Below are 135,872 nucleotides of genomic sequence, written 5' to 3'. Positions count from 1 at the left end.
TTTTATGCCAATGTCATACAATTTTTATTACCGTTGCTCCACAGTACAACTTGAAATTAGGGATAATGAGACTTCTAGGAATTCTATTGTTCAGGATTATTTTAGCTATCCTGGGTTTTTTGTCTTTCCATATGAAATTGAGAATTGTCCTTTCAAGGTCTGTAAAAGAAACTGTTTTGGAATTTTGAAGGGGACTACATTGAATCTGTAGATTACTTTTGATAGGATGGCCATTTTTACTATGTCAATCCATATTCTGGTATTTACTTCAATTTTTCTTCAAAGACACAAGTTTTTTTTATCATACTGTTCTTTCTCTTGCTTGGTTTGAGTTACCCCAAGATAATTTATATTATTTAAGGCTATTATAAAGGGTGTTGCTTCTGTGATTTCTTTCTCAGTCCATTTGTCACTTGTGTATAGGAGGGCTATTGAATTTGTGAGTAAACCTTGTATCCAGCTATTTTGCTTAAAGTTGTATCAGATGTACACATTCCCCAGTGGAATACTTAGAGCCACTCTTGTATACTATCATCTGAAAATAATGATACTTGACTTTTTCCTTTCTAATTTGTATCACCTTGATCTTCTTCAGTTGTCTTATTGCCATAGCTAAACCTTCAAGTACTGTATTAAATAGATTTGGAGAGAGTGGACAACATTATCTTGGTCCTGATTTTAGTGGAGTTTCTCTCCATTTAATTTGATGTTGGCTATAAGCTTGCTGCAAATTGCCTTTATTACACCTAGGTATGTTCCTTTTATCCCTAATCTCTCCAAGACTTTTACTATGAAGGAGTGTTGGATTTTGTCAAAGGCTTTTTCTGCAACTAATGAGATGGCCATGTGGATTTTTTTCTTTCAGTTTGTTTATACAGGGTTCATATTTATTGATTTTTGTATATTGAATCATTCCTACATCTCTGGCATAAAGCAGACTCTATGATGGTGGATGATCCTTTTGATATGTACTTGGATTTGGTTTGCAAATACTTTATTAAGTATTTTTGCCTCTATGTTTGCTGGGGTCTTGTCTGCATCAGTCCCACACTACAGAGGCCATCTATTCAGAACTGATGTCTTTGGGGCTGCAATTGGAAGCAGCCAAACAGCCCTGGGTCCGACCCATGAGTGGAGGAGTATGGATCAGGAAAGTCCTAGCTACCCAGGAGTGGTAAGGATGAGACAGAGACATTTTGTCATCTCAGGAGGGCTCTCAGTCCGTGCTGGAGTCCACTGTTTATTCAAGCATCCTTTTAAAAAGTGGGGGTAATAGCAGAAGACATCTATTATCATGTATAAAGTTGATATCAAATATTTCCTTTAATCCTAGAGACAGTCCTAGAAGCACATACATAAGGCCCCAGACATTCCATAAGGGCCCCAGCTTTCAGGCACCAGCCACATTCCACCAGCCTCCATGATGGGTGTAGGCTACATATGTTCACAAGGGAAATTGGTTTATAGTTCTCTTTCTAGAGTCTTTCTGTGGTTTAGGTATCAGGGTAACTATGGCCTCATAAAATGAATTTGGCAGTGTTCTTTCTTTTTCTATTGTGCAGAGAAATTTGAGGAGTATTGGCAGTAAGTCTTCTTTGAAAGTCTTGTAGAATTGTGCACTAATTTTTTTTTGGGGGGGGAAGGTTGAACTTTTAATTACTGCTTCTGTTTTGCTAGGGGTTACAGGCTTATTTAAATAGTTTATCTAATATTGATTTTATGTTGTTAAGGGGTACCTATTGAGAAAATCCATTTCTTTTAGATTTTCTACTTTGGTGGAGTATAGGTTTTTAAAATACATCCTTATGATTGTCTGCATTTCCTTGATGTCTGCTGTTATGTTCACCTTTTCATTTCTGAGTTTGTTAATTTGGATATTCTCACTGACTTTTAGGTTTGGATAAGGGTTTGTCTATATTGCTGATTTTCTCAAAGAACCAATTCTTTGTTTTGAGTCTTTGCATTGTTGTCTTTGTTTCTATTTTACTGATTTCAGACCTCAGTTTGAGTTTTTCTTACACCTTTTGGGTGTACTTACTTCTTTTTGATCTAGAGAATTCAGTATGATGTTAAGTTCCTAATATGAGACCTCTCCAGCTTTTTATGTAGAAGTTTAATGCTATGAACTTTGCTCTTAGCACCCTTTTCATTCTGTCCTGTGAGTGTGGATATGCTGTGTATTCATTTGAATTATAAAAACTCTTTAACTTATTTCTGTCTTGACCCATTTTTCATTCAGTAGAGCATTATTCAGTTTTTATGAGTTTGAAGGCTTTCTGTTGTTGTTGAGTTCTAGCTTTGATCCATGGTGGTCTGACAGAACACAGCAAATAATTTCAATTTTATTGTATTTATTAAGACTTGCTTTATGACTGAGGATGTTTTCAGTTTTGGAGAAAGTTCCATGATGTGCAGAGAAGGTATATTCTTTTGTGTTTGGGGGGTGGGATGTTCTATAAATAACTGTTAAGCCCATTTGGTTTATAACATCTTCATTAAACCATTGTTATAACATCTTTATAACCATTATTTCTGTTTAGCTTTTGTCTCAATGACCTGTCAGTGGTGAGAGTGGGGTTTTGAAGTCTCCCACTCTCAGTGTGTGAGGGTCAATATGTGATTTAAGGTGTAGTAGTGTTTCTTTTCCAAACTTCGATACCCTTATGTTTGGGGCACAGATGTTAACAATTGGTAGTTTTTTCCTTTGATGAGTATATAATGTCCTTCCCAAACTCTTTGGATTAGTTTTGGTTTGAAGGCTATTTTGCTTCTTAGGTCCATTTGCTTGGAATATCCTTTCAACTCTTTACACTAATGTCTATTGCAGTGTGATTCATAGAAGCAGCAGAAGGGTGGATTCTGCTTTTCCATCCATTCTGTTAGTCTGTGTCTTTTTATTGAGGAATTGAGACCATTGATATTAATATATATCAATGAGCAATGATTGTTGATTCATATTATTTGATGCTTGGTGGTGGTGGCAGCAGAAGTGGCGGTGGTGGTGGTGATGGTGTGTGTGTGTGCTTCCCTTTTGGGATTTTGCAAGTGTTAGATTATTTATTGACCATGTTTTCATGGTTGTAGTTAACCTCCCTCTTTTGGATTTTTCCTTCTAGCACTTACTGTATGGCTGGATTTGTAAATAAATATTGTTTAAATTTGACTTTACCATTGAATATCATATTTTATCCACCTATGGTGATTGACAGTTTTTCTGGATATAGTAGTCTTGGGTGACATCTGTGGTCTCTTAGAGTCTATAGCACATCTATCAATGACTTCTAGCCTTTAGAATTTCCATTGAGAAGTCAGATATAATTCTAATAGGTCTGCCTTTATATGTTACTTGGTCTTTTTCTCTTGTAGCTTTTAATATTATTGTTCTGTGTATGTGGTGTTTTGATTATGTGGTGAGGGGACTTTCTTTTTCTATCCACTCTATTTAGAGTTCTATGTGTTTCTTGTCCTTCTTTAGGTCAGGAAATTTTTCTTCTGATTTTGTTGAAATATTTTCAGGGACTTTGAGCTAGGATTTTTCTTCCTTTCTCTATTCCCATTATTAGTTTGGTCTTTTTCATGTTTTCCCAGGTGTTTCCCATGTTTTGTGTCAGGAAATTTTTAGATTTAGTGTTTTCTTTGACTAATGTATAATTTTCTTCTATCATATCTCTAGTGTTTAAGATTCTTTCTTCCATCTCTTGTATTCTGTTGATGAAGCTTTCCTCTTTAGTTACTGTTTGCATTCCTAAATTTTTATTTCCAGGATTCTCTCAGTTTGTGGTTTCTTTACTGTTTTTTTTTCCATTTTCAGTTCTTAAACAGTTTTACTTGTTTCCTTTAACTGTGTTTTCCTTGATTTTTTTTAATAAAGGGGATTTATTCATTTCCTCTATAAGGACCTATTTCAATTTCATACTGGCTGTCTGAAGGCCTTTTTTCTTGTGTCTCAGCTATGTTGGAATATTCTGGCATCCTCTGTGGGGTTTGTAGGCTCTGGTGAAGCCCTTGCAATCTCCAAAGGAACAAGGCTTTTTTTTTTTTTTTTGTAATGAGATTAGTGCTTGCATCGGAACCTTTACTAACATTAGGATGGACTAGAATTTTATATACACCTTTACCCTCTGGAAAGGAGAAAGGGGCTAAAGCTTGAGTTGATCACAAGTGTCCAATTCTTCAATGAGTTATGAATTAATCTTCAATAAACTTCAAAAATGTAGTTTTGGAGAGAGCTAATGAGCTGAAGTTCCTAGGGGAAGCAATATCCTATGCATCTTTCCCACACATCTGGTCAGCTCTCCACTTTTAATGCTTTTTTACTAAAATAAAAACTGCCCAACATAAAAGTAAAGTGATTTTCTGAGTTCACTAGGCCAATCCCTTCATGGATTCTCCAGGATGCCAATATTGTGTTATCATGGAACTCAATCCTAGAAAGAGCTAGAGAACAAAGGGTTGTGAGACAAGGTGTGTTAGAATGAATACTTATCAAGTTGTTACCATTAGCTATCAAACCCAACTGATTATTTGCTATAGGGCATCATGCAAAAGGCTGTCTAAATTATTGCAACTCCAGAGAGTCTATCAAAAATAAAAAATAGAAGAATTTAAATTCAGTTCTGTTTCCAGATTGGAACGTTTCTTCCCACAGGAAATTACTGTCTTCTGGTACAAATTTACCTATGCCTGCACTGTAAATGGTTCTATGGTCTCCCCTAATTCAAATGCACCAGGAAGGTACAAATAGGAATGTGAGAAAAAATTGACATAGATATGGCAAATGGTACTGTTAGCTGGGAATCATTTGTCTAGATACAGCAAAGATCATCTACATTAGATTCATTGCAATGGTAGTGGCCAGGGCAGAACAGGAATTTCTGAGGAAGGACCTACAGTTGACTAACATAGCCAACAACTACATAGCTATGCCCCCTAGCAAGAAAAAAAAAATTAATTTACAAATTAACTCAGGTTCACCATAGAAGAGTTAAATATTTTACAAAGGAAAACAGAAAGATACATTTTACAATTTTAGAAATTCTCTTTCAAAGTTTGTTTCAACCTCATTGCTATCATAACAGATATCTTACTTTTTCTGAAATTATTTACCTGAGTAATACAAATATAATATCATTGGAAATTTAAAAATCAGAAAATACAGTTTCAAGTAAAATTCAATCCTTATACCTAGCTTCCCTATGCTAAACCTTTATTCTTACTAAAAACCCACATTCCATATGCATGCATAATACATGTATATAAATATATACATAGCATATAAATTTTGCAGTTCATTTTTATGTAAGTGAGATTATATATATATATATATATATATATATATATATATATATTACTTGTGGAATTGCATTATTTATTCAATTATAGTTTGGACAAATTTCCACTTAGAATATGTAGAAATATGCTGGCTGATCTCAATAGTTTTCAAGAGTTGATGACTGGTAAGAGAGACAGAGTTAACTTTGTTAACATACTATTGATGCTTCTTCATCAACTAGACCATCTACACTTTATCCCACAGCAAAATATCGACATTGTTTAATTTTAGCTCTATATTTACATTGAAGACTTATTAGAAATACTTACTATAATTTCCCCATTCTTGAGTTTTATGTTGATTGCTTTTTTTTTTAATTTGACTAAAGCTCTTGAGCAAGTAGTTTACTTTCAAGCTGCCTGTGGCTGCGCTATTCCATGAGCTCTTACATATTACTTACAAGCAGGTCTCCAGCATTTGTGCTGTAAGTTTGACAACATTTGATACAGAGTTTTCAGATGTTAGTTTCTTTTTTCCAGACATCAGCTCATTATAAAACCCAAAGAGAAAATAGCTCCCACCTGAAATCTTGGAAAAGGTCAAGGGATTTTTTATTCTCAAGGTTTTCTTCCTTCTAATTATCTCTTCATTCCTCTTCAAGTTGTTGACAGAGGAACATGACTTCGTAACACTTCTGAGGATGTTGCCAATTTATGCTCTTTCCCAAACAGACTGAGGAAAATATGAGTAGCTTTGTAAGTCAGAGTCTCAAGGTATAACTCAGAGTGGAGTGCTTATTCAACACAGAGAAGGCTCTGGCTTCAGCACTGAGAAAAAAATAGAATCAGGCTGTATTTTCTTCTGTGACTTGTATTTCATTTACCACCTATGGGATGAGCTTGTTACGATAAATCTTTCCCCCCAAAGCTGCCCAAGCCCTGCCACCATGTGGGAGGTCTCCACCAGCTGCTTGAGTTCTGCTGTGTGGATGGACAAAATAATACAGAGACATATTAGGTACAAATGCTGCTTGGCCAATGACTAGGATTCTCATCTGTTAGCTCAGTCTTAATTATCATAAATCTATATATTTTATAAGACTTATCTTATCGGACACCTTCCATTGGTGTCCCTCCTTGCCTTTGGATCACATCGTGCTGCTAGAGGAAGAGTGGAGGGGAAAAGAGGACACCTCCTGTTTCTCCTTGCTTAAACATGAGTCTCCTTGCAATGTCACTTCCTGCCTGGATCACCACTTCTCTACTACATTTCCCAGAATCCTAGTTCTGTCTAACTTGCTGTCTCATTGGCCAAACAGTATTTTATTTATCATCCAGTAAGACAAATACACAGAAGCACTTCCCCCATCATGAGCTTGTTGCCCTTTTATCATGTGCTTGTTCTTCTGGTTAATTTCTGAATCTTTTAAATTTCAGACTGTGCATCTTTAATCCAAAAACTCAAAAGTCAAAGTGATACTCCAAAATCCAAAACTTCTTGAACACCAATATGAAACTACAGTGGAAAATTCCACATCTGACTTCATTGACAGGTTTCAATCACAATGCAGGAACAGTAAAATTACTATGTAAAATTACCTTCTGTTACTACTTCTTTGTGGCTTTGGTTTTATACTCATTAGATAAATGTAGGTCCTAAAAAACATAGTTTATACTCATTAGCACTTATATCAACTTTGTACTACGTCTCTTCTGAATTAAAAATACTTTTGAGTATTTTTGAGAAGAAATTAAGAATTAATTATTAAAGAAGAATTAAAAATACTTTTGACATGTTTGAGAAGCAGCCATGTCATTGTATATAAGTTATTGGGGTTTTCCCCCCTATCGGAATGGTTCTTAACTGTTCTAGTTCTGCAACCCTGTAATGCAGTTCCTCTTGTGGTGGTGACCCCCCAACCATTAAATCATTTTCTTTGCTACTTTATAACTGTAATTTGCTACTGTTAAAAATCGTAATGATAATACGTGTGTTTTCCGATGGTTTGGGGCAACCCTTGTGAAAGGGTCGTTTGATTCCCAAAGGGGCTGTGATCCACAGGTTGAGAACTAGTGCTCTAACTTAAAATATTTACTTGTAATGCACCAAGTCCCTATTATATATGAGTGTGTTTCTGTCTCTGGGCTTTGTATAAGCCTATCAATTTATTCCTGACATAAAATACATCTATGAACATAATGTTAGACTGTGAATATTTAATAGAGAGTATTGGAGAAAGTCATACATTACCTGGGAAATATCTCAGCACCATGTTAGTATAATTATTAGTAGTATACAGATCTTCTATGCATTTATTATCTTGCTTCCTTACACATAGACACTTTGCTTAACCATCTTATTCTAGTTTTTTTCATGTATGTATTAATACATTTTCTAAGTGTGTTAGATTTTATTCTCCCCAATCTACATAGCCATTATTTCATACTTATTTTCATTTTATTGGTTAGAAACTATACAGAAGTCAGGCATGGTGGCACACACCTCTAATTCTAGCACTTGAGAGGCAGATGCAGGTGGATCTCTCTGTAAATTGGAGGCCAGCCTGACTATATAATGATTTACAGGCTAGTCAGAGTTATACAATGAGGCCCTGTCTCAAAAAAGAAAAAAAACTATATAGCAATGATGATTATTAGTGAGCATGAGAGATACTTGTGCTTGTTCCTAATAGTAATAGATAATTTACAATTTTACAATTGTTAAATAGAATACTTGTGATAATGCTTTATCTTACTAGATTTTTAAATACTTGATTTATATGCAAACTTACTAGGAAAATGCCTGCAATGTTTTACTCTCATTTTTGTTTCTACTTTGGGTAAACTAAACATGTTAACCTCATATAGGTAAACAGAAATTTTCCTTCTTTTTATATTTTTAAAATATTTTGTACAAAAAAGATTTTTGTGCTTTGAAACACTGTGAAAACCTAAATAAGATTGTCTGGACTTGATGCCTTTATTTTGAGTAGATTTTTATCTACAGATTTAGTTTGTCTAGTGGCTGTCTCCTTAGATACAGCTTCATCTTAAGTAATGACAGAAATTTACATTTTTAAAGAATTAATTTAGAGTTAGTTTTTAAGTTTACTTTTATAAAACTTTAAAATAAGGAAGTCATGGTGGTACATAACAATCACACCACTGGCAGGTCCAAGTGTAAGCTCAGCCTGGACTGTAGAACCAATCTGAATTTTTAACACTTTTTTAAGTTAAATAGAATTTTATTGATATTTCATTGTCTTTTGAAAATATGTCTGTCCATAAGTTCAATTCACCTACCAAATATCCTAGAAATAAATTTTCATTACTGTCTAAGAAGAAAAAGAGCATTCTATTATTATTTTCACTTGCAGAATACACTTTTCTCCTTCTTAGAGAAGACGAGCACTTTCAGTCAATTCTACAAGTTAAAGACCAAGATAAGCTCTGGGTTTTTCTTCTGTAATACTTGAGTGAATGACTGAATGTTCCTGAAATATTATTCGAGAATGTGAAGACATACCTTATGTTTGCTGTCATTCTTAAATTCATACACGAGTCACCTAACATGAATAGTGAATTAGGGCTGAATAACTCTTAAAAAAAAAAAAACACCTCAAAACATTGAACAAATTCATGGAAAGACTGTAACAGCATTATAGGGCACCAATCTCTGTCCTCAAATCACAAAGTCATTGCAGAATGGAAAGAGGACCTAAAAACCAATGCATTAAAAGAGGTAATGTGCCAGACCTAGAAATGTCATGTGGAATTTTTTTGCTGTTGTTAGCTAAAAATTGTTCACATGGTTCCAATAAAGCTGTAAGAGACTTATGAAGGTACTTTAGTTGTATTCTTGAAAAGAAAATGGATATTGATGGTCCATAGCAACATAGTCATTATCATCGAATGATCCTTTTAGCAAACAACCTCTTTACACTAATAATGACTCAAAGCTTGGCTTCTGAAATCTGATCCAAGAGTCTTTGTACATGAAAACAAATACAATGTGAGATACTGGACCAGAAGAAGGCATTGCAGGGACAACCGATGAAAGCTGAATAAACTATGTACATTAGTTATCACTATGTTCTCCATATCAACTTCTTGCTTGACGATTAAGGTGTTCTTGCTTAAGGTGTTAATGTCAGAGTAAAGCAGATAAAGATATCTTTATAATATAACTTCTTATAACAATTATTTTTCAAAATAAAATGTTAATAAAGGGATAAACAAATAAAGTCCAATTATTCTCATATGTAGGTGGAATGCTGTTACCAAAGCAAAAGAAGAATCTGGGGTCTATTCATTAGGTGTCACTACCCTTCCTGTTCATATCATTAGATTTGCTGTGTACAAGTAAACTTGTTTATAAGTAAGGTAGCCTCTAACCCTTTCTTGAGTGCAGCTAGCAGAATAAAATGCTTAGTCTACATTTTTCTACCAGGAATCTAGATTACTACTAACTTCTTTTATAACTCTCCCAGATATGTTTCCAGTATTCTCCTTCAACTCTTTATTGACTAAAAAGACATAAGTCTACAGCAGTGACTATATGTAGCCTGCTAGATTCACAGCCCTGCTGAGTCAAATTCAAAGAATGGGTATTGGGGAAATGATAGTACCCTGGGATTTCTAATGGCCTCGGGTCATAAGATGGCTTTGTCCCCAGTGCACCTTCAATTCTCCTTATCTAGGATTGCAGCCAGTAGACATCAATGTAAACATGGATGACCCATGTCCTTCGTTTTAAAGTACTAGAAGTACTAATCCACTGCGCCTGGCTTTTTACATAGGTGCTGGGGATCTGAATTCCCGTCCTTATGCTTACACAACAAGCACGTGACTGACTGAGCCATCTTCCTGCAGCCCAAATAGAACACTATTATTTTGTGACAGAGAAAGAGGTCAGACTCACACAAAACAATGGTTTTTGTTTGTTTGTTTGTTTGTTTGTTTTTGTCACAGCTGCTTTCTTGGAAGAGTAAGCAGAGCAGTTCATAGTGCAGGCCCCAGGCTTGCTTCCTTTTAATTGCCTTTGCAAATCACCCCTCCGACATTTCCCCAATGAACTTCAGTGTTTAAGGAAAGCTTAGCATCATGAATTCAGTAAGAATGATGCATCTTTGCAAAGCACACAGATTCATTATTTGCTGTTTGTACCTTTTGATTTCTTTCTATTGATTCGAGAGACAAAGCTATGGAATTTTTATAAAACTATTCGAATTCATCATAATATTCCAAAAGATACTGAAAACAAAAGTTTTTGGGTGGGGTGGTGGTGGATGTTAGGTGTGTTTGGGATAATAATGATATTGATGATGATAAACACCGACCATTATCTGTACAGTAAAAGCAGGTTGCTATGGTAAATAGTCAGCCAAATTTCAGGCCGCATATATATTAAGATAGTGAATGAAAACAAATTCATTTCTTTTACTAAGTCAGCTGCTACCCTCTTCTAACTTCTAATCTTCAGTCACAGTGTGCTGGGAAAAAAAAAAAAAACTAGGTTTAGTTGCTTCTCAACTGTTTGAATTCCAGCAACCTAATTTCTCTATGGTATATATTTGTTCATCTGGGGATTGGGAATAACAAAAGCTGTTGTTTCCTAGATGGAAGTAAAATGAAATATTCAAATCACATCTTTATAATTTTCTGTACAGACCATATTTTATACAAACAGTAATGATCTTCGGGTCAGAGTGACAAAGACCCAGCCTAGGGTGTTTTCTTAGTTCTGACATTACCTCATGCTCTTGGCCATGGTTGCTGACCTCCAGGGCATTGTGCCAGAGATACCTTTTGTGTTTTTATTCCGTTTCTGGTTTCCTGTTAGCATATTTTTTTTGCCTCCATTTCATGCAAAATTCCACTCTTTACCAAATACATTTCAGTTAACTATTACTTTTGTTTTTATATAGACAGAGCCCATTTAATATATTTGTTAAATTTAAAAAGAATTCATAGAAAAATGATTAAATACCGTAAGATCAATGGACCTCAAAAATTATGGCAAAGACTTGAAAATATATTGGGAGAAACAAAGAAATCTATTTAGGTACCTTAATTATGAAAAAGTTATAATTTAGGCAGAAGTTTGCTTTTGTGAAGAAGAAACATTAAAATGAAAGAAACAACAAAATTTTATCATAAAATGTATAGAAAAATCTGTATGCAGACCTAGCCATTCATTGTAACATAATGAGACATTAAAAAAAACAAAAACAAAAACAACAAAAAAAACCATGCCAATTCAGCTCACTATTGCAGTTAGGGTTTTACTCAGTCTTTTCCCAGAACAGCCACCAACTGCCTGATTAGTCTGATTAGTCTGTTTCCTTGGTATCCTGCCCATTCTTCCTATTTAAGTTTCTTCTCTATTTCAAGAAAGGCACTCAGTAGGGATGACCACATCTGTTATCACTTGAGAAGTAAATGTATTCAAAAGAAATAGACTTGTACCTTGGTATTTTACTAAGTACAAGCAGGAAAACACTCTCTTCAACTTCCTTTCCCTTAAATGCTAACAAACCATGGCATAATTTTTAATTTTTCCTCCCTGCTACTAAACCTGAAATTCTATGAATCTAAGATAAGAAAGCAATGTTCAGTGTAGGCATTTTGTGACAGACACATTATAAACACAAACAGAAAAAAAATGCCATCTGTTAAAAAAAAACAAAGTTAATTGAATGCTAAAATGATGACCATGTGAAACAGCCTAATGATTCTGTCTTAAAAAAACTGAAATAGGATGCTGAAAAAATTGCCTTAAATGTTTTTCCTTCAACTTTCTAGAAAGTACACTCCATATAGGTAAGAATTTCTTTCTCTCTTTTCACTGTGTCTTGAGTGTTAGGACACATAGCAAAATTATAAAATGACTCTTCAAGATTCCCAGCCCCTTATGTATTCATACCTCCTCCCACTTGCATAAATGCTAACTTATACATTGATGTAATGAGATTTTATAGATGTAACTAATGTCTGAAATCATTGACCTTATGATAGGAATATCATTATGACAGGTCTGACCTAATCACAGGAGTCTTTAAAAACAGTTTTCTCTGATAATTGTAAAAGATACCACAAAAACAATCACTGACTAGCTAAAAGAAAGCAACAGTTGCATTGTAAAATGTGGCCATGTGTAGCAGAGAGCACTGGACAATAGCTGAGAACAGCCCCCAGTGTACAATCAACAAGGCATCAGTGAACTTAGTCCTGCAACTACAGCAAATGGCTTCTGCCAACACATAAACAAGCTTGGGCAATAACCAGAGCCTCAGGTATTACAGCCAGTGAATACATTCCAGTCCACTAAGACCCAGAGCAGAGAATTACGTAAAAACTCCTGTGAGTTTATAAATATGTGTTCTTTCATGATACTGTATTAGTGATTATGATTTGTGATTAGCAATAAAAATACTATCTTACATCAGATATTAATAAATAGTTGTAGAATGAATGGATACATGACTGATATTTTAGTACAATGCATGGTAAAGTTATTTTTAAAACAGAACAGATCAGGAAACTATGTGGAAACAGATTAGTGGCTGGAACCAATTCCCACTACAGGGCCGCGTCAGCACCTTGAGGAGAATGTTCCTTTTTCAGGCTTTCTATACCCTTCGGGCTAAATGTGTCTCACCAGCTGCAATCTCTACCAAGTATTAGCTATGCCAGACTCTAACAATATTATATGCATAGCCACACAAATTATGATTACCACACACAATGTTCTTGTGGTTTCATGCCTAAGTTTTTTTATTTAAATTCTTTAATTACTACTCATATTTACATATCCATCCCCCTCATTCCCTTTGCCCTTCCATCCTCCCATGTTTCCCACCAACCCCCCCAACCCATCCCCAAACTCCTCCCCAGGGATGGTAAGGCCCTCCACCAGAGACCTTCAAAGTCTGTCATATGGTTTGGGGGAGGGTCCAGGCCATCCTTGTTGTATCTGGGCTGCAATAGTATCCCATCATTGGGAATGGGCTCCCAAAGTCCATTTGTGCTCTAGGGTTAAAGATTGGCTCCACTGTTAGAGGTCCCATAGACTCTCTTAGCCTCCTAGCTGGCACCCACATCCAGAGGGCTTGGTTTGGTCCAAAGCTGTTTCCCCAGCTTTATGACTAGGGTCTACATGCTCTTACTAGGTCAGGTCAACTGTTTCTGCAGCACCATCTTGGCTTCTTTGCTCATCCCTCCTCCCTCTCCACAATTGGATTCCAGGGATATGGTTCAGTGCTCAGCTGTGGGTGCCTGTTTCTGCTTCAAACAGCTACTGAATAAAGGCTCTAGGAATGGTAACCAAGGTAGACATCAATCTCATTATAGGGGAAGGGCATCAATGGCATTTTCTCCACCACTGCTTAGATTCTTTGTTAGGGTCATCCCTGTAGATCCACTAACATTTCATCTTTGCCAGATCTCTCTCCATAACTGTATTGTCTCCTTCTATCAAGGCATCTCCTTTCTTGTCCTCTATTCCTCCCCTCTCTCAGGCCTCTTGTTCTCCTCCCCTCCTCCCTTTCTTCCCTTCCTACCTCCTTGCTCTCCACCCACACCCTGTGATTCCACTTTGTTCAGGAGTTCTCGTCCCCCTCCCTTTCTTCAAGGTACTATGCAATCTTCACTTGGGGTCCTCCTTGTTTCCTAGCTCCTCTGGCAGTGTGGATTGTAGACTGGTAATCCTTTGCTCTATGTCTAAAAATCAAAAATGAGTGAGTATATATCATGTTTATCTTTTTATGACTGGGTTACCTCACTCAGGATGGTTTCTTCTAGTTCCATCCATTCGCTTGTGAAGATTCCATTGTTTTTTTCATCTGAGTAGTACTCCATTGTGTAAATGTACTACATTTTCTCTATCCATTCTTCAATTGAGGGGCATCTAGGTTGCTTCCATGTTCTGGCTATTACAAATAATGCTGCTATGGACATAGTTGAACAGATGTCCTTATTGTATAACAATTACACATATTGTATTCTTCATTTATAATGATTTGACATCAGTATATTTTTACATAAAAACAAAATACTGATGCCATACAGAAGAAAAAAGTATGCATAAATATTTATATAGTAGTCTCTGAAAATTCATAAGGACTGATTCAAAGATCCCTACAGATATCAAAGTTCATAGATGATATAAATGATGGAATATTTGCAGACTCTATGCACATACATCCATCTACTAGATTGTATCTAGAATACTTATAATACTCTATGCATGATCATGCTATATAAACACTTATTATACTGTAATGTGCAGGGAATAAGAAAAATTCTTTACATTCAACATAGATGAAAATTTTAAAGAATATTTCCAACTTACAGCTGTTTAAATATATAAATGAAATAGATAAATGCATAGCCTATAAATATGGAAGCTTAACTACATATCTCCATTTACATTTTGTCTTTCAAGAAAGTAAGTTTAGTGTGTATTAGTCCACAATACCACCTCAAATCTATTTTGAGTATAGGTATACATAATGTATACACACAAATTTTAGTTGAAGATACAAAGTACTTCATTTAGAATAGCTGTACTGTTAAGTGTATGGTTGAATTGCAATTAATACTGGAATTTTTCCTTACCTTCTTTTAAGTATGGCATGTAGAATTGGAAAAGATTTAAATATGTAAGCAATATGTGCATCCTAGAAAGCTGCAGAAAACTTGAGTGTAAGCGTACAGAAATTAAATCAGCACCTGTGCCTTCCTGTGACATAGGGGATAAGCTTGGAGGTTTCTGAGGGAACATAAAAGAATGATGTGTACTATTTGTTAAGTGCTTAAACTTTTGCTACTGAGACAAGGTCTTTCTACATAGCTTAGCCCGACCTGGCATTTACAATCATCCTCTCACTTCCTAAGTCTTGGGATTATAGGAATGAGTCATCATGCCTGTCTAACTTTTGGTCATAACAGTATTTCTTTATATGTCATTACTTTTCCAGAACAGGTTGAGCGACAAGTCTTTCACAAAGCTAAGCAATCAATTCTATATAGCTATGACACCTATGAAATCCTAAGGGTGCAATAGTGGAACTTATATCTTGGAGAGAATCAACAGCTATTGGTTTTAGTAGTCTAATTGGATCTATAGCCTACTCAACAAATCATATATGGTACTGGTACCAAATCCAACTTCCCCAGGCTAGTGAGGTAATGGATCTTAGAAGAAAACCTACTATGTCCTCTTTACTAAGCCAGCATAATCCCTAATTGCATTCTAATATTCATCCTTACAACCACAGATAAGTGTAGCTCTCATACATCTCCAAGGAAGCTTCTCTTTGCAACAGATGGAGACTATTAAAGGAAACCACAACTGGTCAAAATGCAGAGAACATATGATGCGGTTTCCAGGCCCAATGAATACTCTAAAAGACCACTGCTCCATTTAAGGCTCAGGAAACATCAAGGAAAGGGGATGGGACAAAAAGACTGAAAGAGACAGAGGAGCAGGAAACCTGCGTGAGACTGTCTTGCTGTAGAATGGTCTTTCTGTACACTGTGTCATTATGATTGGTTTAATAAGCAAGCTGACTGGCCAATAGCTGAATAGGATACACTTAGGCGGAAAAGCCAAACCAAGAATGATGAGATGACAAAGGGCAGAGCCAGAGGAACCGCCATCCAGACAACCAGTCCCACACTTAAAATGGGAGAGAGGTAAAAGCCACAAGCCTCAGGGCAGCACGTAGATTAACAGAAATGGGCTAAATTGAAAGAGCTAGTTGGTAATAAGCCTGAGCTATTGAGTAAGCATTTATAATTTATATTATGCCGCTGAATGATGATTGGGGAGCAGGTGGTCAGACAGGAAAACTCCGACTACAAATGGAGTTGATCATAGATGGACACTTACATCCATCCACATAAAGCCAGTAAAAGCTTAAAAAGAGGGTTCCAAAACCACAAAAAAATAAAATAAAATCAGACATGACCTCTTAACAGCTCTTTCTTCAGTAGGCTCTGTTTGCTCACCACAAATAACATGGCTCCTTTAAAACACAGCTGTATTAATATGCAGAAACAGAAACTTGCTAGTGGGATCTCGCTAGTGACAGGGAGTGCTCTTTTGGGAGATCCTGCCATGGAAAACTTAAATGGGGTTTATGAACAGTGGGCAGAGCAATACTAGGTGATTGCATGGACCCCCAAATTCTCCAGGCTGGGGCAGTAAACATGACTCCCCATTGATACCTGTGCTATGAAGAAGCAGGGCAGAGTCAGTCTCCAAAGCCTCTGCCTTGGTATTAGCCATGCTACTTATACCAGTGAGGGTTGATGTAGCCAGAAAAAGATAGAAATATGCAGTAAAGACAGATTCAGATAAAAAATAAACCTCTAAATGGTTTACAGTGTGTTTAAAAATATACATAGGTTTGGGAGAGAGAAAAGAAAGTGTCGTGGCAGCGGTGTTAGGGTTCATGCAGGTCCACAGAAAGAAGACTCAGAGATATCCTAAGAATGAATTTAGCCTTTCTCATGCTGCAGGGGGAACCAGCCTTTTATTGTTCTCCTATTATACCTCATCAAATTTCTGTATCCTGAAAACAACCTGCATAAGGCTTCCAAAGGGTCAATGCCAAGTGCAAATCTCAATTCATGAGGTGCCACAGTTTTCCAGATTTCCCCAAACCAAGTTATGCATATAATTTGTATCCTTTGGAAACTCAGGGAGACTCGCAGAAGGACAACAAGAGAAACAAAAGGTATCTGTTAAGCAAAAAGTGGACTAGGGTGAGGTGCTCACACTCTGGATACAGACCAGGTGTAGCTCAGTGGGGAGTCTCCCACAAGGAAGAGCATATATAGTCAAAGATTAAAAAATACAGTTTTAAAATAATAAAATAAATTCCTTAAAAGGGGAATAAAGTCATAGAAAAGAAAAAAAAGCCATGTAAAGATGAAAAATATACAGAGTCTGAATACTGTATGTTATTGTGTTGTCTTTGAATTTTTTGATAGCTGAGGAAGGAGCAATAGCTGCTAAGAGACATTCGATTATAAATGCTGCTGGATTAAGCCAACCTATATCTTCGAAAGTGTCTTGACTTAAAAATGAAAGTCAAAAGATATGTTACTTTGAAAAAGAGGTTCTGTTTTATTTCCATAGTAAAATAAAAGACTATAGATTTATTTAAAGTTAAAGATTATCAAGCTTGATTGAGGGAGACCCCTGAAAATTCTGGCTACAAACATAAAGCAATAAACATAGATGAACTACAAAACATGTGATGTATATTTTCCTGCTCAAACATAAAATTAAAAATCATCTTTGGCTGATTTGTGTATAATGCACAGTCTATACTTGGATTAATGCAGATATTTATGGTACCTTTAAAATTTATGTATTTTCAGGATGGGAACAGATAATAGTGAAAACAAATGGCCCAGATTATTCAGCATCTCAAAACACCTTTGTTGCAGTTTCTTCAAAGTTCTTCATCAAGACAGCTTCAAGGCTGCTAAGATGGTCTAGCCTCATAAACTACTCCAGCCAAGACTTAACCATAATCCTAAATTTTCTTAGGGTGCTCCAAAGATTACCAGCTCCCCCAAATAGTAGGAAGTAGTCTAGAGAACTATGCCAACATTCCCAAAAGATGGGTTCTGGATTTTATTATCATTTAAGGAGGTTGGTTACAAGTTCTTATTGGCAATGGTCAAGAAAAAATCTGAACAAAGGTGATTAGATTCAGAGATCTCATTCTAAAAGGAAAAAAGGGATATAAAATGATATGATTAAAGTGCACATTATTGAATCTACTTTAATCCAAAAAACACCTATCAATCTCAAATATTTTACATTGGTATGGATTTGAGTTTATTCATGTGAATTTAAAGTTAATTTCATTATACTGTATGTATATTTCTACTCTACAGTACTGTATTTATGAAGCTCATTTAAAAATGTAGTGTATAATTAAGAAATACAGATTAATAGTCATCTACAATAGTCAACCTTATAGTCTAGTTGGGTATGTTTTCAAGGTCATACACAGATATATTTAGATTGACAGGTAGTCTTCAAACACTTAAGAGACCCACAGAATATGACATTTAATATGTTTAATAACCTAAGGCTTTTCATGACAGTGAGATATGTCTGTTCCTGGTAGCACCAATCTACTTCAGAGATGATGTTGGGCATCAAAGAAACTACATATGGATCTTGTTGTCTTTATGGCAAAGCTTGCCTTTGGGCAAAGAAACTGTCCTTGCCTCAATTGCTGACAATATGCTGTCTAAACTGGACCAACAGGATGCAAGAAAGATGACTGCTAAACTTTGCCAAGACAAGATAGGACAGCCCTTCAAAATTATGTTACAGAGGAATTTGGGGTGACTGTTCAGGCAGCCAGATGTCCCTGTCATTAGGTAACATCTCATCATTCTTGGATCTCTGATGGAGTTAAAGACTGAATAGTTAAAGTTATAGTTTTAGTGATGATAGAAAACTAATTAGCTATAAAATTTTAGACTCATCAAGATAAGTTAGATAATAGAGTATTTTCTCTAATTTTACCAATTATAAATAGACTGGATATTGTAACTGTAATTCTTACTTGATAACTACTTTTGTTGTATATAATTTTAAAGTTAAAACCTTCCTCTTAAATTAGACAAAATTTCTTAAGCCAAATCCCAGTATTTCTTTACAGATTCTTCATTCCTTAACTAGGCCCTTCTTGGCATTCGACTACAAAGGTCTGGAAAACCTTAGCAGACAGCTGTTTGAATTCTAGAAGTAGCACAAGCTTTGCCAGGGCACAGGCTAGACACGCCTTGGGTCTGGAGTCACGTCAAAACAAAGGATGCACTGGGCAATGGGTTCTTCAGCAGCACACCTACCTTTTAGTTTTTAGATGGTTGCTGTCTTTCTGTGTCTGTGCACTGCATGTTTTTTTTTTCCAACTTTTTAATTTGAATTAGAAACAGGATTGTTTTACATGACAATCCCAGTTCCCTTCTCCCACCCATCTTCCCCTACCGCCCACCCCTAACTAAAACCTACCACATATCCTTTCTACTCCCCCTGGATGGTGAGGCCTTCCATAGGGTGTCATCAGTGTCTATTGTATCCTTTGCGATAGAGCCTAGGTCCACCCCCGTGTGTCTTGGCTCAGGGAGTATTCCTCTATACGGAATGGGCTCCTAAAGTCCACACTTATGCTAGGAATGAGTACTGAACTTCTACAGGAGGTCCCTCACAGAAACCCATGTTCCTGGGGTCTGGAACAGTCCCATGCTGGTATTCCAGCTATCAGTCTGGGGAGCAAGAGTTTCCGGATGCTCAGGTCAGTTGTTTCTGTGGGTATCACCAGCCTGGTCTGGACCCCTGTGCTCTTCACTCATCTTTCTCTGCATCTGGGTTCCAGTTCAGTTCGGTGATTAGTTGTGGGTGTCTTCTACTTCCACCAGCTGCTGAATGAAGGCTATAGGATGGCATATAAGTCAGTTATCAATCTCATTATCAGGGGAGGGCATTTAAGGTAGCCTTTCCTCCGTTGCTTAGATTGTTAGCTGGTGTCATCTTTGTAGATCTCCAGACATTTCCCTAGTACCTGATTTCTCTGTAAACAAAAAATGTCTCCCTCTATTATGATATCTCCATTCTTGTTATCATCTACATGTGGATATCCAGTTTTCCAAATACCTTTTGTTAAAGATGCTGTCTTTCTTCAATGTTTAATTTTGGTGACTGTAAAAATCAGGTTGCTTTAGTAGTATGAATTGAAATCTGTGTCTTCTATTCTATTCCATTGATCTGTGTGTCTGTTTCTGTGCCAGTACCATAGTGTTTTTGTTACTTTAGCTATGTAGTATTACTTGAGATCAGATACAGTAATGTCTCCAGTATTCTTCTTTTCACTCACAGTTGCCTTAGCTGCCTTGGATCTTTTGTATTTCCAAATGAAACTGAAACTTGTGTTTTGTATTTTTTTTTTTACTTATAACACAATTCTTTAAATTATTTTTTGGAAATTTCAAATCATGTACCCAATGCCACTTACCGCACAGTCCCTCCAATCTTCTCCTCACCCCTGCTGTGTCCCCCAAAAATGAATCCCCCAATTAATTAAAAACAAAACAGACAAAAAACCCTACCTTGCTTACCCATCTTTCCAACACCTTTTCATTTGTCCTATTGTCACCCAGTATACCCTTTCTTTCAGTCAGCCCCACTGGCAAATGTTCATTGCAAAGAATCACTCATTGGTCTGGTTCAAGGTGCCTGACATCTGGCACGCCATCATCATTGGATCCTCACTGAAACTCCTCTTGGATATCCTGCTGTTGCCCTGAGTCATGGAGATCCTGTGGCTACCATTCCACAGGACCAGTCCCTTCATCCTTCACATGGTCCAGCAGGTATAATGGGTTATATATTAGCGTAGGCTAAACCAAGGCCCAGGGGAGTAGGTCTAGGTGGTAGCTCAGCTGTTCAGTCCTGATTACTGGGACTACCCCCTTAGGTGAGGGACAGATCCATCTCTTCTAGGCCCATGCCATTGGGTGCCAGCTCTCCCACTTCAGTGTGAGGGGTGAGGCCATCTCTCCCAAGTGTTAGAGTTCAGCTCTCCTAATACAGTGTCCAGCAAGGGGCAAGGCAGCTTTCACAGGGCAGTGAAGGGTGGGGTCAGCTCAGCATAGCCCTCAGACCTTGACATGGTTCCTATGGTTTTATTTGGTAACATGGGCCATGGACATCAACACAGACCCCAGCTGCAGTAGGACCACAGACCCTGACATGACCCTTAACAGCCCAGGTCTGAATGACACAATGGCCCTACATGGCATCATAGGTCACTCATACTGGCATGGCTCTAGTGGTGGCATGGCTCTCAGAGACCAGCCTGGTCACAGGTTGCTACCTAGACCCTGGGCATCGTGTGGCCTTTGTTGACAACATGGGCCATAGACATTAATGCAGACTCAGCTATGGTGTTCCATGGTTGCAGACACCATGCAGACCATGACACCATGGTCCCAGATGGCAGTGCAGGCCACTCAGGTTGGCATGGTCCCAGTGGCAGCCCTCAGACACCAAACTGACCCAAGGTGATGCTTATCTTTTTTATTCATAAGCAGAATGGCATGGGGTACTATGGAATAATCAACTTGTACACAGGAAAGATTTGTCACTGGAATTAGTTTAATAGTACACTGACTGGCCACTAGGCAGGCAGGAAGCATACTCAGTGTGACCAAGCATACTCAGGGCAGAAGGTGGAATAAAGGGAGATGCCAGCCAGTCACCCAGGAAGCAAGATGTATTAGAGGACAGGTAAAGCCACGAGCCACATAGCAATATATAGATTAATAGAAATGAGTTAATTTAAATGTAAGAATTAGCTAGTAACAAGCCCAAGCTATTGGCCAAGCATTTATAAGTAATATTAAGCCTCTAGGTGATTATCAGGGAACTGGTGGGCAGGACAGGAAACATCCATTTACAATGGGGATTTTAATTTGGATTGTATTTGATCTGTAAATTGCTTTTGATATGATTATTTTCACAATACTAATTCTACCAATCCTGTAGTATAGGTCTTTCCATCTGCCAGTCATTTGTAATTTCTTTCTTCAGAGATTTAAAGTTTTCATTGTAAAGTTCCTTTATCTCTTATGTTAAGTTTGCTCCAAGATATACATTTAGGTTATCATGAATATTAGGCTGTTTCCTCTATTGCTTTCTCAGTGTACATACAGAAAGACTACTTATTCTTAAGTTACTTTTTGTCTCACCATTTAACCGAAAGTGAACCATCTTGACATAGATCATGGACACCAACATGGCCTTAGGAGGCAGCACAGACTACATACATAGTAAAACTATATATAATAAGAAAAATTACAAGCTAAGAATTACATTCATAATATCCACTCCATTTGTACGTGTCAAATTTGGAGAAAGTACTGTATTTTCTATCCTAACATAGTGAGTTCAAAATTTGTATCTAATTCACTTTTGATTCTAACTTGTATTACCAACCTAAGAGTGCAGTGATACAAATAAAGCTTAACTGAAGATCAGAATGCAAAGCTAAGCCACTAGTTAACCCCACACCTAGTTAAAAGCTAATCCACTAGCTAGCCACACACACACACACACATACACACACACACACACACACACACACACACACACACACACACAAAGCCACAAGTTAGATACACACCCAAGCCATTGGTTAGCCCTACAGGATATGAAATGGTGGCCAAACCTTTAATTGCAGCAGTCAGGAGACAGGCTGATGGATCTCTGTGAGTTCAAGGTCACCCTGACCTACATGAGAGTGGATCAGTTTAAAGAGAAACAGCTCAGCATTGAGATGACATGCCTTTGATCCCAGCACTAGAGAGGAATATAAGGCAGGAGCTCAGGGCAGTCATGCTGGAACAGTCTGAGATTTTTGGTAGAGAGCATTGCAGTCTGCAGTCACTCTGAGGACTGGATCCCTGCCCACCCCCCCCACCCCCACACTCCCACCCCCACCTGCTTGCTCTGTGCCTTGTTAGAGGTAAGAACTCTCTACTGGCTTGGTTGCTTTGTTTTTCTGATCTCCAGCTTGAATCCCAATATCTGTCTCTGGGTTTTTATTATCCATGCTACATAAAACTATCTTTTTAGACCTCAAAACCTTTTCTTAGATGAACAACTTAAGTTTTTATGTCTCTCAACCTTATACACTTTATATCTCTTATGTAATTTTCTTTTCTGAATTTTGTATCAAGGAAAACTGTAACTATAACTATCTCATCTTCAACTCCATCAGAGATATGAGAAAGATATATTACCTGAGTAAACAGGAAGTATAGAGAAAACAACTTCCAAAACTAGAGATGGCAGACAGCTGGTTTCCTGGACAGTCACCCAAGATTCCTCTGTAATGCTGGGGATCCGACTTCAGTCTACAGACCTAGAATATCTGACAGACTTTTCTGTGAAGCAGGAATTTTGAAAGACTGTACTACTTTGTCTTGGCAAAGTTCAGCAGTTGCTTTCTTTTGTGTCCTACTTGTCCGGTTTGGACAGCATACTATAGCTGTTAAGACAAAGGCAGTTTCTTTGCCAGTGGCTAACTTTGCCATAGAGAAAGCAAACTCCATATGCAGGTTCTTTGATGCCCATCATCTTTTTTGAAGTAAATTGGCGCTTTCAGGAGCAGACATGTCTCACTGTCATGAAAAGCCTTAAGTTAATGAAGCATCTTAAATTCCATATTCTATAGGTCTCTGAAGTGTTTGAAGAAAGCTTTCCTATCTAAACACATCTAAAATATATCTGTCAAATCTTGAAAACATACCTAACATTACTACAAGTTTCATTATCAGAGATGACTTAACTACTAACCTGTATTTTTTTAATTATCCTAAATATCTTCCAAGGACAAGAACTTTACATTTTTAGATGAGCTGCATAGGTACAATAACTTAAACAAGAGTAGAATTATTTTATATATTTATTATACATATATATAAACAACCTTAAATTTGTGTCAATAAAAAAATTTTATACCAATGTAAAATATTAGAGACTAATGGTTAAAAGTAGACTCAACAAACTACCCTTTTATAGTATTATTCAATATCTGCCCTTTTTTCTCTCAAAGAGAGATGCCTGAATCTGATCCTCTTTGTTTAGTTTTTTTTTTTCTGACCATTACCAATAACAACTTGTAACCAACTCTCCACCCCAAAACAATGAAAAACATCCATAACCAACTGAATGAGCAAAAAAATCACCCACTGATCTCTTGGGAATGTGCGTTTCATGTTCTTTAGACTGATTTCTGTAGTCCTGAGGTGATGACATCTTTAGGTGACTTTGAGAAAATTGGGATAATAGTCAAGTCCTGGAAGAGCTAGCTGTATTATTTTTTGTTTATTCTCCATGGGATGGAAAAGTATAGAGCTTCTTTGAAGTCTTGTTTGGATAGTCTATGAGGCTGAACCATCTTAGCTAGCAGCTTTGAAGTTATTCTGGATGCAGAATTTTGAGCAAACTATAACAAAGGCATTTTGAAAGGCTGGATCACCTGGGCTGCTTGTCTTAATTGGTTGGTGTTTCAGTTCTTTTGTTCTGAAAACACCCAAACTTTTAAAGGTAACATACATACATACATACATACATACATACATACATACTTACATACAAACATACATACATACATACATACACTGTATTAACACAAGTATGGAATATACAGTGTGTTTTTTCATAGCGATAGAAAATTAACCAAGATGTTTTCATAGCCCGTATCCCTTGAATGTCATTTTTTCAAAAGATGTTCCTAATTAGAAAATGTGCTCTGAGGAATCATACTTCAGGTCAACAAATGCAGTGGGGGATATTAGGATTAGAGGTAAGGGCTTCTTGATATCTGTTGAGACAATGATATCTTTGGACATTAGACAATATAGGAACCAACTGGCATAGCTGAGGGTGTGCTATGGAATTCTTAAACACAGTTGTACGCACTTTATTACTTCTCACTTTAGTGTCCCATCATCAACTTTTTCATATATTTGCTTAAGCACATTCAGGTCTTCTGCTAATCTCAATGACAGGGTCAGGATTACTGGTTTATCTACTTGATACACACAAGATGCAAAAGTAGTTTGCAGTGAATTACATTAATATCTGAGATGGCAATGAGATGAGAATAAATACACTTATATTGTAGACTTTCAATATCTCATCATGAATGTCTTTTCCTAGGTTTTTATTAGTTATCATTAAGTACATTTACTAATACTAAATGACCCAAACAATTTTTGTTTAGCACATCCAAACAATTTTTGTAAAATCACATATATAATGGATCGTTTTCCTTTGCCTTCCAGCACCTCTCACTTTTATATCCTTTGTGAATTTAATTAGGACTGTTTATGCCCCTCTGTAACTGATGTTACATAAGTCCATGCCTAACACTAGTTCCTGCAGAATACTTGTCATTTCCCTCTCAAACAAGTAATTCAGGGTTTAAATAAAAAATGTTCTTCAATTTTTGACTCATGAAACTTCAAGAAATTTGTCAGGAAATTTAGGGGCTCATAAGAAAACAAAGACACAGAAGCACAATATGAAACAGAAATTAGCAGAAAAAAATGGGTGAAGTAGAAAAGGAAAAGAGGCTGAAGACAAAACTAAATGAAGTAGGAACATCAAATATTTTTGGAAAAACTAAAGGGTTGAAAAACATAGACGTCAATAGAGATTTAAAAACTGTAGGGACTGGGGAGATAGCTCAGCAGTTGAAGGCATTGGCTGGTTTTCCAGAGGACCTCAGTTCAATTCCCAGCACCCATATGGCAACTTCACAACCTCCTGAAACTCCAGTGTCTGAAGCCCTTTTCTAGTTTTCATGGGAAATGCACAATGCCCTCTTCTGGCCTCTGCAGACAATGCATGCACTTGATGCACAGACATACACACAGGCAAAACACTCATATGTATAAAATGAAATATTTTAAAAGCGAATAAGCAATGGTAAAAGAACAAAGCACAAATTTGCCTGGTACTGCAAATAGGAATATATATTATACATTACACACACACACACACACACACACACACACACACACACACACACACTTTACAAAGAGACTTAGTTCCTTCCTGATAGTATGAAATTTATTTCCAAAGATGTGCAATGATGCAATACAGTTTTTATTTATGCTTTTAAAGAATGGAGACCTGTTAAAAGCAGAGAACATATCCAGAACTGAGCTAAGGGAACAGACAGACAATGGGTTGTTTTTGCAGCAAAGTTTTCTAATGACATATGCTTAAAAGTAACTGGGAAAATATGGAAGTGTGTAAGAGGTATCAGGCTGTATTAAATATTGATACTTGAGTGCTGAAGAGTTTTCAGGAAAGGAGGAGGTAAGTCTGTGATTAGAGCAGTGAGTCTGACCTGGATTTTCAGGAAGATGGCATTTGAACACAAACAAAGGAAGACTGGTAAGTATAGGTGGTGATAGGTAGCCTAACAGTCAGTTCAAAGACCTCAATCTAACTCTAATGGTTGTGATGCAGTTTAGAGTTGGAGGAGTAGGATTTAAACACCACAGTTTTTAACCTCTGCCTATGAACATAGTTGCTTTTGTATTTGTATATTTGTGCTTCACGAATTCAGCAGTAGGCACAAGTGGGATTTTAGTTTACATTTAAAATCTGTTCTAAGCAAGCCACTGTAGGAAGCAGTATTTCATTATCATTTTAATGATCATGGATCTGCTTTATTTTGCTCTCATTTGCTGTTTTAGAATAGTACAGACCTCAGCAAACCAATATCCACATCTTACCTATCTACCTATTGAATGCCATACTGCCTCTTTAATTAGCATATTCTAGTATAGCACAGTTCTCAAACTAAGTGTGTCAACAATCACTGGAAGGACTCATTTAAACACAAATGGTGCCGTTTCTGATTCAGAAAGTCTAAGATGCAAATTTCTTAAAGTTATTGGTCAGAGTTCTACCCTGAGTCACAACTCCCTTAACTAACTCACTTTCACCTTCTCAGGTGACACATGAATAAGTGGCAAGCACCACTGTTTAATGAGGTTGGATTCTTGTTATAGACAGGGAGGGTGTACTGCAATATTCAGACTGTGGAAAAGTCCTGTCTGTGTTTTGTCATTTCCTTTAATGGTATCCCACCACCCCCTTTCCCTGGTATTCTAGCTCAACCTCTTGCCACTCTCAGCAGCTTGGTTTGCTCAATCTTAACAGAGAAAATATGATCAGTACTCAGTGGCATTCAATGTGACACCCTCTCCAGGGAGAACTGAAATGCTAGAACATTACATGAATCCCAAAGGACAAATTCCAAACACTGATAATTTTAAATAGCCAGAATGACCTCTCTATATGAATTCCTATATATTATCTGCTCTCTATGTCAGCAAACTATATATTCATGGGTGGCACACACCTCATATGAAAACATTTAGAAAAATTTTTTACCTGTACTGAATGTGTACAGTCTTTTTGCTCTTATTCCCAAACAATTATGACATTAAGGACATTTAGATCACATTAACTACTGTAAATTACCTAGGGATGATTTAATGTGCATGGGAAATGTGCACAAATTAAAAACGTGCACAAATTTTGTAAGATATTAAGTCATAATAATATTTTGGAACTCACCAGTGCCCTGGAACATATGGCCAGGGAACAGCAAAAGACAACTGTGTGTGTGTGTGTGTGTGTGTGTGTGTGTGTGTGTGTGTGTGTGTGTGCGCGCGCGCGCGCGCGTGTGTGTATGAACTTATAGACTTATATACACATTCACATAAGGCGAACAAAATCTTTTCCTTGGCCATATTAAAGGTGACATTGATCTGAGTTTGGTAATTTTGTAAAGTTCAGATTTGGATATGTCTTGCAGACTCTTGAATACAAACTAGCACAAAACCACACTGACCTAGGCACTTTTCCTGTTCACACTTTATTGTCTGGCGTGCAAACGTGTGAGAGAGGCATTCGGAGCAGGGAACTTTAGTAGTAGAAATCTGGCTTTGCCTGTGTTTCCACCTTCACAGTTTTCCATGGCTCCTTTCATCAGTTTTTTTCTTGAGTCCCAGCTTCTAGGTTTGAATTATTTTACCGTGTGACAGTAGCACGGCGACTAACATTGTGCAACCAAAAGGAATAAACTGGGACTACTGCTTTGACCTTTGTTGCCGACTGCACCGGTGGTTGAGGACATTTTTCTTCAAGTTAGAAAGAAGGGAATGGACTTCCTGACATCAACCTTTCCTTCCCACCACCTCCTCGTCCCGCCGGTCCCTCGGGCGTGGACACGAGGGACTTTCCTTGTCGCCCCGTTAGCAAACAAAGCCGGGAGAGGCAGGCAGGCCCGCACAGAACCTTTGGCGTGGAGGGAGCGCGCCACGCGTCTCTCGCCGCTCAGCGAGAGAGCCTGCCACGCCCCCAGGCGCGCGCCCGCCCGCCCGCCCGCCGCTCCGCCGCCGCTCCGCCGCCGCTTCCTGCTGCCCGGGCTGCTTTTCCCTGGCCTCTCTCCAGACGCGCTCCCGGAAGGCGCCTGCGCAGAAGCCTCGGGCTCCTGCTCCCCTCCCTTCCTCCGCGGCCCGCCCTCCTTTCTCCCTCTCTCTCGGGTTTCGCTGCCGAGAGCGGACGGCAGGCAGCCGTCGAGTCGGGTTGTGCGCGCCCGCCCCCTTCCTCCGCCCCTCCCAGCGCCCGGGTCTCCAGCCGGCGGAGATGAGGCTGCGGCGGCCGCGGCTCCGGCAGCCCCGGCGGTGGCTGCGGTGGGGGCGGCCGGAACCCGGGCCTTGAGGCGCGGCGGCGGTGGCGGAGGAGGCAGCGCTGCCCTGGCCGCTGCAGCGGGCTTCCCTTCCTCTTTAGCGTAGCCAGGAAGTTTGGCGCCCTGTGCATGTGTGCGCGTGAGTGTGGGTGTGCGCGGCCAGCTCGGGTAGCGTTTCTGCAGGCACTGGGCTTTTTTGCCCGCGTCGCTTCCCGTAAGCCAGCAGCCGCCGAGCTTGGGCTGTGGCCGGAGGAGGGGGCGCGGCGGCGGGCGCTCTCCTTTTGTTGTTGTTTCCTCTGCCTGGAGAGCTGAAGGGGGACGCGCCTGGGTGGGGCGGCTCGCAGGCCGGGCCTGCTGGCCCCCGGGGCTCCCGGGCGGCCGGGGTAGCTAGAGGAGAGCGGGCTTCAACATGATGGCGGCCGAGGCCGGCAGTGAGGAAGGCGGCCCGGCCACCGCGGGGGCCGCAGGCGGTGCGGCCGCGGGCTCCAGCGCCTACCCGGCAGCGTGCCGGGTGAAGTTACCCGCGGCCCTGCCGGTGGCAGCCGCCCCCTGCCCCGGGCTGGCAGACGCCGACCTGGCTGCGGCCCTGGGTGGCGGAGCCGCGTTGGGGTCCGGGTTCCTGGCGACAGGGCCAGTGGCGGGTGTCCTGGGGGGCGCCGCGCTGACCAGCGGTGCTGCTGCTGCTGCTGCTGGCGTGGCGGGTGCTGCCGCCGCCGGACCTGCTGGGGATGTTCCTTTCGCCAAGGGGACTTTGTCGTTGTCTGCCGAGACCCTCGGGCCGGGTGGCGGATTCCCTCCTCTGCCGCCGCCTCCTCAGCTGCCCCCTTTGGGCTCCGGCCTGGGCACGGTGGATGAAGGTGACTCTCTGGATGGACCTGAATACGAGGAGGAAGAGGTGGCCATACCGCTGACCGCACCTCCCACTAACCAGTAAGTCCAAAATGCTGTTGAGGGATTGTGGAAGCTGGTTCCATGAAAGAAGTGGGCAAGAAAGCAAAACAGACCATGCTCCTGCGGCGGTAATTTGTTTGAAAAGTTTTGAAGTTTCACGTTCCTTATGTAGGGATTTAATGTGACCAGACATCTTCCCTACGGCACTGTCCCTGGCGTCCTCGTGTGTGTATTGCTTTTCTGGCAAGACAAAGTTTTTCAGATGGGAAGCATGGGAAACTGTATCCAGTGAGGACCGGATATGGTTCTGCCCCTTCCTAATTGAGATAGTGTCCGGGATTCAGCAGAACTTGGCACTGTAAAGGCAGCCACTGTCTATGGTACCTCCCATGCCCCTGCTGAATCTAGATTTACAGTGAGAACCATGAGTACAGGTGTTTACATGGGTATTACATTAATGTAAGTTGGAAATTCATTGGTCAGAATGTTTTCTTTTTGCTGCAGTTGCAAATCCCTACTTAATGTTTACTGGGAGAGTTGTGATTCAGAAAAGACTAGATCACTTTAGAGAAGCAGCCGAGAATGGAAGGAAGTTCTGTGAATTACAGGTGTGATTAAGGGCTCACACACTGAACACTAACTTGTTCCTTAATGTTGTTAGTATTCATGTAATACTTCTATACTGAGACAGTACAAAACATTAAAAAATAAAATATTGGTCGTGGCTGATGCTGTATTGTTTGGAAATTAATTTTGGTAGTTTATTGTGAATTAATCAGGGAAAATGGCTTTCCCTTTTAATTTAGAGTTGTCTCTTTAATGTGTTCTTTTCCTAAGTGAAATAGGTATGTCTTTGTAAATGTAGGTTGATTTTGATGAGGGAAAATTGTTGAGGTGGGAAGTGGTAATAATAGACGAAGCATGTTTTATAGAGCCTTCGAATCAGTCGTAATTGACCTTTAGAATTTCAACACCATTGGTAATTGTAGGAAAAAAGATTTGGTTCATATATTGACACTTTCTGGACACTTGAGAAGTTTTCTTTGGGAGGGTCAGCTTCTTAAGAGGCTTAAGAAATGACCTAAAGACAATCAGGGAAGCATTTTGTAATAGTAATCCATTCTCATTTAAGCTACATTTACTGCTCTTTTGAATGCATGTTGTGATTTAGAAATGCATTGGTCAGAAAGCTTTGTGTTTGTTGACATTTTCAGATTTCAGTTTAGGTCTGTTTTGATACTTCCCAGCTATGGTGAAAGGGAGTTATGTTCCTTTTATGTCATTCATCACAAAGTGTAACCTCTCTTTTCTTATTTTAATCTAATTTATGTCTGTGTATTGCAGTCTATCTTAGGAATATTCTGTGTTAAAAAAATTCCGGCATTGTGTATATACCTTTTTTGCCAAAATCAGTTATGCTTTTATTATAATAAAATGCAGTATAATGAGAGAATGTGGTCTTACGCCATTTTTGTAATTGAATTTGATTTAGGCATATTTACAATCTTGTTTTCTTAAAGGCATTTGAAACTTTAGTTATTTTTATTTTATGAGTGTTTGTCTGCATGTGTGTATGTGCATTGTGACAGTGTCCAGTGACAGAGGCCAGAAGAGGGCATCAGATTTCCTGGAACTGGAGTTACAGGTGGTTGAGAGCTGTTCTGTGGGTGATGGGAACCAAACACTGCTCCTCTGAAAGATCAGCAAGTGCTTTTAACTGCTGAGCCATCTCTCCATCCCAGTGTATTATTATTAAATTATTTCCAGCAGACTCATTTATTTTATTTTATTCTTTAAGAGAGGCTGTCATTCTAGTGTAGGATGGCTTGTAACTCACCGTATAACCCAAGCCACCCTTGATCGGTGATGATCCAGTTCAGCCTCCCAAGTGCTGGGATAGTAGGCTTGAGCCATCATATTCCCTTTGTAGGTTATAATATGCTTTAAAAGAGGAATTTAAACTTGACAGCAAAATGGAATGGAAAAATACAGATTATTTTCACACTAAATTTTTAAGATTAAGCATGATTATTTGGAGAAAATTTTATTTGTGAGAAATCTATTAGAAGTAATTTTATTATTTTTAAATATATTTAAAAATGAACATAAAATTTGACTTAGAGTAGTTCATATATATATATATATATATGTTTTTTTTTTTTTTTTTTTTGACAGGGTTTCTCTGTGTAACAGCTCTGGCTGTCCTGGAATTAGCTCTGTAGACCAGGCTGGAACAGAACTCACAGAGATCTGCCTGCCTCTACCTCCCCAGTGCTGGGATTAAAGGCATGTGTGCCACCACCACGGCCACCAGCACCCAGCTAAGTTGTTCATATTCTAAAAAGTCCTCTATACTTTTAATGTATATTTATATAAATCTTTGTTATTTTTGAGATTGTAATTTACTAACATTTCTCCCTTTTCTTTCTTCCCTACAAATCCTCCCAAATTACCTCCCTGACATCCTTCAAATTCATAGCCTCTTTTCATTGTTACTGTCTGCATATATTTTTTCCTGAATATAACCTGTTTAGTCATATATAGCTTGCATAATTCTTTTAGTGCTGTGAATCAAACCCAGGACTTTATAGTGTTTAGACAAATTCTTTACCACTGAGCTATCTCCCTAGACAAATTATTCCAGTATGTTTTAAAATTTACTACTAATTATACAAGTTCACCCCTTTCTTCCTTTTTAAAATAAGATTTGTTCTTTATGTCACAGTCTAAAGTGACTTGTAAGGAAGCTCAGCTCCTTGCTAATGTTCAGGAGACTCAGTTCCCTTTGTCTAGTGCAGTGGTTCTCTTGGAGGTCAAAAGACCGTTTCACAGGAATTGCTGAAGACTGTCAGAAAAAACAGATATTTACATTATGATTCATAACAGTAGCAAAAGTACAGTTATGAAGTAGCAACAAAAGTAATTGTATTGTTGGGGGTCACCGTAACAATAGGAGCTGTATTAAAGGATTGTAGCATTAGGAAGGTTGAGAACCACTAAGCTAGTGGTTCTATCATTGTCTTTTCTGTTTGATTTGCTTGTATTTGTCTGAGTGTGGTACACATATGTGGTGTGTGCTCATGTATGTGTGGATGTTCATGCGGTAAACAGAAATGCCATCTGGTATTCTCGGTCACTTTTTATCTTACTTCTTTGAAGCCAGGTCTCTCCCTAAACCTTGAGATCAAATTTATTTTGGCTAGGCTAGTGGCCAACATATTTACTTACTGTGTTCCAATAAATAGTTCCCCCAAATAACAATATAATTTTCTTATCATAAAAGAAAGTTCTGCTTACCAGTTCTTTTGGTATAGAGATACCATTATTAGTAGCTAGTTTTTCTTCTCTCTCTCTTTCTCTGTCTCTGTCTCTGCCTGCCTGCCTGCCTGCCTGTCTGTCTGTCTGTCCCTCTTTCTTTCTAAATCAAGATCTCAAGATGTTGTCCAAGCTGAGCTTGGAATTTTGGTCTCAAGTGATCATCTTGTTTGAGCATCCTGAGTAGCTGGGATTTTAGGGATGGCCACTTCATTGGCTCAAAAAAAAAAAAAAACAAAAAAACAACCCATTTCACTTAATTTTTTGTTTATTTACTTATTTGAGACAAGCTCTTACAATGTACTGCATGCTGGTCCAGGGTTAGATAGCCTCCTGTCTCAAGTACTGGGATTATAGGTGTGTATCACATGCTTAACTCAAACGCATGTGTGTGCATGAACAAGTCCATACACCGCTTGCCTATCTTGCCATGTAGCTCAGCTTCCTTGGCCTTGAACTCTTATTTCTGTTGCTTTACCTCTTGAAGATTACAGATTTTCTTACTTAATTTTTATAACTGTACAATGAAAGTTGATGCCACACTAATATGTAATAGTGGGAATACTTGAGTGACTGAGCTGGAAATAAATGATGGAGAAACACAGATTATTTCTTAGCCAAAATACTTGGGTCAGTTATTTCAGATTTCAGTTTGTCAAATTCTGGGATATATGTGTGTATTTTATCAATCCAATTGAATATCCTGAATTTGAATCTATTTAAAATTTTGATGTTTAGAATAGGGATATTCAGTTTGTACTTTGCAATTGGACTTTTTTTTGTCAGGAATGTCAGCTCCCCAAATAATGGCACAGAGACTTCTTATTATGAAAGCCAAGCTTGGCTTTTAAGAAGTCTCTGTGATAATCACATTCACATTGCAGTCCATCTGCATTTGGCATATTTGCAGAAAATATTACATTATCTATTCTATCTTGGTGAGTCCAAAGCTCTGTACCTAATTTACCTTCTATTGTAACTAAGGAAAATTGCAGCTATAACTACCTAGTCTTCAACTTCATCAAAGATCCCAGAAGGATATAGTATTACCTGAGTAAACAGGAAGTGCAGTGCAAGCTACTTCCAAAACTCTAGAAATAACAGAGACATCTGGCTGCCTGGACAGTCACCCAAGGTTCCTCTATGGAGCTGGACTGTCCTGCTCCATAGTTCAACAGTCTTTTTTCTTTGTGCCTTACTTGTACAGTTTGTGTATCATACAATTAGCAATCAAGGAAAGAACAGTTTCTTGTTCAAATGACTAGTTTTGGCACATCGAAAGCAAACTTCTTGAATGCCCATCATCTTCTCTGAAGTAAATCGGTGCTGCCAGGAACAGATGTATCTCATTGTCTTGAAATCACTATGTTAACAAAAACATTTTAAATGCCATGTTCTGTATGTCTTTGAAGTGCTTGAAGACCATCTAGCTATCTAAAATATATGTGACATTGAAAATATACATAACATGACTACAAGTTTGATTGTTATAGGTTGACTACTAACCTGCATTTCTTTATTATCTTAAGTAGTTTGTAATAATAGTAGTTTGTAAAAATTTCAAGGACTAGAAATTTATATTACATTGTTAAATAAGAAATTTATATTACATTGTTAAATGTTAAGGTACAATACCTTAAACAAGAGTAGAAATGTATGTACAGTATGTTCTAACAAAAATAATCTTGAATTTGTATCAGTATACAAAAATCCATATCAATGTTAAATATTTGAGACTAGTGGTTGTTCAAAACTAGATTCAACAATCCACCTTTTTAGCTTATCATTTTTTATACTTATTTCCCCTTTTTTCTTCAGAAACATCCCTGAATCTAATCTCCTTTGTTCAGCTTTTTTTCCTGACCATTACCAGTAACAGCTTGTAACCCTCCCCCCCCCAAAACCATGACAAACATCCATAACCTATCAAATGACCAAAAACCACGAACCCCGTCTTCTGGGAATGTGGGCATTGTGTTCTCTAAACTGCCTTTTTTGAGACAGTGTTTCTCTGTGTAGCTTTGAAGGTTGTCCTGGAACTCACTCTGTAGACCAGGCTGGCCTCGAACTCACAGAGATCCGCCTGCCTCTGTCTCCCAAGTGCTGGGATTAAAGGCGTGTGCCACCAACACCTGGCTAAACTGCTTCTTGTTGTCTGGGGGCACTGGCATCTTTGGGGGATCCTGAGAAAATTCGGACGATGGTCAAGTCCTGACTAGAATAGTCTGTGAGGCTAGACCATCTCAGCCAGCGGCTTTGAAGCTGTTTTGGATGTAGAACTTTCAGGAAAATGCAGCAGAGGCACTTGGAGTAGCTGGATCACCCGGGTCACTCGTTTTCATTGTTGTCTGCTCCCCTTGCTCTGAAAACACACAAACTTTCAAAGGTATATATCTATATTAACACAAATATGGAATGTGCACTTGCACAAGTCAATTAAAGATGAATTTTTGGTTTCATGTTTGAGCATGTAAAATATAGGCCACCTGTCTTGTAGTTTTTCTAGGTTTATTTCTTTATAACTGTGGCCAGGATTTTCATGGGATCTTCTTTGATCAAACCTGATTACTATTAACCTGGAAGGAATCCACAGCTTCTCGTTACCTGTGGAAACAAAAGCATTACCTCTTCCACAAGGTAACATTTCTTGACTTCTTAAAGTTAAGGCATTTTAAAAATATATAGGTTGGTTTAATTTAGCAGTTTTCATAATCCAGTGTCTCTCAGCATCCGTTGTTTGTTCATCAGCAGTCAAAAGTTTAAAGACACCATATAGGCTCCAGACTGTATTTTCCATCTTTATGTGACTTATCCTTTTTATATTATTTTTTCTTTAAAGACTTTTCTTATTATTTATAAACTATTTTTTTCCTTTGACTGTCTATATCCATTTTTTTTTCTTTTTTAAGCCTACCTACATTTTAAAACACATAGTAATCTGTTTACATGTTTTTTCCTGTCTGGATCTGCTTTACTGTGTATCTGTTACCTGTTCTGTCTGCATGAGCAAAACTTAAACTGTGTCTCTGTACTGAGGCCCCCATGAGAAACTACTACGGAACTAAGAAGCTGCATTTGCTTCTGTTTTTGTGTGTTTGGAACCATTTTTAAAGCTTTCTCAGGTCTTATGTGGAATATGTGCCTGGACATTGGGTACTACATATAATCACACTTTGTCATCAGGACTGTGGCCTCTCCAGTAATGACAGAGACTTCTTATTAATTATGAAAGCTCTGCTGATAGCTTAGGCTTGTTTCTAACTAGTTCTTATAACTTAAATTAACCTATTTTTATTAATATATTTTCTGCCTTGTGGCTTTATTATCTCATCTCTGTAGTGCCCATCCTGCTTGATCTGCATCTCATGGCTTCTCTGCCCTTCTTCCCAGTGTACTCTGTGCCCGGGAATTCTGCCTATCGATGTTCAGCTTTTTAATTAAACCAATTAGAGTGACATCTTCACAGTGTACAAAAAGATTATTCCACAACAGTACTTTGCTTATTTTTCTTTGTTTTGTCTCATCTATGATGAAATACACATACACACATACATACTATTTAAAAATTAATAATACCTCAAGAGTAGCTGTCATTGTTGTTCTGGATTGAATTATGTTCCTGCCAGTGTTCATCTTGAAGCCCTAATCCATGGTATGATTATATTTGTTGATAGTGCTTTTAAATCGGTAATTATATTAAATGAGTTCATAAATAGCATGGTTCACAAATTTAGCAGGACTGCTTCTTTTTCAGAAGAGATGCTTGTAGTATGCACATACAGATAGTTCATGTCACGATACTGAGAAGTTCACCATCTGGAGCCAAGGAGTGAAGCCAGCCTTGCTAGCTCCTTGGTCTTTTAATTTCTAGCTGCCAGAAGAGTGAAACGGTAATTACAGTTGCTCAAGCCACTTGGACCATGCTGTTCTTGTTTGTTGTTGTTTTGCTTTTCTTTCTTTTTTATGGCAGCTTGCATTGAACCATGGTTAATTGTACATGTTAAAAATTGAGATGGGTGATATTTTGGAGGCAGTTAAACAAATATTACCTTGAGAAGAGTTGCCATTTTATTCCTTTATCTCATGTAGGAATGAAAATTTTGTGTTATTTTTACCCTTTTTCTTTGTGTGTCAGTAACATTTCTCTTTCGGTTATATGTTGACAAGATAAGGCACATTTAGGGTGGTATGGTAGTAGACAATATCTGTGCTAAAAGATGGAAATATATTTAAATTCATGTCTTACTGTATGAAACTCAAAAGTCCTATTATAGATGGAGTATTACTACAGCAAATTTTCTGTATTATGTATTTGTTTTAACATCCAATTAAATTTATTACAGTATTTTTCATCTTCAAGAATTTCATACAAGCATACAATATATTTTGATGCCTTACACTCCTCCCCCTAACTACTCTTACTCCACCTTCACCCTCCCTCAACTTCTTGCCCAACCCCTACATAATCAATTGAGTTTGATTTGTGATGCCCATATATGCATGATTGTGAGGCCATCCACTGGAGCATGGTTGACATAACAGGGATCCTACACCCTTAAAGAGAACTGACCCTTTCTTCACTAGAAGCTGTCAACCATCAGACCATCAGTACTCACTCAGAGGTGTGTACCTCTGCCAGAATGTTGACTGGCTTGATCTTGTGCAGGCAGTTACAGCTGCTACTGTTGCCTGGGGTGGGAGTAGGGGGGTGGTGTCAGCCTCCAGCAGCACAACATTTTTGAGAGAAATCCATGGAGTAGGCATAAACTAGACTTTTCTATTTGAGGGGTTTTAAGGAAAAAGACACATGTTCTCTTCATGGCTTCTTTCTTTATCCCTGTTCTCTCATGTTCTTTCTCTGTTCTTTCTACTGTATACTTTCTGTTTTTCAAGCGAATGATTACAACAAATACATAACAAACAGTAAAAAACTGTTTTCCATATCCCTTAAGTGATTAAACATTTTATGTACTACAGGTGAAAAACAAATTATCCCAACAACCCACATGCATTCATACCCAAGCAACTTATTATAGATTAACTGTGTGGGCAAGCAAGGTATTCTAGACAGGTCTTTTACTGGCTGCATTTTGCTGTTACAAAGAAAGGCCTGATTGCTTTATTACTTACCTTGAAAGGTAATCTTATAAGGAATCTTAACAGACTCACAAACCTAAATTTTTATATATAAAAAAGAACCAATCAGCTCTACTTTAAATCTTTAGGATACATACCCTCTCATCAATAGTTTTGTTTTGTTTTGTTTTTGATATCAGGAGATTGAGGGCAGAAATGGGTATAAGGAATTAATCATCACATTTGATTATTAACCAGACCTAGCATGGGGAACTAGCTAACAACAGGCTGTTTCGTGTTTTCCACCCTAATCTAATGAGTCAGACAGCTCAGCTGTATGTCCTTGTGAACTTGAGTTTGATTTTGGAAGTTAATTAAAACTGCTAGCAAGGCATCCGATATAACCTGAAGTTATTTTGAAGCTTTATTTTAGCTAATGGTATATGACTACTTCTTTTCAGCATTAGGAGAATTAGAGACGGCCTGGCTCCTGGACTCAGGTGCTTTCCTTTTCATAATTAACCTGAGCACCTCCTAAGGTGGAACTCACAGGCCTTAGCTGTGAACATATCCTTGTATTTATTTTTGTTCATCAAACTCTGTATAGGCTATCATTATTATTATCATCAAATTAGACAGTACAGCTTAGGGAGGGGTCATCTTGGCAATCCACAGGAAAAAATACCCAGTAGAATGGGATGTTTCCAAGAAATAAACACATTATATTACAGGCAGTGGAGCTCTCCCCACATCCACTCACACCATGCTAGGTAGCAGAGAAAGAGAGCTGCAGCAGACATGTAAAGACGCAGCAGAAGCAAGAGATATTCCGGGATCTGCATACCTGTGGCCTTGCCAAAACAGATTGTCCCATCAGAGAGTTTCCTTCTGGTGGGCTGAGACTTGGAACTTCAGTTGTCACTCACTGCCCCTTTGGCATGTCCAGCGACACTGTGAGTTCATGAATGCAGTAGTTCTGTCATGTCCAGAAGAGAGCCATTTTGCCCCAGTCTTGCCCTGACCTCTGGCTCTTTCCATCCCCTATTCTGAGATACTCACTGAGCCTTAGGGAGATTTGTGATATAGATGTCTGGTTTATTGATGAGTATTTCATAGACACATATTCTCTGTACTTTGACCAATTGTGAGTTTCTACATTAAGTGTTAGCCACTGCACAAAGAAATTTCTTGGATGACATCTGAGCACAGGATTTATCTGGGTATGGAGATATATTTTTAGTTAAAAATTTCCCCCCATTTTTGTGTGGGTACATGCATGTATGGGTGCACACAGCACTATACATGTATAGAGCTCAGAGGACAACTTGTGTGAGTTCCTTCTCTCCTTCCACCATGTGTGCCCAGGGTATCACACTTAGGTCAGCAGGCTTGGTGGCAGGTGTCTTTACTGGCTGAGTCATCTTACCATCTTCAATCTTTCAAACTTTTAACATCCTCTTTCTTGAGTGCATCTGCCTCAAACTAAAGAAAGGGACTTAGAAAGATTCCTTTTAGTACCTGTAGTTTTGTAGGTGTAACTCATTAAACTGGAATCACGATCAAGAACCTTGTATAACAGAATCATATATTCTTTGTCCTGTACTATCAGAGTACTGGTTTTTCATTTTTTAAGCTAACATTTCTCTTAGCTGATTAAACATGACACTACAATCACAGCCAGGTGTGGTGGTGCACACCTTTAATCCCAGCACTCAGGAGGCAGATGCAGGCAGTCTCTTGAGTTTGAGACCACTGTGGTCTATATAGTAACTTCCATCATAGCCAGGACTACATAGTGAGACCCTGTATCAAAAAGCAAATCAAATGAAACCAAAACAACAATAACAAAAAGAGAGAAATCACCAGTAGTTTTTCTTTTGGTTCCATACTTTTTGAAAATTTTTTGGTTTGGGGTATTATGATAAAATTGCATTATTTCACCTTCCCTTTCCTTCCTCCAAACCCTCCCATTTTACTCCCTTGCACTTTTTCAAATACATGGCCTCTTGTTTTATTGTTATAGAAATATATATATGTATATTAGAAATATACATATTTAGGTAGGTTTATTTTCTCCCTTTCAACATTACATGGTTGCCTGTGTGGCTTTCCGACATCCACAATAGTGTGTTTGTTCTTGTCCTTGTTCAGCTCTGGTTTAGGCAGTTATGTTTGTGAAAGTTTATAGGTGTAGCTTCTGACATTCATAAAAGACACAGTCCCATAGCAAAGTCCTTGATGCTCTGGCTTATAGTTTCTGCCCCCTTTTCAGCAGTGTTCCCTGAGCCTTCCTTTTGTTGGGGAGATGTTTTGTAGGTGTATACACTGGGCATGGGCTCCACAACTCTACCTTTTGATTGATACATGGTTTTCTGTAATGGTGTCTGTTGCAAAGAGAGAGTTCCTTGATGAAGTGATGAGAACTACACTTACTGTAGGAATAAGGACAAATACTTAGAATGTAGTTGGGGACTATATTGATTTAGTAAACTGGTTTTTGTCGGTTCTCCTCGAAGGTCCATGACTTCAGTAACCCTGGGTAGTTGGCTAGGTTTCAAGTATCAGGCATGATTACTCTGTTGAATGTGTCTTAAGTCCAATTAGAGAGCTGTTGGCTACCCCCCCAGGTGTGCATGCTTATTGTGCCATACCGGTCACTGATGTGGTTCATATGTGTCATAATTAGGCAGGACTGTTGGTTGCTTCCCTCCTGTGGAAGTTGCAGGTAGGGGGCATTTCAGGTCAGTTTTGGCTCAGAGGCCCATGGATCCTACATCTGAAGTGCAAGGTATCTTCAGCTATAGAGCCTTAACTTTCTATCTCTGAGGGCCTGAGGCAGTAGCAATAGCCTGTAATGTTTTGGGAGTTTTTGGATAACTTTGACTAGTAACTCAAAAGATGTCTTCTCATGCCTACTGTTGGGGTTTTTGTTAGATCATCTTTATGTCTTGGCACACTGCCAGCCCAGAAGAGACTATATATTTGTACTTATACACAGACGTATTTGCATTATAGGCTTTTGTAAATAGTAATAGTATTATTTCTTATATTTCATTATAACTTTTCAGACATCCTTACTGTTATTTTACCACTGTCCCTCCTCCTGTATTTATCTCCCTAATCAAAGATCCCATCCCCAGTTTCCCAACCAGAGATCACTTATACCCAGCCATTCCTCTCTGTTGCTCCCCAACCTGGCAATAGTCCCTTTTACTTACTTGGTGTTTACACTTGCTACAGGGTATGTACTTACATTGAAATGTTTGGCTCTAGGAGCGAGCCTCTAATGAGAGAGAACATGTGGTTTTAGCCTTCCTGTATCTGTGTTACTCACCCAATATAATATTTTCTAGTTCTATCCATTTACCTGCAGAGTTTTTGATTTCATTTTTTCTTTACAGCTACTTAGTATTCCATAGCATATATGTACTATATTTTCATTATGTCCCTTTCAGTGGTAGAACACTTATGTTTTCCATTTCCTAGTTATTGTGACTAGAGCAGCAATCAACATGGCTCAGCAAGTATCTCTGGAGTGTGAAGACTAGTCCTTTGAGCATATTCCAAGGAGTTATCTGGGTCATATGGTAGATTTATTTTTGATTTTTTTTTTTTTTTTGAGAGTTGATTTACAGTGTTTGGACCAGTTTGCAATCCCACCAACAGTGAATGAGGTTTGCTTTTTCCCACATCCCCACACCTTTGTTGTCAGCTGTTTTGCTGATCTTTGCCATTCTAATTAGGATTAAGATGAACTCTCAAAAACAGTTGTTTTAATTTGCATTCCCCTAATTACTAGCATTGATGAACATTTTAAAAATTTAAAATATTAAATTTAAATTTAAAACCATTCTGTTATCTTCTTTTGAAAATTTTTGTTTAGATCTCAGGCCCAATGTTTGAATGGGTCATTTACTTTTTAACTTTTGTTTTTTGAGTTCTGTATGTATTTTGGATATTAACCCATTGTTAGATAAATAGCTGGCAAAGATTGACCCATGTTCTTTGGGCTTTTTCATCACACAGTTCACTGTTTCTTTAGCTGTGCAGAAGCTTTTTGGTTTCATGATGATCTACTTCTTAAATTTTGGACTTAATTCTTGGGCAAATGGAGTCCTATGCAGGAAAGCCTTTCCTACATTTATATCATGTAGGCTACTGCTTATTTTTCTTGTAGCTGTTTCAGGGGTTCAGGTTTCAAGTTCAGGTTTAGGTCTTTGATCTATTTGGAGTTAGTTTTTGTAGACACAGGTTGTGTTGTATAGTTTTTTGGTCAACTTGGCACTAGCTAAAGTCATCTGAGAGAGCAGAGAACCTCAATTAAGAAAACGACTCCATAAGGTCAGGCAGTAGGCAAACCTGTAAGGCTTTCTCTTAATTAGTGATTGAAGAGGGAGGGCCCAGCCCATTGTGGGTGGTGCCATTCTGTGGGCCTACTTGGTCCTGATTTCTGTAAGAATGAAGACTGAGGAAGCTATGAGGACCAAGCCAGTAAGCTGCAGTTCTCTGTGACTTCTGTATAAGTTTCTGCCTCAAGGTTCCTGAATTTATAGCTTAATGGAGTGCAGGTACAGGATTTTAAAGTATTTATAATATTCTGAATTCTTTAGGTCCGTTTGTAATGTTCTCTGTTAATTTATGATTCTTTTAATTTGGGGCCAGAGTGCTGTCAATCTTCTCAACAAATCTTGTCTTAGATTCATTTATTATTTGTATTGTTTTCTTTGTTTCTACTTCATTAATTTTTGCTCTGAATTTTTATTATTTCTTGCCATGTACTGGGTTTGTATTTGGTTGATTTTTGTTTTTCCAAATTTTTGAGTTGTACCACAATGCTACTTATTTGTGCTCATTCTGCTTTTTTTTTTCTTTTTATGTAGATACATATAGCTTTCATTTGCCCTCAAAGGAGGAAAAGTGCTTTCAGTGTGTCTCCAAAATTTTTTTGTATTGTGTTTTCATTTTCATTTAGTTCCAAGAAGTTTTTTTTTAAATTTCATTCTTGATGACTTCTTTGACCTATTCATCATTCGTTAACGAATTGTTTAATCTCCATGAGTTTGTGTATTTACTAAAGATTTTTTTGTGTGTTGTCAATTTTGTTTTATTGCATTATCCTCAGAGAACACACGTGAGTTACTTCAGTCTTTTAATTTGTAAAGATTTGTATTGTGTCCCATGGTATGTTCTGTTATAGAGAATCTTCTGTGTGCTGCAAAGTAGAATGTGTTTTTTTTTTTTCTTCAGTGTTTTTGTAGAATATTTTTTGGGCATCAATTAAGTCCATTTGATATGTTATCTGTTTAAATTTCATCATAATTTTCATTCAGATGACCTGTCTATTGGAGAAAGTGAGCTATTGAAATCACCCACTATTAATAAATTAATGTTAATCTTTGTCTTCAAGTCATGTAGTACTCCTCCCTCCCTTCCTCTCTCCCTTCCTCCCTCCATGTGTATGTGTGTGAAACTGGATATCCCAGAGTTTGGTGCATATATGTTCAGGATAGCAATGTCTTGCCTAATGGTTATTTTGATTAGTGTCTTGCCTAATGGTTATTTTGATTAGAACATGGTGTTCCCCCTTCTGATTGGTTTTAGAATCAAGTGTATTTATAAGATACTAGGATAGAGATATCTGTATGTTTCCTGATCTCATTTGATTGGAGAACTTTTGTCTATTCTTTATTCCAGGTTGGTGTTTATCTTTAAAGCTAAGTTGTGTGTCTTGTTTTTTGGTCCATTCAGTCAGCCTGTGCCTTTTGCTTGGAGAATTGAGGCTATTGCAATTTACAGTTACTGAAATGTGCGTGTTAATTGTGATCATCTAGTTGTTGGTTTTTGGTGGCAGCATTTTGTGTTCTGACTGGTACTTCGTGTTTTTATAATTATAGCTTTGTACTTCTTTCCACATTCTCTTGTTTATGCTCATTCCTTTCTTTAGCCCCAAATATTGCTGTCTACATTTCTTCTAAGTTTGGTTTGTTTGATATAAAATGTTCTAGGTTAACTGCTTGTATTGTGGAATGTTTTTCTTTGTTCTTCAACTGTGATGGATAGTTTGTGGAGCACATTAGTGTCGTCTGGCCATCATAGTCTTTTAGGAATTGGAATACATTACTGTTGTGACCCGGCATGTCTCAGCTCCAAGCCACGATGGCCATGAGGTTCTGCCTGAGTGGGGGTGCGTGGACCTGGAAACTCCTAGCAACCCACTGGCGATAAAGACCAAACACAGGCATCTTGTTATCTTTAGAGAGCTCTCAGTTCCATGGTGTAAAACTAGAGTCTTTTCTTTACCATCTTTTAGACTGTTTCTTAACCATCCTTCCATGGCTACGAGGAGATCACTCCTGTCCTCTTCTCCTCTCTGCTAGATCACTCCTCCCCTCTGTCCTCCTTGTTACTTACACACCTCACCCCTCCACTCAGGTGCAGGCCCATGCAGATGCTTAGGCCCATAGAGATGCAAACTAGGAGGCATCCTATACTGAGGCTATGGTAAACAATAGTAGACTTGCTAGTATTAGCAATACAATAGTGGGCCAGAGCTTTCGGGTGCTCCTGTTTAATGAAACTAGAGACTGGACCTTAAAACATTCCATAACGGAAACATTTTGGTCCCCCACACATTACTCCAGGTTCTTCTGGCTTTCAAAGTTTTCATTGAAAAACCAGCTGTCACTATGGTGAGTTTTCCTTTATGTGCATGTTTTGTTTTTCTCTTGCATCCTTCACTACATGTTCTTTGTTCTGTATACTTAGTGCTTTAACTATGACATGCAGTGGAGATTTTCTTTTCTGGTCTTGTCTGTTTGGTGTTCTATGTGCCTCTCGGATCTGTATGTGTATGTTTTTTCTGAATTTGGAGTTGTTTTCTTTTATGATCTTATGAAGTTATGGTTTATGCCATTATCTTAGGATTCTTCTCACACATCTGTGCCTGTAATTTGGAAGTTTGGTCTTTTTGGTGTACTGTATTCCCTCTATATTTCTTTCCTGTTTGTTTGTTTCTTTTTCTTTCTATATTCCTTATTTATTTGGTCTAGATACTCTACCTATCTTTCAGGCCTAATATTTTGTCTTCTACTAGATCCATTCTACCTGTAGGTATTTCCTTTGAGTTTTAATTTTTTCAGAGTATGTTAAGTTTTATTTTAACCAAGAAAATGCAATAAATGTAATGTAATTTATTGTAGTTGGAAATTTGAGAGGGATTGCAGGATAGCTTCAGAGCAGAAAAATTAAGCCCTGAAGAGACAGCTCATCATGCATGCATCCCCAGAGTGGGCCACCGAGGGCATTGGCCTTTGAGTACATACACAGCATAATGCAGCAAGGAGGGCCACAGCAGTGTCTATGAACACACAAAGAGAGGGTCTCTGTGTGTAGTAAATGAGTAAAATGGAGACAGGTACACTTCACAAATATATAAACTAGTTTGGAAAGGACATATTGTATAATATACATAAAAAGTACTTTCAGTTTTTAAAAAGGACGTCTCAGTTTAGACTTTGTGTAATACTTTTGTAGTCTACCCAAACAAATCTTTAAAAAAATAGTATTATTTATATAATAGTAAATACACAATATTTAGATAACAGTGCATTATGTGTACAACTGATGTGCATCACTCCCTTGCAGTGGCAGCTTAGAAGAGTAATTATGGCCCTGACCTTCATTTTATGATATTTGTACCTATTCTTGATTATGAGAACCTAAACTGCTACATTTTATATAAAATGTTACTTATATGTGACTCTTTCAATCCTTCATTAATCCTCCTTTGAGTTTTCTGGCTGGACTTCTCTCTGGATTTTTTGAGACAGGGTTGCTCTATGTAGCCTTTCCTGTCCTGGTACTCACTCTGTAGACCAGGCTAGCCTCAAACTCTGGTGGACCCACCTGCCTGCCTCTGTGTGTTGGGAGTAAAGGTGTGGGCTACAACACCTGGTGGGTTTTAAGTTTTTCAATCCCATCTTCATTTCAGCTTATATGTCTGTTGAATTCTGTTCTCAAGTCCTATACTGTCTTTGATATTTCCATTAGCCTTCTGTTTGTGTGTTCTTGGGCATCACTCAGATGTTCATTCTCCTTAAGTTCTTCCTCTTAATTTCCATGAGCTGCTTGTCTCCCTCCCTCCCTCCCTCCTTCCCTCTCTGTATGTATGTGTTTTTAAGTTTCTTGAATTTTTTTGAGGAAGTATGATTTTTCTTTTATGTCTCCTGGGGTTCATCTAGGTCAGCAGTTCTCAACCTGTGAGTTATGACTCCTCTGCAATCTTGGGTCACATATCACATATAATGCATATCAAGTATTTACGTTATGATTCATAATACTAGCAAAAATTACAGGTATGAAGTAGCAACAAAAGTATTTTTATGTCTGGGGTCTCCACAACATGAGGAACTGTATTAAAGGGTCACAGCTTTGGGAAGGTTTGAGAACCACTGCTCTAGGCATTTTCTTTGGCAAACATTTCTGCAGGACTGGCACAAGACACTGCAAGATCAAGTTCTCAACACAAAGGAGATTTATTTACTCCAGAGGGACAAAGTACAAGGGAGAAGGGGGAAAAACACGAGAAAGGGGGAAGGGTCTTTTTTGGGGGGGTTGCAAAGAACCGCCTCTGGATAGAGAGGAGACAGACATGGCCCATAAGAAAATGGCAGTTTCCGTGTTAGGATGTTAATTTTGATTGGGTGTGTTTATTAGGGACCCAAAGGGTGCTTTTGATTGCTGGATTTTAATACTTTATAGCTGGACCTTGGTGGTCAGCCCCAGGAGGAAGTGGCTAATGGCTAAGAAAGGGAACAGACCCTTGGTGACCAGCTTTAGAAATGTAATCTAATGGTGGAAGGTGTAGAGCTTTGTTTCTTAGCAGGCACAGGTGGCCAGACTAGGCTAGGGCCCTGAATGTGGGATATGGGAGCTAGATCTGGAAGGATGAATGGAGGGAAAGAGTCAGGGAGAATCTCCACGATAGACCTCTGCAGTAGTAATATTTTATATAGCTAAGTACAGTATCAAAGCAAGAAATTAATATAATCCACTTACTCAGGTTTCATTAGCTGTGTATATTATGTGTATTTAGTGCTGGGCAGGTTTGTCACATATGTAGATATATGTTAATTTTGCTAAATGTCAGTTTTATTGATATGACAGAATTTAATCATGTGTTTCCTTTTATTCTGTGTCCCTGTTTTGAGACAGGGTCTCATTATCTATAGAGCAGCAGCCATAGAAATTCTTTGACACATTATTTCACTCAAGTGCTTTTTTTTTTTTTTTTTTTTTGTGTGTGTGTGTGTGTGTGTGTGTGTGTGTGTGTGTGTGTGTAAAACAGACCAGTATATTTATTTGCCCATGTCAGTTACATTTTAGAGTGGCAACAAAGACATGGATTTAGTTCAGTGTCAGAACTATACAGGAGCTTAGATTGCTGTGGAAAACCTTTTGCCTTTGGATCACTTAGCACTAAGTTTGGTGGACATGTTCTTATGTACCTTGTATACCTTTGAGAAAATCAATAGAAGAAAAATACAAAGTAGATGCTTAGTATGTTGTGAAGGCCACAGAAAGGTTTACGAATTGCAATGAAGATATGTATGGGATCTAGACAATCCTTTTAATTTGTATAGTTACTTTAATATGTTAGATTTGTATCTGTCTTTTCTCCTTCTCTATCCCAATCTAATCAGTTGCTAAGAATTTTTATTCTAATTGCTTTAGAATTTGACCTTTACTCCTCTCTCTCTCTCTTGTTCATAACCTACTTTTCTCTTACTCTCTTTTTGGGATAGTGTGCTAATTTTCTCCTTGATCCTTTCTTTTCCTCAGCCAACTAAGAAGTCTATCTTGATTAAAATTTTTATTTCAACCGAGGTAAAAATTAAGGAAACCATTATACATTATGAAATAGTACATGATATGACTCTAAAAGGAAAGCCTAATGCTTAATAAAAAATGCCTTTTAAAGTTATTACTTGTGGTGTGTTCTAGTCTCATTTTAATTTTGTCCTATTGTACTTAAAACAGATATTGGTAGAAGTGAGTTAAATTAAAAACTTTTTTTAATATTAATTTCCAGAACAATCTTGTACAGATAAAGCTTAGCCTCTTTCTTGAAATCTTTTGTGAATATACTTTAGACAGTAGTAGCTTTTAACTAATTTTGACAGTGACTCAAAAGTAGCCTTTCATCCTTGCACATAGCATTAATAGACAAATGGAATAGAGACAGCAGTTTGAAAAAGACCCTTACAAATTATGAGATACCCTATACCCTATTTATAGTCTTTTTTTTTTAATCTCCTCTGTTTATTACATTTAACAAAAATGCTGGTCGTGTAACGATGATTTCTTTGCCCAATACCTCAGGCTTGCACAATAAGCAGAATCATTAAAATCACTATAATGGTTTCTCTAGTTTGTAGTTTCTTATTCTGTAAATCATAATTTTATGTCTCTCTGTTGTTTGTTTCTCATGTCTGAGATACCTATCTCTTACAGTGATTGTGGATGAATCTTCATTCTTTTGAATGTAACAAGACATCATGACGTTGTTGTGATATAACCAAATAAAAAAAGATTTGTTCAAACCAATAACTGAAAGAAGTTATTTTATCAGAAAATTAACCTCATATACATCAGTTAAGTTGATGTGATAGTTACTTGTCAGGGATGTGTTCAAACCAGTGGGCTTCTTGGGCTTCTCTAGTCTAAGGTTGAAACTTGTTTCTGGTGCAGCTTTTATCTTGTTGTTATGTAAGTATTTTTGTTGTATGCATGAATTATTCATACTCTTTCATGAAGACTACGTAAGCGAACTCCTCCATATATTTTTGTGTTAAAAATTTAAAATTTATGGAAAACTTGTAAAAGTACTGTAAAATAATCATATATTCTTTACTTTGGCATTTTATCATTTAATTCTTTTACTTTACATATGTATTATTTATGTCAAACTAATAATATGTCCTTACTTAAATAATTTTTATACTTTTGTAGGATTAAGGAAACCTAAGTAGTTAAACATAATCGGTTTAAAATTAATACTGTAAGACCCTCGAAAAGCTGAGACTTCCAGGATCTTAGTCCAGGACCGTGGCCACCCCAATCACAGAATGGAGGCGAAGGCTTGATGCAAATTGCATGAGGCTTTATTGTAGTTTAATGAGCTAAGGTCTTTGATCTACCTGCCATGTCGGATGGCTAGCAAAGACAGCTCGAAGCCGCTGTGTACAGATCTTTATAGGGCAGCATAAGGGGAGTGTCTAGGGGTATGCACAGCCTCAGGATTGGTGTGCCTCCAGGCTTGGAGGATTTGCCCTGTGTTGATTGGCCAACTGGTTGTTATGGCCCATAGGCCCTCCCAGAGTGGTTGCTATACTCTCTGCGTCATTGCTGTGCGCTTGTCCGTAAAGCACACCCAGAGCCATAAAACATAGCGCCACCAGCTAACTTCTGATTGGTTCCTTGTCACGAGGCAGGCACCTAACCTCTAGTGACTAAGACAAGGTCATAGAGCAGATGTTACTGTCATGGCTGCCGAAATGGGGAGCTGGTCCCTTCAATACAATATTCAGATTTTTTGTTTCTAAAATTTTTAAAAATGTTAATGTCACATTCATTTAGTTTCCTTAAACCCAGAATAATTTCCTCAGCTTTTTATTTTTTTTTTTAAATGCAAGACTTCTAAAGTAGTCTTGTGTTTTGTGTCTTACTTTGTTATTGAATTTAGGTTGCTCATTCCTGACAAATACTCCAAGGTCAGGAATTCTCAGTGGGTCACATGCAGGGAACCTGCCCGTTGTTATGCTAATGGATAGCATAAATTAGAATTTAATTGCTGTTGGGTGGCAGTAGATGTTGTCATGACCTCTGATACTTTTATTGACTCCATGGTTTTGTCTTTTCCACAGTGTCATACTGATGAGATCATATAGTAGCTTTTTAAGATGGGCTTGCTTCTCTTAATATGAATTAAAAATTCTCAATGTCTTCATGACTGCACAGTACATTTCTTTTTAACAGTGACTAGTATTATATTATCTGGATGTGCCATAGTTTAATTATTTATTGAGGTACTCAAAGAAATCTCAGTTGCTTCCATGTTTTGTCAGAAAAACCAGCTACAGAGTCATATGCATTTTTTTTAATATAGTGTAGTTTTCGTTTAACTTAGAAAACTCTGAAGCTCAATTGCTATATAGTGTAGTATTTTAATTTGTTTTCTGTTGATGCTACAAAGTATTTGGGAATGGGTACTTTTTAAAGACAGGTTTATTTAGGTGGTGGTTTTAGAGAGTGAAAGTTCAAGATTGGGTTGCCCCGTGTGTACAGTAGCTCTATTACAAAATGACAGACAAGTGGGAGGCAAATGGGTTTATGCAGAATGGGTCAAACACATACAGTAGCCACACTTTTATAAAAAACAGTGTACTCAGGAGATAGCTTATTCTAAGACAACAACACTCACATTAATCCCACCCAGGGGAATTGCCTCCAATGAACCAGTTATCTCCCACTGGGTTCCACTTTTAAAGGATCTGCTGCTGCTTTAGCCCCATTCAGTGCTGGGCATCTAGGCAAGCACTGTTCAGTGAGCTGTATCTTTAGCCCTTACATTGCCATATGGACATCAAACCTTCAGAATCCTTGTGGGAATCACATCTAAATCATGATGTATAGTATGCTTAGTGTTGTTGTACAAATTGATTTTATAATGAGGGTAGCATATTTATGCACAGTATTCTTACACTGATGTTCCTGGTGTTAACCAAAAGATAAATATGTAAAACAATGGCATTGGATTTTTCAAAAACTTTTTGTATGCATATCTTCTTATTCATTTCTCCCTTTATTATGAGTGAGTTATAGACTATAAAAATACTATACAATTATTATCAAAAGGAATGCTAGAGAACACATTCTTAGGCTCTTGATTTTTAATAATGAAGTAGCTCACCAAAATATTCAGTTTCCAGTATTAGAACTTCCTTTCTTGACAGTGTGCTTCTAGATAGTGTTATTAGCAAAGAGACTTGCCTTCCACATGTGCAAAAATATCTTATGATAAGTGTTTACTAATCATATTTCATGTATTTTTAGATCTCAAGTTCTGTGTTCTTTTTACCTGTAGCGTATGTAACAGAAACCAGATATTAGACTCAGTGTTTGGTGGCTATTAACACATAAATCATTATATCTGTATAAATAAATATTATTTTCCTTAAATGCTAACTAAAATTTACCAGTGAATAACATCTGGGCCAAGTGTACCCATTTTTGAAAAATTGTTAATTATTAATTTTCTTAAATAGCTATACACATTCATACTACCCTTTTCTTGTGAGTTTAGGCAGAGTATGTATTTCAAAGAATGAGTACACTTCATAGAGATTTTTAAATTTGTGAGTAGCAAATTATTACATTTGTAATTTATTACTATTATGGAGTTTTATGGAATCTATAATAATACTTCAATTCCTGATATTGGTAATTTTTAGGTTAGCTAAAAACTTATCAATTTTTGGATGGCGAAAAGAAACAAGTTTAAAAAAAATAAGATTTTTATGTTTTGCATGCACGTATCTTTCTACACCACATATATACAGTGAATGTCCTTAAACTCAGAAGAAGGTGTCAGATCCCTTGGAACTAATACAGATGATTGTGTACTTCCATGTGGATGCTGGGAATGGAACCTGGGTCCTCTGCAAGAGTAGCAAGTGCTGCTCTTAACTGTCATCATCTCTACAGCTCCTTTTTTGATGTCTAATGCTTTTCAAATGTTTTCTGTCTCCTTCTACTTATCCATATGCTTGAAGGTTTTCTACCTCTTTTGCTAGACTGCTCAGTATATTAGACTGCTCAGTATATTAGAAACTTTTTTAAAAGTTTCCAGACCGAGATTTCAGGAACTCTTAACATGTCTGGTTTTGATACTTGCACTGTTTTTTCAAACTGTATTTTTTAGTATGCAAATAGTTAATGTGATATATTGGAAGAGAAGACTGATATAAATAGGCCATTAGGAATGCAATGGCAGAGGTAGCAGTCTATGTCCTATGAGTGGGTCTGAGACTTGGTGAGTCTGTTCTCACCAGTGTTTTAAGTAGTCTGCTGCTGTCCTTGTGGAGCTGGGATTCATTACTTCTCTTCCTCTATAGGAAAAGCTAAAGGCAGTTGGAACCTTTCACCTAACTAGATAGTTAGACTTTGGTAAATTAAATTTCTTTGAAGGGAGGCATTATTAGAAGAGCATAAATATGTAGTGCAAAATGGTAGTATTATTTTTGTGCTCAAAGAATAAATGAATTGTAAAGAATAAATTAAGAAATAATAAATAAAATTATTTTAAGGGAGAAATCATACCCTGTACAAAAAGTTAGCATGTTTTTGGATTATACTGAATATTAGAATGCCTAATTTTTAAAATTACTATTTGATGCTGGGGTGTGTGTATCTCTGTGGTATAACATTTGCCTAGTGTGTGTCTGGCCCCAAGTTCAATCCCTAGTATTGAGTAAAAGAAAGATGTTTTAAAATTACTGTTTGAGCTCAGTGTAGTGGTGCACACCTAATCCCATCATTCATATTTCATGTTTAAGGTTGTAGGAGAGTTGTAGATTTTTCACTCTGTCAAGGTTATTACTTTTTAAAAGGATGAATTCTCTTTAGATTTTTTTTAACATGCTACACAGGAATCTGGAAGTGTTGTGGAAAAAAAATCGTTTTTCTTTTGAGACAGCATCGTGTTTCCCTAGATGAGTTAGTACTCATTATGTAGAGCAGTTGTCCTAGAACTCATTGTAATTATTCTGCCTCAGCCTGCTGGGTGCTAGAGTTACATGCATGTGCCCCCATGCCAGCTTATGTTTTAATACAGAGATTGATTTATGGAAATTTGGGCATCTTCTAAGACTATAAGCAAAGAACAATGATTTATATGTACAAAATGTAATAGTAAAATAACAATGGGTAGACAAGATCGTAATTAAATTAAGTACTTTTGTTCAAAATAACAAAAAAGATGCAATTTCATTGGTAACTTGCAATCACTATGTATAATAAACATTTAACTGTCTTTTTCAATTATGTAGTTGATTTTCTTGTTTTTAATCTCTGCACTTAACAGTAAACAACATTGTATTTTCAGTATTAATATGTTTAATTAAAGCCTAGATATTTTGTCAGAAGGAAGTGGTTTTGAACAATTACAAGGAATTATAGCTAGTCTATGTCAACTGCTTTATATGAGCGTGCAGTAACATTTACCACTGTGAACTCTGATATTTAGTGTAAGGAACTGCTAATGTTTGACCTTTTAGACAGTTAAATAACTTAGGACCTTCCACATTTCAGTTCTGCACTATTGGAAATCCAGTGTAGATATTAGTATAGGAATTCTCTTAAGAGTGTTAAATTTACTAAGCTTCTTTATTGCCTTAATTCAGCTTTTCCTAAATTTAAATGCTTAACGAGTCTTTGCATAGTTTCAGGAACATAGCAACAGCACCACGCTAATTTCCTAAGGATTTGGTGCTTATAAAGTAATACTGGGAAGAAAATGCGTTGAAAAACTTGTTTGTGACTTTAGTTCTCTTAATGACTTACTGTATTTAAATTCCTTTGATTCAGTATTTCTTCTTGAGAATTTGGAAGCATTTTCCTTTTTGATTCATAGTGATGTTGATGCTTTATGGTTAGGATAACTCTTTAACGTGTTGTATTTAGTATATAAATTTTATATTTAGTTCTTTTCTGTATGTACTTGATACAAGTGTTTTTTTAGCTACATACTTATTATAGTCATATAAATTAATATTCCCAACATTTCAAAGTTAACTGTGTAGGCAACTGGAAGAAATATGGAGGGAGTGCTATCCTCAAGCAGGGTCAATTCTAATTTCTGTGGCATTCAGTTTTTAGTGTATGTGTTACCAAAGTGACATACATATATACATATATACATATACATATACATATACATATATATATATATATATGCATGCATTCCTGTGGAAGAAGGGATGTGTCTGCCATCTGTTTAATACTACTGGAAATTGTAGTGGCATTTCTGTGAACTGCCACAGGAATGGAAACCCATACAAATGTCAAAAGAATAAATTAATCTCAACAATGCAAGTGAATAATATTAGCATTATGTAGGGATATTGATAGCAATATATTATGCTATTTGGGCTGTGTGTGTGTGTGTGTGTGTGTGTGTGTGTGTGTGTGTGTGTGTGTGTGTGTGTTTCTCCTTTGGACATTGGAACTGTGATCAGTAAGACAGTTATAGGTACCTCAGTTTTACAGGAATAAACTGTTGTGTTGGTAAATGTTCATTTTTTTCTTATTTAAATTAGAAACAAACTTGTTTTACATGTCAATCCCAGTTCCCTCTCCCCTCCTCCCCTACCCCCACAGACCCCATATCCATCCCATTTCTGCTCTCCAGGGAGTGTGAGGTCTTCCATGGGGGCAATCTTCAAAGGCTATCACATCATTTGGGTCAGAGCCTACCTATGCCCTCCCCTGTGTATCTAGGCTGAAAGAGTATCCCTCTATAGGGAATGGGCACCCAAAGTCCATTCATATGCTAGGAATAAATACTAATCTACTACCAGAGAGAGGCCCCATAGATTGCAGAGGCCTCCTCACTGACACCCAAATTCAGGGAGTCTGGATCAGTCAGTCCTATGTTGGTTTCCTAGCTGTCAGTCTGTGGTCCATGAGCTCCCTCATATTCAGGTCAGGTGATTCTGTGGGTTTCTCTAGCCTGGTCTTGACCCCTTTGCTCATCACTCCTCCCTGTCTGCAATTAGATTCCAGAATTCAGCTAGGTGTTTAGCTGTGGGTGTCTGCTTCTGCTTCCAAAGCTACTGGATAAAGGCTCTAGGATGGCATATAAGGTAGTCATCAACCTCATTATCAGGGGAGGGCGTTTAAGGTAGCCTCTCGACTATTGCTTAGATTGTTGGTTGGGGTCAACCTTGTAAATTTCTGGACATTTCCCTTGTACCAGATTTCCCTTTAAAGCTTATGTCTCTTTTCTTGCTCTCCTCTATTATTCTCCTGACTCGATCTTTTTGCTCTGTCATGTCCTACCCTCCCTTCCTCTTCCCCCATCTCTTTCTCCTAATGCCCTCTCCCCTCCCCCCATGCTCCCAATTAGCTCAGGAGCTCTTGTCCCTTTCCCCTTCTCTGGGATACCATGTATATCTCTGCTTGGGTTCTCGTTTCCTAGCTTCTCTGGCAGTGTGGATTGTAGGCTGGTAATCCTTTACTCTGTCTAAAATCCATATATCAGTGAGTACATGCCACTGGGTTTCCTTACTCATGATGGTTTCTTCTAGTTCCATCCGTTTCCATTGTTTTTTTTCCACTGAGTAGTACTCCATTGTGTAAATGTACTACATTTTCTCTATCCATTCTTTGGTTGAGGGGCATCTAGGCTGCTTCCAGTTTCTGGCTATTACAAATAGTGCTGCTATGAACATCATTGAACAGATGTCCTTGTATGAATGTCCTTCTTTTGGGTATATGCCTAGGAGTAGAATTGCTAGATCTTGTGGTAGACCGAGTCCCATTTTCTTTAAGAGTCGCCATACTGATTTCCAAAGTGGCTGTACAAGTTGGCACTCCCACCAACAGTGGAGGAGTGTTCCCCTTTCTCCACATCCTCTCCAACACAAATTGTCATTGGTGTGTTTTTGATTTTAGCCATTCTGACAGGAGTAAGATGGTATCTCAGAGTTGTTTTGATTTGCATTCCCCTCATTGCTAAAAATGTTAAGCAATTTCTTAAGTGTCTATCAGCCATTTTAGATTCCTCTGTTGAGAATTGTCTATTTAGTTCTGTACCCCACTTTTTAATTGCATTGTTTGGTGTTTTGGTGACTAGCTTCTAGTATATTTTGGAAATCAGCTCTTTGTCTGATGTGGAGTTGGTGAAGAGCTTTTCCCATTCTTTAGGCTGCCATTTTGTCTTGTTGACTGTGTCCTTTGCCTTAAGAAGCTTTTCAGTTTCAGGAGGTCCCATTTATTAATTGTCACAGTGTCTGTGCTATTGCTGTTATGTTCAGAAAGTGGTCTCCTGTACCAATTCGTTCCATGGTACCACCTACTTTCTCTTCTAATAGGTTCAGTGTGGCTGGATTTATGTGAGGTTTCCTTTTGTGCATGGCGATAGATATGGATCTATCTGCAGTGTTTTACACGCCAGCACCATTTGTTGTTCTCTTTAGTTATTATAAAAGATGAGCTACATAGAAGACTTTAGACTCTCAAAGATAGGATAGATAATTTTCTTTAAAATCTTGCTAAATGTTAATGAACTAAATATTGTAGCTATTGTTCTTACTTGATAACTGTTTTGTTATATATTTTACTATGATAATGTTAAAACCCTTATTTTTATTGAGACAGAAAAGAGGAGATGATGGGGGAAATCTTTCTTTGTATATGTTTGTCTTATTGGTTGATAAAGCACTGTTGGCCAATAGGGAAGCAAGCTATGTGGGGCTAGGGATTCAAGGAGGATTCTGGGAAATGTAATAAAGAGGGAGTCGCCATGTGATCCCAGGAAGATAGGACGCTAAAGCTGGCGTTCTCAGTAAGATAAGTCTTTATAAAATATGTAGATTAATGGTTATGGTTGATACTTAGGAAAGAGCTAGCAAATGAGAAATCCTACTCATTGGTCAGAAGCATTGTAATTAATATTAGACTCTGTGTTATTTGGGCTCCAGTTGTTACAATGATCATGTGACTTTTCTTTTTCAGTTTGTTTATATGGTGGATCACATTGATGGATTTTCATATGTTGAACCATCCCTGCATCCTTGGGATGAAGTCTGCTTGATCAAGGTGGATGATTTCTCTGATGTGTTCTCGTATTCGATTTGCCAGTATCTTATTGAATATTTTTGCATCAGTGTTCATGAAGGGATAGTGGTCTGTGGTTCTCTTTATTAGTTGTGTCTTTGTGTGGCTTGGGTACCAAGGTTTTGAAGCCTGGTAAAAAGAGTTGGGCAATGGCTCCTCTGCTTCTATTGTGCGGAATACTTTGAGGAGAATTGGTATTAGCTGTTCTTTGAATTTCCCTTAGAATTCTGCACTGAAGCCATCTGGTCCTGGGCTTTTTTTTTTGTTTGGGAGACTTTTGATGACTGCTTCTACTTTATTAGTGGTTATAGGTCTATTTAAATTGCTTATCTGTTCTTGATTTAAATGTGGTAAGTGATATCTTTCCATAAAATTGTCCATTTACTTTAGATTTTTCAATTTTGAGGAGTACAGGTTTTCAAAGTATGACCTGATAATTCTTTGGATTTCCTCAGTGTTTGTTGTTATATCCCCCTTTTCATTTCTGATTTTGTTAATTTGCATGTTTATTCTCTGCTGTTTGGTAAGTTTGGATAAAGATTTGTCTATCTGTTGATTTTTCTCAAAGAACCAACTCTTCATTACATTTATTCTTTGTATTCTTTTCCTTGTTTCTACTTTATTGATTTCAGCCGTCAATTTGATTATTTCCTGGTGTCTACACCTCTGGGGTGAGTTTCCTCTTTTTGTCCTAGACCTTTCAGTTGTGCTGTTAATTTTCTAGTGTGACTGTTGCTGGGTTTTTTCATGTGGGCAGTTAGTGCTATGAATTTTTCTCTTAGCACTGCTTTCAAGGTGTCCCATAAGTTTGGTTATGTTGTGTCTTCATTATCATTTAATTCTAGGAAGTCTTTAATTTTATTTTTTATTTTTTATTTTTTTTTCTTTCTTTCTTGACCCTGGAATGGTGCAATTGCACATTGTTCCAATTTCCATGAGTTTGTAGGTTTTCTGCAGTTTGTGTTGTTGTTGAATTCTAACTTTAAAGCATGGTGGTCTGATAAGATATTTTTGTACCTGTTGAGGTTTGTTTTGTTGCCAAGTATTTGGCCAATTTTTGAGAAGGTTCCATGTGGTGCTGAAAAGAGGGTATATTCTTTTGTGTTTGGATGGAATGTTCTATACATGTCTGTTAAACACAATTGGGTCATAACTTCTATTAGTTCCTTTGTTTTTGTTAAGTTTCTCCCTTATGGTCCTTCCTGTCTAGTGGTGAGAGTGGGGTGTTGAAGTCTCCTATTATAAGCATGTGAGGTTTAATGTGTGATTTGAATTTTAGTGGTGTTTCTTTTATGAATGTGGATGTCTTTGTATTTGGGCATAGATGTTCAGAATTGAGACTTCATCTTGTTGGATGTCTCCTGTGATGAATATGAAATTATCTCCTTCATCTCTTTTGACTGGTTTTAGTTTAAAGTCTAATTTGTTAGAGATTAGGATTGCTACCCTCGCTTGTTTCTAGTGTCCATTTGATTGGAAATCTTTCCCTTTACTCTGAGATACTGTCTGTCTTTGAAGTTGAGGTGTGTTTCTTGTATGCAGCAGAAGGATGGATTCTGTCTTCTTATCCATTCTGCTAGCCTGTGTCTTTTTATATGCGAGTTAAGACCATTAATATTGAGGGATATTAATGACCATTGATTGTTCATTCTTGTTTGTTTTGGATTCTTTGTTGTTGTTGGAGTTGTGTGTGGATTTCTACCCCATTTTTGTTCTTGCTGTTGTGAAAGTGGGATTATCTATTGCCTATGTTTTTTCTGGTTTTGTTAACTTTCTTGGGTTGGAGTTTTGACTCCGATGGCTCTCCTCTTCCTGTGGGTGGAGGCAGGATTAGTACTGGGGCCTTGTCTGTCTCTGGGTAGGTTGGACTGCTGGGATGGGATCCCCAGGGTGGAGTCCCTGGGCCTCAAGTGGTTCTCAGTAGGGCACTGGAAGGAGGGCTGGAAACAGGCCCCTTGTTGGTGAATATTCATAATTTTAATGGAGTAACTTTCTCCTTTTGTGTTTTTTTGGGGGGTCTGTGTAAGAAATCCTTGTGTATTAAGGGAATAAGGAAATGATAAACATGAACTTAAACAAGAGATACTCTGTTGACTTATTTCCAAAAAGTTAAATACATCTTTTTTAGTTTATTGTCAGAGAACCCCAGTCTCATTACTGAAATCAATCATTTGTGACCTCTCTCTCTCTCTCTCTCTGGCATACAATTGTTCAGCCACAAATCTACCTGGTTCATTAGTCTGAGAACTAATTTTTTTCCTGTTGTTTCATAAAACTTTTGATTCTGATTTCATTAATCCCATTCTTCAGTATTTCTTTTCTATCTTCCTGTGTTAATTTTCTTCTCAATTTATTTTGGAAATCCTAAGCAAAATCCTGCTCTTTTTAGTTCCCTTTGTTGAGATGGCATCTCATCTCAAAGTAAACTGGTATTTTGATAAGCAGAAGCAGTGTGAGAGAATGTGTGTTAAGCAATATTTTTGATACAACAAGCATTCTAGTTTGGCTAAAGAGGAAGACTGGAGCCTTTCACAGTGGCCTTTGAATTGTCTGTGCTTAATTTGGTTTGGGGGCTTATAGTTTTATCAAATAATAAACTACCAATTTTAGAAGAGATAGTCATTGTGTTAGGCAATTTGATTAGCATTTTGAAAGTTTTAGAAAACTTCTTGAAGTAGTATCATCAGCTACACAACCATGTAATTCAGGTAATGAATTATACATAAACATTTGTGTTTTTTTCTGTAAGAAGAGTTGAACTCACTATGGTTATGACGTAGGTTGTCTTAAAATCCAGGGCAATGATCAATTTCCTGTTAAAACGGGAAATTCGAATAGCAGTTTTTTTTAAATATTTATTGTTTTCCTGTCAGAGTAGTAAGACTAAAATTAGATAAAATATTATTTTCTACAAGATTCCAAGTTCTTTACTATATCAGTTGGATTCCCTAATATATAGAGTTGTCGTCAATTATTTCTAATTATTCATCTTACTATCATGTTCCAGGAAAGGAATTGATAAAAGTTTCTATTTCGAGCAAATAGAGGTAAACGAAGCCAAGGGGGTTGCGAGAACAATAAGATACAGGGTTTGGATGTGCAGAACAAATTAAAAAAATTTTGTGAGTCAGTGATTTTTAGGGAATTTTAGAGGAGGTGATAAATGGAATTAAAATTCAGTTGTTCAGACTAAACAAATGTTTAAATAGTACGTAAATGTTTAAAACATCGAGTATTATGTCTTTCAGTCTGCACAGAAATTTTATGGTAGCTATTTTAATTATTTGTGTTTTTTTCCCCTAGGTGGTATCATGGAAAACTCGATAGAACCATAGCAGAAGAACGCCTCAGGCAGGCAGGGAAATCTGGAAGCTACCTTATAAGAGAGAGTGATCGGAGGCCGGGGTCCTTTGTACTTTCATTTCTTAGCCAGACAAATGTTGTCAACCATTTTAGGTAAGTATTTGTTCCTAGTTTAAGGTATTTAATATGGCACTTTGTTATTTAATCTGATACATAGTTATAAATATATTCACTTTTACAGAAGTAAATGATGCTGGTATAATAAACTTGATTTCAGTTAAGTTATTCAGTGATTTATAGTAACTGTTTAAACTTTGCTTAAAGACAGTAAGTAAAATTAGTCTTTATAATGCCAGTTTTCAGATATATTCCTCATACTTGAGAAATATATTATTACAGATACATTCTGAAAGAGATGAAAGCTAACATGAAAGAAATATAGACTGAGACTGTAGAGTACCAGAAAATACACAAAACATTGTATAGAAGTTGAAATTGGCCTTAGTTCTTTTTAGCTTCACTATCTTGAAATTCTGTACATGTTCACTTTTGTGAGATAAACAGGTATATATATTTTCAAGTAAGGTGTCATCCTTATATACAAATATATTTACAGATAATACTATATTTTTATGGGAGATAATAAAACATCATCTATGGCCTGTAAGTATTATGTAAGTAAAATGTTCTTATGCCTTAGACTTTTAAATTTTAGGATAAGTTTTAAGAGGACCGTTATTCTTTTTACATGCAATGAATTAAAAATATAATATAAAACAACTATTTGATCATAACTTTTATATAACCTTTTTATTATATTTTACATGAATTTCAAGTGATTTGTAAGCTACTTCTAACCATAGAAGTCTTTAAAAAATGGCTGAGTCTTGTAGGGTGGTGGTGATACACCCCTTCAATCTCAGCACTTGGGAGGCAGAGGCAGGCTGATGTGAGTTTGAGGCTAGCCTGTTCTACAGAGTAAGTGCCAGGAGAGGCTCTAAAGCTACACACACAAAAAAATTGCAGAGTCTTAAGTATAGAAAGTGATGGGAGATATCTGAGGGTAAATTTTCAAATATTTGGTTCAGTTACATAATGGAGGCTTGTAATTACAATATCATATTAAATTCATAAATATTTAGAAAGTAATACTCAGTTAGTTACCAGTGATATTAATAAGTGGACTTTTGAAGTATACGAATATATGTGAATGGAAAAGAGTATGAAGCTGACAAAATTATTTGCTTTATGAAACTTCGTTTTAAAAATTGGACATAGAAGCTGGGCATTGGTGGCGCACGCCTTTAATCCCAGCACTTGGGAAGCAGAGGCAGGAGGATCTCTGAGTTTGAGACCAGCCTGGTCTACAAGAGCTAGTTCCAGGACAGTCTCCAAAGCCACAGAGAAACCCTGCCACAGAAAAACCAAAAAAAAAAAAAAAAAAAAAAAAAAGAAATTGGACATAGAACCTGAGCATTGGTGACACATGCCTTTAATCCCAGTGCTTGGGAGGCAGAGGCAGGTGGATCTCAGTGAGTTCGAGACCAGCATGATCTACAGAGTGAGTTCCAGGACAGCCAGAACTGTTACACAGTGAAACCCTATCTCAAAAAAACAAAACAAAAAAATTGGACGTAGGTACTAGAGGGACATAGCTCTATGATAGAGAATCTGGATTTAATTTCCACTCAAAAAAAAAGAATAAAAGAGACTGGTTTTTAAGATCCTTTTCAAACCATGTTTTTGTTTGTTTTTTTCCTTTACATCCAGGATTATTGCTATGTGTGGAGATTACTACATTGGTGGAAGGCGTTTTTCTTCACTCTCAGACCTAATAGGTTATTACAGTCATGTGTCTTGTTTACTTAAAGGAGAAAAATTACTCTATCCAGTTGCACCACCAGAGGCAAGTAAAACTTGAATGAAATATCATAACTTATTTTACAAAATCAGATGAACTTTGATATAATTAAATTTCTTATGTCTTTTGTAAATTTATACTTCTTTAAATTCTGGTTATAATGTTAGAACAAAAATCATTGTTTTCTTACTAAAGTAACTTTTGTATTGAAGTAACTTGATTTTTTAGATAATCCTGTGCATTTATAGCTTACCTTAATTGCTAGAGAAGTTAAAATGTTTTACATTATAAAATGATTAATTTCTGTGTTCTGCATAGCTTATTTAATGATTGTTCAGATTATCTGAAAAAAAATGTTAAACATTTATAATAATTTGTGTAAAAGCAATAAACAAGAGTAGTAAACATTTGTAGGTTCTGATAGAGGCCCAGTAAAGGTTAATTTGCATGGTTTATGGAGCTGATAATGCAGTTGGCTTTAAGCTTTATGTGGATGTATCTTTTTTTGACTTGGATACAGAGACAGTCTTCTTCTTTTTTTTTCTTTTTTTTTTGTTTTTTTTTTGTTTTTTTTGTTTTGTTTTGTTTTTCGAGATAGGGTTTCTCTATGTAGCTTTGGAACCTATCCTGGCACTCGCTCTGGAGACCAGGCTGGCCTCAAACTCACAGAGATTGGCCTGCCTGTGCCTCCCGAGTGCTGGGATTAAAGGTGTGTGCCACCAACGACTGGCCAAGAGACAGTTTTATTTTGATTGTGTGCATGAGTGTATGTCTGTGTGTGACTGTGTGTACAGGCTCACATGTGTAGTGGCATGTGTGCCAGGGTTGTATGTGCATACTCAAGACTGGTGGCTAGAAGTTGACTTTAGATGTCTGTCTTGATTGTTCTCTACTTTATTAATTGAAGCAAAGTCTCTGGATGAACCCAGAGATTTTCAATTTGACTAGTTTGGCTTGGTAGTTTGCCTCAGGTATCCCCTGTTCCTGCCTCCTAAATGCTGGGATTACAGGCTGCTGCCACACCTGTCACCTGTAACAATTTTTAAGTGGGTCCTATGGATCCAATATTGGTATTCAGGCTTGTGGGATAGGGATTTTAGTTACAGAGACATGAATGATATCCCAAACTTGTAATTATTAATTATTTTTAATGGTTTTCAGCCAGTAGAAGATAGAAGGCGTGTTCGAGCCATTCTGCCCTACACAAAAGTACCAGAAACTGATGAAATAAGGTATTACATACTATTTCTTATTTTTAAGCATTTGAAAGAGCTAGACAATGAAGATTTATTGCTCCTAAACTAGGAAAGGTTTTGAATTTTAGGAAATATGATAGCTATATAAAATTGCCTTTAGTGTTGGAGCAGTTGTGATCCCATGGGATGTCTTGTCTATTCAGACCGAAGATATGAATCCGGTTGGCCTCAGAGAAAATGGCAAGAGAAATTACACCCTCTCCTTTTTTTTTTTTTTTTTTTTTTTTAAATAAAATACTTCTGAGAAAGGAGAGTTCCTTCACAATTTGTTTGTGGCTCGCCTATTTATTGATTGATTGATTGATTGATTGGTTTTTATACCCATAACATTTATGCCTCAGCTAATTTTTGAATTTTGCATAATGTATGAATAATTTTAATTTTCAAAGCTATTGTATAACCATAGAGCATCATAGTTTTTTGTTTGTATTTATATGTAATTTGATTATAACTAATTATTAAACTTACCAGGTTATCATTTCTTTTCTAAAAGCTATTTAATCATTCAATAGAATCTTCAGTCCTTAACTATAAAATTTTTGGCTGCTTCTGAATACTACTAGCTATATGGTTTCTCTTTGAAGTAGCAGCATAGTAATATATAAAAACATTTTTTGTGGTACTAAAATTTTTGGCAATTAGTATTAGAAAACAAAGACTTGGTAGTTTGAATCTCAAAATAAGGGTTCCATTTTTAGATATAGTCAATGTGACATTTTATTTAATTCTTATTGACACACTTATTTGTGAATTAATGTGGGAAAATGATTAAAAGCAAGTAAAAGGAAGAAAGTCATTTATTAGAGGTAAGTAGTATTGAACTATAAGTTCTAGAAAATTTGTAAAGTTCAGTCAGATATCTAAGGCAGCAGTTCTCAAAGTATATTCCATCTTACTTGTTGATCTAAGGCTCACTGATAGAGTCCATATGTTATCTGGGCTTCTCCAGTGGAGATTTACTTCAAGGATTGGAGGCAGATTCAGGAGACCAATGCTGTCATTGTGTTACATTCAGAGGCTTGAGGAGACCATGGGAGTCAGTGTAAGTCCCAATCTGAGGACAAACAAGAAGAAATGGCTCAAAGAAAAAAAAAAGAAAAAGAAAAAAAGAATCAATATGGTATTATTCTGTTGTCTCTTTAAATCGACTGTTATAAATTCTGCTTTGTATGAGCTTTGTTTCCTGAAATTTGAGAAACAATAAAGGATGTGATCATTTAGAGAAAACAAAGCTTTCAGGTATATTCATTTAAGAGAACTAAGGTTTATGAGTATTAAGACAAAAAGAAAAAGAAAATTACTGAAAAATATAGACATATGGTGATGGCAGCATGCAACCAGAAGAATGTTAAGAGACTTTTTATTTTTTTTAAGGCTGGAAGAAAAATTGGAAGGAATTGCTGATAGTTTTTGTTTTTTTATTGATGACATACATCAGTCAACATCTCACGCCCCTGATGGTGTAGATCTTAAAAACATCTGCGTAGTAAAGAAGAAAACTAAGCTGTGTGTACCCTTGTACTCTGAAATACATAGTAGGAAAAAACCATAGATGACTTCTAATACATATCTGGGTGCCATGTTGAGACAAAGAAGTCTACTTATTGCTTAGTAGGCATCTGAATGAAAAATAAGATGTCATTATAAATGCTAATTAATATTCTCTACATAATAAAATCAAGTATGATTATCTAATGGGAACTTTCTGAATTCACTTTTTCATACATATATTAATTATATATTGGTTTTATTACATTTTTCATACATACGGAAGAATAACAACATTGAACTTAAACTGTAAAATTCAGTTTTCTTGGAACTACTTCTAATACATGTGTACTTGTTTGCTATTTAGGGAAATATTAATTTGAATCTAATCTAGCAAAGTAGATAGAAGATAGAGGAACTGTAATTTGAATGTAATCCAGCAAAGTTAGACACCCAGCATGCTAGACACCCTTACCAAACCTATAATGAAATTGTACATATAATGAAATTAGAATTCAGATGATTAACTGTCTTCAGTTTCACAAAACATGTCAGAAACAGCACAGAACTTTCTGCATTTTTCCAATATCATAATATCCAGTGTGTGGCTTAGGAGTACTTCAATGTCCATTTTTAAAATTTTAATGTCATTTGCTATTTTAGTTTCTTAAAAGGAGATATGTTTATTGTTCACAATGAATTAGAAGATGGATGGATGTGGGTTACAAATCTACGAACAGATGAACAAGGCCTTATTGTTGAAGACCTAGTAGAAGAGGTGGTGAGTATCATGTTTCCTACACTTTAGACCCTAAATCCTTATAAAAAAGTTTAGAACTTGTCCACTTTCTGGGCTATTAGATGACAAATTTCTTTTGAAAGCCTTTAATTCATAAGCACAAGGACATTTTAAGGTGTTAATAAATGATATTTATAAGGAAATAAACAGTATATTAGTATGTTGTAATATACAGCTGTCTTTGTAGAAGTGCTTCTCTTTTTCTGAACTAATCGATCACTTAATTTGGTATTTTTTGTGCTCTTGTTCATCATCAGGTATATTTCAGTCAGAGGAATTTTAAGTGGTATGCTTTGGTATAACTTTTAAAATGTATGTATAATTTTTAATAATCTAGGAAAAATGTAATTATATTACACATAAATAATCCCAAAGTTCTACAGTTTGAATATTCCCTTTGTTTCCTTTACTATTATATTATACATTTTTATTCATCTTAGTACATTACATAAATTACCCCATATATTTTTAGATGCAGATCAGCACTCAAGCAGCATTTGTGGTTTATAGACAATACTCACTATCGTCTAAATATACTAAACATTATTATTTTGGAATTTACCTTTTCCTTTTAGATTTTTGTGGTAGGTATGAATTTCTGTGATATTTTATGACCAATAACTTTCCCCTTTCCCCCAGAACAGTCTGTGGAAGATGGCAGAATAATTTTTTTGTTGTTTGTTTTTTTGTTTTTTGGCTACTGATCCTTGGTCTGTCTATTCTGGCAACTAGATCTTGATTCACAAGCATAAAACATACTGATGAAAATTGGAAGGAGTTATGGAAGCTATATGTGATATATCCTATATTCAGTCACATACATACTTGAAAGATCTAGGATTATCATTTACAGTTCTTTAAATAGTATTCAGAATTCTAGAGGTACTTACTCACATAGGCAGGACGTCCACACTGAACCACCTAATTGTCTGTGTTAGTCTATAAATTTTTAGGTTTTGTTTATGTTAGTTTCTTTTTGCCTATTATACTACCCTTTCCTATTCTGATTATGAAGGGATAAAAATATAGTTGTACTTTTCCTGAAGCATTGAACTTCTGGGTCAGAATTAGTAAAATAAACTTTAGTAAGAAGAAGTGAACATTACCAAGTGTCTGCAGAAGAATAATAAAGAATAGTCCAATATAAGATAAGGGGTTATTACCTAATATGAACACAGAGAATGAAACAAAAAAAAGTCAATTCATTATAAAAAGCATAGTGTGTGGTAGCTAAAAAGCAATAGAGTCATAATGCAAATTAATCATTCTAAGAAATATAAGTGGTTTTTACTCTAATATTCAGTATAATTTTATACAGTAGGCTTAAGGGAAGTTAGTGAATTCCTTGCAGATTGAAAAGCCTTTGGACAGTGTCTAGATAATGAAGATGTGTTTAGTATTTGCTTGGTCATTGATTTAGGGAATTCTCTCTGAAATTCTAACTAGGATTGTCTAAGTACATTCACATTTTTAAGTCTCACCTCTAGATTGTATGCTCCATGAAAAGGCATCTTTTTCTTGTTGGTGTTGTTTTAACTCACTGTATAGCCCATTGCCTAGATTACTCTATGGCATCTGTAAATTTTAAGTAGATGAATGCAACTATCTCCATGCCTATAGTGGTCCCTCTTCTTCATACTCTTGGCCTGTTAGGCTGCCTTGTGAAACTTAATTTGTTGTTACTAGCCCCGTTCAACTGTCAACCTCTTTTGTATGTTTGTTTTTGGCAGAGATTTTGTTTTCAGATACTTTTTTTAAGGCCATATTGTTTCTACTGTTGTTTTCACAGTATTCATTGGTTCTATATTACCTTGTAAGACAACTTCTTTAAGGACAGCAATTATAATATTCATTTTGTAGTTTTTATAGTAAGCATTCATTGACTGTTTGATTTTAGTCTGACTAAATACTTAGTGAGGACCTAATTAAGAGAAGTCCTTGCTAATATTTTTTTCTCTTATTTTCCTTCATTATCAGTTCCTTGAAAACTTAGTGTAAGCTGCTACAACTACAGTTCAGTATATACTCAGTGAAAACTATGAACTTAGTTATTAGCCTCTGTTTGGGGTGGTGGTGATGTTATAGAGAATTACTTAGACTTTAGTAAGATAGTCACTATAGTGGAATGAATAATACTAATGATAGAATAGCTTTAAAACCTGGAGTACAGACTAGAGTAAGATAAAGTTTAAAATGACAGAAAGAGAGATTTGTGTTTATATTTGTATTTCCCAGAAAAGAAAGTGCTCACATTTTAGTGTCTATGTGTTTGACTATAAGGAGGTAGCAGTTGAGGTAGTTTTCCTTAATGACTTGGTTTTTAAAATAGGTAGGTAGCAATGAATTAAAGGACATTCTGATAGTAACATTCATAACAGAATGCAAACTACAGTAAAGAGGTGAAATAGATTAGCAAATGTGTGACCATGGCATAGACACCCAGAAAGTATGAGTCAGGGATTACATACTTGAGGCCTATGGTTAAGGGCATTGGTTGTAAAATGAGGGATCTGTAGACAGGAGTGAAGGTAGTAAAGGTTTCGCATTAAAATTGTGTGTCCATTTGGTTTGTTTATTCTTAAGTGCACATCTACAATTGACACTAATGATTTTAGAGAGGTTGGAGTGGGCACAGCAGTAATTATACTGTAGTTGGGCTACCTTAATAGCTTGTGAAAAGAAATGAAAGGGTCTGATTTAAACTGATGGCAAGAGGAAGAGGAGAGAAGAAAGAGAACTATGTAGGGATAGTTCTTGAACAGAAACATCTTTTCTCCTAACCCAGCTATAAAAAGTATAGAGATAGTTTTGAAGATCAGATTCTTAGAAATTTTAATGAAATTAGATTAGGATTTAATTTTATATAATTAAAAATTATGCTGTCTTAATCTCTTCCCTTTAGGGCCGGGAAGAAGATCCACACGAAGGCAAAATGTGAGTTTGTATTAATTATTAAAAGGAAAAAAATGTTAAATTGTAAATTAGAATAATAGTAAAAAACAATGAATTTTAGACTGATGTATTTTTTTTAATTTGGTTCAGAGAACTGATATATAAATATCTTTTAAGGATCTAGTACTAAATTCTTAGTTTAAGCAAGCAGTAGCCTATACCTATATACAAATCTCATATCCCCAAGCAAATGCCTTCCCAAGTAAATGTTGTGTTTGCATCTTAATGACCAGCACGCCTCCTCCCATTTCTCTTCATTTTCTTAGTAATGAGTTTTGAAACTCAGTTTTTATCATGCATATGTGAGTGAACTTTTGACAATTTTAGTATAATCCAGCAAGGTCTTTTAACGTAAACTTTTTAGACTGCTTTTATATATACAGGATTCCTTTTAAAATTTTAACCTTCAGTCGTATTCTATTTTATTCATATTATTTTAGTATTCTATTTTATTCATATTATTTTAGTAGAGTACTCATCTGTTATCTTTTCAGTGCATTTATTTCATAAGCAACCTGTCAACATTTATAGATGGAATTTAAAGCTTGCCTCAAATGTTTTATTTTCTCTTCTCTAGCCATTAGAAGAGGAAATACATTTGACTGAATATTCAATATGTAGTTTTTTATTATCTTTTGTTTTTTCTTAATATATGTCTTATGTGTATGTTCTTATATTATTACTCCATATGGATACAACTATACCTAGTGAATAGTTTTTGAAATTTGTGTCAGCAGTTTCAAATTCTAATTAATGCTTGAAGGAATCAAATTCATAACAAAAGTAGATTGTAGGTGTGTGTGTTAATATATGAATATGTGTTTATGTACATATACATATATATATTATATTCCTATTTTTCTCCAAACACAATAATTCTGATCTTCATTATATAACATCTTCATAGAAATCATAATGCAAAGAATCATTTATTTTCCTCGTCAGAAGACAGCAGTCTGAGTTACTGTAGCAAATGGCAATTGATATTCATTGTTTAATATTACTCATTATGAGATGTAAAAACCTTCAAGTTTTTTAAGGTGACCACTCTGTCTAGTTAATGTGTTCGGGAATGTAAATTCATGGGGCAAGTGAGATGTTTCAACAGATAAAGGCATTTATTGCCAAACCTAATGACCTAAATTCAGTTTCCAGGACATGCATGGTGGAAGGGTTGTGCTTATCATGTGCTTATCATGGTATCCACTCATTTAAACACATACACGTGCACACACTATGAATCTGAATTTAGTATTACAAAATTCTTTAGATTTTCAAGAGAAAGTGTAAATTCCCTTGTATCCCTGTTGTAACAGTATAGACAGATCTAAGATACTAGTAAATATTTAAAACTTCATTTTTTTAATGTCGAGTGTAAGACTTAACCGGGAAGTTTTATATTAATACATGTTAGTGTTTTATTTTTCTGACCTTTATACTTATGTGGTATTTAGCATAAGTTAAATTTGTATTGATTTATTTTATGTATGTGCCTACTCTCAAGTATTTAAAATAAAGATTTAGGCAGTGAAGTATTATAAATTCCTTTTGAGATTAAATATAGCTAGTATGACCAACTTCATTTCTTTGTGCTTCATATTTTCTGTGTGGACGGTACTGAGTTCTAGTAGATTTTTCTTCTAAACTATTTATTGATGTGCACCTTCTTTTCAGTCATAAATAACTTTACTGTAGTCATTCTTAGATATAGCAGCCACCTTCTTTTGTTCTGGGCACTCCAAATTATTAGTTTCTTCAGTCAATATTCAATACTTGGTGGTTTGTCTAAAAGACTTATCAGATAGTACCACTTTGTCAACTAGAATCCCAAAGTGATGGATCCTCTGTTAACCGTAGTTCAGCAGAGCTTCAAAAGATGACCTGTGATGCCTGTCTCCTGTACCTTTCATTAGTCTTACCATCTCCCTCTTTCCTTTTTAAGCCTTTTTAATGCATGGCTTTATTTCTTATGCTTTTATTAGGCTGCTTCCCAGACAAGGATTACTCTTCAATTGTTTATGTATTTATCTATCTTAGTAAATTTAAGTTCAGAGAATCTTCATGTTGTTCCTTACATATGTTGAAGACTTGATACCTGTCTCCATTACTCTTCAAACTCCCCAGCACAAACTCATCACTGTACTTAACTGTAGTTTTACACTGTTTTGTTGCTTTATTTTCCCCCCCCTCTAACCAGTGTCTAGACTTCTTAAGAGCAAGGGCTTTTATCTTTATCTTTATCACAAATCATGTCATTGAGTTATATTAGTCCAGTGTCTTGTGTGTGTGTTGTGTGTCGTCCGTCCGTGTCCCCGTCCCGTCCATCCCCTGTCGCCCCCCCACCCCCAAGACAGGGTTTCTCTGTGTAGCTTTGGAGCCTATCCTGGCATTCTCTCTGAAGACCAGGCTGGCCTCGAACTCACAGAAATCCACCTGCCTCTGCTTCCTGAGTGCTGGGATTAAAGGAATGTGCCACCAACGCCTGGCGAGTTATATCAGTTTTATACAAAATGACTCCAGGAAACCTTATTACTCCTTTGCCTCTAGGCTATTTTCTTAAGTTTTAAAGATGAATAATATTTTTGAACTTTATTTAATTTTTTAAAACTCTCTGGATTTTATTTTTCCTGGCTAGAAAGCTATAGGGTTGGTCTTTGATGCCATCAAGCATTCTCCTAGAATATAGAAATCCACTCTAGCTTGTGTACTAAATTGTAGTTTAGTCCTAACATGAATGCAATATGTAACCTCAAACATTTTAAAGCATTCTGGACTGTATTGTTCCCTTTTCATTATTCATGTCTGCTCTGAGAGCATCAAGAAATTTGAGTTAGTAAGTTAATGGATGGAATAATGTTTTAAAGCTTACTTCTTCACATTTACTTGAAAATTAAGTTGTATTTTAACTTTCCCCAGTGATAGGATGGTTAATTTGAAGCAGAGTAAACAACATTACGCCTGTAGCACTGCACCTGAGAACACTTGTGTTTTCTGTCTTGTAGTATGTGTACTTTACACCTGAAACCTAATACAAGTCATTGTAGACTATATGAAGACTCAGCAGAGTGGCAGGGATGTGATCTGAGATTCCCAGTGAGAGAAAATGGGATTTATTGTAAATAAGAGGAAAAACTTAAGAACTTTGGCTTTTAAATAATTTGATGTATTTTATTTTTGAGACAAAAGTCTCACTGTATGGTCCTGGCTGGCCTGAATTTATAGTTATCTGCCTGCATTTGCTCCCAAGTGCTGGGATTAAAGGCGTGCAACCCCACTCCTGATCATTAAGTAATTCTTTTAACGTTATTTTGTGAAAAAGTAAATACTAAATACTTGAAATTTTATTATGCCATATTTTCAACCATTACAGTTTACAATAAATTCTAAATGTTTAATTCCAGAATACAGATTATAAAATACTTTAGCAGTCTAGTTTGATAGGCTTTTAGTTCAGAATTAAAAATAGTTTTAGTTCTTTCTGTTGGTATGTACTTGTTCTTGTGTAAACATTTTCATTTATTGGGAGAGATCTTATGTTAAAAGAAAGTTAATTTTGAAAGAAACATGAGAAAAAATGATTTAGTTCTATCTTGTATCATTTTCCCATTCCCTACAAGCTGTCCAAGGAAAAATAGAGCTATGATATAAACATACTACTACAACTAAAATCAGTGCTTTGTCAAATATTATAATTAATATGGAAACTGTAGTTTATATTTGACAGTTCCTAGTTTTACTGTACTTCATTGAAGTAAAGCATAGTAAGTTTCCAAAAATATAACAAAAATGTAATGATGGAAATTTGACCATTTCTATTACATTTATTTCATGTCAGCTTGACTTATATTTTACTTACTCTGAGTATATGAAAGCAGCAGCAGCTTGTGGACTTTTGATTTACATGTCAAATTTGTTTTCCTTTAAGATGGTTCCATGGGAAGATTTCCAAACAAGAAGCTTATAACTTACTAATGACAGGTACCTTTGTATTCTTTAATGTCTTTATAAAGTATAAAATTGAAACAGCCTTTTTTTATGTACTTTGCTTTCATTTAGCATTTGGTTAATATTTATGCATATTATAATTTGTTCCCAATACTTGGAAGCTAGTATTTTTCTGGTTTTAAGTTAAAACATACATGTATAATAAACGCTTGTGAAGTATATTTTTCTTCTTCCCTAACTTCTGGGCCTATTTCATTCCCCATGTGTTACAGCTTATGATCTTGTGGTACATTTTTGTTTGTGTATATCTTAGAAGAGTGCACAACGTACTTTTTAATGTTAAGAAATATATTAAGAAAACATTTCAAATTTACAAATACAAATTTTTGTCATTCCTTTTATTGATCATTTGATTTCTAGTCTATAAATTGAAGAATACCATGTTATCATTTTTTTTTTAAATTCATTCATAATGTACTTTTTTCAAGACAGGGTTTCTCCGAGTAGTACTGGCTGTCCTGGAACTTTATCTGTTTACCAGGTTGGCCTCCAACTCACAGAGATCTACCTCCCTTTGCCTCCTGAGTGCTGGGATTAAAGGAATGCACTAATATAATTCTTGTATTATTTGTGTTCATGGTGGAATTACATAATTGAGCCTTATTTAAATTATATTCCTAATTTCTGTGACTGTTACAGGAAAATGCAAATTAAGTTTGTTTACATTAACAGTTTATTTAAAGCAGTAATTCTCAATTTATGGGTTGTGACCACTTTGACAAACCTCTTTCACCCAAAATACTTAGATTATAAATCATAACATTAGCACAATTACAGTTATGAAGTAGGAATGATACTAATTTTATAGTTGCGGTGGTTCAAAACATGAGGAACTGTACTAAAGGTTGCAGCATTAGCAAGGTTGAGAACCAGTGATTTAAAGTAACAACTATGTTACTTTGTTCTTTGTTGTTGACTATTCATTGCTAAGTTAATATAACTAGCAGGTATTTATTAGTAAGGTATGTCTGACAAAGATTGGGGACAAACTCAATCTATTCTATGTATTTACATGTAGGTCTGGAAAAACTGGTAGTTCCTGAATTTTATAGGGTACCCTGAAAATAGGTAACTATAGTAAATAAATACTAAATCATAATATCTAATCTTAGTTTGTAGAAGATGTCATTACATTTTAAATCAGTGACTTACTTTCATATAGGATTTGAGGCAGTTCTTAAAGTGCTTAATGTATTAACCTGCACTAAGTAGGTTCAGAAAAAAGTTTAAAACATGCCAATGCTAGACATAGAGATCATGCTTAAACCAGAGTGCTAAGTCATCAGCTTTATGGGTGGAACCAAAAATACGCATTTTAGTGAGTTGTTGGTGTAGGTTTATGTTTCAATATTAAATCACCAAGTTCTTGAAGTATCCATGATTTTCTTAGGTGTGTAAACATTAAAAGAATCTAAACATATTTCTTAGATTTGTTTGTATTTTTTCTCATTCATATACTCTTTTTGAAAGAGTGGACAATTTACCAAAATGACACAAGCACATTCATGTATAAATTTAAACATGATTCCCATCTTACATTGAAGAAGAAACAGAAAGTATCATTGTCACCGAGAGTTTTCTTTGTCATATATTAAATTGTACAGTTTATACAGATTTTTATTATTTGCTTATATACTTTTTTGTATTGCTCACCAATTTACTTGATAGCAAGAGCCTAACGTGAATGAATGATTAGAATCATAACTCATTACATGTGATACTGTGTTAGTTATGCTTTCTTACAAGAGTCAATTTCTAATCTTTCTGTTAACCAATACTTAACCGCAAAGGAAACATTATAGTGTTAGGGGCCATTGCTAATTGAAGAAATTATTTTTGTGTACCTTTTCAGGATGATACTGAGTAAAATATCATATGTGTTTATTGACTATGGATGATATGCTCACATACTTAAGTTATTTTAAACCTGCCTTTGTAAGTGCTTATATAGTTATATTACAGTTTTACTTTTTAATCATTAATTGGAAATTGAGAGATAGTGTAGACTAATTGGTAAAATTTAACTTTTGAAGATCCTCTTTAGGAGATTAACATTTGATGTAATATAGTTACTGTCACTGTCAGGTCGTTCTTTCTGAGAAGGATAGAGGCCTGACTGCAGACTTTCAGTTCCATATGTTTAGGTAATAAAACTAGTTAAGATACACCAGGAATAGTATGTGTGGTTGTAAATCATAAAATGAAAATACGAAACACTGTCTTAAAGTTTTATAATAAAAATTTTTATGTGGTTATGACTTTGAATGTACTTTCTAATTAGATTAGTTAACATATTTTCTTTTTATTTGATAGAGTATAAAGCTAACAACTTAACTTTTACAGTTGGCCAAGTCTGCAGCTTTCTTGTGAGGCCTTCAGATAATACTCCTGGTGATTATTCCCTGTATTTTCGGACTAATGAAAATATTCAGCGATTTAAAATTTGTCCAACACCAAACAACCAGTTTATGATGGGAGGCCGATATTATAACAGGTAAATCATGAAACAGTTTAAATTATCTTTAGTTGTGGTAAAAATAGTTGGACTCAAAAATATTTAAAATTTTAATATAATAGCAGTATCTTATCTGAGATTTCTTTAAACAGTGTCAAACATGAATATTAATAATTTGTCTACTCCCAAATGTCTTACTGTTTAATAAAATATTTCTGTATAACTATTTGTTAGTAATTCCCCAGGAGTCATCTGATTTTTAAAAATGTCATTATATAATTGGATTATTCTCTGAAGTTGATACTTTCTGTATGTCATGATTAGTTTCCACTTCTCAACTTCTGAGAAAACTTTGTCTTAAAATTTATAATGAGTTTTAGTTGCTTGCTTAGGAAAGTAAATTAATAAAGGAAACTGTACGATACAGAGTGGCAGTATTCTTTGGGAAAAGAAAAGGCTGGATGAAACTTTTGCCTACTTTGGTAATGAAAGTACTGTTGTTTCCTCTTTGGGGGGCTGGCATAGTCTTGCTTGTAAAATACATTTACCTGCTTAACTTGTTAATAATGAACTAGTATTTCCAGTATCAATTAGAATCCCGTAAATTCCAATCTTGAGTTTCAAGTTCATAAAGCTCCAACAGCTGTCTTATCTGGGAAAAAAATAATAATCCAGTGATAAGATATTTTGCTTATAAGAAGTTTAGTGGACAGTTAAAAAACATTAAATGAAAGGTGTAATTTTGCACATTTGCATACCTCATCATATTAAGCTACCTGAGTACCTTGGTTTTAGATATCTTTACCTAGAATCTAGCTTGCTAGAATTTTAATTTGTCTTAAATTAGATTTTCTCATTATCAAGGTTCTGGGAGACTTGGAACATACATTTGAAAGTATACATATGCACTAAATTACTAAATATCCAAATTGAGATTTTTTTTTTTAATATTGTCTTGGTTAGAGTTATATTAGTCTGAAGAGAGACCATGACCACAGCAACTCTTATAAAGGAAAACATTTAACTGGGGCTGGCTTACAGTTCAGAGGTTTATAGTCTATTATCATCATGTCAGGATGCATGGTGTTGTGTAGACAGAAATGCTATTGGAGTGGTAGCTTAGAGTTCTATATCTTGATCCACAGAAGCAGAAGAGAGAGTGACACTGGACCGGGCTTGAGCTTCTGAAACCTCAACGCCCACACCCAGTGACATACTTATTCCAACAAGGCTAAACCTAAAAATGCTACTCCCTGAGACTATGGGGGCCATTTTCATTCCATCTACCATGAGGATGTACTGATTTACATAGGATTATTTATTTTAAAGATTATTTTGATATAAACTTCTTTATAAAAATGGAAAATATTTTAGAACTTTGGACTCTTGATAAATTTGTAAAGGTAGTCTTTGTAATTAGAGACCATAAGGAACAAGAAGAAAGAAATTCAGAGAGTTTTACACATTTCTACTAAATTATTAGAGTGCTTGCAAAATAATAATTAAAAATCTCTACCACTCCTCAATCTGACTTTCTGACTTTCATTTTCTATGGATATATTAATCTTAAAATGCTTAGGTTCTTGTTTCTAATTTTGTTTGTTCAATTCTTTGAATGAAATCTGAGTAAAGGGTCATAACATAGCTCAGAGAGCCAAAAAACATGTTCTATGCAAGCCTGACAACATGAGTTTGGTTCCTGGAACCCCTGGTGGGAAGAGAGAACTAATTCTAAAACGCTGCCTTCTGACCTCTACACATATATATGCCTTCATGTACCCAAAATATAAAAATAAAAAGAAGGCCCAAAATTATGTGGCTGATAAACAGAAAAAAAAAAAAACCAAAAACCTTATTTGTAGTATTTCCTAAGAAGTAATTTAAAAGAAAACACACATTTGCTATTATTTAGATATGAGTATCTGATATAATATTCATTAGATGTAACAGAGGCACACTGTGGCATTCTGTTTTCCCATTTAGACTTTTTGCTTTGTTTCATGAAGTAACTACTGAGCAACAGCTTTGATATAGTTCTAGAAAAGGAGAGTCATTAGCACCAAACTGAATTCAGCATACATTTATTGACTAATCTATTTAGTGAAATCTACTGTGCTGCATACCAATTAAAGAAAAAAATACCATTTCTACATTATTAGTGCTCTGAACTGTTATAAAGGATGGTGTTCAAGTTGTGATAAATTGAAAGAAAATACAAATAGGCATGGAAATCACTAAAAAGGGTATAATTTAGATAATAGTAAAAAGTATGATTTTAGTAAGACATTGAAGATTAACACTTTTGTAGTTCAGGAAGAAATGCACACAGTTTATGCAGTCAATACTAAATTCAAGTACATGACATGTGTCTTTAGAAATTCGTTTTATAAATAAGTCCCCTCCCAGTGGCTACAATAACTGAAGAAAATAGCTTTCTCTTCTGTAGCCACTGTTGATTGCCCATAGAACCTATAGACTCTCATGAGCCCTCCCTTCTCCATTTCAGGGTGATTGGAGAATGAATCTTGGCAGTGGTGTATAGTTAGTAGTTGAGAGTTCATGAATGCAGTGGCCATGCCATCTCTGGAAGACAGAGTATACATAGAACACTGTACCCTTTCATTCAGTTCTTACATTCTTTCTGTTCCCTCTTCCACAATGTTCCCTGAGCTTCAGAGGGGGAGATAAGATGTCGAACTATAGCTGAATGTTCAGCAAACAATGTTGTGAGTTTCAGCAGTAACTATTTTGCACTGTAAAAAGAACCTTTGACTAAATCTGACAACAGCACTAATCTGTGGGAATGAACACAATTAATTAGAATTAGTTTTTGAGAAAAGCCTTGGCTGTCATGGTACACTATAAATCAGTCTCACCTTACTTGAACTTACAAAAATCCACCTGCCTATGCTTCCCCAGTGCTAGTTTAAAGGTGTGTTCTATTATGTTTGGCTAGGAAATGTGGATGTAAATCCTGACCACTCCTCTGAACAGCAGCTGTAGCCTCTTCCCTGCTGGAGCCTATGGCACTCAACCATGGCCTTGATCACAGTGACAACTGTATAGGCAAAATTATATTAGTTTTTCTTTTTCTTCTTTTGACTTGTATTTTCACCTAACTATTCATGTGTTATGACATAATGACATTCTAAACAAAAACAAATGTATAAGTGATTTGGTGACAGAAGTTCTTAGTTTATCATTTGCTAAATAGATGCCATTTCTGTTCTTCATGTGTGTGGAGGGTTGTTTTTAAAAAAACAAAAAAAACATAACTTGTAATCATTTTCTCACTGAGTGTCACTTTCTGAATATGGACTGTAGTGGACTGTGTGTTTGATATATATGGAAACTAAAACCTTTAGCTTGCATATTCTAACCTATAAATCTGTATTTGGAACATTTCGACTTTTATAAAATGATTTGACTATTATAATACTTTATTATATGAATATATTCATATTATATGCTATCAAAAACTACTTATGAATAGATAATCCTTTACTTGATTTCTAAAAAATTTATACAGTTATTTATTTTAACAGTATTGGGGACATCATAGATCACTATCGGAAAGAACAGATTGTTGAAGGCTATTATCTTAAGGAACCTGTACCAATGCAGGTCAGTATTATTTTTTTCTTGCTTGAAATAATTTACATCTTGTTTTAAAAATAATGTTGTGGTTATATAAGCATTAATTCTGCTAAAACTAGATAATATTTAAAATTACAGATTATTTTAATTTCTTTAGAAAATGAATTAATTCTAAGAGAATGTCTTACTTTTCAAATTGTTCACTTTAGATAATTGTTCACTTTAGATAATTCTTAAGTCCTTAGTAGATACCAAATCCTTGGTAGCTTCTCTTTCTGTCTTTGTTTGGTTCATTTTTATTAAATTTGTTCTTTGGCAGTTTTACACGTGTATGCATGCTTACTGACTACTACCTCACCTCTTGTCTGCCCCACCTCCTCCCCCATAATGACTCTCATTCAGTCTGTTAATTTTGTTTTGTGACCCAGAGTTTAACTAGCACTGTCTGTATAACTGTGTTTGGAGCTGTCTCTTGGAGTCATTCTGTGCTCAAGAGTGGTATCACAACTAAAGACAGTGATTCTCACTTCTCCCAGAATCTATCAATAGATCAGAGGTATAGAGTGGTGCCTAGTGAGCCCCTCCCCATTCTGTGATTAATTGTTGATAGGACCATGCTAATAAGGACCCAATAGAGATAATAGAGTTGTTGATAATAATTGCAGCGGTTATATTGAGTCAAGAGAATGGAATTTGTAGTCTTCGCCCCCACTTCCTGCTCTTGTATATTTTCTGTTCCTGCATGGTAATGACCCCTGAGTGGGTGGTATAAGTTCTGGTTGTGCTCCCCTCCCCCACAGGCTTGGGTTGTTTGTTTGCCAGCTTATAGTATTGTACCCTCTTTGAAGGGAGATAGCAATAGTGAGGACAGAATAACACTAGGGAAAGATGAAGATGGCATGGTTTTCAGAGCCAGTCTTAGGCAGGTTTGAAAAAATGATGAAGAATATTAAGGCCAAGAGAAATTTAAGTTTTTTATTACTTCATTTGCCTATTGTTGTATCATGGGAAGATTGTGTCTGTACACTCAAGTAAAGTAAAAGGACAGTGAGAGTGATGGGTTGGGGTAAGGAGTGGCAGCACTTTCTGTACAAGGCAGGAATGATGGAACAAGAGAGTCTAGTAAATACTGGTTAACATGCCAGGTGAGTAGCTATTCTGTATTTACACTTGTCCTGTCTGAAGTATACCATGAGAGGGTATACAGAGACTGCTGTATGAGATATGCTGTAATCTCATGCTCCTGAGGCAGAGATAGAAACATTGCTGCTAGTAAGATACCACCCTGGTCTACATTGTAAGTTCCAGGCCATGACTTTAAACAAGAGCAAAAGGAAAACAAACGAAAGAATTTTTGTTTTGTTTTGAGTTCACAAACTCTTGCGAAAAAGAGTTTGGTGTTGCCTTATACAGTTACCTACTGTTTACATCTTGGGTCATTTCAAATGGTTGTATATTGAAATAATTGCAGTTATTAACTGGGGAGTTATTATTCTGAAGTTACATATAGATTCAGAGGTTATCTTATTCTTGTGACAGTATCATATTAATATTTTTCTTCATTTTTCCCTACTTCAAATAGGCTGTGGATAATGTATAAACATTAGCTGAATGACTCTGCTATTTAGGAGGTAGCTTCCAGTTTATCATGTGTATATTTAACTTTTAAAGTTTTCATTAGCTGTTTAATGAATAATATAACAAGAGGCAAGAAATGTCCTCTTACCCTTTTAAAGATGTTGTGCTATCTGGCAATGCATTAAAAGCTAAGGGTGATACAACACAGAGGAATTACTTCACTATTGCATCCTGGTATCTTTACCAGGGATTGGCAAAGGTTTTCTAAAAAGTTCCAGGTAGTAAATATGTTAGGTTTTATGTCCAATCTATTTCAAATACCTAACTCTACCTTGGTAATTGAAAATAACTACAGACAATGTATTAACATGGCTGTGGTCCAGTAAAACTTTGTACAAAAACGGAGGACTGACATTGGAGGTGGGGCACCTGGTGATATAATTGAGTAGTAGAGCACTTGCCTAGCATGCAGAATGTCTCAGATTCAAACCACAATACCACAAACAACAACAAAGTAAGAGAGAGATAATGTGTTGAATTTAGCATGCATGCCATAGTTTGTCATCTTTATCAGAGGTAATTAATGCTTGTGTTTCTTGCCATCTTAGTGTCTGGGCATAATTGCGGAGTAAGGAAATGAAACAGTAGAATGTCTCAAAATAGAACAGAAAGGTGATCATGAAAATCGTTTATAATGTTTTGTATGTACAAGAAGTTGAATATACTTGACAGAGCCTCCATATGGCTAAATACCATAAAATAGTAGTCTTTCAAAATAAAAGAACTGCTATAAATAAATGGGAAGACTGAAATTCAGTTTAACATACCCGATACAATTGAAAATTAATTTATTTGGGAAGATCATGATTTTTTTTCATATTTATGACATGATTCTTTAGGCAATTTAGCAATTAATGTTAGCTGTTTTTTATGTATTACTAAAGCCTATTATGTAAAATCAAGCATAGGAAAAATGGAGTTCAAAGCATAACATTTCATACTTTAACATAATAGACTAGGAACTGAAAAATGCAGTCTTGTTTTAAATATCTTTAAATATGTAAAGGTTATAATAAATGTGATACTTTAGTGTGAAAAAAGGTATGAGGCCATCAAAAGTATTGAAGTAAGAGAAAGCTTAGAAGTAGTGAGGAGAAGAAAAGTATCTGAATTCAGTAGTTTATAAGTACCAGGTGTGGATATAATGGTGTGCTGTGTCATGTGTGGTGAACTGAGGGTTAAGGTGGGGATGTGCCCTGATTCAGCTGGTTAGATTTCTAGGCTTACTTGATGTTTCTCAGAGATAAAGAATAGTTACCAACATGACTTTGCTCTAATTCACATTGCCTTCTCATTTGCCAGTTAATTCTGGATTAAGTAGCCACTTTTAAAATGTTTTCATTTGGTGTAAAATACAACAAGTTGACTGATAATTTGAAATAGAATTTGTTTATGAGGGATATTCTTGAGAAATGATAAATCTTTCTGAGAATTTCTTTGTAAGATTTACATTTAGATTTTAGTATTAGAAATATTTTACCTGCTCTTTAATTAGTAATTTGATATATTTTTGTAAATAATTTTAATGTTTCTTTACAATTCAGGATCAAGAACAAGTACTCAGTGATACTGTGGATGGGAAGGAAATCTATAATACAATTCGTCGTAAAACAAAGGATGCCTTTTATAAAAACATTGTTAAGAAAGGTTACCTTCTGAAGAAGGGTAAGTCAACTTGTAGGATTAAGAACCTAATTTAGGATCTTAGTGCTCACCATATGATAGAGTCATAAATAGTATACATAAAACTTACTGTAAGATATAGTCAGTTGTTTTGTCATTGATTATTAGTCACTGGTACTTGTTTATCTGAACAGGGTTTTAGAACAAGCTTGTATTCTAAGTGTGTTAGTAAACCCTGGCTTTGTTTCATGCTCTCTGTGTGGTTTGGTTTTTTAGAGAAATTCCTGGCCTTCAGAGTACTAAAATTTTTATTTTATAGATCTACCTCAGTTTTAACACAAAGATATTGAGGAGTGAGTGTTGGTGGAAAACAGTTCTAAAACAGGAATTTTGAAGATTTGTATCATAATAAAATTTCTGAAGACAAAGTATTCTGATGAACTCCTCCATTCATTAATTCACTAAACAAGGAATAATAACAAAAGGCAATTTTCTATATAGGTTATAGATATTTTGTAATTATATATATGGATTGATCTGTTCTTAGAATGAAAACTAAAATATATTGTATTCTGAAAATACTATTTCTTAGTTCCTAAAGAAAGACAATTATTTTTTTTTAACAGGCAAAGGAAAACGCTGGAAAAATTTATATTTTATCTTAGAGGGTAGTGACGCCCAACTTATTTATTTTGAAAGTGAAAAACGAGCTACAAAACCAAAAGGGTTAATAGATCTCAGTGTATGTTCTGTCTATGTTGTCCATGATAGTCTCTTTGGCAGGTAAGACATTAGTTTTCTTAAGTACTGTTTTAATAATAAAAATAGTGGATATTTTCAGATCACTTGAATTATAACCTATTTTAAGAGCATAAAATTATCTAAAATTGATTGATTGATTGATTTTTAAGGTTTTTGTTCCCCTCAACTTTTCACTAAGTTCTGTGCCAAATTTGACTCTATTAGGGAGACATATTTGGAATGGCATTTCTGTATAAGGACTCGACATTGAAGTAATTCAGAAATTCACTTGATCTTGTTATCTTTTCTTCCTCTTATTGAAGGGATTGTTCTAAAACAAAACAGGATGATGGTAAGGATAAGAATTCCATCCCTAAGACATCAGTATGAAAGACTAGAATTGGAGCAAGGTGGCAAAATAAGGCCTTCCAGTCATCACCTCCCCATGTTAATTGAGACAACTATTCATGTACAGAGTGTCTTCACTAGAGCTAAAGAAACCAATTAGATGTGGAAATAACATGTGATTTTAGGAACATATGACAAGACTCACTGAAGGAGTCAGGATGGAAATAGCATGTTATTTCTTTCCCAGCTATGAGTAATACAGTGTGGACAGAAGCATTACCTGTGGCAAGAGAGAATTAGATATAGGCCTTAGATTTAGAACCCAGTTGAGGCCCACCAAATTAAACATTTGCTTTTTCTTGAAAATAAGCAATATGGACATAGCCATAGATTTTGTCTATAGATCTGAATACATACTAAACAATTTCATTCTTTTTGTTTTTGTTTTTTTGTTTTTTTTTAAATGAAGATTGGCCATGGTGGTGTCACGCCTTTAATTCTAGCATTTGGGAGGCAGAGGCACACAGATCTATTAGTTTGTGGCTAGTTCCAGGACAGCCAGAGCTGTTACACAGTGAAGCCTGTCTTGAAAAACTGGGGTGCAGGGGAAGTAATAAAGGCTATAAGAAGAAAATCCAGGGTGCCTCAGCCACTTGTGTTTTGTTTTTATATGAAGAAAGGGGATTAGACTATGACTGTTGGATATCAAAGAATATTACCTGGCTAAAAGAACAGTTTTGTTAAAAATATATTTTCTGTGGGAAATACCCTCTTTGTGGGAATAATTCTATTTACTGAATAGAGTGAACATCTTCAAAAATAATATAGAACAAAGATGTGTTTTGACAGTTGGAAAACAATAAATACACTGTATTGTCATTTCTTGCTTCTAGTGCAGAGTTCCTCGTAGAAATTGACTGTTAAGAGTATGACACTATAAACGTATTTTAGTTATGAATACTTAATGATAACAGGTCCAACACCTGATATGAAAAGTTATGTCTATGAAAACTAAAGTCAAATCTCTCCTTGGAGAAAACATATCTCTGTTCCTGAAATAGACCAGTTAGTATCAACTTTTTATTGTATGTATCTTTATTGGGAAGTGACCAGGAAAACAGATCAGTACAATCTATTTCTTTTTGAGAGGAAAGATACCCCTATCACATAACAGGATAAATCAGATTGAATTGATACCAGTTATTTGTTATTATAAAGTACAAATATCACCACAAAAGGGCAAATTTGTGGTTGAGTACTGTTATTTTTTTTAGCATGCTTTGCACATTCATGCTTTATGTGAGTGTAGAGCCTAATTATATAGACTTGTGGCATTCAAGCTTTCTTTGAAAGTTGGCTTAACTAATATGTATGCTGTCTTCTGATAAATGTTGGAATAGCACTGCTGTGTTCGCCTGCATGGTTGTGCAATTTTCCCAGTTTCTGTTTATTTTTAATAATGCTGTCTGTTATATAGGAAGCATTTTAGAAGCTTAAGTTAAAAGTTGTTTCAGTGATAATTATTCTAATGACCATTGTCAGCAGAGTTGTTATACCTTTATTTTTCCATGGACTAAGTCATTCACTCTTGCATTTTTCCGATGTAATTTAAAAGGATGTAAACGTTTTGTTTGGCAGTTATTTTCTGTAAACATTAAAAAGATTTTTAACCTACTGACTCTAAATATGCTGCCCATATGAACTTGAGCATGGGCTCATCCACTTGACCATACATAATCTTTTAGTGGCCACACTCCTGAAGAAAAATAACTCTTCCTTCCTCAACAGCTATCAACTGCCAGGAGCTCCTCAGCCAGGAGTAGGGCTTTCGGAGCCCTCCCTACTCTTCTCCATGCTGGAATCTTTAACTGATAGATTTTGTGCAGGTTTTACTATGGTTGCAATGGGTTATATGCAACTGCCAGGTCATGTGGAGAGGGCAGCATTTTACAATACACCTCCCCATTCTCCTACTATATTCTTTCTGCCTGCTCTTCATGTTTTCTAAGCCTTGGTATAGGGAGCTTACCAAGATGTCTCATCTAAGGCTGAGCAGTTGCTTATTCTCAGCACTTTGAACAGTAGTGTGTCTGCATTAACCACTCCTAATGCATTAAGAAGCTTCTCTCACCTAGTTCTTTAACCATATTGATTATAGTTTAATGGCTTCTATCATTTTCACTGTCACTTCATTTTTTTCTCTTTTAATCTATCTATATCTATCCAATCTATCATCTGTATCTATCTATCTGAGCTAATGAATCTAAACTTTTTCTGGATGCCTTGATTTTTTTTCCTTCAGAAAAACCAAAATGTGCCTACTATTACAATTTTTTAAATTCTAATGATTATATTTCTTTTTTTTGTTTGTTTATTTTTCGAGACAGTGTTTCTTTGTGTAGCTTTGGAGATTATATTTCTTAAATGAAAGACCTGCTGTCTTTTGTCAGCTTAGAAAATATTAGCATGCCTTTTTTAAAAGGTGCTTCTGTACCATTTCCTTTAGGGTGTGCATTAAATATGTTGTATCATATTCTGTGCATCTAAGTATATGAGTTTCTGTGTTTACATGTTCTCTTGCTATCTCTTCTTCAAGCTAAATATTTACTTTAATGGCTCACTATCTATTGTTCCTCAGCTAAGTCCACTTATTAATTTTATCACATTTTTCAGTTTAGAAGTTCTATTTTTATAGCTCTCATCCTTCGTTTGTAAATTTTTTTAAACATTTAAGTTATACTTACTTGAAAACTGGGTCCTCTGTTGTACCTCTTCTCCTCTTGGCTTTTTCATTCGTTTGGTTCTGGTTCTTATTCTATCTGCTTATGTTTGAGTGAATGATGGATATTGTATGTGAAAAGCTATGAGTAATGTTAACTGCTTCCAGAAGATAGTGTTCTTAAAGACTTTGGGGGAATAGTGAAGATTCAGTTCAAGGTTGGGAAGGCAGCCTCACTTTGGTTTGCTCTTCTTATGTGAAGACAGAGTCAATTTCAGGTGTCTAACATAAAAGCCTAATCTTTGAAGGACCTGGGATCCAGTCACTGTGAAACTCCTGGAGTCTTTGGCTATCATTTCATGTGCTGCTTGTTGTTTAGCACATCAGCCTTACAGTCTTTGGCCTTGAGGGGTTGAAGAGGAATGGGGAAAATCAGACTCCCCTCAAAAGGAGCTTGTCCATTCAGATTTCCCAGTGTTTGTTTTTCTGTATATCTTTACATGGCCATTTGTTATTTCTATACTTTTTTTTCTAGTCTGGAGGGCTAATCTGAATCAGAATATATTCAGATCAGCAATTAGTTCACATTTTCCATTATGTTATGATCTTCCCAAAGAATGACAAAGTTTTAAATTTTTAAACAAGTATATATAATAAAAATCTTTGTCTAAAGTAACATAGAAGTAATATTTATCGACTTCTGAAAACGTCTTTGTTAAACTGAATAATGCCTAGTAATATTGTTTAACTATAAAGTCAGGACATCTCCAAAACAGATATGAATTATTATGTATTACATAGTTGTCTGACAAATGATTTACAGTAGTTCATTCTAGAAAAAGACATGAACAAACATTGTATACTACCTATTATGCCATTAAACTTCAGAACAAAGGGTGTAAGAGATTTGTTGTTTTTGATTTAATAGATGAAAAAATAATTGGTTGTAAAAAAAAAATTGAAAATATATAAAATTACAGTAAAGAACATTTAAACCACCCTCAGTCTGCTTAGGGACAGGCATTAATTTTTTTTGAGTAAGAACATTCCTTTATACATTTCAGTATTTGTACAGTTTCTGCATATAAGATATGTGTAATTCTAGGAATTCTACTTCTTTTTTTTTATTACTTTTCTCTTTGTGGTATATTTTAATATTAATTTATATTGCTCTGTAGTTTAAACCTTGAAAGACTAATAAGATTTCAGTTTCATAGTATTTGTGCACATGACATCATCATTTGGCATAATGAAATACCTACTTCTCTACATTAAAAATTAGGACAATTTTAAATTATACTTTGTGTTTTTAAACTTGATATAAATACTTTAATATGTTTTAAGTTTTTTAATACCTTTTTTGTTTGTGTTCCAAGGCCAAACTGTTTTCAGATAGTAGTTCAGCACTTTAGTGAAGAACATTACATCTTTTACTTTGCAGGAGAAACTCCAGAACAAGCAGAGGTGAGATCACTATTTCCAAAACTATTGAGATCGTTGTGCTAGCCTAACTTTCCTTATTAACTAGGGTAGAAAACTACTGTGGTACAGTTTTATGAAAGCATGTCTGAAATTTTAGTATTTTAACAAGTGAGAAACTGTCCAAGTTTTTGCCTTTTTTTTTTTTTTTTAAATAACAACAGTAATGGATTATTAGGGATTAAAAAGTACCATTTAGTTGGGGGTGGTCGTGCTTGCTCAGCTCTCCGGAGGTAGAAGCAGGTGGATCTTTGTGAGTTCAAGGCCAGCCTGGTCTACAGAGCGAGTTCGAAAAGCCACAGAGAAACCCTGTCTTGAAAAACAAAACAAAAAAGTGCCATTTAAAATTGGTTATTACATACTCTGAATTCAATTGAGACTTATCATTTTAAATCATTATATTTCCCCAAATTAGAGGTGTTCTCCATATAATCCATAAGTAACCCAGCTAGTTGTAACATTTCTGGAGGGCTTAACTATATTTTGTACAAATATGACTATTTTTCTGAGGAGAGTCTATGAGAAACAGATGGGATTAAAAGTGAATGAAAGTGGCTTTGTTGGCAATAGAGCATCATCTGTCACCTCTGGATATGCACCAGGTGACCCTAAATAGGCCCCTTGACTTAAGTATTAGAATAAGAAAACCACCATTTTAATTTTATGTTGTTTCATTTTGCTGAAATAGATAATTACAGTGTAGTATATTCTGAGAGTAGAAATGGCAGTCTAGGGATGGAAATAATTAAATAAAAAATAAATTGATAATTGGATAAACTCATGTATGTTTCTTTGCAATACTTTTTTTTTTTTTTTTTTTTTTTTTGTAGGACTGGATGAAAGGTCTGCAAGCATTTTGCAGTTTACGAAAAAGTAGTCCGGGGACATCTAATAAACGCCTTCGTCAGGTGAAATTTCATCATGTCTAACTTGTAAACAGTCTTATTTTCATATCACTTTGCTCTTTTTTTCTATACATGCTGTTTTGTCAACGTTTCTTAAAACTAGAAAAACTTAGTCTTTCAAGCATTTTATACCCTTGCTTGACTTGATAGTAGATTGCTTTGTGAAAGAGTTCTTTATATTTGTACTCTGCTTCCTAGTCTACTGTGCCAACTTGAAAAAAAATAGATTGTTTTTCTGCTTACAATTCAAAAGCAGTAAAAGAAACTTATTTTGTGTATTGAGTTCTTGCTTGGAAAAATAGGTAGAATGAAATGTACTTCTGAAGAGTTAATCAAATTCACAGGAGTATCCTGTTTATTTTTGAGACTGAATACACAATTTTTAGGAACTAGCCAATCTTATTAAAATCTAAACCTTGTGTATACTTTTGTTAATAGGAAGTTAATCTAGGTTGCTTTATGTATATATATACTGCATTATGACATTTTTAAAATCGTTTTTATTGTTAGAGATAGGAGTTGTCTGTAGCCTAGGCTGAGTTCAGACTTTCAGTAATCCTCCTGCACCAGTGTCCTGAATGCTAGGATAACAAGTGTGAACCACCACAACTGACTTATCCCTTATTTATTGGCCATCACATCTTTTGTTGCATTAAAATTATCCCTAGATAATTGGATGTAGTTGAGCTCTAATATGGTTCGAATTTTGAAGAAAGTTAAGACATTGTATATTTATGGAGCAAAATGACCCCTATTAATGGATATTTCAGTAAGCTTGTTGTATTTAACTGGAAGTGTAAAAACAGTCGTTCTTAGGTAACTACATACTATCCGTAACATAAATTCTGGTCTTTGTTGCAAGGACATGTAATACACACACATTTAATAAATAGAAGTTGTCACATATCTTTGTACACATATAACACATCTTGAGCCTCTTTGATACGTCCGTTAATCTGCAGTGGGTTTAAGGATGGTTGCCAATCCTTTACACAGCATGTAGTCTTCTACATTTTACATGAAAGAAAAGCAAGGATCAGATACTGACTTGTTTGTTGGAAGTAGGAAGTAGATGGATAGTTCTAGCACCTATACTGGTAATACATTAGTTTCTCAGAATGTGTCTTTTCTGTAGCAACAGATCATAAAATCAGTGTCTTAAGAACATCTTAGCCTGTACTCCTTTAGAGTAGTAAAATCTTCATAAGCATACATTGATATTTGGAGTTTTGAAATGGATGGTGACAGGTGATTAGCAAAGTTTGTTTTTTGAAATACTAAGAAACAAATCACTATTTTTGTTTATATACAGGTCTTGAAAGGTTGGTTATGAATTTCTGTGTTCTCTTTAGGTCAGCAGCCTTGTTTTACATATTGAAGAAGCCCACAAACTCCCAGTAAAACACTTTACTAATCCATATTGTAACATCTACTTGAATAGCGTCCAAGTAGCAAAAACTCATGCAAGGGAGGGGCAAAACCCAGTATGGTCAGAGGAGTTTGTCTTTGAGTAAGTCATATTTTATCATATTCAATCTATTTTTTAGAGTCATATTTCCTCCTGCTGTTTACATATAAATTACCTAAGATCCTGTTTGTCAGGTGTTTTAATAGTATTTTTTGTTGGGTTTGCTCATCTTTATTAATAAAATGCCTTTGGATTACTGAAAAGTATTGACAAAATGTGTTCTATATTTTCTAGATCTTGTTTTAATTGGTTATTAGTGGCTTAAGAAGTTTAAGATTACTGGGGAAATGTAGTTATCAAGTATTCTTGTCTAACTGGTTATATAAAGCTGGTATTAAATGTAACACACTAAATTTTTAACTAATTTTTTTCCTTCTTTCTTTAGTGATCTTCCTCCTGATATCAATAGATTTGAAATCACACTCAGTAATAAAACAAAGAAAAGCAAAGATCCAGATATCTGTAAGTTGATTAAAAAAGCTTTCTAAAGTAATGAAAGCATGTTGTGTGTATTTTTAGAATTTATAAATGAAATGTCTTAAGATGGAGATGAAAAACATGCTGTGCAGTCTACTATTGACTGTTCAGAGGAGACTATTAAAGTATATGTACTATAAACCTTATAATTTGAAATATACAAATCTACTTTCCCTTCTCCCAAAGAATAGGAGAAGAAACTGGTAGTGGTGATCATTTTTCGTTCTCTTTCCTTTTTTATCTTCCCCTAATTTCCTACACTTCAAATATTAAAGGTTCCATTCAGACTAGAGATGTAGCTCCATGGTAGAGTATTTGTCTGGTATGTAGTGGCCTGGAGACTAATCCCCAGCCCTGCAAATTAAAAAGATAGGATGTTTAGCTGTGCTATTTTTTTTCTGTTGTAATATCCAATACTCTGTTCCTATTCTGAGAAGCACACTTCTTGTCCTGTTGGTAGGACAGATGGCAGTGGGATTTAGTGATTTTTATCATGGTGAATTAGGTTAATGCCTTCTTACAACTGAGGCTTTTGGGGTAAGCAGTGATATGTACTGACAAATCAAAACCTGAAGCTCTCTGAAAAAAATGTTTATTCTGTAATTGCTTATATTTTTAAGTGTTTTTCCAATACTTGTATGATAAAAATCCCAGTTTTTTAGAACAGAAAGAAAGCCATACTTTCTATTTGGATTGTGGTCTTTATTGCTCTACCTTTTTTACCTACCTACCTAATCAATTCACAGGTTCCTTTTTTGGAATTGATTTTTAATGTATCTTTGTATTATCCAGGGTTGTAGCACTTACACTGCATCCTCTTTGACAGCTTAAGACATTCTCCATGCACGTCAGACACCATGTCTTAATCATTTCTTAACTCCAGATCCCCAGCCTATGACAGAATGTAATGTAGCAGGTCTAGTAAATGAAAAAAATAACCAAACCAGTTAAGTGTTTTGTGATGTTATTGAAACTTGGTTAATGAAAAGCTTTTAACACCATAGAAAACTGTATTGAGAAAATGTAATTGTATGAACATAGTGGTTTTTCTTTTGTAGTATTTATGCGTTGCCAGTTGAGCAGGTTACAAAAAGGACATGCCACAGATGAATGGTTTCTTCTCAGCTCCCATATACCACTAAAGGGCATTGAACCAGGATCCCTGCGTGTTCGAGCACGATACTCTATGGAAAAAATCATGCCAGAAGAAGAGTACAGTGAATTTAAAGAGGTATTACATTAAATATAAATGTTATTTTTTTGCTTGTTTTCGAGACAGGGTTTCTCTGTTGTTGCTTTGGAGGTTGTCCTGGAACTTACTCTGTAGACCAGGCTGGCCTCTTACAGAGATCCGCCTGCCTCTGCCTCCCAAGTTCTGGGATTAAAGGCGTGCACCACCAACACAAATGTTAACTATTTAATAAGAATCCATAAAGCTAAATAGTAGCGTCCTAGATTAGTAGCATGCTAGTAGCCAGAGGTAAAAAAAACATGTAGTGTGATTTTGATCCTATAAGGCTAGAAATATATAGGCTACAAACTTACTCCATTATTAACTATTGCATTCAGTAGATGGTATTCTTTCATCATCCCATTGGTGTCCAATGATACATAATGCTACATACTTTCAGCAATCTTTTTTGATGTCATTTTTAGCTTATACTACAAAAGGAACTTCATGTAGTCTATGCTTTATCACATGTATGTGGACAAGACCGAACACTACTAGCCAGCATCCTACTGAAGATTTTTCTTCATGAAAAGCTTGAATCGTTGTTGTTATGCACACTAAATGACAGAGAGATAAGTATGGAAGGTAATATATGGATGTGTGTGATATTCTTAAAAATATAAAAATGTTTGATTTTTATGTACCAAACGTGGGCTCTGTCTTTAAGTGTATTAAACTTGCTAAATCATTTTACAAATTAGTATCTGAGATTCTTTGTTTATTATGGGAATGGGTTGCTATTTCTAATTCTCTCATGGCAGATTAAATACTAGAAGCTGTAAGAAAATGATTTCTTTAACCAGACTCAATGTGTGATTATCATAGGATTTATCATATTACCTCAGTTTTTACTTAGCAGTCTATGAAATATCACCCCTATTTTATTTCTAGACTTATAGCAGTCCGAGGCTAAGGTACATTATCACTGCTTTTCACAGCTTCCTAATGTATTTATTTCTCCTCATCGATATTTATGTAAAAAGTACATTACTGAAGAAAAATAATTTCCAACAGTACAGTTCTGTTAATGTAATCTGACATCCATTTTTTGTGTAGATGAAGCCACTACCCTATTTCGAGCTACAACACTTGCTAGTACCTTGATGGAGCAGTATATGAAAGCCACTGCCACACAATTTGTTCACCATGCTTTGAAAGACTCCATTTTAAAGATAATGGAAAGCAAACAGTCATGTGAGGTAAGAATTTGTTGTTTTAATCTTTGCAGCAATAACACATTTTAATGAGAACTTTTAACAAATTATAGTTCCAAGAAAGTACATTTCTAGAATTTGTGAATGTAGTTATGCCCTCTATAATAGATTTATAACCCCCCCACCCCACAGCTCTTTTGGCATTTCTCCTAATTTCTACTATTATTGATCAAGTGTACCTTATTTAAGAAAAGGTAAACAAACTGAACATTTTTCTAGGGCCTTTGTTGTACATGTTGTATTAAAAAAGCTATTTTGGGACGATAGTATACACAATAAGGTATCTTTAAGATGAAACATAAGTCTAAGCATGAAATACATTTGTGACTGAAGTTCATTTTACATGAGTTCTAGGAGGCTTGTGTTATGATTTTGGCTCATCATGTGAAGTCAGATGTGGAATTTCCCATTTGTAGTGCCATGTTGACACCCATGTCACACCTAAGGATGCTTGCCTTGTAAAATGTAACATCTTTTCCTTAGAGGGCTCTATGGGTAGTTTTGTAGAAGATCAGGATTAAAAGAAAATGAAATAATCTTTTGAAGATGATTAAGTTTCAGTGTGAGTTTATATGCAACCATACAGTCATAAATCATGCTTACATAACTATTCTATTTCATGGATGCTACAGAGCAATTACAAAGGAAGGTAGTTTACATGTTTAGGCTTGCTGGATACAGTGTTAGTAAAATAAGGAAATAACTTTTGTTAACAATTGGAGCTGTCAATAGGTAATCCCATTATTACTTACTATGAAAATTGACAAAAGCTGATGAAAGTCCTTCAGATTTGTAGTTACCTCTGGCAGATCGGAACACATAGATTGGGGGTGGGGTGAACTTGAAAAGTTCTGAGAAAGGTTCACCATCCTACTTAAACATTTTGACTATTTTCCTTAGCCCCTACTTTGAACCTCATTAAAAAGTTTTGTTTTATTTTCCCTGAGATAAGTAGAACTGAGTAGATTAACTGGGAATGGGTGTTAAGCAAACCTATTGAATTTGAGTGTGGAACAGTTGACAGCTTGGAAAAAAATAACTGCTTGTTTACCACAATTTATCTGAAGCTATCATCACCAAAATGAATTTGTATTGGTTTGTTCCTTCCTGCAGTTAAGTCCATCAAAGTTAGAAAAGAATGAAGATGTGAACACTAATTTAGCACACCTATTGAACATACTTTCAGAGCTTGTGGAGAAAATATTCATGGCTTCAGAAATACTCCCACCGTAAGTTGTCAAATTGTTTGCAAAAAAAAACCTGACTAATGTGTGTTTTCTAAGTTTTCTTTTAATGAATGCTTTCTTTGATATAATCAGGTTTTTAATACTTAAACGATGGATTATGAACTTTGTGCGAGTGGTGCGTGCCTTTAATCCCAGCACTTGGGAGGCAAGAGTAGGCAAATTTCTGAGTTTGAGACTAGCCTGGTCTACATAGTAAGTTCCAAGACAGCCAGGGTTACACAGAGAAACCGTGTGAACCCCCCCCCCAAAAAAAAAAGATGAATTATGTTTAAGGAAAAAAGAGTAAACAAGTGAAATAACTGCTAAAGCAGCCTGAGTAAAATAGAGATAATGTAGTACCTGCCTATATTCCCAGTATTGGAGTGTAGGCCAGCTCCTGTCTCCAAAACCGGAAAATAAAAACATATACATTTACAAATTAAACTATTTTTATATGGACTGAGTAAGTTTGGCTTATATTGTAGCTTAGGGAGTGAAAGAATAATGAGTCAGATCTGAGGACAATATCTGTAAATCTAGTTTCTAGTCTTGCCTAACATTAGATACCCAGGAAACAAAAAACAAAGTCAAATAGGTACACAAGATACCAGTGTCATGTCTGCTTACAAGTCAGTATGAATAAACTCACTTGTTTAGATGGAAGAAGTCAAAATAATAGAACACGTGCCACATTAATTCCTCTGTATTTCATGTCTAATAACTTGTTTTATACTTTTCATTAACACAGAAATTAAAATCAATGGAGCCAAACTTACTGTATTATGTTTCTACACCTCTTACTAAATGTCCCTCTCGTTAGTTTTGGCAAAATACCTTTTTGAGATGAACAGGTCAAATGGTATACTGGTTGGGTAGATTACATATGGTATACTGGTTGGGTAGATTAAAATTTTGGTTGCCAGTAGATTATCATTATGATATTTACTTTCTGTATTGAGATGTTTATGTTATTTTGGCAGGACACTGAGATATATTTATGGGTGTTTACAGAAATCTGTTCAGCGTAAGTGGCCTACAAATAACACCATGAGAACAAGAGTTGTTAGGTAAGAGTCACTCTTTCATTTGTCATAGTCATTGTATGCAGCACACACTGATTTGTGTATGTAGGCAGAGATAGAGGAATTAGTGCTTGGAAAAGTGCAGTAGTTGAACCATCTAGGTTTTAATTGTCTTTTAACATCTTTAATACCAGGCTAATCTCCAATCATACCGTCTAGTTCTGAAGCTCTCATCTAGTCTGTTTATCACATTAGAAACTGCTTTGGCAGCTAATGAAATTTGAGAGCTCATATATGGACTTAAGCAAATTTAGTTAAGTTAGGAACCAAACAGAAGAACCAAAGCAAAACTCCTAAGACCACCCAATATGATTGTTGTTCAAGGATTTTGTTAAACATATCTCAGCCACTACAAAGTGACTAGAAATTTAGTAGAAATGTATCAAATACAGTTTTCTAGTAATTTTGGAAAGTACATATTACCAGTCACTTCACATGTGTTTTTACATTTATAATGTCAATTTTGTTAGCAGGCTTCTACTTTTCTTGCAGACAGAATTTCTATTAGTGGCTTAAGGGCATAGCCCTGAGATAAGGCACTAGGTTAACACTAAGAGGGCCTGGATTTGATTCTACCCTAAATAAAACTCTACACTAAGACACACTGAAGAACTGTAGGAAGAAAGAAAAATTAAAACATGCTATTTAAGCTGTTGTGTGATGGACATTTAAACTGTTCTGTTAAACTAATACAACAGGGAATCTGCTAATTGGATTTAATGTGACAAGGTGCTTTAAAAGTTATTCATACCTAAAGTCAATTTCTCTTCCTTAGTTTTAAATTGTGTAGCAGTCATGTAATTTAATTTAAAATCACCTTAAAGTTGAGAAATATTTTCTCACTATTTAATGGTTCATTAATTGCCAGTTCAGATTTCTAGTTAAGTATTAAAATACTTTAAGTAAACCTTAAGTATTAAAATACTTTAAGTAAACCTTATCTAGGAGACTTCTTTAAGAAGAAATATAAAAAAGGTTAAGTTATTAATTTCTGTAAGTAATTATAGAAGGAATTTTATAAACTGTGAGGACTAATGCTTGTCAAGGTTAATTATTAACAACATATACTTAATACTACTGACTGAAAAAGGCAGAGGAGGATATCCTTATGAGCTTACATTAATGATAGAACTTTCAAGTGTTTGTTGTGTGCATTGTAATTTGTCAAGGACTCATTAATTGTTACAGTGTATTCCAATATTTATAACTTGTCAGCAATATTGATACAACTATCTTAATTCATTAAATAAACTTTGAAAGACAAGCAAGAAAGTAGGTAATTTGGAACCTTATAGAACTGTTACTGATATGTAAAATGTGTATTCAAATCCTCATAATCTTGTAGCTGTTCTCAGTGTTTTAATATACTGATTCCTCTAACAACAACAACAACAACAAAAAATCCAAATTACTAATCTTCAATAAGCAGCTAAGAGAGTAAGTGCAAGGTTACTTCCAAAGGAAATTTGAAATTATGGTTGCCTTAACAGCTTTCTTAATGACTTTATCTGGCTTCCTCAAGTTGAAAATAAACATGGTTCTAAGTTTAATTTTTATATGTTTGCATTTTAAACATAGTTTTCTAAAACAATTTTCCCTTTCAATTAGTGGTTTTGTTTTTCTTCGGCTTATCTGCCCTGCTATCCTGAGTCCTCGGATGTTTAATATCATTTCAGGTAATTACCTTTTAGTACACTTTGGAATGGGAAAAGCTTCAGTACTGTTATTAAAAAAAAAAAATACTTGCACTTTAAGTCAGAATTTAAAAAACTAAGACACAAATAAAGGGCACTAAAGCACTATTCCCTGCTTTTTTATTCTTTTAATATCAAAGATGTTAGATTTTTTTTTCTGGCCTTGTGACTTTTATTTAAAAAGTTTGCATTATATTTTTTAAGCACATAAGTGTATGCGTACAGGCATTTGCTTGTCATGATACGTATACAGGGGTCAGAGAACAACTTCTGGGAGATGATTGTCTTTTCACTGTGTGAGTGGCTAGCATTCAAATCAGGCCACCAGGCTTGGTAGCACTGAGATACCTTGCTGGCTCTTGCACTCCCAGTGTTTGCAGGTTAGGAAGTCCTCCTGTCCATTATGGAAGTTTTCAGATTTGTAAACTTAAGAAAATTATAATATCATAATGAGCCAATCAATATTAATGGAAGGAAACGATCATTTTTATACTAATAATTTGAAGCTCAAAGCTGTATTAAAAATGATTTGAGCTGGGAATGTATTATGTAGTCACAGAACTTAGGAGGCTAAGGCACAAAGAACAGTCAAGGCAAGCCTAGACTACTTAGCTAAACCATGTCACTCAGCACAATGGTATGAACCCACATGCAGAAAGTTGTCTGAAAGAGTTCCCTGGATCTTCAAAACAAACAAAAGACCCCATTTTTTCAACCTTATTTCATACTCATCACATTCCTCTAATTTTCATTACTACTGAAGTGATTAAATACATGCATATTAAGAATAAAAGACTGGGGCTGGTGACATGTGTCAGTAGTTAAGAAAACCAACATCCTTGTCAGGTGGCTCATAACCGACAAATCTATAGCTCCAAGGCATCAGACACCCTTGCACATACCGTAGCTACATACAAATACATATAATTTTTTTTTAAGAAAATTGAATGAAAGGCTTAGATTTTGTTCTGAGAGTTCTACCCAAACAGTGGCTTAAACTGCCACTTCAACAGTATTTAAACTTGAGTTAAATTTTTACAGTATACTCTAAACAGCCAGAATATTATGAGTTGCTGTTATTATTTTGGGCTGGGGATGTAACTAGGTTGGTAGAATACTGGCAGAACATATGTGAGGCCCTGGGTTCAATCAGTCCTTGGTACCTGGTACCTGGATGTGAGAAAGGGGAGGAGGAGGTTAGAAATCTAAGGTTGTCTGTCTTTGGAGTGAGTCTGAGATCAACATAGGTCAAGAGATTAAAAAAGGAGGGGGAAGGGGCGTGTCAGTTTGTTTCGTAGATACAAATACTTTTCATTTACATTCCATTTTCTATGTTCTACAGAGATGTTTTTCATGAGCTCAAAAACTGATCTTTAAGGGAACTATATGTAGTTACTAGCCTGCAAATGTTAGGAGTAGGGAATTGCTAAGACTGTAAAATGCTCCCCTAAGTGGGTTGAAATTAGCTTTGTGAATTGTCCCGAAAGTTTTGTAGAATTACTGTCTTCTTAGCCATAAAACAGCTTTTTGAGATATTCTCAGCCAACTGGGGATTACCCAGTTTGTAGTTCACAGAACAAGAAGCACTTACAAGTATATTCAAATTTTTTCCCGGTTAACTCAAGTTCTTTGGAATTAGGTCATGCATTTTTTAGGACTATTCTGAGTATATTCTGAGTAAAGGATTGTTAGTATTTAATGGTAAAGAATAACTAAAAGCGCACTAAATTTTTAATGCTTTACCTGAAAGTACCTTTGGAGTTGGTGTTACTGTTTGTACTTAATTCTCTTCTAGATTCCCCATCTCCTATTGCTGCAAGAACACTGACATTAGTGGCTAAGTCTGTGCAGAATTTAGCAAATCTTGTGGAATTTGGAGCTAAGGTAAAAATATTTTGATACATAAAATTGACCGCATTTTAAATGGTTATTTTACTTCACAATCAACAATCTTCAAAACACAGTGTACTATGTAAAAATACAATTACCTGCTCTTGTAATTTAGTATGTGACAAACTTAACTCCTTGCCCAACTCAAGTATGTACTACTTTCTTACCAACTAGTTGGAGTATGCTGTCGTCAGATATTCAGATGTGTAATGTATTCTCTATTTCTTTCAGACTTGTCATAAACTTTGGGATGTGATTAAACACACATTTAGGCTTCTGCCTAAATAGGCAATTATCTATTATTATTTCTTGCCAAATACAGTAATTTTTTTTCCAAAAAAATATTTATTTACTTTTATGTGTATGACTGTTTTGCTTGTATGCATATAAGTACACTAGTCTGTGCCTCTTGCCTACCTGTGCCAGAAGACAGCACCAGATTCCCTGGAACATGACAGTTATGAGCCATCATATGTATGCTGGGAACCAAATCCCGGTCCTCTCCAAGAGCAGCAAGTGTACTTAATACTGAGCATTTCTTCGTTGTTTTTCTTAGAAATTTCATGCCTGCATCTTTGGAATTTCCAGTTGAACCTCATCACAATTGAGGTTTATTGTTGATACTGCCCTAACTATAAATTGTAACAGATCTATAGTGGGTTTGGATTTTAGCTATCTTTTGAATGTACCTGAAACCCAAGGCATATTTTGTCCCACTGCAATCATAGGGAATTTATGGTTTCATTGTATTTTAACTTCCTACAATATGTTCGATTCTTCATAATTTTATCTGTAATAAAGTCTAATGTACATATAAACAATTTAGACAATTTGTGTGTGTCAAGCTATATGTGAAGTGATTTTTATTTTAAACTTTTTATTAAATATCTCTATCATCTAGTTGTTTATATTAAAAGCAAAATTTCATATAGTAATTCTTCCCTCCTGTGTAGTTTTTGTAAGGCATATGAATCCTATGTTTTTGACTTTTTAGGAACCTTATATGGAAGGTGTCAATCCATTTATCAAAAGCAATAAACATCGCATGATCATGTTTTTAGATGAACTTGGGGTATGTACATAATTTTCACATTCTTTGAGAATGAACTTAACCATATAAGCATAACCTTTAGATTTTAAAATCAGACCTTCAAAATAAAATCTTCTATGTAAAATTTTTCACTTATTCTTGTATAAATGGCTTATGTCAAGCATTGTGGCTTTTGACCAGCCATGTTTTAGACAGTCTTTTCGATCATTATCCTTTAGCTATTGTTGTATTTATTTTTTTTAAGTTGTAGCTAAAATAGGATTTGAAGCCAGTTAGATTGGAACCTAAAGTTAGAACTAGATGAAATAGTGTAATTACTATGCCTCATTTTAGCTTTTATAAATTCAATACAAAATTCAAGAATATTATTTATGATTTCTGAGATACTAAATAGTAAAACTAAATTTTCTATACCATTTCAAGGACTGAGTGAATTTGATGTAGTATGTGTACACAGAGGAAAAAAATTCTTAAGTAGCACGTATGTGTGAGTTGAGCCAGGTTTATGTCATCAGAATTGTTGAATACTGGGTTGTCTGTGTTTTAGAATACATTAGTATATTCCAATTCAGTGATTCAGTTCAAAGCACATGTTCACTACCACCACACCAGTTTGACAAAGGGATGGCAAGTAAGTATTCATAGGAAATTCTAAGTAAACTCCTGTGAATCTTCCATTAGGTGTATTTCTAATAAAAAAAAATATAGGTGGTAAGTTTTCCCTGAACTTTTTTTTGTCCTTTCTACTAACCTTCAGCTTCTGGGAAGGAAAGCATGATCATATTTGAGTTATCTTTACTTCAGAAAATTAAATTGCTCTTCAACTTTTAGAAATGTGTAACAAGCACTATAAAAGTAGAATACATCTAAGGTTAATTAAACCACACATTAAATTTTACTTCAAGGCCTGAAATAATAATGGCATTTAACATAATTTAATATTATATATTTATTATGATGGCCAAGTTACTCCATGAACCTTAAACACTGTAATGCCTAGTGAATTCACATTTTTATCTTGAGCAGCCTATAGAAATTGCAAATAAAGTAAATCTTTATTAAATTTTCATAATGTAGCCTCTTTAGATGCTGGTCAATTCTTAGTGGTATTTGGTCTAGGGATATAAATTTAAGTAATCCAAATTAGCAATTAACAATGATATAATTTATTTGGCATACACTCTAAATTTAAAAGGAAAAAAAACCTCATGATACTGTCATCCTATGGAAGTGTGGAACCTGGATTCCTTGTGAATAGAGGTTCTAAAACCTACATATAGCAGAATGAAAATTCTTAGACAAATTGTTTTAATGCCTAGTTAGGATAATTTTAGAATGAGATAAATTTAGAATTTAGAAGAGACTACAGGATTTTTATTTCTAAATGCAGTTTTATGATTCCCTTAAAGAATGTACCTGAACTTCCGGACACTACCGAACATTCTAGAACTGACCTGTCTCGTGACTTAGCAGCCCTGCATGAGATTTGTGTAGCTCATTCAGATGAACTGAGAACACTCAGTAATGAGCGTGGTGCACAACAGGTAGGTTTTACACAACAGTGATGTTCATACTTTACAAATGGTACATGGAAAACTGGCAAGTGAGTTATTGTCAATAGTGAGGTATGTTATTCCTTCAGCAACTCTCACACCAAGTACATGAACGTATTTACTTCTGAAACACAGGAGAACTATATGGGACATTTGAAGAATATCTACAGATGATGCCTCATTAGTGATTAAGTCGGTGTGGATCGTAGCTCACACCTTAAAAAAAAATTAGTCCATATTAGATTTCTGCTGTTCATCCCAAAAGATGAAGTTGGGTTTATTTAAATAAGGACTATACCTGGAAAAGTTTTTTAATTAAGTCATTGGAGATAGTCTTTCTTGGGCTAAGGAAGTTAAACAGGGAGAAAAGACATAAGGGGAAGTATAAGTCAAGATACACACATCCTGAATCTGATTCATTTCTTCATGGTTTCAGCTATCACTGCACTGGCGAACTGTCTGGCAGAGATTTCAAAAAAGAAATTAAAAGTGATTATGAATTCTCATTTTAAGTTCAGAAAATAGCCTAAATAATAGAGTTCCAATTGGAAAACATTACAGTAGTTATTACCAAGGTTTATAATGACAAATAGAGCTTCTCTATCTTGGTTACTACTAAAAATACTCAGTTTAAGTAATCAGAACTCATGTTTTAGTAATGAGTATAATGCTAGTACCTTAAGAATCCCATTGCTTTGATGTAGTTTTTATTAAATCCAAATTTCTATCTAGAAACTTTGCTTAGTGATTTTTTTTCCCTCTCATTGTTTTTTCCTTGTGCCTAGCATGTACTGAAAAAGCTTTTGGCTATAACAGAACTGCTTCAACAGAAACAAAACCAGTATACAAAAACCAATGATGTCAGGTAGCAGCCTGGTGTGTTCTGCATGGATTCAGCACGCGCAACATGGTAATTCACATCACTATGTCTTTGCTCTTGCCAAAAAAAAAAAAAAAAAAAAAAAAAAGACAGAGAGAAAGAAAAATAGCACACCCACCTTTCCACATTCCAGTGATGTGTGAGCTATGCAAACAAAAGCCCAAGATTCTGCTGGCACTGCCAGAACCTTTGTAAGCTATCTGTGCAGAATACTTGCACTTTTTCCACATGGAATCTTTACCAAACTCTGAGCCTTGGTGTACAGATCAACTTTCACAAAAAAAGGAAGAAAAAAAAAAAAAAAAGCTGTCTTGAACTTTGAGAATATATTTTCAGTATATCCATTTGCCAAAGTTTTGCTGTCTCTTGGAAAAGGAACTATGAAACTGACTGACAAGAAAATGCATCCTATTATGACAACAGAATTTTTAACTGGATTGCAGACTCTTCTTACTGTAATTTCTTCCTTCTTAAGAATATGACCATTTGACTGTTCACTGAATTTATTTGTATTTACAGTTTCCAGAGTTTGACATTATAATAGGAACAATCTTGCTGTATACCTTTAAAAAATACTGTGCTATTCTTCCTGGAACTGTTGAAAGACAATATATAGAATGGATGAATCTATGCTCATCAGCTTTATTTTTTAAACATACCACTTATTTTGTTGGAATTGTAAAAGACTGTACTTAGATCTCATGGTTTTGTTAAAATGTTTACAACAGTAAATAGTTTAAATTCAATAAATATTACTGGTCATTGTACCAGCCAATGCATGTTACCCATTTGACCATTTTATAGATTACAGATGTCTTTCATGTTTAAGCAAACTGCTAGAATACTCATGTCTATTCTATGATGACTTTGTTACTGCTTTGATTAGACAGACAACCTCATCAGCCACTTAACAACTTATATGTCTTTGAACTTGTATTTGTTTTTTTCTGCTGGATATTTAGTTTGTATAGTTTCATCTGTTCCTGTGTTTGTATTTTTGTGAAGTATTCACAAAGGTTAAGTTAAAATAAACTGAGGGATAGCTTGCATAATTAGTCAGCTTACTATTTAACTTCATGATAGTTTTCTTCTGCTTTTAGGGACAGTTGAAACCTTAGTACCAGTACAAGGCCCAGGAAGATTTTTATTGTTTCATTTATTCACTCAATGTACAACTTGTTAAGCAACATGTCTTGTGCTTAAGACAAGACTTAAAAAACAACATGTAGCAGATTATCCTTAGTAATCAAAATAGTTTTTTTGATTGTTTAAAAAGAACTACCAAGGTATTAATAAAAAGAACTATTAAGGAAAATATTAATAAAACATTCCCTCACTAAAAATGTTTTTCTGAAGGCCTAGATTCTAAAACCTTTTGATTACATTCCTCAGAGATACTGTATACAGTGAAAGATGTTAAGTAACCAAAGGTTTACTCCCTTTGCTGAGGAACAAACTGAAGAGGCCTCAATGTATTCTTTAGAAAGGTGTTTGATACTACCATTGAGAGATTTCCCTAGCTTAAATATGGGGCTGAAATCAGCCATAAAGGTAGTTTACCATCCTTAAATAGCTTTAATCAGATTAACTTCGGTAACAAAACAAAACAAAACAAAACAAAAATTGTGCTTCTTGGCTTTGTGATCGATGCAGTCCCTGTCTCTCTGTAACCCATAACAGTACCGGTTCTTATTGGCTGTGCAATGATAGTGACTCATCTCATTTCCTTAGTAATATGGTGAAAGGGCTATAGAATGGTTAGTATAGATAAGGATTTTCAAAAATAGGTGAAGGTCCAAACTCTAACGTAAGGCATTTTAGTTGATCCTCACCAATTGTACTTGAGTGTTCAGCCATGCTGGCATCTGCCATTCCTTGGCCTGACATGCTTCTCCTTTTTTACCATTTATTTTAAAAGAATCAGAAAGACCTATCCTCATTTTTTTTGTTTAACTGACATGTTTCTCCTAAACTGGAGTGGCAAACTTGTTACTTACCTTCGTGGGCCCTGCAGTGACTAGGTGGTTAGAGGTAAAATAAATAAAATCTTTCAAACTTTTTTTTTTTTCTAATGGGACTGGGTAGAAAATTTTCGGAGGTACATGTGGGCTTTGCTCTGATGCTAAACTTTAGAGATCTGAAAGAGAAAGGAGACACACTGTGAACATTTGCAATTCAGTCTATAATCTATCATGTTGCCTTAACTTATTTGGGCATATAAGCTTTGGTTTTTATTCTATTATAAAGCATTACACTTCATCAATTTTATTCCAGAACAAGAAAGAAAACCAGAAACTCAAGCCATAAAAGTAATTGCTAGAGATGAACATGCATATAGAGATGAACATGAACATAAATAACACCACATTTTAAGATAGACTAAAATGTTACCTACCCTCCTGGGAAGTATATCAATGGAATATATAAAGCTGGGTAGGTTTTTGAGGTGGTTGAGTTTCTCTGAATTTCTTCAAGCCAGTTTTCAGGGGGCGGGAGGGAGGGAAAAAAAAGTCCAAAAAACAAAACAGTTGCCCGATAATATATACCTATCTGCAATTTGGTCCTAACTGTATTATCTACCACTTAACTACATTAAGACAGTATTAATGTACAACAAACATATTAGCATGCCAAGCACTGCTGTGAATAATCCTACCAGGAGTAGGCATCATCCTTTTCCCCATTCTCTACTTGGGAAAGTAACACACTGAGGTATAATTTACTCATAGAAAAAAATAGAGGTATACCTAAATTGAATTCCATGTTGTGGATTTTTATATTAACTTATTTCATTTTTAAACTTTTGAATGTATCTCATCTACAGATTCCTAGTGACCATAATGCCTACTTTATATGGATTCACTTCATATGATCATTTAATGATAAGAGTGAATATATAATTTGCTACCACTTATCTGTAGTAATTTAAGATTTTTATCTAGACTCAAAAATTATATTTTATTTAAACCCAGATGTCAGTAACTGCTTAGAATAAAAGTTAGTGCCTAAGCACTAAATAACTGCCCAATACATTCTACAGCTAGTAGTAATTCATAATTAGTACAGTCTATTGAGATACATTTTGAAAAGCCATTTGTAAGACCCTCTGGAGAATAAAACCTATTTCCTTAGCACTTCCAAAGTTTACCGACTACTAAGGTTTGTTTTCTGCATTTCTTCTAAATGGATAGGTTTGTTTAATCACATTTTGCTCAAAACAGTGTAAGGAAGTGCACCACAGTTTGACTTTGGCCATCTTAGGAGGACAGAATTAGCTACTAATCTTAGTGAGTTATGAATATCCAAAATAGGTAGTATTCAGCCTTTTTTCAAATTATATGTAAAGCATCACGAGAAAAAATACAATTAGAAAAGTTTAATATATTTTGATGTTTTCACATTGTAGTACTTTAAAGAAAGTTAAATGCCAGACATGCTTCCTACTTCTGTTGCTTAGTTAGCACTGCCGTAGTCATTTCAAATTATTAGAGAGAATCTACCAGGTCATCATCAGTCCATTCCTCCTAAGGGGAAAAAAAAAGTAGTAAGGGCAACATTGAAGCAGGGAGCCAGTAGTTTTTTTTTTTTTTTTTTCTTACCTCCCTTTAAGAAAATGCTGATTGACAACAGTCTATTATAGATTTGTTTTTCTGAAATGTAACCTGTGGTTGCAGCCAACCTTGGATTCTCCTGCCTCCCAAGTACTAGGACTACAGGTGTGGGCTAAGTACAGCACTTGATTGTAATGACAGGGACTCAACTGTCTACTCTATGCAGGAATGAATGAAAAAAAAAAAATTGCTATCCTCTTGCCTCTGCTTATTTACCTTTGACTTGTTAGAGACAATTTTAAAAACTGGGGCAAGGGAAAAATCCTTGGGGAATAAGACTAAATTTAGCACCACTGCCTTCTAACATAGCAAGGATTATTCAAGTTTCAGAATTGGATCATATATTTGTTAAAAAAACAAAACAAAACCAAATCCCTTAAATGTTGACAAGGTACTCTGCTTCCTGGTCAGCACCATGTAACAAGCAACTGCCCCACAAGCTCCTGCCCTCTGCAATGCTACCTCTTGCAGTGGATTCTGTTACCCAAAATAAATACTCCAATTAAAGACTGTTTTTTAAATTCAGACTGTGTATAATGAGGTGAGTAAAAAATAGTAATTTCAAACTTCAGAGGTACTTTCAGTCCCAGCCCTTGCAGGACTGAGGTAAGAGGCCAATCTGGGCCAAGTAGCAGGGCACTGTTTAGAACATTCATGTCCCCACTTATCTATAATGCTTACAATGCTCCAAAACAGTACATCTTAACTTAGGTCATGCCAGAAAATGTAAAATAAATTATATAAAATTTACCTCTTCTTGTTTGGGTTTCTTTGATACATAGTCATCATCTTCATAGCCTTTCCTCTTCTTCCTATAATTAAGCAATTAGCAATTTGCAAACTGATAGTAGCAACAAAGCTATAAAAATAGGAACTAACAAGGCTATGTGAGCCACAACCCAATGCTGTAGCTCACAGCTACAATGCTAGTACTCAGACTGAGGCAACAGTACTGCCTGAAGTTCAAGAGACCCTATATTCAAAAACAAACATATCTGCTAAAAAATAGGGATTAAATAAACAAAGGATTATATGTGACTATGAAAGCAATACTTAATCCAGTGTAGCAAGAACCTGCAAAGATTATGAAAAGAAGCTGAGCATAGCTATAAAACTCAGTACTAGTGACTAATGAAGTTTTTGGATAATCCTAGGCTACTCAGTGATACCTTGCCTCAAGTAAACATAGCAAAGAGAATCCAGAAGAAAGGTGTTGGAAGACCTTGTTTTCGTTATCATAAAGGCATACTAAAATGGAGCCCAATTGTGATACACACTTGGAGTGTCAATACTTAGGTGGGTAAGGCAGGAGGATTGAGAGTTGGAGACCTGCTAGGTCTTATAACAAGACCTTCCTAGGAACAATAAAAGGGCACAATATAAAAGCTATGGCTATTAAGAGTGTGGTGTCATATACATCAGAAGTGGCTTCCCATGTCTGGTGACAGACTCGGTGGGTTTAGACAAGCCACTCAACCTCAGTTTGTTCCCCTTACCCAAATGGAAAAAGAGCAACTGACTCTTGTGTGTTGTCCTCTGCCCCACACATAGGCACCCACTTACTTCTGAACTGAAACATAATAAACAAATTTAAAGGTGGTAAAAAAATATTGTCATCTAAGAAAACCATGAAATATTCAAAAGTGAACTAGACAAAACTACTAATACTGGGGGGGGGGCTTACCCCTCATAAGCATTTCTTAAAGTATAAGTATCAAGGTAGAATAAGAAAAATTTATACATAAAAATAAGTAGAATAACAATCACTCAGTTTTTTAAAGATGAGAATATAGAAAGCTTTATAAGGATAAAATACCTGAACCAATGCAGAACAAAGAAATTCAAATGGCTATCAAACCTGGAAACATAATATTCATAGTAATTGGGGAAATAGAAATGATCAAGGCTATACTTTTTTTTAAAAAAAACTGGCAAGAATAAAAGATTGGTAATGTTAAATGCATGCTTTAGATACACTAACACACAAATTTTTCATGCATTTATACACAAAAAGGGTTACCAGAGAGTAGACTTATCTGTTAAGTTACTTCTGAGGCCAGGATTGAAATAAACAGTTTGATCAAAGGGTATTTTGGTTTTTACTCAATGAGTGACTTACAAGAATACAGTTATTGTATTATGAAAAATAATGGCAAAAGTTTTAATGACCAAGGAAGAACAAATGCTCTGTGCTAAAGTAGTGCTATTTAGTGTTGTTCATGAACTGTTTCCAGCCTGCACTGAGATGTTGAACAGACACTGTGTACTTAGGAACTATACAGCAATTTGACAGACTATTTTGACCACGGAATTTAATAAAATTTTAACTTATATTTTTAAAGTCTATTTTACTTTGTAGAAACTTTGGCTATATTTTATAAATATATGTGATTTTTTTTAAGTTCTTTCTATACAAAGAAATATTCAAGACTTTCACAGAAATGTAGAATTTCCTTGGCAGCGTGCAAAGCAAATGGCAACTTGGAATAAATGTAAACTCTTGTCAATTAAGAATTTTGGAATATGACCCATTCCATTATCAGCTAGAAAAGAATTAACAGATGAATGGTGCAATTAGGAGGACAAAATAGTAAGTACTTCAGGGTTTACAGGCCATGCATGTTGGAGTACCCTGCTGAACTCAGGTTGCAGTCCACCACGTTCAGACAGCTCTCCGGGCTGGGTGCAAAATGGAGGACTCCCTTTCTAGTAGGGCTTCCTCCTTGGATAGTCTCTAGGCTTGGAGGCTTGACCTATCTCAAGGATGACCTTTGACACAGATCCCTGTAGACACTCTCCCCATGCTGCCCATATGATAACTACGTATCCAGCTGAATGACAGGAGCCTACTGCCAAATGCAAATTAGTTGATGCCCCAGCTGCTGTTACCATCCTATATCACTCTCTTACTCTGGAATAAAGGTAAGCTGTAACACCAAGCAGTGTTCCTGAGGCTATTTCTATTCACCTTCACAGCTATCCAAACCAAGCTCCCCAGCTTCTGCTCCCTCCTCCCATGTGGACTGGTGGTCAAGGATCTCCGAGGAGGAAAAACCACACATACAGCTTCTGCCACAGCTACTTAACTTTTCTGCCACACAATGAAAAATAAATGGGTATTCTATGTTCTAATAACTCTGCTTCTAGAAAAACACAGGTGTGGGCTAGATTGGTGGGTACTGGGCCTCATTTGCACATTTCAAAATTAATGTAAGAACACAGTTAAGTGTTACAAAACTTTTATTCACCAGTAGGTCAACTTTTCTCTACAGCTGATATTAGTTACTACTGAAACCTACCAATTTCAAAATTTACACAAAGCCCTGCTTTGAAGCCACAACTTTAAGACAACAGTCCTATAATTGGCACTTTGTACAGCTGTTGAATAGTCCTCTACTACAACTACAGCTAAGGAATTCAGTCATGGCTGCCTTGTGCTGAAGGCTTTGGCATGCTCTTCAGCTTTTCATAGTATCTGTTAGTTACTCACTAATCATAGGTATCAAATTACCACACACACACACACACACACACACACACACACCCCAAAGCTAATTCCCATTACATGTTAGTAGATAATAGAATTTTAGAACCAGTCCACATAAAACATTCTTTTACTTGCATTATTCCTATGACATGCTTAAAAAGAATTAAGTTTTGGTGGAGCATTAACATAGAGTTTATGGTGAATTTCACATTAGCCTATAAATTATTAAGAAACATTAAGTATGATCTTAAAACTTACACAAAGCAACCTAAGAGCACATTTTATTGATCCTCTGGTACAGTATTTCCTCAAATTGAAATGAGCCAAGTTTCTTTACTAGTTTGTAAAACTTAAGTTTAAAACAGTATACTTGTTGTTCAAACCAAGTATCGGGTTGGTAAAGAAAAGAAAGTTTAAGGAACCCATAGGAAGACTGATTCCCAGGATTCTATGAAGTGGAAAAGCAAGCCAAGTTACACAGTAATGATCAGAATCAGAATTGTAGTATGAAAGCTACACATTTTTTCCTTCACTAGAAATGTACACACAGGCCAGGCTGGGGATGTGGGACAGGTAGAGAGAGCACTTGCCTATGGACAAGGTCCTGCATTCAACTCCCAACACAAGCAAAACCATTATACTTAATTGAAGGAAAAACAAAAATTTAGGTCCTAAGATAACAAACTTTGTACCAGTAAAATAATTTAAAGAAGAGTTGAACTCAATGACTTTGTGAACATAAAACTCTTGTGTCATGCCTACTTACGTAACCACATTAAGTGCAAGGTCAGCAGAATGACATCGCTCCAACTTCTGTTTCAGAACAGCAACTTCTTCAGACCTGGGTGGCTCATACTTTTTTACTAGGTTTCTCATGCCTACATGGAGATTAAAAAAAAAGTATTTAATAATATCTGCTTTCAGCTGGGTATGGTGGTGGCACACAACTTAATCTCTGTACTCCGGAGGAGGCAGAGGCAGGCCGTCTCTTGAGTTTGAGGCCACCATGTTCTATAGAGCAGGTTCCAGGACAGATAGGGCTATACCTGTCTCGAAAAACTAAAAAATAAAGTCTGTTTTCATATAAAGAAAGCACAATAATCTAACTTGCTTTAGGAAACAGACATTGGTGATGCTATACATACTCCAGGATTTGTATTCTATATTAAAATCAAAAAGCACTAGCCTTTTAAGTTCAAGTATCAGGTATTTAAGGATTGTGAAGTAATCTCTGTGATTTAGTAAATATTCTTTATTCACTACCACCAACCATATTCATTAACAGATGGTGACCTAAAAGTCCCAAAAATACACCTGTTTACCAAAAAAGCCCCTAACATATAAAAAAGGGGATGCTTCTGCAACAAAACAAAGCTGCCATAAAAAGATATACTCTAAGATTAAAAACGATCTATAGATCAGTAATTGTAACATAATAAACTATCCTCTAACTTACATTGTTATTCAACATAATAAACCAAATAAAATCTCAAGATTTATTAGGAACATGATGAACAAGTCCAGGGACTTACTGTGTGGTCATGTGTTTCAGACTGGTAGCTAAACTGGAAATTGGTACTTACGATTCAACATCTTCAGGACAATATCTGCCCCCCCCATACACACACACACACACACACACACACACACACACACACACACACACACACACACACACAAAAGCTGAGTATTTTCTGAAGCACTATCTTTGTGTCATATTTATTAAAAGTGGAACAAAATAAAGATAATGAAAAACCAGTAATTAAATGTTAAGCTTCAAATAAGCAGCATGTTATTCTTATGAACCTTCACCACGTTGTTAGGAAGTATCTATTACCAAATCACAATTAGCTTTGGAAGTGAACCCTCTAGTGGTAAATATGAAGACCTACAGTTTATGCCAAGAAAAAAAAAAAACCAAAAAAACCAACAAACACCTACTCCACTATGCTCAGAGGAAATCCAAAATCACTTCAAACAAATAATCACATCACATGAGAATTGCATACTTTGAATCCCAGTTTTTAAAATAAACAAACATTAAAATGTCTACACATTTACTGTGAAATAAAAGTTTGCACTCCTGTATTTTATTGGTTTACTCACCTTTACATCTGAAGTACATCTCAGTAGCTATGAACATAATTGCCAAGACAATTGATGAACTGAATGTGGTGGCATACCCTATAATCTCAGCACTCACGAAACTGAGGCAAGAGATTCCAAGTTAAATCCAGCCTGGGCTACATTCTCAAAAACACCTATTAGTGATATATATAACCATATACATATGTGTGTGTGTGTGTGTGTGCATTATACACCAGTCAGCTAAGCAGATATTCTAATCAGAATTTCTAAAGACAAATTTCTCAACACCAACACTAGTAAGTTTAAGTTGGTGTTTTAAAGCAAGCAAATTATTTTCTTACACTTCAGAGGCCAGGAACCTGAATTCTGTTTCCTTGGGCCAAAATCACAGTATGGGCAGAAAGCCAAATTCTGTTTAGAGGCTCTAATGGAAATCCATTTTGCCTGTTCATTTCTAGTGATTGCCAGCTTTTTTTTTTTTTTTTTTTTTTTAGATTACTTGATTTTTTAAAGCCAAGACCTCACATCTGTTTTGCTGTTAAGACATTGTTTTTACGGATGTTTCAGATTTCTCTCTGCCTTTTGAAAGTTGATGACTTGTGACTACATGTACTTGTCACTTCAATAACTCAAGTCACCATCACCATCTTTTGATGAACCAACCTGCACAACTCTAACTCTTGTGAACTAAGGTAATAGATATAGGTTCCACAGATAGGATATGGACCTCCTTTTAGGGACTAATTTTTAGCAGCATTCATCATGTTTTTTTGTTGTGATGGTTGTTTTTTTGTTTGTTTGTTTGTTTGTTTTGGGTTTTGTTTTGGTGGTAGGGTCTGATCCAAGAGCTGGAATGTGCTAGATAAGAGGTCTACCATCAAGTCCCAATCCAGGCCCAGCTGACGAGCTACATTTTTATCAAGCTCCAAGCTGTAACAGTCAATATATCTTCTAAAATTGACACGTCATCCCAATTAACCTAACCTGAAAATTATTGGTTTGTATTAATAACAAAATGACCAGGAAACAACATATATTAACTAGTTAAAATTATTTACAAAACAGAGGTTCCAAATGTAAACCTTACCCTGAAGTTAGTTCTCTTGGGTCTACATGTCTATCACATTATTTATGGATACTTCTAAAAGAACCTTGTTTTGAATCAGCCTTGTCTAAATCTGATATCCATATTGTCTTTCTACACATACAAAGTATTTCCATATACCTTTTATTTATTCTTACCAATGTATCACAACACAACAATTCAATAAACAACACTGCACATTAAATACCAAAACATTTATTCAGAAAGCAGCTTTGTTAACAGCACTTACTTTTCATTATATCCAGTAACTGTGACAGGCATGTTCTATTTTCTCTCAGCATTAGACTCTCTGATAAATAGCTATTGAAGAAAAAGAAAAAAGCATTTTAACTCATTGAAAACACAAAGCACATTGAAAAGACAAGGCATAAATTATTTACTTCCATGTTTATTTTATCAAGTACAGTTTTTAAATTACTTATTTAAATATGACACAATATTAGAAAACTCCACAATACTAAAACCTGCAGCAACTACAGTCTTAAAGATTTAGTACCATTTTTGCTAGCTTAAGAGATGTGTACTGTTACAATTTTATTTAAATTTTATTATATATGGCCTTTCAGAGAAAATAATAGTAATAACAACCAATATTTAGCATTTTATATTAAATATTTAATATAGATAGCACATAAACCTAACTTTATGTCATTCGTGGAGAGTCTGAGCTGTAGATGGGTTAAGCTCAAAGGTAGAAGATAAGGGTACGGCACCACTCAGTTTTCCCTCCATAACGTCATTCTACCTATAGCTGTACTTGAGCATTTACCAACAAGATATCATCTCATGCTTTGCAAATGTGCTAACATTGCTCTGCTCTATGAATGTCTTATAAAGCCTAATTACACTTTGTCTACATTTTAGTTCCTTTGAAATTTTACATACCAAGACATGGTGCATAGGTGCTACAACCCCAAATGAAGATTCTTAGACCCTAGGTCTTTTAAACATAAATATAAAAAGTAACTTTTCTCCCAGGTAAATTAGTTTTAAATGAAGAGTTTTAAGAACTGTTGTTGCTGTATTTAAAACTACTTATATTAAACTATATGCTCATATTAAACTATATATAAAGCATTGGTAACTCCATTACAGATTAACTAGTCTCCTTCCCATTATGTTATACCTTTGCCACCTTCCTTATGGTTTTTTATTCTCCCATTTTTAAACCTTTTTTTTTGAAACGGGGTCTCATGTAGGACCAACAGCATAACTGTTGAGGATTGTCTTTAATTCCTGACCTTCCTGTTTTCATCTTCTATGTGCCTGAATTATACATATGCTGTCTCTTACAGGACAAATCAGTTATTCACATGGATGTCTTTCCTACTTAGCACAGGAGTTCACTCTTCTTTTCCGTAAGTGTAATCTAGCAGAAGCTCACTATAAATGTTTGCCTGGTAAATAAATGGATATAAATCATAATAGGCTTAAATGTAAATAGAGTTGCTTGGAAAAAAAAATACTGGGGCTGGAGAGATGTCTCAATGTTTAAAAGTCCATCCTGTTCTTGTAGAAGACCTAAATCTGGTTTCCAGAACCTGTATCTGGTAGCTCATGACTACCTAACTCTTAACTCCAGGGATCCGACACCCTTTTGCTGGTCTGCAGTTACTTCTTCACATATTTACATTTACACATAGATAAAAGTAAGTAAAAAACAAAGGTATACATATCATAAATAGAAAAGCCTAAGGTCCCTTACCCTGGAGGCAAAAGTGTTTCAAAATTTGTAACTGTTCATAATGTATAAAGCTAGATTGGTATAAATACTGCTTTATGTGAAATATAGCATCTAAGGGTCAGGAATATTGGTACTTCAGTATTAATAAGAAACATTCTCAATAAGAAAGGACAAAAATTAAATCACATGTGCTTATGTTAGTTACTGTCTTATTACTGTATTTTAAAACTGTGAGTATATAAAATAGTTTAAGTTTAGAAAAATTTACCTTCTTCAGCTATTTATAAAAATGAAATAAAAGAATATCAAGAAATAAGAGAAATTATAAATAATAAAAAGTACTATAATGTGGAAAATAACTGGAGTATATTAATATTTCTAATATGTGCATAAGATAATATTAAAAAATCAGGTGAATTTAATCCACATAAAAGTACTCATTATAATGTCTGTGTTTCTGTGTATATACTGGATATTGTTTTTTATAGCTCAACTTTAATTTTCATGTGGATATACCCTAATGCATTAATTCTACAAATCCTTACTGCATGTGTTACACATGCCCTACAACATATGAATGACACAACAGAGCAGATCTGCTGCTTTTACAAGTTCATCCACTTGTAAATCTGTTATACAGCTATAGTTGTTTTCCAAAACTACCTGTTTCACTTCTACCTTAGTCAAAAATATATTATCTTAGCTCAGCAATGATTGATTAAATACTTTCTTTAAAGGCAATTTCATTTCTTCAGTCACAAAGCTTATCAGATATAAGGCATTATATTACACAAAAACAATGGTCTAATGGACCTTAGTTAAAAGCTCGGAAATTTTTCTTAAGAAGTAAAACTGGAACTTAAAGTAAAACAAATTGATACCTTTCCATAGTAATTCCAGCCCTAGAGGCACTCGATAAAATGGCAGTCAGGGCAATTTGTGAAGGTGTGTATAAAAGATAAGCATCTGTCAACGCAATTCTACTAAGAAAATCATCAGCTGTTTTCCTCAAAATCTCTGGATTCTCCAACATGGGGTACCGCGTCTATAAATAAAGTTTACAGATGTTACCATTTCTGAGAGTTTATTGAAGATCAATAACCACTAAAAAAAAAAAAAAATACAGTAACTAGCAGGGACTTAATAAAGCATGATTTTTAAAAAGTAACTCTTTAGCCAGGCGTTGGTGGCACACGCCTTTAATCCCAGCACTCAGGAGGCAGAGGCAGGCGGATCTCTGTGAGTTCAAGGCCAGCCTCATCTACAGAGCGAGTGCCAGGATAGGCTCCAAAGCTACACAGAGAACCCTATCTTGGAAAAAAAAAAGGTAACTCCTTTCCAATGTTCCAAAAACTAATCTTTCAATGTTAGATTATTTGGTATATACTAATAGAACATAGCTAAATTATAGTCATCAATTTCTGAATGTTTCTTTCTGTTTCTCTGATATGGCTTTCAAACATTTTTGGAACCAGTACTACGATTAGAAATATATATTTATAAGAACAAAACAGAAACACATGCTTTAAGATGGTAATACTTAACATTACTATCAATTTGGTCCTTTTCAAAGTTAGAAAGGTAGGCTCCTAGAGTTTTTCTACTGGATTCAAGGCAGACCCAAGATCTACTAGACATACAGTCTCAAGTAAAGAAAGACTAACCAGGCAATCCAGACAATTGTATGGTCAAATTAGGAATTGTTGTGCCACATCACTATCATAGGGAATTTGTTCTAATGCATATTGTGGGAGAAAATAAGTGGAAATGAATGCTGGACCAATCAGCGTTCACAAATATCTACAGAAATATTTTTAAGTCTATGCCCATGAGATCTGGAAGACCTTATACTGCCTATCAGTTACTATGTCTCAATCCCTCAAAAGCACTTGAGATATTCAGTAAGTCCTGAAGCAGTTAAGACAATCTGCAAATATCCTGGAACGAAGTATCTGGTTCCAATGTGGAAACACACACAGGCCTAGTCATCATCCCCAATGTCTGACCCTGAAATAATAAATGCAGTCACTCCACTCTGACTGCACATGTCCCCTTTCTCCGGATTTTAATTTGTTCATGCTGTTCTTGTAAATCTCAGACCATTTGGTTATGAACCCTTCTACCTGATCCCACTTACCAGAGTCTTCAATCATTTCTTTCTTGTACTTTTAAAATTTATTTTTATTTATGTATGTGTGTCTATGTTTGTGTCAGTGTATATAACATGTGCACAGTGCCCACAGGAACAGAAAAGGGTGTCACATATCCTGCAGCTAGAGATACAGGCAGTTCTGAACCACCACATGTGGGTGCTGGAACAGAACTCAGTTCCTCTGGACAGGCAGCAAGCACTTGTAACTGATGAGAAATCTCTCCAGCCCCAATTTCAACAGTATGTGAATCCATTTCTATACTTTTCATTTCTGGGCACTGCCAGAAAAGTGTACAAAAGAGGTCTTGGGAAACGAATATAAATTCAAATTCATTCATTGTGGTATGTCTCTCAACTCAGTCTGCCATGATAATGTTTCCCTAGAAAATTGTTTGCCCATTTGTCAATGTCAATATTTTCTACATATTTGTCTTTACTAATCCTCAAAAAGCGTCATTCTGTGGAAAATTATCTCTGTACTTAAGAAGGAAAAGGACTATTTCCACCAAATCCCCAGATACAACAGCATCTTTATCTATCTCTTTCTCATGTCAGCACAATAGCCTGTCCTCTCTCTAAGGCCAATTGTACTCAGTTTCAAACCCCATGCTAACCTCCTGTATATGGTTCATAGAGAGTCCATAGCTATGCTATATGGTCTCTTGTTTCCCCTTTAATCTTCTTCTTATTACTAGCTCCTTGGATCAGTATTTAAACATGTGTCAATCTCTTCTGCACAACTAAATACCTCTACATTCAGCATTTCCTCCATGTTACCTCTTTCCACTTCAAAGAGAAACTGTTTAAGTTATGTAAACAAGTTCTGTTCTACAAAACAATTTTCTATCAATAAGGAATAACAGACTTGAATTCTGCAAGGTTCTAATGCAGCTCAACATTCTCCATCATTTACTGATTTCACAACCATCACAAGTATGTTTGTTTGCAGTTATACTTGTGCAAACAATACTGGGGTTCAGCACAAGACACAAGTATGTACATTGCAGAATTTTGAAAATGATAGGCAACTATGTTAATGGTGCACTATGTATTTTATATTATTATTTTAGTGCATATTCCTTCTACTTAGTAACAAAAAGCTTAATTATAAAACACCTCAGTCAGGTCCATAAATTAAGTAACAGAAGCCACTGTTATGAGAAGTTGGCCAGACACAATTCTGAGTTCTGGGACTCTCCTTCCTTTTTGTCTTAAAAAATGTTTTCTTTTACTTACTTTTATGCATATGAAGTGTATGGTTATTTTGCCTGCATGTATGAATGCATGTCTGTGCACAACATGCATGCCTGGTGCTCAAGAGGGACAGAAGACAGAAGGTGGCACTGGATCCCTTGGAACTGAAGTTACAGGCAATTATTAGCTGCCATGTGGGTGCTGGGAATCGAACCCTGTGAAGGCTGAAAGAGCAGTCAGCACTTTTAACTGGTAAGCCATCTCTACAGCCAGTTCTCTTTCAATTAATTCCCCCCAAATCACCAACCTGCTTTTTTTTTCTTCTTCTACACTTTAAAGACAAATTTTGACAAAATCATAAATGACCTTTCTGGCACTAAACTCAGCAAACATTATTAACCTAACTTTTTGTTGCCTGATCTAAGCAGAATTAGAAAGTTGCTATGCTTTCTTACAAAATAATACTCTATTTCCCTTTTATTTTCCCAACAAATCCTACAACTCTGGATAAATTTTAGTCCCCTTTCAAGTTTCTTCATTGCTCAACTACCCTTTAACCTCAAATATTTCTCAGGCCTAGTCCTCACTGTATCCCTTTGCCCGTTCTGTTCCACTCTCCTCATAATGCTAGACACATACAAATGTCCAATATCATCTGATGCTGTGATGGCTGTTGTGGTCGCCAACTTGACTACATCTGGAATTAACTGAATCCCAAAACTGGCTGGGCACACCTGTGAGGGATTTTTGCTTAATTAAATCATTTGAAGGGGAAGATCCCCTTCTAATCCAGATCATCTAAGGTGGAAAGATCTGCCTCTAATCTGTGTCACAACTTCTGCTAGAAGCCTATAAGGACATGGAAGAATGAAGCTCCTCTTTTTGCCTGCTTGCCCTGGCCTTGTTGAGAAGTCCATTCCTTCACTGGCATTAGAACCTACTTCATTGGCATTCTGGTGTACACTGAAGATCAGCTGAGACACCCAGCTTCATGGACTGAACAACTACTGGATCGTTGACTTTACATTCATAGAAAGCCATTGTGGGATTAGCTGGAACACAACCTGCCCCCAGATTCTATTACTATTGAGAACCCTGACTAATATAGGTGCACACTAACCTGTGAGACTGACAACATGCAATTTTCTTCACATTGAAACCCAATCATACCAATTTTCTAAATAAGACTTTCACTCTCTTCTTTATACTTTGTTCAAAATTTTCAACATTACTTAGTCTAGACTTTTGCTTTTCATTTAAACCATAACCCTCTCCCTGTCTATCCCCAGGCTTTTCATTTCTTAAGAGTTGTGGATATGGGCTCTCTGGGTGGGATGTTCTTTTTGCACCTCATTACTACTCTTGATTTGAATAAATAATTATCTAAAATATTAAACTGTAAGGTCATGTCCTATCTCCTTTCTAGGCTGCACCCTCAACACGTTAGCATAAACAGAATATCCATAGCTGCTTAACTGAGAATAAACAGTTGTTGACATTTCTTCAACTTTAGACTAGTCAACAACTTGACTATGTCAATATTTACATATGGATCAACATGTGGCACATGTAAATCCATAAATATAAGTTCTATACATGAAATATGCACATTTTGTGAAACAGTATCACTACATTGCAAGGCTAGTCTCAAACCTCCAAATTCACATGATCTAAACGACGAGTCTAAACTTCCTGAGGACCTAAGGCTACAGGTGTCAGCTATTTACTTATTATTTCGATGTTTATATTTGTGACCTGAGTTCATAAAACATTAAACATAGGAGTCATTTACCTTTTAGTTTAATACTAAGAACTTTTTAAGGTTCTGTAAGTCTCTAGGTCTAAATCTATGACAATATACATCAAACAGAAGTTACCATAATTCTTTAAGATCATTACTATAAACTTACAGTCTAGTACAATGGATTACTAAGCCAGAAACCTGGAAATTCTTACCTAACCTTCTAAGATAGCCAACTCTTCATGCACCTATGTTGTACCACTTAGAATATTACTGGCTATAAAGTTTTCAATTCTTTTTAGCAAATAATAACAAAGGAGTACATTAGCTAATTTCCTATCAGTAAAGTTTACCTTTATATCAATGAGGAAGCCTTCAAATGGTCGATAAGGATTGTGGACAATAAGGTGAAAATTAAGCTGCTGTATAAGTAGTAATTCATATTCCAAAATTTGCTCTAGCGCTTTCTCCTGTCCCAGGGGACTCTCTCGAAGATTTCCAACAAATTGAGGACTAGACACATTGAATTCATCTACTTTGCAGGCCAGAAATGCACAAGTGAGCCTACATGAAGAAATAAAGGAGGGCAAAAATACCTAAATGTTCCTTTAAGTACTTTGCAAATTGCTTAATATTTACATGTGACTATGCTAGACCCTGCAGGCAATTAAAAAAAAAAAATACAGGTTGAAATGAATTCCTCTTCACACTTTTATCTATTAGGAAACTTAGGAGAAACTATAAGTAGAGCCATCATCTAATACTGCTACAGCATTTAGCCACCATTAGTGTAATGGTAGCTTCATATAGTCCAGCCAGAAACTTGGAAAAAAAAATAACTAAGTTGTGTGTATCAAGAAATATAAATGGAAGAATTAACTTAAAAACAGAATAGTACACATGTATGTACTTTGTGACAAAAGAAGACAGGTAAAGATAATTAACATTGCAGAAGGTCATACTGATAAGTCTCAAGTTACTTGAGAACAGAGTTACCAGCTTATGGACAAGCATGAACTTCACCTGAGTACTAAGTTCAGAGAGGGGAACTAGTAGGAAGCTACTACTCACAGCTTTTAGAAGCTGAGGTCAAAATAAAACCCTAAGCTTGACTGCTAAGAATGAAATGGGAAAAACAACAACAAAAACAAAAACATGAATGACAGCAAACTCTGATGAGTCCTATATTAATTCTGTCCTCATCTTTAATGTTAAGCATAATGCTTAGCAAAGAGAAGAAACAAAACACACCCGTGTTTAACCGAAATTAATATGAAGCTATAGGATCTGTAAACTGATGGAAGTGAAGAGAAATTTCCATGAATGATTTTTAGCCTGAGAACTGGGAGAATAAAGATGTGTGATAGTAAAAACTACAAAAAACTTGAGAAGAGCAAGTTTTATCATTAGTGATATGATAAAGTAAAGGAGGAGACCTCCTAAAAAAAAAAAAAAAAAAAAAAAGAATTCAGGGCGTTGTGGCACATGCCTTTAATCCCAGCACTCAGGAGGAGACAGAGGCAGGTGGATCTCTGTGAGTTCGAGGCCAGCCTGGTCTACAGAGCGAGTGCCACCATAGGCTCCAAAGCTACACAGAGAAACCCTGTCTCAAAAAAAAAAAAAAATTCAAGTCTGAATTGTACTTAAGAAGTCAATTATCTCATATACATCCCACAGTCAAATGTCCACACATTACAAACATCTTTAATGAAAACATAAAGACAAAATTTTATACTCACATTATTATCCGGGGGTGATATTCCATTACTGAATTATTAAGATAAAAACGCTTGAAATACATACAAGCTGTACCCTAAGATTAAAAGAAAAATATACACATCTATAAAAGTAAGATCTGCTTACATGCTACATGTTAAATTTTGAAAACAATAACTTATTCATGCACAGGTTTCCCTGAAAAGGTTCCCCATACCAATACTTCTGAATTTTGTTTTAATCAGAATAAACTGTGGTAAAGAACAACAAAACACCATAATCAAAAGAGCCTCTTTTACCTTTTAGACATTTGTCCTCAGGCTATATGGAGTAACTCTTTCACTCAATTTAATCACTCAATTTAAAGATGTGTGTGTGTGTGTGTGTGTGTGTGTGTGTTTATTTAGGTTAGAATTCAGAGCAACATGAACACTTAAAATCAGAAAATGTTAAGGACTAAAATACCAGTGATCACAGGTTACCCAATCTTGGAAAAAAATGCAAACAGAATAACATGACTGAAGCAAAAGGCCTTTTCTTTGTCAACTCCAGATCTGTGATGAACAATGACTGCTGCAAAACTATACCACCTCACACTACCTGAGTATAGCCCTTCAATAAGCCCCACTGTGCCAAGTTCAAAAGGACCAATCTATCCCAATCCTTATAACACATTAGTAAAATATTGCTATCTCCATGGAAAAAGAATAGTATCACAATTTATCTGATATCAAGGGTCACAGGCTAAACTCAACTAAGAACTACCTGTAGCTTCAACTATTCTTTCATTTGACAAAACAGTAACCATTTATTTATTTGATAATAGGAAAAATCCTTCATTTAAATGCTTAGAAATTTGCTATCAATTTATGTTAAAAACAAAAAATTATATCCTTTGAATAAATAAATTTTGTAAAGTTCATTCAAAAATTGCTTGACCCAAAGAAATAATTTAATCCTACCATCTCATTCTACAGTTCCTGTAATGAAACAGACAAAACCCAAATTTCATCATAGAAACTATCAACTGTATCTGATATTGTTTATGAATGTTTCACCTCTCAGATAAGTCTGCAACTTAAAAATGAACCATAAATCCATGTGTATTTAATACTTTCAATGTTCTTCCACTTTTTTTTCTACTATAAAAATGGAGGATCCTAGATAGTTCTCTGTTGGGTCATAAATCATTCACTCTTTGAAACTTTAAAAACAGCCTTTCATAATTGACCTTTACAACTAAGTAATAAGAAAGGTAGTGGTGCTTTAGACAGCCTCAAGACCAGCTTTTTTCTTTGTTTCTAATACCACTGCCCACCCCAGTAGAAAAAACAACACTAAGAATCATATAAACTAATCCTGAGACATTTAAGCCTGGGATATAGCTCAGTTGGTAGTGTGCCTGCCAGGCATACATGCACTCCGGGTTTGATCCCTAGTACTAACAAAAACCAGATTTGCAGTGCCTACAATCCCAGCATTTGAGGTTGAAGCACTATCCCCAATTCAAGGTCATCTCTGGAACATAATGAATTCAGGGCCAATGTGACCTGTAGACCATCGAAAGAAAAACAAACAAAAACAACAACAACAAAAAAAAAAACCACACCAAAAAACCAATAATAAAACCAAAGATAAACCTCTAACAACTTCTACTAAAAGTTTCAAATGATCTTATGGCAGAAGTTGCAGCTGGAACATAATGGATGGTTTCAAACAGAAACTGAGTTTAGCAGAATTGAAAAAGTACTAGTTTAGAAGAAACCATTCTGAGAGAGGTAACCCAGTCACAAAAACACAAACAGGGTATGACTCACCAATATATGGATTCTAGACATAGAGCAAAGAATTACCAGCCCACAATCCACACCACCAGAGAAGCTAGGAAACAAGGACTCTAAGAGAGACATACATGGTCCCCTGGAGAAGGGGAAAGGGACAAGATCTCCTGAGAAAATTGGAAGCATGAGGAGAGGGGAGAGGGAACTAGGAGAATGAGAAGGGGAGAAGAGGAGTAAGGAGTACATGAGGGAGCAGGAAGTTTGAGTTGGGGCAAGAACAGAAGAGAGCAAGATAAGAGATACCATAATTAAGGGAGCCATTATAGGCTTAAAGAGAAATCAGGCACTAAGGAAATGTCTGTAGATCTACAATGATGACACCAACTAACAATCTAAGCAACAGAGGAGAGGCTACCTTAAATGGCCTCCCCTGATAATGAGATTGATGACTGACTTATATGCCATCCTTTATCCTTCACCCGGCAGCTGGTGAAAGTGGAAGCAGACACCACAGCTAAACACTGAACTGGAATCCAGTTGCAGAGAAGAAGGAATGATGAGCAAAGTGGTCCACACCAGGCTAATGAAACCCACAGAAACAGCTGACCTGAACAAGGGAGAACTCTTGGTTCCCAGGCTGATAACTGGGAAACCAGCATGGGACTGATCCAGACCCTATGAATGTGTCAGTAAGGAGACCTTGGAAGTCTATGGGGCCTTTTGTAGTAGATCAGTACTTTCCCTAGAATAGGAATAGACTTCGGGAGCCCATTCCACATAGAGAGATACTCCCTGAGCTTAGACACAAGGGGGTGGGCCTAGGCCCTATTCCAAAGGATATGACACACTCAGAAGACCCCATATAGAAGGTCTCACCCTCCCTGGGGAGCAAAAAGGGTATGGGATAGGTAGGGTGTTAGTTGTGTGTGTGTGTGGGGGGGGAGGCAGGGGAGAAGGGAAGGCAGAGGGAACTGGGATTGACATGTAAAATAATCTTGATTCTAATTTAAATAAAAAATGGAAAGAAAAAAGAAAGAAAAAGCACTAGTTTATAGTCTAGTCCCAATTCTACTATCTCTAGTAAAGAATCCAAAAAATGAGGATGTTACCAACTGTACAGCAGACCATGAAATGACATTGGAGCTGCCCTTATTGACAAAACACAGCACTTAGGATTTAAGGCCTTTATTTAACAATCTCACAAAAATTAGTTTTTCTCACTCATTATACTGATACATGTATGAATAGATCCATATTTAAAAAAAAAAAAAAACTACAGCTAATTCATATACACTTTACTTAGGTCCTTATAGTGGCTAACTATCCACTGAAATTCAAGCCTTGACACAGAGAACTAAGCATCTAGTCAGAAGGCACATTCCCCAGTCTTTCGTCTCTCACTTTGCAGCCCAGAGCTAAACAGTGGATATACCTTCTCCACAGTTCCCTCTTATCCTACCAGAAGCAGAGGGTTACTAGGTGAGACATGCTAGAGTCACAAGAGGGCCACACTGTGAGAGGAAATTAATTACTGGATTTGTTTTTCTTTTGCCATTATGTAGTTTGGGGCCTATTTAGTTCTATAATTAAGACTACTTTAACCTAAAGGATAACTTATCATAAATAAAATTTCGATACTTGAGAAACAAGGTGACAAAAATAAACACAACTAAGCTGAGTCTTGTAGAGTGAAGAGAGCTCAGTTCTCACAAGCCTGCTAAGAGGCACTATACTTCACTCCCAGGACTTACCACAACAGACCGTGGCATTGCTGGTTTAAACACCGAACAGAATTCCAGCAATCTTTTCTCATAGTATTTGCACAGTGTAATTTCTTCATAAGGCTCAAGAAACACTGGATCATTTGGAAGAACCTTTAAAGAGAGCAAACATTTCATTATAATTTCAGTGAATTAACTTTAAAACTGTCTTCTCTGCCCTGCTAAAATTTGATTTGTATCTTCAAGAAAGGGAAAATACCTCATATCATTTTCTCTTTGTAGGTTTGCTAATTATTACACAAAATATATTAGAAAATAAGCAAAATAAATAAACTGAATCTAAATCATCATCTCTCAATTTTCCAAAATATCAGTTGGACATTTTAAAACAATCATGACAGAACATGTGCCAATATGCTCCCAGGTTTAATACCATTATTTGTAAATCGGTACTATTTTCACTGGTTGGAAATCTCCCAAATTCCCTTTCTCAGTGAATCACTATGTCACCCAAATTAAAGAACACAGCAACAAATTACTATATTTGCTACCTCGTTGTATTGGGAGTGCAAATATTATTTACTTGAAATCTGTAGGAGCTAGTATAAAGCCACCACAGGTCATTACAACAGAAATGGGTGGGAGAGTTTTAAGAAAGCCTGGACAGAGGGCCTCAGGCCATCCCATGCTCAACTGGCTTGTGTCAACTGTCTATTTCCTTTCCTTGTGCAACCTTGTGCATGAAGGTTGTTTTCGGAAAGTAGCTCCAACAAGCCATCATTTCCCCATTTCAAGCCTTGGAAAAGCTCCCTTCAGTTTCCGCCCAAGTTTCAGCCTCATGCTTCCGTTTACGAGTTCCTTGCCTACGTTCCCCAACCACTGCTGCACAGGTACAGCTTCGCCCACAAACGGCCACGAGCGCTCTATGCACCCGCCTGGGATTCTGCCTTTCCACCGGGACCATCCTTTGCCCCTTTTATCACTCCTGAGAAAAGTTAGTCCCGACGTCCTGCAGGACAAGAGACCAGTTCGAGTCCCTGACTACCTCCGCACCCCACCAAGGGTGTTACTCGTCCCTGTCACGGCCAGCCTGGGTCGCGCGTCTGTCAGCACTGACCGCAGCCTGGTGTGCGCTCTGTTCGCCCGCCCGCCCGCAGGAAGCGAGGGTTCAGGAGACCCCGCAAATTCCCGAAGCCACTCCAGGTGGGCGCAGAGGCTGGCTTGCGGGGGCCTCACCTTCCCGTTAGCCACCGCTTTGCACTTGAATTTGCGGTTGGCGTCGGCCCGCAGGCGCGCCAGCTGCTCCTCGCCGGCGAAGGTCCAGTGCCGCTTCTGGCTGCTGCTGTGGTACATGCTGCTGCCCTGGCGGGACGCAAGGCCGACACAGCAACAGCGACGCGTCAGGAGACCGCGGCCACGCGCGAGCGTGAGGGCGCGCGGCCCAGACCCGAGACGCGTGCGTGACGTCACGGTCACGTGTCGACGTCGCTGAGGCGTTTCCGGAGCCCGTAGGAGGTGTTCCGCGGCGCCGGAGGGCGGAGCCTCGGAGCTCCCGGCCTTTGGGGCGGGGCGGGAGCCTGAGAGGCGTTGCCAGGCACACTCAGAAAGTGGGCGTGGCCACGGGGACCAACGCCGCACAGACAAGGAGAGAGGAAGGTTCCAGAGCGCTGGCAGGAGCCATCCTCACAGGATGTTCCCGCGTTACACAAGGCCTGAGCCCTTCAGGCTTAAAGCCGGCGCCGTGGAAGAGGCTGCAGCGAGGGACATGGTTGGAAAATGGAGCGCTAGAGGCATATTCGTGCTAAGGCTAACACGACCTTTCTCTGGGCGGTTTCCAGTACCTCCCGGTATTCGGATCTCTGAAGCCAAAGTGGATGATTCTTTCACAGTTCTTGGTGTTCCCATCCCCATCACTGCTTTAAGTGAATCGTAATAATAAACTAGCAAAATGCTTAAGAGATTTATCTTTGTTTTTGTTATTAGGGCTTTCAAAATTGCATTTGAGATGCTAAATTTACATTGGTTCCAAAAGCCTTCAGTTTTGTTTTTTCCCTTTTCCAGAGGCAGAGTACAAAGTCCCCCGCCTTCTCTCACTATGTACTAGAAGTCACTATTTAGTTCAGGGTGGTTTCAAACTTATGATCCTACTGTCTAATCCTCTCAAATTCTGCGAACACAGGCATGCATAGCCACACCCACTGCATCTTATCTTCAGATCACATTTTACTGCCTCTAAATGGAGGTTATTTTATCAAAACATGCTCTAGTCTTCCTAGAATAGGAACATGTAAATTCAAAACTGATGACAAAGATGCTAACGATATTTGATGAAAATTAGGCAACACTAAGAAGTAAGAGATTAACAGGAAAATGTTCAGTGGTTTTTAAAAACAAACACAATTGTCTTTGTGCTGCAGTTTTTAAAATTGGGCTATGTATTATTTGTAGACAGATTCTAAATATTAGGAGTGCCTATATTACCTGCAATCTAAGACTTGCAATCAGAGATATGGCTTTACGGAGCACTTGTTACCTGTTGAAATGCTCTTCACCCTTTGCTAAAGGGACTTGCAAGAGCACAGTATGCTCTTCACCCTTTGCTAAAGGGACTTGCAAGAGCACAGTATGTTCTTCACCCTTTGCTAAAGGGACTTGCAAGAGCACAGTATTGGGAATTTCTTTCTTGCTTTGGGGAAATCTCCCCATTTTTTAAAAGACTTATCCTAGTGACCCTAATGCTGTGAGAAAATTAAAGCATCTGAGACTATTCTCACTGCAAAAGGAAGAAAAGGAACCAGAAGAAGAAGGTATCAATCTTATTTATGCAACTTGGAATCATTTTTTTGCATGTGTGTTTGTGTGTATTGTGTGAGTGCATGCATGTTTACAAGTGTGGCATGCATGGGAAAGCCCAAAGTTGATGGTAGGTGTTGTCCTCAATTTCTCTCCGATGTATTTATTCAAACATCATTTCAGTGAAACCAGCGCTCACCAGTTCCTGCTAGGCTAGCTAGCCAGGCTACCCTAGAGATCACCCATCTCTGTCTTCAGAGTGATGGGCAGGGTTACAGGTACTCAACAGGCATGCTAGGTTTTCACTTGAGTTCTGGGCATCCTAACTCTGGTTCTCACATTTGAAAAGCAAACACTTAATCTACTGGGCCATCCCCCATCCCCAACTTAGAGTATTTTAAAGTCAAATCTTGTATAAATTTCTTTGACTTATTGCCTTTATTTCACTGGCACACAGCTTCTGATTTCAGAGACACACAACAAAGGGAGGCTATAGAGAAAAGAATGAAGCCAGGAGTGGTGGTGAATGTCTGTAATCTCAGCATGGAGGAGTCGGTGGCAGAAGGATCAAGAATTAAAAGCCAACTGTGTAATGAGTTTCAGGGCTGTCTGGGCTACATGACACTCTTATCTGAATTTTTGTTTTTAAGGAAAAGAATGAATTGCATTTAAGCTCAGAGAAATAATATACTTTGAAATTTGACATGTTACCATATTCTTTTAGCTATTGATGTAGGTTTCTAATGTTTTATTTATTTTTAATTTTTTATTTTATGTAGATTGGTGTTTTGCCTGCATGAATGAGTTTCTTTATGAGGGTATTGGATCCTCTGGAACAGGAGTTATGGACAGTTATTAGCTGCCATGTGGGTGCTGGGAATTGAACCCGGGTCCTCTGGAAGAATAGTCAGTGCTCTTAACCACTGAGCCACCTCTTCAGCCCTCTAATGTTTTAAATACAGACGTCCATATTACTTGTAAAACCATTAAATTAATTGCAATTCTATTTTTCTGCCATTCAATTAACATTGATTCTAAAATCGTTCTCCTAGTCTTTGAAGTTAGCACTAAAAGAAAAGGAGCCATCTATAGCAAATGCTTACTTTCTCCCAAACAGACCAAAACTAAGGGTAAAAAAAAATATCTAGGATCTAATGGGGTCTCAGTGGCACAGCCTGTGATGCCTGCTACTTAGAAGGTTGAGGCAGGAAGATGAAAGTCCAATCTCAGTCTGGGTAACTTCGTGAGATTCTATATCAAAATAAGTGAAAGGAGAGCTGAGAATAGTGCACTTGAGTATAGTGAACAAGAGGTATAGGACATGTAGGTATAAATTTACATATGCCTAAATGTAGTCTGTTCGGTCCAGGTAACGTTACTTGGGTATTTTCAGGGCTGCTCACTTGGCACTGGACAGTGGTGTGCTCTTTCCAGGGGAGGACTACCTGTCTTGGTCCTAGCTGCCTATAGTTCTTGGTGAATGGTTGAAAGTTCATAGCTTTTTCCTGTCAAGCTTGGCATATCCATCAGTGTCATCCTTGTTCCACTCACATTTGGGCAGTCATATTGGTGACACATCAAGGTATAGCTTCTGATATTACTGAGGAGACCCAATATCACAGCAAACTCCCCAATCTTCTGGGTCTTATAATCTTTCCACCCCATCTTCTGCAATGTTCCCTGAGCCTTTTATATGGATTGTTTTGTAGGTGTATTTATTCATTTGTACTGGGTTCTGCAATTTGACATTTTGATTGGTCATGGTTTTCTATAGTAGACGCCATCTATTGCAAAGAGAAGTTTCCTTAATCAGGGAAGGGTGAAAACTACAGTGATCTGTAGGTATAAAGCTAAATGTTTACAGATGGTTGTTAAGTATTATGCTGGTTTAATAATGAGTAGTGTAGATTCTCCTCCATTAACAATGACTTCCTGAGCACAGATCAGTTAACCAGGTTTCCAGTACCAGGAATGGTTTCCCTTTGATGGATGTATTTTGTAACCTTTTTGTAAGCATTACAGCTTGGATGGAAAGGTATCCTGGCAGTCAGGAGCCAAGGGATTCCAAAAAGTCACTCTGCACAAATGTAGGATGAAAGGGCCAGCCAAAGAAGCACACCCTGGTCCTGAAACTAGATCCAAAAGGCTAAAAATGGCCAGTGAAAAAAACACACTTTGGCCTTGAAACCAGAGCCAAAGAAACATGCTGCCCCTGACTACCTCAGCACAAAAACTAACCAATCCCTAAACAGGAAAACCAATCAATCCCTGAGCAGGAAAACCAACTAATCCCTGAGCATGAAATCCAGCCAATCACTGAGCTTGTCCAAACTCAGGGATTGAAATCTGGCCAATTCCCACCCTGAAAACCCTCACCCTGGAAAAACTCCATCCCTAAAAAGTTCTCTGTAAGCCCTATGACTGTTCAGTTGGGAACTGCCTTTTTCTACTCTGACAGAGGCAGCTGTCCTCCTGGATTTTTCCTGGATTCTTGAATGAGATTTGGGTGAGACCTTTCCAGGAATGGGCATGAGCAGAAAAGTAACAACTTTCCTTGAGCTGGAGCAGAGTTGGGTGGGGCAAGGCAGGACAGGGTACAGCAGAGCTGTAACACTTTCTCTGGGGAAACCTTCCTTTGCCAGAGCAGACTTGTTACATTGGGAAAACTGTAACACAATAAATAAACGACCCAGAGACAGATATTGTGATTCAAACTTCAGGCTGAAAATCAGAAAAACAAAGCAGCCAGTCACTATCTTTTACCTCTAGCTGGGACATAAAGGGCTGATCCACGAGCACTCCAGTGGCTCAAGGGGCTTACACTTTTGACTAGGGGCTGTTTCACAGTAGAACCTTGAATAAATTTATTCATTGTAGAATCTAGTATGAGCAAGAATCCTGGTAATTAAATTTGACAAGCCCATGCCCTTTATGAGTTGCCATTCTTAATATACAAAGAGGTACAAAGTACAAGATATATCTGAAGATTAGCTTAGAAATGAGGTGAGTTGCCTGAATATTACATATTAAAGTAAGAAGGTTACCAAATGGCTTTGGCTGAGTTCATATGAATAACATTTTCTTTTTGAGACAAGAGCATATGAAACTTAGGTCTCAAACTCACTGTGTAGTTGAGAATGGTGAGCTCCTGATCCTACGGCCTACACCTTCTGTGTGCTGGGGTTATAGAAGGCCTGGGCCACAATGCTGTTTAGGCAGATGCTGATGGGTTAAGGCTTCCGCTTGAGTTATTGTTACCTTACCTTTGAGTTATTGTTACCTTACCTTTGAAGTTGCTGGATTTTGTTTCCACTAAGTCCCTCCAGAAAACATATAATGAAGCAACTAAAGCCATGTGTTACTTTGACTCACTGTTTTTATATGCTGTGGAGAAAACTGTGTTACTGGATTAGTAAAGTATCTATCTACCAGATGCATTCCAGATACCATTATTTTTTTGTTTTGTTTTTTGTTGTGTTTTGATTTTTTTTTTCGAGACAGGGTTTCCCTGTGGCTTTGGAGGCTGTCCTGGAACTGGCTTTTGTAGACCAGGCTGGTCTCCAACTCACAGAGATCCGCCTGCCTCTGCCTCCTGAGTGCTGGGATTAAAGGCTTACACCACCGCCGCCATTTTGTTTTGAGCATGCATACATGTGGACATGAGGTGTGCGTGATCAGAACTGTGCCTATCTTTCCACATATGAATGTTTCCAACATGAAAGTGACTAAATTTTTCTAGCAAATGCTTTTATTTTTCGAAGAAGATGTGCTTTGTGAATTATGTACAGTGTGTTATTGCGATTATTTGGGCAGGGTCTTCCTCTCTCTGTCTCTCTTGGTTTTTCAAAACAGAGTTTCTCTATGTAGCTCTGGCTGTCCTGGAACTTGCTCTGTAGACCAGACTGGCCTCAAACTCATAGATCTGCCTTCCTCTATCTCTCCAGTATTGGGATTAAAGGCATGCACCACCACATCTGGCTTTCTTTGTATCTTTTTGAGGAAGGATCACATTTTCTGGCTCAGACTGGCCCAGACTCAAGCTGGCCTCAATCCTGCCTCAGCCTACTAAATGCCAAGATTTCAGACATGAGCCACCACGCTCATCTTAACATTAAGTACCCTGTTGTTTATTTTCTTTCAAGCCCATGTCTCCTGTAGTCCACGACAGGGTTACCTTGAACTGTTGATCTTCCTGCTACCACCTCCCTGAGTGTTGAAATTACCAGTGGGTAGGTACCCCTCCATCCAGGTGGCCTATGCAGTGCTGAGGACTGAATCCAGTCAAGTACTTTGTCAGTCGAGTTCCATCTCTAAACTTGTGGTGTGTTCTTCCTTTCCTTCAAGTAATAAACTTGTATTTAAAAAAAAAATATATAAGCTTTCATTTTGTATGTATGAGTTTTTGGCTTCCATGTATGTAAGTTCACTTCATACATGTCTGAAGCCTGCAGTAGCCCAAATAGGGCAATGGTTCCCCTTGAACCAGAGTGATAGGGTTCTAAGTCTCCTTGTAGATGCTGGGAACCAAGCCCAGGTCCTCTATAAGAGCAAAAAGTGCCTTGAACTGATGAGCATGCCTTCAGACCAATAAACCCAACTTTACCTTTACCACCTGTTTGTACTTACTGGTTGTGTTCACCAACTGGTGGATTCATTGTGTTTGATTACAAAATGGGAGAGTCCATTTCAAAAGATCTGAGGACCCCAGGCTTATGAATTCTTAGCAAATATTTTCTTTAAGTTACACACCTTTCTGAATATCTGTCTGCCCCCTTCTCTCTCTCTCTCTCTCTCTCTCTCTCTCTCTCTCTCTCTCTCTCTCTGTGTGTGTGTGTGTGTGTGTGTGTGTGTGTGTGCTCACACGAGTGCACACGCACGTCTGTGCAGGCACATAAATGTATTTGTGAGACCAATGGTGGAGATGTCTTCCTTGATTTCTCTGGAGAATATATATATATATATATATATATATATATATATATATATATATATGATGTATTTAGAAAGAGACTTTCATTTGATCATTCAGCTCACGCATTTATCTAGTAAGATAGTGAGCTTCCTCTAAAGACCCAGCTCTACTTCCCGAGCACTGGGATTGCAGTTAGGCCACCACACCTGTCCAGCATTGATGTGGGTTCCAGAGACCCACCCTCTTCTCTGATCATCATGCTTGAGCTAGTACTCCACCTACTCCTCCCTCTTCCCAACCACTAGGCATTACTTTTGGCACATAAAATTAACCACTGCAAATCCCCCTTTTGTAAAGTTGGAACCTATATGTATTTTAATAAAGAATATTAATGTTCAAGTAAACATAATTAGATGTTGCAATCTCACTTAATATAATATAGCCATGCCACATGCAAGTAAACATGAACTATCCTCTTCCCCAAAATAAGAGACAAAGTCCTCAAATCATGTTTGCTTTTTCTGTTCCCATAAACTTAAGTACTATCATGTAAAATTGAGAAGACTTGAATATTATTTTAATAATATAAATAAATACATCTTTTAATTATAATAATGGAATACATGAGCTAAGAAAATAAAGATATATGTATATATATTGAAAGTATATATTTGTGTGTCTCCACAACATGAGGAGACCCCCAAACATAAAACTATTTCATTGCAGCTTCATAACTGTAATTTTGCTGCTGTTATATGTAAATAAATGTAACTATCTGATATGCAGGATATCTGATATGTGACCCCAAAGGAATCATGACCCACAGGTTGAAAACTGTTGGTCTAGAGCATTAGTAGCTCTGGATGGATTGAGTTATTGTCATTTTCGTTTGTTTCAGTTATAAATCTTGTAATACTAGACACTCTGAAGCATCACTGTATACCAATCACACCCTTTCTTACCACCCTTGATGGAATACTAGTCCAATTTTTCACAGGTGGTAGTGATCAGTCATCTCACTCATCTCAAGTGCTTCCTTGTTTGTACATTCAGAGACCTGAGGACTACAAAGTAACTGCACATGAGTCTTAACTTCTAGATCACTGGAATCATTGTTGTGTTTCTTCAAGGTAACATTCCTATCTTCAGAGTCAAGAGTTTAAGCCAGGAAAGTATAAGGCCACAGGAAGAGAAAGCACAGATTTTGCTAGGTGGTTGTTGAGAGTGATTAACACATTTCCTATTTTCACTCTAATTCCTTGAGTCAGCTCCATGCTGATTCAAAGAATGCAAGACCTTCTGGAGCTTGTGCCCCAGCCCTACAAAGTATTGCTCTAAAGCTGATATTCTAAGTGAATATTCAAAATGTGATTTTAAGCTTTTGTCAACTTTACTACTCTAAGATGGTGAAAAATGTGGCACGATCTACCTCGTGCAATACATGAGCATGAAGGCCATTGCCATAATTACTGCACTGGGAAGTGAGCAGTGATGTAGTTGTGACAATAGATCAGGCATGGTGTGGAGGCACTAGATGCAGGAAAAGCAAATCCATACCCAGCGTAAGTGATTATACCTCTCACTGCAGAGTCTCTCCAGGGCTATTCAAGTTTCTGTTCCTTCTGCCATTCCCACAATGGGTTCTGTATTTATCTCTGTATGAAACAGAAAACAGAGAAAATTTTCTGGACTGTTGTGATATACTTGATCACACTGTGTGAAGATGTGTCTCTGTCCTTCCTTGCTTGCCTAAGATACCTTCTAATAAAAAGTCGACTGGCAGGAGAGGATAGGCAGAACTGCCAGGAAGAGAGAGGAGCTTGAGGAAGAATCTGAGTGGCTACAGATTTGCCAGCAAGATGTGGAGGAAATCAGACATACTGTATGGAGGAGAGGTAGCAAGCTACATGACAGAATGTAGATTGATATAAATGGGTTAATTTAAGATTTAAGAGTTAGTTGGGGACCAGACTAAGCTAAGGCCAAGATGTCCTACTTAATAAGAAGTATCTGTGTCATTAGTTGAGAGCTGGTGGTCCAAAGAAAATCTGGCTACAGACTGCAGCTCATTTTTTTCATTGGTCACATTTTGTACTTCATTTATGAGCCTCTAGGACTTGATTCTAATTGCATGTCTGAAAGAAAAGAATATACAAGTGGGGTGGTGTGGGTCTTCAAGTGAATCCACAGAGGCAGCCATTCCAGCTGTGCAGACCTAGTACTCTCACACTATAACACTGCTGTTGACACTGTGGGAGAAGAGGTGCTCTTCCATAGCAAAGACTTTAATTTAGGGACTCAGCTTTACAAGTTTCTTCCTGATTTTTTCATGCCTCTTCATCCAATATTATAGGATGTCACTCTTTCCTAATCATTGCCTTCTCTTTGATGCAAACATCCCATGTTTACGTCAGGAAGTTGACCTTGAGTTATAATTTGGTCAGATACAAAATGAAATTCTGCGTTTTACTTTCAATGATTTCAGTCTACAGGTGTTCTTCGAGACACACATGAGGTACCTGAGTTAAGAGATTTACTTTCTAACTCCTCCTTCTTGCTGGTTACTTTTCTTCAGTGACAGTGGAACAACCAGAAAATTTCATTATATTGTTTAGTTTTTGTCCTTGTTTCCTTTCTATTGCTGTGACAAACACCATGACTAAAATGAACTTTGGGAGGAAAGGCTTTATTTCATATTACGCCTTATAGTATATCATGAATAAAAATAAGGACAGGACCTCAAAGCAGGAATCTGGAGACAAGAACAGAAGTAGGAACCATGAAAGGATGCTGCTTGCTGGCTTGCTTTCTCTATGACTCACACAGACTTCTTATGCCATCCAGGTCCACCTCTCTAGGATCCTGGAAGCCTAATATTAGAAAGTCTTACACTGGACTAGACCCTTCCAAATCCAGAACATGCCCCACTCTTGCCTACAGGTGAATCTGATGGAGACATTTTCTCAATTTAGGTCTCTTCTTCCTAGATGAATCTAGTTTGTGTCAAGATGACAAAAACCAACCAGCACAGTTTCCAAAAGAAGTTATATGTGCATTCAGAGCTACCCAGCTCCCAGCTTCTTGTAATTTGCTGGCGGACAGTACCCAGTACAGGTATCTTATGCATCTCTATTACCACTTCACACCAGGGACCATTGTGTTGCTTTTGCATGTGTTTATATAAAGAATTAACACAATTATGGATGCCCAGATCTCCTTTCTGTAAGCTCAAGCCCAGGAGACAATTCCAGTAAGGATGGGAAGGACTAGGAATCATGAGAAGCAATCATGAAAATTGTAGTTTGAACACAAAAGAATTACTCAGACGGGGAGAGGGAGTTCTCACTTAGATGTGCCTCCAACCCATGTCTCAGCATTCATTTGCCTGTCCAACACTGCTTCCAGGCTGCAGCAGTAGAGATAGAGAACATGACCTGCAAGGCCTAAAATATTTACTCTCTGGCCCATTAGAGAGCTCACTTTGTTCAACATTGTCCCAAGACGCTGGTTTTAAGAGTTTAATATGCACACAAGTCACCTGGGAGATCTTGTTAAAATGTTGACTTTGATCCAGGAGGTCAGGACCCAGCTTCATTTCCGTCTTGATCCTCAGGGAGGCCATGCTGCTGGATTGCAGACTGCTTTTTGTTTCCCAATTTTCACTCTTGTCACAGCTCCTGACTACAGTGTCTCAAACGTATGCCTATTTCAGTTTCTTTAGGTCCATTTAACTTAAATCCCATTACTTCTGTGTACTCTCCAAATTGTAGCAGTCGTAAGAATCATATGTCTTCCAGGACGAAACTAGTGCTAAATAAAATCCAAATCTTTGGATTGATATATTAAGTCAGACTGTAGGGTTGAAATTTAAATGATGCAAGCCCTTACATTAAAAACTACACCTCAATTATGAACTGAAATATTGCTTACTGTGCAAATTGCCTGGTGACTGCAGAACTAAGAATGTGATTTAATTTCCCATCTTGATAATCTCATTTTCAGAAGCTGCTTGAGGAGATATTGATAAATTGTAACAACCAATCCTGTATGAAAGTTTACAGACTATGAAAATGGTTTATTTTGCAATTAAGAATCATGCATTCCAGCCTTTGAAAAGAATTATTTGAGTACTTAAGTAAGATGAGGAACTTGTGTAGTCAAAAATTAGTCAATTTATTTTGCTT

The 135,872-nt window shown here is 36.3% G+C and overlaps 2 protein-coding genes across 3 annotated transcripts; one reads left to right on the top strand and one right to left on the bottom strand.

Moving 5' to 3' along the window:
- The first annotated feature begins 28,693 nt into the window (after positions 1–28,693).
- Positions 28,694–108,418, top strand: Rasa1 (RAS p21 protein activator 1). Of its 2 annotated transcripts, XM_035440484.1 has the most exons (26): positions 28,999–29,519; positions 60,072–60,224; positions 61,842–61,977; positions 63,094–63,164; positions 65,340–65,457; positions 68,378–68,409; positions 72,353–72,405; positions 74,776–74,926; positions 78,433–78,511; positions 81,667–81,787; positions 82,372–82,528; positions 86,930–87,017; positions 87,863–87,940; positions 89,290–89,447; positions 89,791–89,867; positions 90,941–91,113; positions 91,539–91,698; positions 92,170–92,312; positions 93,441–93,556; positions 94,534–94,620; positions 96,244–96,311; positions 98,125–98,213; positions 99,214–99,291; positions 100,680–100,814; positions 101,609–101,733; positions 108,291–108,418. In XM_035440484.1, the coding sequence occupies exons 1-25, from the start codon at positions 28,999–29,001 to the stop codon at positions 101,690–101,692; spliced, it is 3,126 nt and encodes a 1,041-aa protein (XP_035296375.1). In that variant the 3' UTR covers positions 101,693–101,733; positions 108,291–108,418. The 2 variants fall into 2 exon arrangements, with proteins under 2 accessions (XP_027257581.1, XP_035296375.1); XM_027401780.2 differs by lacking the exon at positions 108,291–108,418 and having other exon boundaries at positions 28,694–29,519; positions 101,609–102,758.
- Ccnh (cyclin H) lies at positions 105,065–125,458 on the bottom strand. Its single transcript, XM_027401781.2, has 9 exons — positions 125,220–125,458; positions 124,014–124,136; positions 120,505–120,578; positions 119,119–119,329; positions 114,560–114,723; positions 112,224–112,294; positions 109,568–109,679; positions 106,066–106,126; positions 105,065–105,227 (listed from the first exon to the last, which is right to left on the bottom strand). The coding sequence occupies exons 1-9, from the start codon at positions 125,334–125,336 to the stop codon at positions 105,189–105,191; spliced, it is 972 nt and encodes a 323-aa protein (XP_027257582.1). The 5' UTR covers positions 125,337–125,458; the 3' UTR covers positions 105,065–105,188.
- Between the last annotated feature and the right edge of the window lie 10,414 nt (positions 125,459–135,872).

This window comes from Cricetulus griseus, chromosome 2 (assembly GCF_003668045.3).
Source record: "Cricetulus griseus strain 17A/GY chromosome 2, alternate assembly CriGri-PICRH-1.0, whole genome shotgun sequence".
In the NCBI taxonomy this organism is placed as follows: Eukaryota; Metazoa; Chordata; class Mammalia; order Rodentia; family Cricetidae; genus Cricetulus; species Cricetulus griseus.
Note: the sequence above shows the minus strand (reverse complement) of the source record. Positions and strands in the feature narration are given on the sequence as shown.

Bases quoted from the DNA above. Each gene is read 5' to 3' on its own strand.
- Rasa1 (XM_035440484.1), top strand. From the start codon at position 28,999: ATGATGGCGGCCGAGGCCGGCAGTGAGGAAGGCGGCCCGGCCACCGCG. The intron at 78,512-81,666 runs GTCAGTATTATT...TTTACAATTCAG, and splicing joins AGGAACCTGTACCAATGCAG to GATCAAGAACAAGTACTCAG. The intron at 99,292-100,679 runs GTATGTACATAA...ATTCCCTTAAAG, and splicing joins TGTTTTTAGATGAACTTGGG to AATGTACCTGAACTTCCGGA.
- Ccnh (XM_027401781.2), bottom strand. From the start codon at position 125,336: ATGTACCACAGCAGCAGCCAGAAGCGGCACTGGACCTTCGCCGGCGAG. The intron at 124,137-125,219 runs GTGAGGCCCCCG...CTCTCTTTAAAG, and splicing joins AAGCGGTGGCTAACGGGAAG to GTTCTTCCAAATGATCCAGT. The intron at 105,228-106,065 runs GTAAATTTTATA...TTTTCCCCTTAG, and splicing joins AGAAACCCAAACAAGAAGAG to GAGGAATGGACTGATGATGA.